This window comes from Sorex fumeus, unplaced genomic scaffold (genome assembly GCF_029834395.1).
Source record: "Sorex fumeus unplaced genomic scaffold, SorFum_2.1 ptg000086l, whole genome shotgun sequence".
NCBI lineage: Eukaryota > Metazoa > Chordata > Mammalia > Eulipotyphla > Soricidae > Sorex > Sorex fumeus.
This window is the reverse complement of record NW_026606143.1, coordinates 39,109,017-39,253,195: the sequence shown is the minus strand read 5'-3', so window position 1 is coordinate 39,253,195 and position 144,179 is coordinate 39,109,017. Positions and strand designations below refer to the sequence as shown.

At 44.4% G+C, this 144,179-nt stretch overlaps 1 non-coding gene across 1 annotated transcript; it reads left to right on the top strand.

The window, feature by feature from the left end:
• The first annotated feature begins 115,528 nt into the window (after window positions 1-115,528).
• On the top strand, window positions 115,529-115,638 carry LOC130039435 (U6 spliceosomal RNA). The gene has a single exon (XR_008794864.1). It is a non-coding gene; the product is annotated as a U6 spliceosomal RNA (small nuclear RNA).
• Window positions 115,639-144,179: the final 28,541 nt, after the last annotated feature.

The window sequence follows — 144,179 nt, the reverse complement described above, 5'->3', positions numbered from 1 at the left end:
AATTCCCAGCATCCCATATGGTCCTCTGAGCACTGCCAGGAGTAATCCCTGAGTGCAGACCCAGGAGTAACCCCTGAGCATCACCGGGTGTGACCCAAAAAGCAAAAAAAAAAAGAAAGAAAGAAATAGAAAGAAAGAAAATGCATTCTATTCTTGGAAGAAAGAACTGAAATATATAACCCTAACTTAAGCCAGAAAGTTGAGAGTGCCATGAACTCATACATCCGAATTTTATACACCGAATACAATCCTCTAAGAATCCACCGACTTGCCCTTTAAAGCTCCATGTTGTAACAGATGCATGATGGCAGACATGCACCCAAAACAAACACAATGACAATAAATATGTGAAACTTCATTTAATCAGAGCTGCTTTTCTGGAAAGAAAAGTGAGGTTTCTCAACAGGAGAGATGAATACTAAAAGGGAAATCTATTTAAATCTTTAGCCCTAGATTCAAACAATGGAGTTTCCAGATTAGCAAAAAGTAGTCGATTGAATCTAGTTCTTTATTTTTGATTTTTGTCTTTGTTTGGGTACCAGGCACCAAGTGCACAGCCTCACACAGTTGAGGCATGTGTTCTATCACTGACTCCCATCCCTGGCCCAAATCAACCAAATCGAACCCAGACCTCAGGTCAGGTCCATCTGACCCAGAAAAGGATGCTCCGTACTTCCCACCATTTTCCTTTGGAACAAAGATAATCTCTTTTCTCTCTCTTCCTCTCCTAGAACCCAGTGCCTTTGTGTGCTGATGTCTCTGCACCTTCAGATTTTCTTTCCTTTTTTAATTTTGGGGCCACACTCAATAGTGCTCAGAGGTTACGCCTGACTCTGCACTCAAGAAGCACTCCTTGTGGGTTCGGAGGGCCATATGGGGTGCCCGGGATAGAACCAAAGTCAGCCTCATGCAAGGTAAGCACCATATCCACTGGACTCTCTCTCCAGACTCCATCTTTATATTTTCTTAGGCACCTGACTTGACCAAATTATTTGTGATTGGTCCCCTGCTGCTATGCTTTCTATTCTAGTTAATTAGGTTGGGCCCTCTTTTGGACTCCAGGTCAGAGGGTCAGGTGAACAAAAGCCAGGAGGGGCCTAGACTTGGATAAGAAAAGTAGACTGAGGGCGAGGCCTTTCAGTTAGAGAGTGGGGGCTGCAATTCTAGCCTCTCTGCCCCGCCTTAGAGCACGGTTTCTAAACCACAGGCCATGTCCCCTTCGTGTCATGAAATCAATTTAGGTGATTCTTCTTGCCAGCATTACACAAAACAAAACAACAAGTCAAAACAAATTACTAAAGAGAAACAGAACAAGAAGGACCAGACTTTCTCATTTGCTACGGGGAAGCACTGTTTAATCAAGCTTCCTTTCAGTTATTGGGGTGTGTATGCGTGTGAGTGTGTGAGTGTGTGTGTGTGTGTGTGTGTGTGTGTGTCCCTTTGGCGCTTATTGGCCTGTGGTATGAACTGTTTATCTCAGGGTGAGTCAGTCACTGATACAGATATCCAAGGACATCATTCCCAAAGCCCCTGCCTCTTCCTTTTCCAGTCCAGCTGCCCGTCCTAATCAATGACTTCACATGAATCAGACGCCTCATGCTCTGCTGAAGTCACCCTGCACCGCCCTAACTGCAAGCCCTTCCCAGAACTGATGTTTTCCAATCCTTCCTTTGGACTCCCGAGCGACCACACACAACATGATCCACCTTTGTACACTGTCACCACCAAACTTGTCATTTTTCCTCATCGGCTCCCTACTAGCTTGGATGCTTCTAACATCTGTGGATTTTTTTTTTCCTTTTTGGGTCACACCTGGCGATGCACAGGGTTTACTCTGGGCTCATGCACTCAGGAATCACTTGTGGCGGTGCTCGGGGGACCTTATGGGATGCTGGGAATCAAACCTGGGTCGCCTCGAGCAAAGCAAATGCCCTACCTGCTGCGCTATTGTTCCAGCCCCACATCTGTGGATTTTGATGTTTCTGATCTGCCACATCAGCGAGGGGAAGCATGGCCTGCTGCAAGAGCAGGAGAAAAGGAATATGGACTCCTGGGATCTCAGAGGGACTCCGGAGATAATCTTCTATAATCAGGATGTACTGTTCCCGAACTACAGAATAACGATCAAATGGGGGTGGGGCGTGAACATTAATATAAAGTCTACATTTAAAATTTTCTTTGTCTGGTCTAGAGCAATAGTCCAGTGGGAAGGGCATTTGCCTTGCACACAGCCGACTTGGGTTCGATCCCCAGCATCCCATAGTGTTCCCCAGAGCATGATCACGATCACGATCACGATCATCCTGCTGTTCGTCGATTGCCTCGAGCAGGCACCAGTAACGTCTCCTTCGTCCTAGCCCTGAGATTTAAAGAAGTGCCATATTCAAGGCTCTTTCAGGGTTAGGAGAATGAGACCCATCATTGTTACTGGTATTTGGCATATTGGGTACGCCATGGGGAATTTGCCAGACTCTGCCATGTGGGCAGGTTACATTCGGTAGCCTGCCAGGTTGTCCAAAGTAAGAATGAGATAATAAGATGTCGCACGGCTGCGAATGTGGCCGCACGCTTCGGGGAGCTGGGTTTTATAGTGCCCAGAGCATGGCCAGCAGTAATTCCTGAATGCAGAACCAGGAGTAACCCCTGAGCATTGCCTGGTGTGACCCAGAAAGAAAAAAATTTTTTTTCTTTGTTTTGGAGCTACACCCAATGGTGCTCAGGTGTTATTCCTAGCTATGCCCTCAGATGTGACCCCTGGTGGTACTCAGGAAACCATATTCGATGCTTGGGATATAAACCAGGGTCGCTGTATGCATGCTAAGTGCCTTAACCCTGTAGTATCTCTCCAGCCACAACATTGAAAATTTGCCAATTGTACTACTAATAGTAATTTTCTTTGTCTTCACTGGGGATGCAGTCTAGGTTCACACGACACATTAGTTGTGGTTTGTCTTTCCATTCAGATGAAAGACAAATGATCCTTCCACTGTTCTTTGTCTTTCGACACACACATAAGAATATGGTCCAGCTGGTTTCTAGAAGTCCCTCACTTTGAGTTTGCCTAATGTTTTTGCCTGGTCACAATCATCATTTTTGTAGGGATCATCTAGAAGGCACCTAATGGCAATTTGTCTCATTCCCTTGTGATGATTTCATACCTTGTTTATATGGTTGACACCAGTCTATCAGTGTAAAACTATTGGTTTCCCCCCTTTGTAATTAGTAAGCAACCTGTGGGGAGAGAATTTGAATCTCAAGTTTCTTGTTCTTCAACAAAGTTTCACCAAACTGTTTTAGCATTTGTTGAGGACTCCTGAATTGATCAGTTCTTTCTTTTTTTTTTTTCTTTTTCGATCACACCCATCGATGCTCAGGGGTTGCTCTTGGTTCTGCACTCAGGAAATACTCCCGGCGGTGCTGGAGGACCATATGGGATGGCGGGGATTGAACCCGGGTCTGCCGCGTGCAAGGAAAACGCCCTACTCGCTGTACTATCACTCCAACCCCTCAATTATTCCGATGATGTCAGCAAAAAAGGCAAATTTCTAATTGTACATTCAAATATGACTTAATACTTGTGTGTTCAACCTTCTTGTATAAACCAATTGATACAATTTCTAAAATGTTTATGCTAACAATAAAATTAAAAATAAAAGCAGCTAATAAAGTGGTCATGTTCATGTTGGGGCCGGAGCAACAGCACAGCATGTAGGGCACTTGCCTTGCATGTGGCCAACCCATGTTTGATCCCCGACATCCCATAGGTCCTCTAAGCCCTCCAGGAGTCATTCCTGAATGCAGAGCTGGGATTAACCCCTGGTCATTGCCAAGTGTGGTCAAAAAAGCAAAATAGAACAAAGTGGTCATGTTATCACAAATCTTTTCATCTTTAAGAGTCAGCGTAGGGTTTGTTCGCAACCAACATTCTCACACGTTATGGCTGTGATTTTATTTAATTTATTCTTTTGCTTTTGGGGTCACACCCGGTGATGCACAGGGGTTACTCCTGGCTCTGTACTCAGGATTTATCCCCTGGCAGTGCTCACGGGACCATATGGGATGCTGGGAATCGAACCCGGGTTGGCTGCGTACAAGGCAAAAGCCCTAGCCACTGTGCTGTCACTCCAGTCCCATGGCTGTGATTTCAAAGAAGACAACAGATACATACATGTGAATTACATTCACCATAAGTTCAAACTAGATCTTTCAAGCTAATTGCGATCAACTCTGAATGTTATTCAGTTCCCATGACGTGACTGAGAAATTGCTGTCATTAAGTGCTCCATGGCTGCAGCAAAGGTTTGTTGTGCTGGAGACCGGATGGGACAGATCTGCTTAGGTTCCTGATAGGGGATTTGGCATTATAAAGAAAACCTCAGAACAGATGACTGGTTAAAGAAACTTTGGTACATTTACACAATGGAGTACTATGTAGCTGTTAGAAAAGATGAAGTCATGAAATTTACATACAAGTGGTACTACATGGAAAGTATCATGTTTCAAGCGAAATGAGTCAGAAAGAGCGGGATAGGCACAGAAAGATTGCATTAATCTGGGGAACATAAAGCAACAAAATGGGAGACTAACACCCAGGAGTGGCTGAGATTAGTACCAGGAATTTTGCTCCATGACTTGGAGGCCAGCAACACATGCTAGGGGAAAAGGAAGCTCAGATAGAGAAGAGAGCACCAAATAAAGGGTGTTGTGAGGATCCTCCCAGGGTGGGAGAAGCATGCTGAAAGTAGACTATAGACCAAACATGATTGCCACTCAATGCCTCTTTTGCAAACAATAGCACCCAAAAGGAGAGTGAAAACAAAAGGGAATGCCCTGCCACAGAGGTGGGGTGGGATGGGGGGGAATGGGGGGATGGGAGGGATACTGGGAGCATTGGAGGTGGAGGATGGGCGCTGGTGGAGGGACGGGTACTTGATCATTGTATAACTGAAACCCAAGCACAAAAATTTGTAAGTCTATAATTGTACCTCATGGTGTTTCACTAATAAAAAAATAAATAAAAAAAAGAAAACCTCAGAACAACTGGAATGATAGTGGAGCCTGCCTCAGTCACTCTGCCACTGTACCAGGACAAGAAACCTGCTAAGAAACAAGCTAAGGAACTTCAGGATTGCCAGTCAGCCTTGGTCAGGTGACTGAGTTTCAGCAAGCCTTAAACAAACATCACCTGTTCTACTGGTCAAACATACCTTCCCAACATTAGAACAAGAATTATAAAAGAGATTGTCAAGGATGTCTGGCCCACTTCCATTTTCTACCTGGAAAAATGTCTTCACCCCAATACTCCTGTTTGCTCATAACCATTGTGCCCTATCCTATCTTCAGCTTGAGGCCAGTGCTAACATAACTGCATACCTGGGCGATGACTCAGCCCCAGAGTTATTTTCAAGACACCCTGACCTCCTATTTGTTATGAAAACCAGGAAAAAGTCAGGGATTCGGTGATGATACAACCCCCCAAAGACCCACTCTCCAATTCATAATCACAAACAATAAAAACAATTTCTCCTTTTCTCATTTGGGATGATCTAAAACTTGACCTTTCAAAATGGTTCTATTAAAACTTTTGAATACATAGTAAAATTTACATGGATCAAATATTGAAACAATCTGGAAGGTATATTTCCATCCAAGTAATTCACACTATTGCTCCCTGTGGATGAAACTTTTTTACTGTTTAGGTGCCAATATATACGCAAAATCAAATATTTTATTAAAAATTTAAAAAATGTTTTGGTTTGGGGGCCGCACCCTGAACTGCTATGGGGCTAGTCTTGGCTGAGTACTTGGGGGTTGCTTTCAAGCTTTGGTTGGGGAAAACCAGGAATCTGGCATGTAAAGACTCAGTCCATGCCTTTGACATATTTACTGGGCCCCATGAGAGAGATTTTCATTTCCCCTCTTTTTTTTACACAGTGCTTAAATCGTCTTTTTAATTCAGCAACTTAAACCTTAAGAACGACTATCATGGGCTGGAGCGATAGCACAGCAGGTAGGGCGTTTGTCTTGCATGCGGCGGATCTGGGTTCGATTCCCAGCATCCCATATGGTCCCCCAAACACTGCCAGGAGTGATTCCTGAGTGCATGAGCCAGGAGTAACCCCTGTGCAATGCCGGGTGTGACCCAAAAAGCAAAAAAAAAAAAGCAAAAAAAAATGACTATCATAAGAGTAACACAGAGGTTGGGTAAGGAGCACATGCTTTGCCCCTGTTCAATCTCTGGCACCTCATAGCACCCCAAGCACTGCTAGGTGTAGCTCTGGGTGCCCTTAAGCACATTCTAGATGGCCCTGGTTGGTTCAGACACTGCAATACCTGAGAGTACCACACGCTCGGGTAGTAGCATTAAATTCTCCAGCCCAGTTGCCTAAATATCGGGAGGATTGGCCCCTGATCCTCTAAACATTGCTTGAGAGGTACCCCCAAAAGAATAATACATATTTCTATATTTTAAATAAGTAATATAGAATAAGTTGGATGAAAAAGAAAAATTCCCTTAATCTCTAAGCCATTTTCTCAAGGTTGCTACTGCTAACAGTTTTATGAGGGGCATTCTAGATGTTTCCTAATAGTGGTATTAGTGGCAAGAGCCACTTGTCAGAATTTTCAGAAATTTTGAGAGCTGGTTCTTAAACATGAACACTGTTTAAAATTAAATTATGTAAACTTACAGTGAAATAAATTATATCAAAAGTAAAAGTGATATGTACTGAAAACTCATCACTACCTAATTATTTTACTATGATCTCTGCTCTTGAGGTTAATAATATCTAGAGCATGTGCGGGTAAGATGCTAAAATGGCAGCTACCTAACAGCTCTTCTGAACTCCTTAAGAACTTTGTACCTCTACTGACAAAATGAATTAAAAATAGAAATGAAGAGGGCCTGGACTAATAGTACAGTCAGACAGGCATTATCTTGCACGTGACCAATCCAGGTTCGATTCCTGGCACCCCATATAGTCCCCCTGAGCCCTGCCAGGAATGTTCCTTGAGCACAGAGCCAGGAGTAAGCTCTGAGCACCACTAGGTGTGGTCTGAAAACTAAAAAAAAAATTAGGAACAAAGAATGTAAAGACAAAACACAAATGCCAACACAACAGTTTTAATTGACAGGAAAGCAGCATTAAGGTGATATTATTTAGCTTGGGGGAAAACTGCCTACCTCTTCTACTATACAAATTACCCTTTCACTTTCTTTTTTTCAGATTCTCTAGAGAAGATCTGTCCTTCCTCACCCTGAAAAATATCCCCTCTCATCCTACTGCCACTTCATTAGTTTGCCACGCTCCTGGTCCTGAATTATCCTCTTTCTCTGGCTCTACTTCTCCTACCTGTCTCTTCAATCAAGGTTTGTTCAAGGAGCTAAACATGACCGTAATTCTTCCTTATTTATACTCTTCCCTTCCCAAGGCTTTAATTAGTTTCTTAAAACTGGTGACTCAGTGATTCCCTTGGACTCCATGTAACTCTCCACTCCCCCCACCTCTCTCTGTCTCTTCTCTATCTCTCCATCTGGCTAGACATTTCACATGGTTCTTGCTGAAAGTCATCCTCTTTATAGAACGTGTCCTCCCAGCTTGTCAATGGCATCCTTATTGTTCAAGTCACGTGACAAGTCAACTGTATCTTGTTCTTCATCACTCATAGCATTACTCACCAGCCCTGAGAGTCTAATTCAAACACTGCACCATGAACATCCTACTGCTTCTGTCTGCATTCAGGTTTTTTCTTCTTTATGCACAGCTTCTGCTCCCCCATATGCCCCATCCTTGTTCTAGTTATATTCCAACTCCCAAGTCATTTTGCATCCTCCGACAGGAATCTCTAGATCCTCACTAGATGAATTCTGCCCTCCTCACATCCCCATGCTTGGAACACTGAATACCTAGAACTCACTAGCTTAGCATAGTTACCTAGACCTCAAATTCCCTCAGTAGACTGAGTGCTCTTGAGCCAGGAAAGACAGAATAGACCATAGCACAGAATTCTTTGGAGTATGGGGTTGAGAAATACAAGTTGGGTAGTTATCTGTGGCACTGTTACATGTAAGAAACTTCCCAATGTGTAGGAAAGAACAAGTCTTCTTTATTTTGGGGGTCACAAATTCATGTCTCTACAGGTGACCATCAATGAGAACTAGAGAGGCCATGCTCTATCAGGAGGGGAGGCAGTACCTTCACGGATTCAGCCAACTCCCAAAGAAAACATGAAAGTTCTTTTAAAGAGAAGGCATAAGTAGGGAATTGTAAATGCACAGTTTCTTCAGTTTGAATAAGTGGTAACTAAAATACCTTAATCTTTTCAATATAAAATAAAAAGAAGAAAACCACACATACCCCATAATTGTATGACTTAATGCATTATTAGAAAATGAATACCCAAGGGGGCTGGAGAAATAGCACAGTGGGTGGGGCGTTTGCCTTGCATGCAGCTGACCCAGGTTCGATTCCCAGTGTCCCATATGGTTCCCCGAGCACTGCCAGAAGTATTCCTGAGTGCATGAGCCAGGAGTAACCCTGTGCAATGCCAGGTGTGACCCAGAAATAAAAAAAAAAGAAAATGAATACCCAAGTCTTGAAACTATTACACAGGTCAAGAAATGGAACTTTGCCACCTACTCCAGGAACTCGACATGGGCCCCAACCCAGTGTCAACATATTGGCCACTCCCTTTCTTTTATACTAATAATTTGCTTTTGCCTCCTTATGTTTTTATCATCTAGACACACATCCCTAGGTATTATACTCCTGCTGAACACTAGTCTTACTTTTAAAAACGTCTATCTTTCCTTTTCCTAAAGTTTTTCTGCTGAAGATTCTGTGGTAGTTGAATTGGAAAGTTTCCCACAGCCTAAATTTTGCTGATGCTGACTAATGCAGCTCAACGTGTGGTCTGAAGTTTCTACATTTTGGCAACTAGATCAAGAACTCATGTTCATTAATTAAAATGGCTTTTTTTAATTGCCAGTGTTATTAGTTGGCAGATCATTCTATACCATGCCTTATCTACTTTACCCTTACTATGAATAATAAATCAGCTTCTCTGACTCCAGGTTGACTGGATGAGGATGTCTTTGATCTAACAGAATAAAATGTGCATCCTTATCACACCACTATTGACCCCTCCCCCCCAAGAATAAATATTGTGGCTCCTTTGAGCTTCTCACATGGGCTACATAGAGAGGAGTGCTTTAGAGTAGTGATGGAAAAGTTCTGGCCCATGAATTACATACCACACCCATCACCAAATCACCAGAGCACCCACCTCCCTCCCCCAAGGACCCTCCATCTCACCCCCTAACTCAGTTGTGTGTATTAGTTCTCTCATTATGTTGCCTTGGGACCTTTGTTGTTACCTTGATATTTATCTTTTAGTACAATATATGAGAGAGATCATTATCTATCTATCCCTTTCCTTCTGACTTGATTTGTCATGGTATCCTCTAGTTCCATCCATGTTGCTGCAAATGGCATGATTTTGTTTTTCCTAAGATCGAGCTGCACAGTATTCCATTGTGTATATATACCCAAACTTCCCAGTACATTAATCCATAATGGGGATTTGGGTTGCTATTTGTACTATGTGCAGAGATGAACATAGATGTGCATATATCCTTTTGAATGGATGTTTTTGTATACTGGGGATAAAGTGCTATTGCTGGGTTGTATGGGAGTCCTATTCCCTTTTCTGAGAGATCTCCACACATAGAGGCTGAATCAGATACCGTTCTCACCAACAGTAGATTAGGGTTCTTTTCTCATTACAACCCTGCCAGCTGTTTCCAGACTTTTAGGGGGAAACCCACACTCAATGGTGCTTGGGGACCACTAGGGAGGCGGGGGACCTAACCCAGATTGTTTATGTGCAAGTCAAACATCCTATCAAGGCAAACACTCCAAACTCAGACATTTTGATCTAGGCCATTCTCACTGATGATGAGAAACACTGATACCTCAATGTTGTTTTGATTTGCATTTCCCTAATTATGAGTGACAATAAGCACTTTTTCATATGCTAGTTGCCCATCTGTATATTTTTTGGGGGGAAATGTTTGTTCAGCTCCTTATCCCACTTCTGGATGGAGGTCATTGGATTTGTTGTTGTTGAGTTTTGTGAGTGATCTATAAATCTTGAACACCAGCCCTTTATATAATGTATTGTGAATACTTTCTCCCATTCAGTGTATGCATTTTTATTATAGTTTGAATTTCTTTTTCTGTGCAGAAGCTTTTAAATTTGATGTAATCCCCTTTATTTTTTTGCTGTTGTCTTTGCTGGGATGGAGCGATAGCACAGCAGGTAGGGCATCTGCCTTGCATGCGGCTGACCCAGGTTGGATTCTTCCACCCCTCTCGCAGAGCCTGGCAAGCTACCAAGAGTATCCCACCCACATGGCAAAGCCTGGCAAGCTACCCGTGACGTATTCTATATGCCAAAAACAGTAACAACAAGTCTCATAATGGAGATGTTACTGGTGCCCGCTCGAGCGAATTGATGAACAACAGGAGGACAGTGCTACAGTGCTACAGTTGTCTTTGCCACTGTGAAGACCCACACCACTCTTTCCCTCACCATATGACAGGGTTGCCTCCAGCCTTCCTCTGTTGGTTTACAACTCTAGAACCATATCCCATAGGGGTGTGTGTGTTTGTGTGTGTGTGTGGTTATGTGTGTGTAGTAGTAGTAGTAACTCTTGCTGGAGGTGCCCCAAATAGGAAAGTTGGAAAGGCAAGGGATGGAAAGGTTGGAGGTGGGGTGAGGACTGGAATTTGGTGAGTGGACACAATCATACACAGGGCCTCTCACAGGGGTAAGAGATATCAAGGGAAATAGACCCCCAGGACAGCAAGGGTATGTGAAAAGTATCTCCATAAGTTTGTAAAGTCCCCTGAAATATTATAGAAGAGGGAAACATGGAGACAGCTCTTTCGTTGTACCCTCCCAAGCCTGGTCTTATCTCTAGCACTACATATGGTATCTTGAACACTGCCAGGAGTGATCCCTAAGCACAGAGCTAAGAGTAAGCCCTGAGCATTGCCAGGTGTGGACCAAAACCCCAAATCCCAAACCAAATGACAACAAAATGAATACAGAAAAATATAGTAACAACTGCAAGGGTAAAATAAAGGGGGGGTGGGAAGAATCCAGACAGCAGAACAAGAACAATGACCCAAATACCCACATTAGAAACCTATCATCAGTGATAGGTCTGGTACACAAAGCTAAAATTGTGCATGCTTGGAAAGAAAACATGTAGTTAATTACATGTCCTTAAACCGTTTAATTCTTTCAGAAAACTTTAGTCCACAGGGTGAGATTGATGCCCCATTAAAACACTTTTTTTTTGTTTCAAGACAATGATACTTGTGACTCAAACGCATAAAGCTTAATGAGTACTGATCAATGGACTAATAACCACAAAGAACTAGTCATCAACCTGCCTTTAAGCACATTGCTCTGTATGACCTCTGCTCTGCAGTAAAGTCCCCTCCTGCTGACTTTTCATTAACCTCTGGTGGCCAGTTATAACCCATTACTCCTGTCTGGTGGACATCATGACCCATTATTCCAGCACTTCAGCTGGTCTGACATGTCTTCTTTAGGCCCTCTGCGTTTCTTTTTGTCCTGACTTCTTTATTTCTGTCCAATGTCAGGTTCACTGTTAATCAGGAAATTTCTGATTTCCCCCAAATGGCTAAGGTGAAAATTTCCTGAAAGAACATCAAGTGCAGGGTCTGGCAATAATTTACTTTCATTAAAACAGATTATTGAATTTCAAAGGAAGTTTTTTTGGAATGAAGATTGGCTTGGTCACTCTGTTTTGGGTACTGAAAAGATACCATCTTTGGAGTGAAGAAAACTCATCTTCCTTACAGAGTAATTCTAAATGTCAGTATGATACTCCCCCTAAACCGTCCCCCCCAAAGGAGGGGGAGTCTCATCCCGCACCCACACTGGACTGGACTTAGTGACTCACTTCCATGGGAGAGCAGATAGATGGCAATAAAACTACTGTTCAAAGGGACTCCTGACAGTGCTTAGGAGAACCATATTCAATGTTGGAGATTGAACTAGTGTCGGCCACATGTCAGGCCAGCATCTCAGCCCCTGCACTAGCTCTCTGATTCATTCTGATGTCTTGTCTCTTCCTGCCCTTTGCTGAGTTAGCTGTTGGGTCGCTTCAGCTGTGTTGCATTGCAATGAAGACCTCAGGCTGGGAGCAAAGATGGATTCCTTTCCATCTTTGTAAATTTGTTCTCCATGAGTAAAGCGTGGGCTGGAGCGATAGCACAGTGGTAGGGCATTTGCCTTGCAGCCAGCCCGGCCGAGCCAGGTTCGATTCCTCCATCCCGCTTGGAGAGCCCAGCAAGCTACAGAGAGTATCTCGCCCGCATGGCAAATTCTGGCAAGCTCCCCGTGATGTATTCAATATGCCAAACACAGTAACAACAAGTCTCAAAACGGAGACGTTACTGGGCCCACTCGAGCACAGCAATGAACAACGGGGGAACAGTGTTGTGTTGTTGAAGAAAGTGTATTTAACCTCACTAAACCTCACATTTGCATGGAAGTGATGTGGGTACCTATGGCACCAGATGGTTGCAAAGATTCAATGAGATCAAATACGTGAAGGAAAGTGCTCAATAAGCAATAGATAACTTTGCCATTGCAAGAAAGAAAGGAAGGAAGGAAGGAAGGAAGGAAGGAAGGAAGGAAGGAAGGAAGGAAGGACATGTAATGGTGGATAGAGTTGGCCAATAGCATCTTGACTAGCCATGAAGGGTCACATTGCCAGTGATGTTGGGGAAATACTAGGTGCCTTCAGACATGCTGGGATTTGAAGAGTAGTTCATCTCTTTTTGGAAAGGTATAAATTCATGCTAATGAGAAAGAGATAGGTAAGCCCAAACTATTGGACATTCTACAAAATTTCTGACTGGTACTACCAAAAATTGTCATGATCATGTTAAAAAAGAAAAAGAAAAGAAAAGAAAGATGGGGAAACTCTCCTAGCTCAAAGAAGACTCCAGAGAAATAACAACAAAATGAATGCAATGGGGAATCCTGGATTAAATTCTGGAGCTAAAAAAGAGGATTTTTCATGGGTGAAACAGAATAGTATTGAGTGTAGTTCATAGTACCAAAATATTCTCATTTGTTTTATTTCGGGAGCTGGGAGTATCACACCCGCTGGTGCCCAGGGCTTGTACCTGTCTCTGTGCTCAAGGGTCGCTCCCGTTGGAGTTCAAGGGGCATAAGTGGTGCCAGGGATTGAACAAGAGTCAGCCATGTGCAAGGCAAGAGTCTTAACCCCTGCTCTAGCTCTGCCCCCACCGTTGTTTCTTCTTAATGGCATCAAATGAATTGTGTTAATGTAAGACGCTCATCTCGGAGAGCCTGGCAAGCTACCCAGAGTATCTCGTCCGCACGGCAAAGCCTGGCAAGCTCCCCGTGGCGTATTCAATATGCCAAACACAGTAACAACAAGTCTCACAATGGAGATGTTACTGGGGAGGACAGGGCAGTGTACGATGCTCATGCAGGGAGGAATTGGATGAGGGGTAAATGAGAATTTTTTCTAAATTCTTACAACTTTTCTGTAAATATAAAATGATTCCAGGATAGAGTTTAGTAGAAAGAAATTAAACAATAAGAAATAATACCCTTCAATTCAACATAGACTTGCTTTAATAATGATACTTCCCATAACCTATATTGCACAGACAGATTTAATATGGGAAAATTCTGCCCTCCACTTATAACAGTATGTGGTTATTAGTATATAAAACAGGAACATGCAAGACTGTAGGTCAGACACGGGCTTGTTTGTTCTGCTTGGCTGTAATCTTACTCCTAACTTGGTCTAGAGAGAACATGTGCATGTGCACAGGGTTTGAATCAGAGTGAGTGAGTATTCACGAGGACTTCCCTTGTCCTCTTTCTCCCCCAAACAAAAGCATATGTTCTCTGAAGGATCTTCCTATGAAGACTGCTTGGTTATAATTAAAACTTTCATTTGCCTATTGAAATTAAAGAACAGCTGTCAATTAAGGCAACAATATTAGAACCTCTAGGGGTAAGTATAAAAATCCTCTGTAATTAGAGCTGGAGACCTTAAGGAACACTAATTCTTCTCAGTGGCAAGGTCTCATTTTGCAAGGAACTGATTATTTTGTAAATCACAGGTCTTCCAGGGAGGAGGACACATACGGGTTCTTGCATAGGATTCTTGCCTCAATTATTTTGTCCTTTATGAACTAGACTAGAAGATGGATTTCTTAATGGACATGTGAGAATTTGTGTGGTCTTGGTCGTCTAACCTTTCTGGATTAGAATTGCCATAGCTCTGGTTAGACATTGAGTTACTGACCATATTTGAGTCTACAACTTCAAATCGCTTAGACTTTAATCGCTACAATGAAAATATCACCCCTTAATGCAACCTCCCCTTAAAAATGTAGGTATCTCCGGGTGGTGAATTTAGTTATTAGATGAATGTTCAGATGTATATTCTTTTGTGAATTTGTCAATATTTCCTAAGCCCGTGTATGTGAGTGTGCATGTGTGTGTATTCATGTATCACTTTAGGATGAAAAAAGTAAAATAGTAAGTTTGAAAATACAATAAAGGCATATACTCATCAATTTCTTGTTAAGATTTACTTAGTTAGGGGTCAGAGAGATAGTACATTGGGTAAGTATGTTGCTTTGCATGTGGACAACCCGAGTTGAATTCCTGAGCCCTGCCAGGAGTTGTCACTGAGCTAAGCCAGGTGTGGCCAAGAAACAAACAAGCAAACAAAAAGATGACTGAGTTAAATTAAGGTAGTGTGCTTTAATTCTTCAATTCATTTTTATTGATTTTTGTGTCTCCCAAAAGGACCTTAGGGGCCCTGGGGCCACTTCTAGCAATACTTAGCCCAGTGCTGTTCAGGGTTAGCAGTGTTGGGGGTCACTAGGCTCAGGGGACCCTCAGATGCCAGGAAGTGAACCTGGAACCTCTGCATGCAAAGCATGTGCTGCAGCCCTTCCAACTATCTCCATGGCCTTAACTCTTCACTCCAGAGGGAAATTTTTTAGGGCAATCTAAAAGCTGAACTTGACCTTCATCCTGTCCTTGACTGTCTTTTACCATTTGCAAGTCTTAATATTTGTGCTTTCTCTTTATATATCTTACTCCTCAGTTTTTATGTTTTTTCCACTGGATTAAAATAAACAATGAGCTTTAAAAAGAACATTCCTCACAGTAGATACCTCCAGAGAGCTTATATTTACTTTAAACTGAATTCTTGCCAGACCACCCAAGTGGATACTCCTGATTTATTATTACCCAGCAACATATTACATGGTAGTGGATACAATGGCATAGCCAGCCAAAGCCTAATAGATAACACAAAATCATAATAGTGTCATATATCTAGTTATAGAAAAGCAATTCTTCCTTCCATTCCTTACTTGCCTCTTTCTTCCTTTTGAGGTTTATAAAAGGCAAAATTATAGATACAGCAATCTGATGTCTAAGAATCTGAACTCTAGAAAATGGCATTGCCACTTGTCATGTTTCCCATTGACCAAGGACACACGACCTTTTGTAAGAATATGTAAACACTGTAATCCAGTCATTTAATATATACTTGTTTACTTTATAACATCATCGTCATGACGGCATGTTTTTATAGTCAGTTGCATTTGATATTAAAACTGTATAATTTTGTGTCTAAGTCAATGAATGAGGACATGGAAACCTGGGCATTTAAGTTTTCCCATTATTCTTTGATGCTGACAAAGAACCGGATACGGGTGGGTCATTTGTGGTACAACTATCTTGACCAATTACGAGCACTCTCATCTAAGGATGCTACCATCACATGACCAATTTTTAAATCCATATTAAAGAGTCTAAAAAAAATCTAAGGTAATTTTAACCTGTCACTTGGGTCTTCAGTTGTAAGATTAGTAAGGCGCATACCAGTTTACTGAGTTTATGTTGTAGAAGTAAATGCATAGAACCAGTTCCATTATCAGCAAAACAGTCTTCTTTTTTTGAGAATTGGGCATGAGTTGTGAATCTGACCACTATAAGGGCATCTTTTGCTAAATTAACATACCTGATAACTACTGCTATTTTCTCATCTATAAAAATTTCATTCCAGGGCCCAGAGGACAGTATAAGATTTAAGGTGCTTACTTTGCATGCAGCCAATCTGGACTCAATCCCTGGCACTGCATATGGTCCCCTGAGTACCACCAGGAGTGATCTCTAAACAGAGTTATGAGTAAGCCCTGAGCACAGCCAGGTGTAGCCAAAAACCAAAAACAAAAAGTTTAATTTCCAGTTGAGAAAATGAATTCTAAATGATCAATTCATGAACTCTCTGCACACCAGCAGTCAGCAAACCTTCATTTGATGAATAAATATGATCAGTTACCTATTTTTCAGCAGCTTTCATGTTCAAGGGCAGAGTTGGGTCACTGTGACAGAGACTGTCTGACCTGCACAACAGAAAGTAATTATACTGTGGTCCGTTTCAGAAAAGATCAGCTGTCCCCACTACAGACAAAGCTGTTTTCAAGAGCACTTGAGGAACCGCAGGAAATGAGTAGGCACGGAAAAATCACCATGATGAATAGCCAACTTCTCATATGGATGCAATTTCTGAAGAAGCATCTTACATGGTGCAGAAAAATTAAATTCTGGAGATTAAAGTTTAAAAAAAGACCCAAAGGATCTGTACTCTGCATGGTGGGAAGGTAAGGAAAACAGAATCCAAAGACTGAAAGCATATTTCACCTATGACCCTTGGCCCTCTTGGGACTGGCACCCCTCCCCTCCTGAAGGCAGAGCCGGACAGCCTGGGCCATCACCAGTTTTCCTGACTGTCAGAGGATGACAGACACTCCCCCTTGGGTCTGGTCGGAGGGCATAGAGAGGAGGGTTATATTTGAATGTCTAGGTTCTCAAAGCAAATAGATTCAAAGGGAGGGAGGTTTAGCTTTCCATAGAATGAAATCATTCCAGTATCATCTTAATGTACACCTGCCACCTGGCCTGTGGCCAGAAGTAAGATTATACTTATCAATGTATAGTAAAGTAATTTCTTTTGTTTTGGTGGGGGTGGGGGGTCACACCTGGCGATGCTCAGGGATTACTCCTGGCTCTGCACTCAGGAATTACTCCTGGTGGTGCTCAGGGGACCATATGTGATGCTGGGAATCGAATCTGGGTTGGCCGCATGCAAGGCAAACACCCTACCCACTGTGCTATCGCTCCAGCCCCTAAGGCACTTGCCTTGCATGTGACTGACTAGGGTTCTCTTGGCAACTTTATGGTCCCCTGAGCACCATAGGAGTGGACTCCTGAGCATACAGTGAGGAGAAAGCTCTGAGCACTGCTGGCTGGGTGTGGGCCCCAAACAGAAGCAAAGAAAAAGAACGTGAGTTGAGGAGGGGGATTCCTTATGCAGAATTAGGGTTATTATAAAAATATACAGTTCTATCTAAATGGCAAAAACACATATAAGAGGACCTGCTTTTATATTGAAGATCACATAACTCTGCCTCACTGGATCTCCAAGAAAGCCAAACCACAGGGAAATAAATTAGGGAGGCAAATTAAGGCCGGTTTCAGAGGGAAAAGCCCTAAATCGGGTGACAATAAAGGACAAGCGAGAGAGATAAGCTATGTAAAAGCACTCACTGGCACCCATGAAATATTAGTGGAACTTAAATCTGGACAGAAGTACATGCTCGATAGTTGTTAGCGTCTTAAAGGATGCAGTTATTTTCTTTTAAAGTCAAATCACTCCCTTAACCCAACTCTTTCATTGCTTTTTACCCAGGGAACTAGTTTCACACGACCAACATTTCATGCGCCTGTGTGGCCCTACCCTGCTCCAGCTGCAGATAAGGCTGTTCCTGAGAACCAATAGAGAAAGTCAAAAGTGTGAGAACATTTGCCAAAGGTCTTGCTGAAGGCCTGTGTAGGAAGCCAAGGATACAAATATCAAATCCAGAACCCAAAGAGTCTATGCTAAAAACTCATTCTTACCCAGTTTGTTTCAAGTTAAAAGTCTGCACTCAGCACTTCTATGATGGGAAGAAGGGAGAGGAAGAAAAAATGCTCTAAAAAAGATCCCCCCAATAATTCTAAATTTGCCTATGTCCTTGATACTATAAAGAAACTGCTTCCCCTGATTAGGGACTTCCTGATATGCAGAGAATGCACAACCCTGGGTCAGCCCCGGCCCAACAATGGGCAGACAGAAAAGCACACAGTGCCGGCTTTGTCTACCCACTGGATTGTCATCTTACTCCCAGAATGACTTCTGGTCTGCTGGTGGGGACAGAGCAGGATTACTCTCTCTTCAGAGGGTGGCACACTGTCTGGGGAGACTCAGAAACATGCCTTGAAGCTCCTGGAAGCCCAGGGGCAAGGCAGAGACTTGCAGCTTCTGTAGTCAGGTGCACTGAAGGGCTAGTTAACTGAAAGACTCTAGAGAAGTCAACACACAGTAGCAGCATTGTGAGTCTTGAGTCTCACCGCCAGGCACTGGCAAGCCACACCACGTGGTAGATGCAGTTCCTGCTAAATTTCTCATTCATAGGAAGGCTTTCAAGGCCAGTAGGTGCAGGAAGACTATCGGGCTGGTGGACTAGTTCCCACCTTACTTTAGAACTTTTGTATCTAATCAGCATTTGGAGGGAAGTAAAATAATGGAGGCAACCATCCAGGAGTTTCCAAATACCCAGGTGTTGACAGGGTGGAAATGTATATAGACAGAAGTTCTCCGGGCTTTCCATGGGCTCACTTGCTGATCTTTAACATACTTGTTTATTTAGATGTGTTCATTTGGAATTATATAATTATATTGTATTACTGTAAAGGCTGGAATGATAGCACAGCGGGTAGGGCATTTGCCTTGCATGCGGCCGACCCAGGTTCGATTCCTCCTTCCTTCTCGGAGAGGCCGGCAAGCTACCGAGAGTGTCCCACCCCCACAGCAGAGTCTGGCGAGCTCCCTGTGGCGTATTCTATATGCCAAAAACAGTAACAACAAGTCTCACAATGGAGACGTTACTGGTGTCCGCACAAGCAAACTGATGAACAATGGGAGGACAGTGCTACAGTGCAGTGCATTTGGAAGGGTGGGTCATGAGCAAACTTCATTCATTGTACACACACGTATGAAGCACCTACTGTGGAAGTCACAGGAGGAAAACCAAATCTAAAGCAGAGGGATTCTGGCCTTTGGAATTTTACAGTTCTATTCCAGGGGCTCATTGTTCAAAGCTGTTTTGACTTCCAGACACCTTCCTCACAGGTCAAATAAAGAATGTTCAATGAGTTGCCTAACTCTAGAAGAGAAGCAGGGTGAGACGGATCTGACTGGTAAGTCAACCAAGTGGGTTGACTTGATTCCCAATTTTCCCACCGCCAAATCATGCCTTTGAAAACGGAGTAAGCTTCGACCTCTATCTGCTGCAGGCAAGAGATCAACCAGGCCCAGAACCATCAGGAAGGCCAAATGATTATTGGCCAGTGAGAAGCAATTTTCACTTGGCTACTGAGAGACTGTTTGGTTTCTTTCGCACTTCTCAGGGAGCCTTACTCATTCAATTCAAGATCTTTCTCCCTGTTCAATCCAATCTCACTTCCCTTCTCAGTCATCTGTGGCAACTCAAGGACCTTTCTTATTCACATTACACCGAAGGTTTAACTCTTCAAACACTAAGGAGCTGATGATCGCAACAGGGAAAGTAGTGGCGAGACTTTGGGGGTTCACCATGCCAAGGGATATTGCTGATTATACTAAGAAAATCTGTGCACAGAGAGCTTCTCAAATTTGAAAAGTATCTTATGAGGCCCCCCGCCTCGAAACATTTGGGACATTTTTCTTAAGATGACATGCAACGGGGGTGGAGCAATAGCACAGTGGGTAGGGTGTTTGCCTTGTACGTGGCCAACCTGGGTTCAATTCCCAGCATCCCATATGGTTCCCCGAGCACTGCCAGGAGTAATTCCTGAGTGCAGAGCCAGGAGTAACCCCTGTGCATCGCTGGGTGTGACCCGAAAAGAAAAAAAAAAGACAAGCAACCCAAAACAAGTATCCTTACTGCCCACTTCAGTCTAGCTAAAGGGAATAATCCATTTTGGGGCTATCCATGATGTAGCTTATATTTGTCAGTTTATATTTCTGAATTGTTGGAGCCCTTTAAACAGCTGGCCCAGGTATGGAATACTCCGAGCACATGTACCTAACAGAGAGGGATTGGGTAACTGAGGCCACTCTAACTTGTGGGCTGGGAGAATCCTTGCAACACTGTGAAAAGAATACTACATCAAAACTCCATGTTATTGAGAAATTTGTCACCAAGAAAGGGATCATGAAATGTGCCTCTCAATTCTATTTGAAGATGTGTCACGTGGTAGGCTTTCAACAAAGGCAGCCAGGAAGTGTCTGTCCCCTGCATTTTCAAATTGCTCTTCTCTTCTCAGTAAAGGTTAGAAAGGAAGTGAAACCTTTTGCACTCTTCTGCACAGCCGCTTTCCCAGACAAAGCAGAAATTAGGCCGGCCCCTACAATCAGAACATGCTCTGAAAGGGGTGAAAATAGGCTGCAAGAAGTGTGTCTGTTTTGCCGCCTGCTCTTTCGTTCTAAGATGAAACCCACAAAATGACACAGAATCGGGCATTTGGCACCACACTATTGCTTGGACGACAGCTCCACCAGCCCACAGTATTCTAGAAGCACGAGTGCGTGCCAAGAGCCAACTCAGTCATTTCTCCAGACTGAAAAGAGTCGGGGCCAGGCAGCGGTTTCCTCTTCCCGAACTTTCCAGCAGCAAGTGTGGTAGAAACCCATGCAAATCAAAGGCAGCAAGCCCAGACAGTAAGCAAATCGTTGCCAGCACACTGGTACGGAAGGGGAAGCTTTCAGCTGCCATGGAACCAACGTAAACCAACGGACCAGGCACCTTCGGAGGCTAGCAGGTGAAATGGATTAGTCTAGTTATAGAATTCTTATGATTCTAACACTGGCATATGATTCATAGAAAAGACAATGCAGAGTAATTCTCAAAGATCGAACATACAGATCTCAATAAAACTGGAGGAAAAGAAAACTACATCAATCGAGACACAGTGCTTTATGATTTCCATTCCCTTGATTTTAAGTTCTTTTTAAGTTGCTATGCTCTTCAAGATTTTAAAATGTGGGCCAGAGTGATAGAACAGCAGCTAGGGCATTGGCCTTGCATGCAGCTGACGGTGGTTTGATCCCTGGCATCCCTAATAGTCCCTGGAGCTTCGCTAGGAGTCATTCCTGAGTGCAGAGTTGGACTAAGCCCTGATCATCGCTGGGTGTGGCCCCAATCTCCCACCAATTATTTTTTGGCTTTTTTTGGGGGGGGGACATCACACCTAGTGACGCTCAGGGTCTACTCTCCTGGCTCTGTACTCAGGAATTACTCCTGTCAGTGCTTGGGGGACCATATGGGATGCCGGGGATCGAACCCAGGTCAGCTGTATGCAATGCAAAGGGCCTCCCCGCTGTACTATTGCTCTGATCCTTCCCACCAGTTTTTAAAATGTCAGCCAAGTGTAAGCTCTGAGGAGCCGGAAGTTGATTTTTCAAAACCTTTGTGTCCCAAACAATCTTCTCCCAGACTTCCAGCCTTCTAATCGCTCTATTTAGGGTGCTGTTAGAGTCAGGGGGTCCTGCAGGTCACGCTCACTGCAGGGGCCACCTCAGGGAGGAGTCCAAAAGGTCGGGCCACTCTAAGGTCTGGACTTGGACTTTTTGGCTTTTTTCTTTGCATTGCAAGATTTATGGAGAAAAATCTGCCTTCAGCTCCTTGATGGCTTGGCAACCTCCCGCTTCCTGTTAATCATTTGCATTTCTATGGCCTATTATAGCGAAACATTTCAAAGGGCCTCATAAAATGTGAGGATCCGTTTAATTAAACTGTACTTCTCTGTCTCTGGGATCAATATGACAATGTTTTGCTCATTTCAGAACTGGAAAATTAAAGCTTCAGAGAGGCTTCTCTTTCCCACATTTGTGTGTGGATATGTGTGTGTATGTATACACATTTGTGTATATATATATATATGTATATATATAATACGTGAATAAGTATATGAATAAGTCTTTCAGTACAGCAAAAACAAGCTCACACACAAAACAACAATGTTTTTTTTTTCTGTTTGGGAAGAAAACAAAACTTCTTTTGATGCTTCTTTCTCCAAGTCTGAGCGTTAGTCACACATCATGCTAATTAAAGCACTGTTATAAAACCAACAGAACCACCTACCTTTATGGTCAGGAGAAACCATAAAGAAATTAGCAAAAACAATTCAATCTTCCTTCTAAGGGAATTTAATGATCCTCCTCCTGTATGACATACCCTTGATCGCTTGCCTGAATTTATATTTGTAAATTATATTTCTATTTCTATGCAATATTTATACATGGAATTTTGTAATTACACAAATATTTATATATTATATTTCTATAACAATGGCACAGAACTTTTATCATGAAGTTACCCTTTCTCATACCCTGATTTTTTGGGTGACTTCCCCTAAGATACAGCAATTCTTTTTTTAAAAAAAATGTTGCTGGGGCTGGAGAGATAGCACAGCGGGTAGGGCGTTTGCCTTGCACGCGGTCGACCCGGGTTCGATTCCCAGCATCCCATATGGTCCCATGAACACTTCCAGGAGTAACTCCTGAGTGCAGAGCCAGGAGAAACCCCTGTGCATCGCCGGGTGTGACCCAAAAAGCAAAAATAAATAAATAAATAAATAACTACAATAAAAAATTTAAAAAATGTTGCTGAAAGTAGATCTCTCAGTATCTGTACTGCAAACCATAATGCCCCAAAGTAGAGAGAGAGTATAGGAGAAATTTTCTGCCATGGAGGCAGGGGGAGGGTGGGAAAGGTGGGGTATACTGGGGACCTTGGTGGTGGAGAATGTGCACTGGTGGAGGGATCGGTGTTTGATCATTGTGTGACTGAAACTCAAACATGAAAGCTTGTAACTGTATCTCAGAGTGATTCAATTTTAAAAATGTGAATTCTGAGATGGAAGTAGAATAAAAAAAAATGTTGCAACGTACTAGAAAGGAAAGAATTTTCTATCTAAGACACTCTTCATCTGATTGGCAAAGGCGTATTGGCTATTCAATCTCTTGCTCCCTGTTGTAATAAAAAGTCTGAAACCCACAGGTAAAAAGAATCTTGTTGCTTTCACTCTCCCTTTGCTGCATCCTTGTGTTGTTTGGTCTTTGTTTTCTCTCTGCTTCACGCCCCTCTCTGTTCTTGCAGGGACCATACCCAAGGGGTTCTGGAAAAAGTCATAGGGGGCTGGAATCCAGGGCCTCACCACAGTGTCACCTGTGCTATCAGTGAGCCATCTCCCCTGTCCCTTGGGTCATTTTCTAATTGCTTCTCAACTTTCAGAGGATGGGACTTGGGCTGTCTTTTGTAAGTCTCCGGCGGCTGAGCACAGACAGAGGTCCTTATCCTCAGGCAGTCAGGGCTGAAAGCAGAGGTGTGGAGAGGAGAAGAAATACAGTGAAACTTTTAGAAGGAGAAGGGAAGTGTGGGGAAGCCAGACAGGGAATAGCCATAAGAAGGACGCTGAGAAAAAGCAGAAACCTTTTCTTTTGGATATTCTTTTTACTGGGGGGGGGGGGGGGAGATGAACACTTTGCTTTAGGTTTAAGACCTTTGCATCAGGTTAAAGACATGCAAAATGGGAAGATAACAGGCCTGGGGACAGCAGGAAGTTTTAGAGGACTATTATCTTCTCTCTATCTCCACTGCTTAACCTGCCACTTCTCAGGAATTTTTCTCCGGGGGCCATTCTCTTTCTTCCTATCTCTTTGTAGCTGTATCAGTACCGCTTCAGAAACTGCTTGGCCCATTCATTCTCTGCAAAGGAACAGATATGACCCTTTCTTTTTCTCCTCTCCTCTCCTCTCCTCTCCTCTCCTCTCCTCTCCTCTCCTCTCCTCTCCTCTCCTCTCCTCTCCTCTCCTCTCCTCTCCTCTCCTCTCCTCCCCTCCCCTCCCCTCCCCTCCCCTCCCCTCCCCTCCCTTCCCCTCCCCTTCCTTCCCCCCTCTCCTCCCCTCCTTTCCCCCTCTCCTCCCCTCCTCCCCTCCCCTCCCCTTCCTTTCCCCCCTCTCCTCCCCTCCTTTCCCCCTCCCCTCCCCTCCCCTCCCCTTCCTTCCCCCCTCTCCTCCCCTCCTTTCCCCCTCTCCTCCCCTCCTCCCCTCCCCTCCCCTTCCTTTCCCCCCTCTCCTCCCCTCCTTTCCCCCCTCCCCTCCCCTCCCCTCCCCTCCTCTTCCCTCCCCTCCCCCCTCCCCTCCTTTCCCCCCTCTCCTCCCCTCCCCTTCCCTCCCCTCCCCTCCCCTCCCCTCCCCTCTCTTTTTCTTTTTGGGTCACAGTGATGCACAGGGGTTACTCCTGGCTAATGCACTCAGGAATTACTCCTGGCAGGGGGCCATATAGGATGCTGAGAATGGAACCCGGGTGAGTTGGCACGTGCAAGGCAAACGCCCTACCCGCTGTGCTATCCTCCATTCCCTCTTCTCTTTCCTTGCCCTTCCCTTCCCTTTACTTTCTTTCCATTCTTTTTTTTTGGGGGGGGGGAGGGGGAGGTACACCCAGTGGTGCTCAGGGTTTACCCCTGACTATGCTCAGAGATATTTCTGGCAGTGCTGGACAAACAGATGGGGCAAACAGACAATCAAACCCGGGTCAGCCACTTGCCTTAGCCACTGCACTGTCCCTCCCCCCCTCACACTGACCTTTCAAACAAATCTGTGGTTCCTGTAATTCATTTTATATCTTACTCTAAAGCCGAGGGTTTCTGACCGCATCTGGAAAGGATACAGCAAAATATTAGTGAATTAGGAGTTTCCATCTTTGCAGACTTTGTTCTTTGATGGGTTCGAAAGATACCATTTCTCCAGAGAGGAATATCGGGCCCATTTGGCAGGATCAAGACCATGGCTGCTGGAATAGCCAAGTGGAAAAAAAATGACTCCTTTTCTACCTGGACATCAGTCTAAGTTGCACATTTGTTTTCCTTTTTCTCTTCATCAGAGTCTTTAAAATCACTTTGTTAATAAGTTATACTACAAATAGTTGGAAATTCGATTACATTTCAGTGTGGCATCTATTGTTTGGATACTTTTATTTATTTTTATTTTTATTTTTTTGCTTTTTGGGTCACACCCAGCAATGCTCAGGGGTTCCTCCTGGCTTTGCACTCGGGAATTACTCCTGGCAGTGCTCAAGGGACCATATGGAATGCCGGGGATCGAACCCAGATCGGCCGCGTGCAAGGCAAACGTCCTACCCGCTGTGCTATCGCTTCAGCCCCTGTTTGGATACTTTTAAAACTGTTGCTTTGCTCTTAACATGTGGTTGTTATGAGCATGCTGTGAAAATCCTGATATGGGAACATCTTCACTTCTGTATGTGTGGTCACCAATACATTCTTCTGTTTTTTTTTTTAATTAAAGCACCAAGATTTTCGAAGTTATTCATAGTTGGCTTTTAGATATACAGTGTCCCGACACTGATCACACTACCAGTGTCAACTTCTTTCTATTGATGTTCTCAGGTTCCCTCCTACAACCCCCCTCCCCCCACTGCCAAGCTGCCATCTTGACAGATACCATTTAAAGTTTGGTCATTACAGTTTGGGTCTTATGGTTTCAGTGTTGTTGACTGTGGGCGAATTTAAGGAGCGTCTTCATTTCATTGACAATGATCCCAGAAACTTAGATTCACTAAGAATTTTTCTAGCTACTCTGGCTCCCAAACTTCCTCTCTACTTTAGTTCTCTAGACAGTTGGACCTTGAATATCAGTCACCAAAACTGGGAGCATAGAGTTGATTAGGAGTCACGTGAATCTCTCCACAAAAGGGTTCCTAAGAACTCTTCTTTTGGGTCTACATGCTAGTTTAAAATTCCTTCTCCAAAGATAAACTTACATTCAAAATAACATCCAGGAACTTGCGACTAGCATCAGGTTTTCCCAAAAAGAAACAAATTCAGGCATACAACAGTAGTACCAGCCAAAATGAATGGGTCTTTTCCTGGCTTCTAATTAACCAGGTGACTTCAGGCAGACCAATCTCTGATTTTTTAAAAATTTTTTATAAGTGAAACACCATGAGGTACAGTTGTAGACTTACAAATTTTTGTGCTTGGGTTTCAGTTATACAATGATCGAGTACCCATCCCTCCACCAGTGCCCATTCTCCACCACCATGAATACCAGTATCCCTCCCATCCCCCATCCCCCCCATCCCACCCTGCCTCTGTGGCAGGGCATTCCCTTTTGTTCTCTCTCTCTATCCTTTTGGGTGCTGTGGTTTGCAAAAGAGGCATTGAGTGGCAATCATGTTTGGTCTAGAGTCTACTTTCAGCATGCATCTCCCATCCTGGGAGGATCCTCCCAACACCTTTTATTTGGTGCTCCCTTCTCTATCTGAGCTGCCTTTTCCCCTAGCGTGTTCAGCTGGCCTCCAAGCCATGGAGTAAACCTCCTGGTACTTATCTCGGCTATTTTTGGGTGTTAGTCTCCTATTTTGTTACTTTATGTTCCCCAGATGAATGCAATCTTTCTATGTTTATCCCTCTCTTTTTGACTCATTTCGCATAGCATGATACTTTCCATGTAGTACCACTTGTATGTCTCCGAGGCATATGTTAATGCAGGAAGAACAGTGGAATCAAAGAGATGTGCCCGGAGCCGGAGGTTCTTCGTCCTCTTAGCTATTTCTTCGACGTTCTTGAAGGCGTTCCAAGCCGCTCTCTTCCTCCTGCGCAGCTCGGGTGCCAGGTCATTTGTCATGTTGACCTCTCGACCTAGGTACACATAGCTGTTGCATTCGGAGATGGTCATTCCGTTGAGAGCGAATGGGGCGTCAGGAACAAGGCTGTTTCTCATAAACATTGTCTTCATAAGATTCAGCTGTAGTCCTACCTTTCCACACTCATGGTCAAAGTCGGCCAGCATTTGTGCCGCTTGGCTGATGTTTGGTGTTATTAAAACAATGTCATCAGCAAAGTGGAGGTGGTGTAGTTGCCGACCATCTATCTTCACTCCCATTCCTTCCCATTCCAGTCGTCGCATGATGTTCTCGAGGGTGGCACTGAAGAGTTTTGGTGAAATGGTATCACCCTGCCGCACCCCTCTCTTGACATCAACGATCACTTCTTTGTAGAATGGTGAGATCCTGGTAGTGAATCTGCAATACAGCTCACGGAGGATCCTGATGTATTGGGCTTGAATGCCCTGATTGGCTAGTGCTTCAATGACCGCTTCCATCTCAACAGAATCAAAGGCCTTCTTTAAATCAATGAACGTTAAACAGAGCAGCATCTTGAACTCCCGAGAAACCTCAATGAGCTTGGTTATCGTGTGGATATGGTCGATGGTGCTGAATCCTTTGCAGAACCCTGCTTGCTCGCATGGTTGTCCTTCATCTAGTGTTCTGCCAATCCTATTTAGGATGACTCGAGTGAACAACTTGTAGATGACAGACAATAGACAGATCGGGCGATAGTTGCCAATGTCATGGATGTCTCCCTTCTTGAACAGTAGTACGGTCCTGCTGGTTTTCCATTGGGACGGAACCTTGCATTCAGACAGGTAGCGAGTGAAGAGCCGAGCCAGTGTATTGATGAGTACTGACGGCAGGTTCTTCAGGTGTTCAGGTCTGACCTTGTCTGGGCCGGGTGCTGTTTGTTTCTTTACCGATGAAATGGCGTGTCGGATTTCAGAAGGGAGAATGTTGGGAACGACCTATCCATCCTGTGGAATTTGGTATGTCGGCAAGTGGACATGGCTATCGAAGAGATTTGAGTAGAAGTCATGGATAATCTTCTCCATTGCCATTCTGGAGGATGTGATGGATCCATCAGGACGTCGGAGGGCAGTCATCTTGGTCTTATAGTTGGCGAAGGACAGGCGGGTGTTACGAATACTGTTCCTGGCTTCTGCCGCATCTACCAGTACTTCTGCTCTTCTCTCTTTGAGGTCTTCCTTGATCGCATCTCTGCACTGTTTTGCGAGCTCGGACGTTAGCTTGCGGTTGCCTGAGGCATGCGCCAAACCACGCTGGCGAATTAGCTCAAGAGTTTTCGAAGATAGGCGATTTTTTGTGGCAGCGGGTAGGGCGTTCGCCTTACAAGCGGCCAACATGGCCGACCCGAGTTCGATTCCTTCGCCCCTCTCGGAGAGCTCGGCAAGCTACCGAGAGTATTCGATATGCCAGACACAGTAACAACAAAGTCTCCAATGGAGACGTTACTGGGCCCGCTCGAGCAAATTGACGATCAACGGGAGGGACTTTACCCTTTACACCTTACCCTTATCTCTCTCTTGGCGTTCCTCGCACATTCATGGAGGTGCTGAACCAGTCGATCGTATTCCTCGTCAATATTGTCAACAATGGCATCTTCCCATGTTGCCGCAATAGTACCAAAGAGTTCCCAGTTGGTGGTCATTCTGGGAGTTCTCTTTTTGAATTTTGCAGCCCTTTCTCCCCGCTCTGTGAAGTAGAATTTTGCACGAAGGAGATGGTGGTCCGATCCTGTTCGAAATTTTGGGACAACAGCGACATCAGTCAGGCAAAACCGTCGATTGAATATGATGTGGTCCATTTCGTTGTGGAATCGTCCACCGGGAGACTCCCATGTCCATCGTTTAGATTCTGCCTTCTGGAACTGTGAGTTACCATGAATGGTCTTGGAGATCTGGGCCCTACGTAAACAAGATGAGAACGCTATTCAGGTCTCCCAAAGAAGAATAGAAAGAGCTATGCTTGGAATATCACGTTTCACTCAAATGAGAGAAAGAATCCGGAGTTCTGACATCCGTCGACGATCAAGGATCAGGGACGCTGTCTCATTTGCCAAGGTGTCGAAAATCAGATGGGCTGGTCACGTAATGAGATTTAAAGACGACCGCTGGACTAGAGCTGTTACCGACTGGATTCCACGGGATGTCAAAAGACCGCGTGGCCGCCCACCTACCAGATGGTCAGACTTCTTCGTCAAGATCATGAACGATCGGTTTGAGGCCCTTCATGTTCCCGGAGCGAAAAGATGCCATTGGGCTACACTAGCACGCGACAGGGACAAATGGAGACGTTACTGGCAACCGCTCGAGCAAATCGAAGACTAAAGGGAAGTTAAGTGATTAAGTGATTAAGTGACCACTTGTATGTAAATTTCATGACTTCATCTTTTCTAACAGCTACATAGTACTCCATTGTGTAGATGTACCAAAGTTTCTTTAACCAGTCATCTGTTCTTGGGCACTCAGTTTTTTTCCAGCCAATCTCTGATTTTGATTTGCTCATTTGTAACATGGCATCAGGCCCATTTGAGACCTCTTGGTGATCTTTTCCACCTCTACAGATCTATGATGAAACAGTGAGACGCTATTCAGCCCCCTACGCACAGCCTGGAACTCCATTCTGGCACGCACATGCCTCTCCATATAGAGCTCCCAGGCTTTGCAAGAAAGGCTAGTGGGAGAGGAGACCCGAAGCTCACAGGTTTTCAATTCTGACATAGTGATAATTGAATTGAAACGCTTTCCACATAAGAACCAGTGAGTAGGCAGCCGACTCTTACATGGAGAGAATCCTGAGGCGGGTGAGCAATGCACCACCCCTTCCTATTGGTATTTCTCTTTTGGAGTAGAACACATCACTGCTCAAATCCTAAAAAGGAAAAAAAAAAGGTTACGCAGGAAAAAAGACAATCCAGCACCGTGTGAGAAACATTTGTGAAGCCAAAGGAACAGAACTTGGAGGCGTGGGCCTCCACGTCGCAACTTAGTCTCACGCTGCCACCCAGGCTTGCAGCTGGATGGCTTCTGGGTTGGACTTTTTTTTTTCTTTTTGGGTCACACCCTGAGATGCACAGGAGCTAACTCCTGGTTCATGCACTCAGGAATCACTCCTGGAGGTGCTCAGGGGACCATACGGGATGCTAGGAATCGAACCCAGGTCGGCCACGTGCAAGGCAAATGCCCCACCCGCTGTGCTATTGCTCCAGCCCTGGGTTGGACGTTTTTACTGGGCCCTTTAAGGAAAAGGATTTTCCTCTCAGTTTTCAGATCTCCAAAACTAGAAAAGTGCCAAGAGGGGCTGGGAGCTATAGCATAGCGGGTAGGACGTTTGCCTTGCACGTGGCAGACCTGGGTTCGATTCTGAGCATCCCATATCGTCCCCCAAGCACCACCAGGAGTAATTCCTGAGTGCATGAGCCATGAGTTAGCTCCTGTGCATCGCAGGGTGTGACCCAAAAAGAAAAAGAAAAAAAAAGTGAAGTGCCGAGAAGGAAAGCTGCTAATGGACTCTACATTCAGCTTCATGGTGCAGGGGCCTCCATGTGTAAAATCTGAGCTGGGGTGTAAGGCAGCACAGGGAACAAGAGCAGGCCTGAGCACTGCTTTCTACGATCTCCTACCCAGGCACAGTTTCCTCCAAGGGAGAGAGCTTGAAGCAGTTGATGGATATTTGTTTGCTTTTGCTTTAGGCCTACACCTGGTGGTACTCAGGACTTACTTCTAGCTCAGTGCTCAGGGCTCACTCCTGGTGGGGTTTCGGTGATGGTGTGGGGTGCTGAAGTTCTAATCCAAGTTAACAGCTATCCTGTCTGGCCCTGATGTTCCTTTTTGAGCACACCTGGAGGTGCTCAGGGCTTACTCCTGGCTCTGTGTTAAGTGATCATTCCTGACAGGCTTGGGAGACCATGTGGAGTGTTGGGGATCGAACCTGGGTCTGCCATGTGTAAAGCAAACACCTTTCCCACTGCACAATCACTCTGGCCCAATGATTTTCTTTGATATTCTTAGCATGACCTTAGAATCAGCGTAGCTTCTCCTCCCACAGGGTCCAGCCATGCACTGGGCCTAGAATTCTGCATTTTAGAGGTTTTCACAGGTTCCTCACGTTGATCTTGTGTGTGTGTGTGTGTGTGTGTGTGTGTGTGTGTGTGTGTGTGTGAAGCCTTCACGCCTCTGGAGTGGTTTCAGTTGCCAGACAGTGTCTGCCCCACGCTCCTCACCCACCCGCCCAAACACATAACCAGGGCCTGTCTATCTCTTAGCCTTTCACTAAAAGTGAAAACGATGCAGACAATCAATTTAAGAAAACCTCATTAGTGGATTGTGTTTATGAAAATACAACACTCAGATCTATGGGGAAGGGTCCAGGGAAGTCAGACTCCATGGAGAAAATAATGTAAGGGAAAGTAGGTAGAGATGAATGAAGAGCTGGAATTACAAAATCAGAAAATAACTAAGAGGGGTGGGAACACAGTGCGATAGCACAGTGGCTAGGCCATTTTTCATGTACAAGGCCAACCCGTGTTTGATTTCCTGCACCTCATAGGTCCCCCGAACACCACTAGGAGTGATTCCTGAGTGCAAGACAAGGAGTAACCCCTGAGCATCACCAGCTGTGACCCAAAGAAGCTGAAAGAAAGAAAGAAAGAAAGAAAGAAAGAAAGAAAGGAAGGAAGGAAGGAAGAAAGAAAGAAAGAAAGGGGCTGGAGCGATAGTATAGCAGGTAGGGCATTTGCCTTGCATGCGGCCAACCTGGGTTCAATTCCTAGCAGCCCATATGGTCCCCCGAGCACCATCAGGAATAATTCCTGAATGCAAAGTCAGGTGTAACCCCTGTGCATCACTGAGTGTGACCCAAAAAACAAAAGAAAGAAAGAAAGAAAGAAAGAAAGAAAGAAAGAAAGGGGCTGGAGCGATAGTATAGCAGGTAGGGCATTTGCCTTGCATGTGGCCGACCTGGGTTCAATTCCCAGCAGCCCATATGGTCCCCCGAGCACCATCAGGAGTAATTTCTGAGTGCAAAATCAGGCGTAACCCCTGTGCATCACTGAGTGTGACCCAAAAAGCAAAAGAAAGACAGAAAGAAAGAAAGAAAGAAAAAGAAAGAAAAGAAGTAAGAATAGAACATTGCTTTAATTTTTTCTTCTGGGATTTGAAAATTTGGGGACACACACAAATGTTTCCTTTGTGAGGTGTACAAATGGGGAAAACTCATCCCTACATAATAGGTCGTTGCATGGTAGGAGTTGTTTCAGGTCTTGAAGGTACAAGGTGAGTAAGACAGAATTCCTGCCCTCAAGGAGCTTGCATCCTTGCAGGGACGCTGACTTAAAACATAAGAAAGCATCTTATGACAGGTGGATTGATAAATGCTCTGGAGAAAAGCAAACCAGGATCAAGGATCTGGAGAAGACATGCAGGGCTTGGGAGCAGAGCTATTTTATAGACATTATGGTTGTAGAGATAAGTGAGTGTTCTATTGATATTTCATCCTATAATTAACAATCACTTGTATTACTTGTCATCCCGTTGCTCATTGATTTGCTCAAGCGGGCGCCAGTAACATCTCCATTCATTCCTGTCACGTGCTAGTGTAGCTCAATGGCATCTACTCGCTCCAGGAACACAAAGAGCCTCAAATTGTTCATTCAGGGTCTTGACAAAGAAATCTGACCATCTCGTAGGTGGATGGCCAGGCGTTCTTCTGACTTCCTTTGGAATCCAGTTGGTAACAGTTCTAGTCCAGTGGTAGTCTCCGAATCGCATTATGTGTACAGCCCATCTGATTTTCAACGCCTTGGCAAACGAGACAGCAACCCTGATTCTTGATCGTTGATGGAGGTTGGAACTCCGGATTCATTCTCTCACTTGGGTGAAACATGATATTCCAAGCATAGCTCTTTTGATTCCTCTTTGGAAGACCTGAATAGTGTCCTTATCCTGTTTTCCTAGGGCCCAGGTCTCTGTTACAGTAACAGTAACAGTAACAGTAATTAGCTATATAAACCAGAATCTAGACCCAACGAAGAGTTCTTAGGGATATTCTACTCTATTCTCTGTGTCCACTTAGAGATGCCCTTAAGCTATTTAGTAGCCCACTCGGAATAAAACCAAATTTCCTAAGACCACTAGTTCTTCCTCTTGCCTTGATACTTAGCTCATGGTTGGAAATGAATGTCTGCCTTCAGAGTTTGAAGTCTATCATTTCTTCCCTTTATAGTTCACATTGACTTTCTTCTGAAGACACCATGAACTGTGCGACACTCCTCCTCCAAGTTCTGCCAGCAGTCGTGAAAATTAAAATTGAGAAGGGGGTTATTGACCAGTGGGTGACTTGGGAGCTGTTGAGGGTGGACCCAACCAACTGTGTGGTCAACACGTGCCAGGGCACAGCTCAGTGCCATCTCCCGGAAGTTCAGTGATGGCATACCACTGTAATATGTGCAGGAGTCAAATGGAAATCATACAAAGTTGCAGATAGGGCTGGGCTGACAATTACTAGAAGATCCCAGATGAGGCTGATGGTGTTGGTCCACAGGCCACCCCCAATCCCCTTGAGTGTGAGTTCAGGAATCTCTTCTCCCATTGGCTCAGCACAACTGAGAAAGAGACCCTAGAATTTTTTTCATTTCTTTGTTGCCCCATATCCCTCCCTTGGAAGAATCCAGATTAAAAAAGAAATCATTATTGGGGGCTAGAGGGATAGTACAGTTGGTAGGGCGTTTGCCTTGCACGCTGCCGACCCAGGATCGATTCCCAGCAACCCATATGGGGTTCCCTGAGCACCGCCAGGAGTAATTCCTGAGTGCAAAGCCAGGAGTAACCCCTGTGCACCTCCGAGTGTGACCCAAAATGCAAAAAGAAAAAGAGAAGAAACCATTATGAAACACCAGTGCCATGCCTGAATTACAATGCTAGATACATAATTATCTGGGCAAAACCCATATGTCTCAGTCTGGGGGTGAGCTCAGCCCACTGCCAGGACCACATGATGCAATCTTTAGATGCAAAAGATGGTCAAAGCCACGAGGTATGTGTGTCTGAAATGCCGAGAGGTGAGAGAGAAGTGAGCGAGCACTCTCGCTGCATAAATCATGTCAGAAGCTTCTCCCTCCCCACCAGATTGCAAGCTGAGACTCCTGCTTGCTAATCTCGGCTGCAAGAATGAGTGACTCAGCCTGTCTGCGAATGAAAGCGCTCCTCTTCGGCTGTGCAATATAAATAGCAAATAGTGGGGCTTTTCCATGACAAGGGGCTGCCTGCCACTGTCCCTGCGAAAGCGCCTCTTTTATTTTAATATTTTAAATATTTTTTTGCTTTTTTGGGTCACACCCAGCGATGCACAAAGGTTCCTCCTGGCTTTGCACTCAGGAATTACTCCTGGCGGTGCTCGGGGGACCATATGGGATGCTGGGAATCGAACCTGGGTTGGCCGCGTGCAAGGCAAACACCCTACCCGCTGTGCTATCGCTCCAGCCCCTAAGTGACTCCTTTAGCCATGGCAGGGCACAGAACCAGGGCTGGATTTGCAGAGACAGTCTGCAGAGGGCTGCCCGCTTCTCTGCTGGGTATGAAACCTGCCTTCTGCTCCTTTCCATGTGGGCACGGTTGGCAGCCAGTAGGATGTCCAGCTGTTCATCCTCGACTGACCTGGCCTATGTGAAACAAGTCTGGGGACCTTGGGGGTGCAGGAGAGAAAGGTCAGTCTCCTCCCCCACACACACCCCTTTTACCGTGATCTGGCTGAGTTTGGCAGCACTCGGCTCACTGTCTTTGGCAAGCTCCTTTTTCCCCCAGAGAAAAAGGGCAACTGTGATAATAAGGAAAAAATGAAATTGATCTCTCCTTTCAGCTTGGACAGAGGCCAAAGTGTTCCCCTGACTCTTCTGGAGGCAAAACTGGGGGCCTGGGGTTCACAGATGGGGTTTCATTTGAGCTGAAACTATGGAACACTGGGTGCGGAAGACCTGGTGGGTGTGGAGAAGTGGGGGGGGGGGGAGAGGGTGGGTGATGTCAGCAGGGGCAGTCGGCCGTCTTTGATCGAAATCTTTCAGGTTGTCTCACTCCTATAGCCAACATCTGGTAATCACTGGTGCCAACAGTTATTCGGCTTGGAGCAGCTGTAGTCTCGCTCAGGATGAAAGGAATTCTCTGGAATACCAGTCAGGGGCCCAGAAGGCTGGACTGCCCCCTGGGAAATTTTGCGGGTCTTTGTTCAAATTTGGACTAAGGGAGGCGGTGAGCAGAGAGAGAGCTCTCTTCTCTAAGACTAACATGCTTTTCCAGGGGCTGAAGCGATAGTACAGCAGGTTTGTCTTGCATGCGGCCAACCTGGGTTCGATTCCCAGCATCCCATAGGGTCCCTCGAGCACAGCCAGGAGTCATTCCTGAGTTCAGAGCCAGGAGTAAACGCTGAGCATTGCTGGTTGTGACCCAAAAAGAAAAAAAAATAATAAAAAAATAAAATGCTTTGCCATGTGGCAGATGAACCACCAGCAGAAAACAAGGATTACAGATCACCGTCAGACTAGCTGATGGAGCGTCCCAGTTGGTGCCAAGAGACTGAAGGCAAAGCCCTGTGTCCTTTGCCTGGTTGCAGTACACCCCAGGGATAAGGCTCAGTAATCCTCAGCTAGAGAGGACCTTGGCAAACACCATTTCCAGAGGATGAGTTTGAGAGAATGAGACCAAAAATACTCTTTTTATTCAAATGGCACTTTCTCAATGGGCAATCATTTGTGTACTGTCTACACCTTCAGAAGCGGCTCCCCCTGCCAGATGCACTTGAATGTTCTGTGGAGTCGGTCAGGCCCCAGGATGAAGATGGGGTGAGAGGAATAGGGTACACCTCAGTTTTCCTGTGAAAATCACCAGCTCTTCCTATCCCCTGCAGCAGTGCTTTTCCGCTGTGAATACACTTGAATCCAACATTCTAAGCATTGCCCGCAAACTGCAGTTTTCTAAAATGTATTCGGAGGGACATAAAACATCTCTGAGAAATGCATGTGCTTCAGGTTTTTAGAGGAACCATGTGTTTTGTACAGAAAACGCATGTCCTATTTCTGTAGGTCCTCTTATTAACCAGTGATCAGCCACTTTAAGAAACTGTGCTAGGGGAAAGGGTAGCTCAGATAGAAAAGGGAGCACCAAATGAAGGGTGTTGGAAGGATCCTCCCAGGATGGGAGATGCATGCTGAAAGTAGACTCTAGACCGAACATGGTTGCCACTCAGTGCCTCTTTTGCAAACCACAGCACCCAAAAGGAGAGAGAACAAAAGGGAATGCCCTGCCACAGAGGCTGGGTGGGGGGGAATGGGGGGGTGGGAGGGATACTGGGATTCGTGGTGGTGGAGAATGGGCACTGGTGGAGGGATGGGTACTCGATCATTGTATAACTGAAACCCAAGCACAAAAATTTGTAAGTCTACAACTGTACCTCATGGTGTTTCACTAATAAAAATTAAAAAAAAAAGATGCTTACACACACACAAAAGAAACTTAAAAAAAAAAGAAACTACCGTACACAAAAGATACAGAGAAGCCACAGAAAAGGCTGCAAAGAAGTCAAAGAAAAGTTGCACAGATACACGGTGTTTCATCTCCGTCCGGGTGTAGCTGGGGCGACACTAAACCAAGAAGGGCTATCCACGGCCTACTTAAGGCCCGCATCAGGCTCTTATGGTAGTTGCTGCAATCATTTTAACAACATAGAGTTATCATATTACTCCAAACTTATTGTATAAAAACATCTGCACTACATAAACTCATTACTTTGGAAGAAAAGAAAACCACAGTTTCTTTAAAACAAAATTAGCGTGCTTGTTTGTGTTTGAATAAACTTTTGACTCCGGGATCATTTTTAATTGGCAGAAAAGTTGAAAAGATTGCACAAAGACATGCTACAGACCCTCACCCAACTGCAAATAATGGTTACCATCTTCCGTGATCATTGCTCATTGTTCCAAACTAAGAAACGGACACTGGTGCTGTCCTTGTTAACTAAACTCCGGACTTTACTTGGGTTTCGTCAGCTCTGTTCTCACTCCTCAGCTGAGTCCAGTCCACAGGGCACGGTCTTGGCCTACTGACTAGTGATTTCATTCTCACTACTCTTTTTTTTTTTTTCTGCTTCAGGAGCCCATCCTGGAGGCCGTACTGCCTTCATTAGCATGTTGTTTTTCTAGCAAACCTCCATGTGAAGCCACCTGGTTCAAAAGCTGATCTTTTTAACCAGCCTTCCTAGGCACTTGCTTTGCACAGGGTCTTGGTTGGACCATCTCTGAGAGACAAAGATGAGTAAGCCGCAAACGGTTCACCACACACCAACACCTACAAGGGATGCTCACTTGTAGGGTTCTGTGGTAACGGTTCCTGCCTCGGGTTTGTTAAACTCGAGACTGCTGATGCTGTGCTCTGCGCACATCTGCTCTGAGCTGGGACTCAGAAGTGTCTTAGGGAGAGAAGTGACTTGGGGCTGGCTGTCTGCGGAGGTGATAAACAGGTTTCCACCCAATGTGACTACCAGGGCAAAGGGAAAATACTGCAAGGGGGACTGAGCTAGGCATTCAAGAAACGGATGCTTTGAAGCGGATAATATCCTGGTCCATACAAATGATGAAAAGAAATACACGATGACTAGGAAAGTGAGTTTTCTAAAGTCGACAACCCTACCAATCTTCCTTTTCTTTTATTATGTTACTTGGCTGAACTAGTTGATGTGACAACAAAGAACTCCTCAAAATAGCAACCCTGTCGCCAGTCTGAAAATACAAGAAAACACCAGAAAGCTGGAGCATGTCAGCTCGTGGAGAGAAGTGGCCAGTGAATTTGTTGCTTCTCTACTTCCTCACACTCATGCTTCTGCCTCGCATCACAGGGCAGGCAAGTGCAGTAGAGTGAGTACTCACCTCCCACACAGGAACCAAATGGCTGCAGGGTGCGGGGGCCTCTGACAGCCTAGCTAAGTCCCCAGAGAAGTTCCTGGGATGGGGGGGTTGTGGGTAGGGAGACCGAACACAGAGTTGAAAGCAGAGCTCTCCAATGGCTGGGTGTTCATTAACGTCTGAGACTAAGTAATGTTGACCTGTAGATGATTTCACCCAAAGCATTTCCAAGTTCTGCTTTCCATAGTCAAAGTTTCAGCTTCTGTTCTCCCATGAGAATGTGCTGTGTTGATGCAAAGAAAGCCCCAAGATGTGGCATCAGTGTTCTTCTATTCCGATTTCCCAGGACATTCTCAGCATGTGCACATGCTCACCAGAAAATTCAGATCTGAGTCATCGCAGTGGGTCTGGAGGGGAAGCGAGGATCAGCCAGGTCTGGGAGGATTATTAGGATTCCAGCTGTTTAGCTCAAGGACTCCCCAAGTAGGTGGGTTTACCTTAAATCAACAGAAAAGGGTGAGACTCTCTGGGCACAGTCCTAGGAGGGTCTGAGGACCTGGGGGTTGAGAAAGCAGGAAAACAGATTTCTTCCATACTGAGTAGAAGCCAGGGGGACTTAGTAGCCCTTAGTCTTTCTGAATCTCATGTGTTTCAATCAATAAACAGAATATAATCAATCATGCTTTTCCCCCCATTTTGTTTTTGTGCCACACCACGCTGTACTCAGGGATCAATCCTGGTGGTGCTCGGGGACCATAGGTGTTGCCAGGGATCCAATCTGGGTTGGGTTCCTGCCATGTCTGTTTTTCAGAACTCCAGTAAGAATTCGAAAAACGAATGTAGCATACATTGCCTGGTATAAGAGGACTCAGTAAAAGGTGGTTATCAGAAGAGCACTTTACTTCATTTGGACCCTAGTAGGACTCAACTCCTAGGAAAGAATACTTTTTGCTATCAAAAAAAGAAATAATAATAAAGAACAAAATGTATGCTACTAAGGAAATAAGGTAAAGGTAAAGGTAAAGGCCCTCCCGTTGTTCGTCGATTTGCTCGAGCGGGCCCAGTAACGTCTCCATTGGAGACTTTGTTGTTACTGTGTTTGGCATATCGAATACGTCACAGGGAGCTTGCCGGGCTCTCTGAGAGGGGTGGAGGAATCGAACTCGAGTTGGCTATGTTGGCTGCGTGCAAGGCAAATGCCCTACCGCTGTGCTATCGCTCCTAAGGAAATAAATATGTATATATTTGCCTGATGCAATTTAGAAATAAAAGCTCTGTAAGGATTTCCATGTTCTCAACCCTGGAAGCTGTGAATATGCTATGCTGCTTGGCGGAGGGGAATTTATGATGCAGATGGAATTAAGGTTGCTAATCAGATGAACTTAAAATTCAGTGACACTCTTGGAGTATTCGGGTGGAGTCAAGGTAGTCACAATGAGCCTTACCAATGAAAAAGGAAAAGGAAAAAAGTGAAAAAGATGAGACTATGGAATAGAGAACAGAGTGATGGCAACCTGAAAAGATGTGGCCTGGCATTGCTGCTGTGAGGACAGAGGAAGGGGCTACGAGCCAAGGAATGCAGGTGGCCTCTAAAGGCTGGGAAGAGGGAAGGCATGGATTCTCTCCAAGAGCCTAAAGCAAGAAGCACAGCCTGGGCCCAATTGTGCCTTAAGTTCAGTGAGATCCACATCAGACTTGTGATCTGCATTATGATAAGATTTACAGAGTGTGGTTACAAGCCTATTTATGATAATTGGTTACAATAGCCATAGGAAACGAATACAGAGTCAGTAGAAATTCAGGAATAATGGTGCATTTGTGACTCTAGGAATGAAATGCTTTTTAGGAGCACACTGTTTTAGGAACCTCCTTCATTCTTCTTCTCACATCGAATCCTAGATGAGTTTGTATTTCTCCCAGTTGCCTGGCAAGAATGGGAGTTGCTGAGTGAGAGTAGCTATTTACAGAGGTCTTTTTGCACTTTCTAGTATGTTTGCAAAGCTTTTTATCCCAAATCCTGCTTCCTGATTCAGGTTCCCAGGTTTGGTTTTGAACAGGGTGTTCCGGTCTAACTCAAAAGGGAAATTCTCACTCAAGGACAAAGTGATGTTGATAGATTCCAACTCAAAATATTTACAGAAGAAAGACGGGTATCGTCAAGTGGGCCTTTTCCCTGTGACTTCAAGGTTTCCCTGGGCACTCTGCGGATATCAATGCTTTCACTCTTGTTGACTCTGAACTTACACAAGGCGCGAGATGACAGGAGCTGGGTTTATACCATTGGACCCACCAGAGAAGCTCAGAGAGGGAGAGGAAAATCCAAGCTCCTAAATAAACATCTGCAGAAGGATTTGGAACTAAGGATAAGGAAGTTCTGAGACCTGCAAAAAGGGAAGGAAAAGCTTTATTTACTGGCCAGGGATCGTACTTCCTGTTGTGTAGCTCAGCGCTCTTTCATAACAGCTGGGGGCTGAGGGCTCTTGTGCTCCAATGAGGAAGCTGCACTCTTGGTTCCTCCATGTTACACAAGCTCATGACCTCCCCTGCAGAGTGGCCGCGTGAGCAAGAACGATGGCGGCCCTTTGCACATGCAGACACAGGAAGGCTTGCTTGGCAAGTGGCAGAAGCCCTGGTCTCTAATGAATGTGATGGGGTAGGCAGCAAAGCCTGTACTTCTGTGTGAGCACTTCTCTTGCCTGGAGATGAAATAGCTAAAAGGAATAAGCACTCGCTCCAATGCTAGTCATCCCAGTACAAAGCCAGCATCATCTGTGGAAATGGAATTCCATTTATGTCCTTCTTATCAGACAACTGCCATGATTGTGCTAGAAAACTGTTTTGGGAGCAGAATTTCTCAAAGGGTCAGTCAGGGAGGTGGGGAAGCACATTTGAAGCTGGCTGGAAGACCATTGAGGATAAGTACCCCTGGGGCTATGTTCTACTGTACAGGGCAAGGCCGATGGAAAGTTGCAGAGACATTGTGGTGAGCTCATTGGACCAAGGGCTAAGTCTAGAGCTTTACAGTGGAAGGAGCTTCCAACTAAACAGGACAGAACTGGCGTTCGATCATTACACGGTGTGATTTCCAACTGGGCTTAGATAATTCACTGTGTGACCTCCCCCTCCCATTGATTATCAATTTGCTCGAGTGGGCCCAGTAACGTCTCCATTGGAGACTTTGTTGTTACTGTGTCTGGCATATTGAATATGTCACGGGGAGCTTGCCAGGCTCTCTTGTGCGGGCGAGATACTCTCGGTAGCTTGCCGGGCTCTCTGAGAGGGGCGGAGGAATCGAACTCGGGTCGGCCATGTTGGCTGTGTGCAAGGCAAACGCCCTACCTCTGTGCTATCGCTCCAGCCCATGTGACCTCAACTCTGTTAATTAACATCGCTGGGCCTCAGTCTCCTCATCTATCGTGGCCACATGGCTGCTGTGAGAATTATAAAGGACAACGCCTGAACTCTAAAGAACAGTGCTTGATGCTATCAAACGCTTGATCCATGGTGCTGTTTTTCTTTTTAACGGTGCTGAGCTGAGGGCCCCAGTCATGGGAGGCATATGGTCTGCCCTGGAGTTCCCTCCCTAGCCAGGGGTAGCTACTGTGGGTAAACAGAGTGGATGGCATTTGTGATAGAGCTTTCAAAAGCACGGAAAGAGGTGAGTGCTTATGGGGAAAGGAAGTCTGGGCTTCCTGGAAATGTCATTTACTAACACATCTGGGTGTGCTGTATCCCTGACTTCACCCACTCCTAGTACAGTCTGCTTCTTCCCTACATAATTTTTCAGGAAGAAGCTTCTGCACCAAACTGTCTCTGAAATGTTCCAATCTTGGTGCCAGAGTCCAGAGTAATAGTAGAGCAAGAAGGGCATTTGCCTCACACACACACTTGACCGGGTTTGATCCCTGGCATCCCATATGTCCCGCATGGCCTCACCTTGAGGGCAGAGTCAGAAAGAAGCTGCTGGAGCCCCCAAAGAAAACACAGTTCCAATCTCCTTTGGACTCCAACCCTCACCTCGAGCCCCTCTACCCAGCAATTCTACAGAGACGCCCTCCCTCAGAGCACCCAAGCGCGCAGTCTGGCCACCTTCACTCTACTGCACATCGTCTGGGACTCTCCCACCCCCCAGACTTTGCTCCCCCTCGAAGCACTGTGCAAATTGGTCACACTGGAAGTGAAACTAGAGGCTCATTTCTTTGGCTGAAACACAGCATATATATACGGAAGTAACCTCCTACCCCCCCCCCCCCCCACCAAGGCAAACGGGAACAGACCTGCTTTGTTCCCCTTAATCTCAGGTTTGGTGAGTTGTAGAAGTGGGAACAGCATTTGGAGGCCAGCAAAGAACTCTACTGTTGCCCGCTCTGCAGTTCCTGGGAAACGGAGCCACTTAGTTCCCTTTGCGAGGCAATGTCGAGGATCTCGCCTGCAAAATGTCAGGATGACAGGCTCCTTCTCAGTTAGGACTCCACCATCCTAGCAGAGAAGGAGCAGGAGTAGTGCAAGGACTTGCAAGTGGTAGCCAGTTTGCTAACTGACACAGCTCATCCCGAAAACGGAGGAGATCCATTTGGTAAGGGCAGGGTCCCTCTACTGTGGCACAGTCCAGGATTTCAACGTGTGGGGCCTGGTCTCTGATGCAAGCTCGTAATTAAATACCACTCTAGGCAGATCATTCGTATTGACTGGTTTTGGATCTCTTCCCTATGCCTTGGAACTATCCCTCTGCATTTCTAGGAAGAAGACCATGTGCAGGCCTTCTTGAATTGTCTCTCCTTCACCATTCAGACATTCGCCCACTAAGTCAAGTTCTCTTTGCCATCGCAAGCCAGAAGCCTTATTTTCATATAGAGGGGTCTGGACTAAATGAAAAGCACCATTTCTTCCAGCAAACTAAGCTTCTCTCTTGGTGTGTTATAAAGGGAGAAGAAAGTTGGAGGTATCAGGTTGGAGATCTGCGATTCTGCTTCTTCGTGGTGTGGGGTTAAGACTGTTTCTACCTCCCAGGCTGAGCTTCCTCACCTGTAACACAGGAGTGATAACGCCCGTATCAAAGGATTATGGCAAACATGCACGAGGCCTTGCACGCAAAGCATAGAATACAATGTCTGGCATACACTCACCTGGATACATCGGTCATGGTCAGGGTCCTCCTGTTGTTCATCGATTTGCTCAAGTGGGCCCAGTAATGTCTCCATTGGAGACTTTGTTGTTACTGTGTTTGGCATATCGAATACATCATGTGGAGCTTGCCAGGCTTTGCCATGTGGGCAAGATACTCTCGGTAGCTTTCAGGGCTCTCCGAGAGGGGTGGAGGAATCGAACTCGGGTCGGCCATATTGGCTGCATGCAAGGCAAACGCCCTACCACTGTGTTATTGCTCCAGTCCACCTGGATACATATTGTTGTTATTATTATCACTATCATCACCATCATGATTATTATTATGAGTTAATAGCATTAGCATCTATTATGAAATTACAAGCTAGAACTGATCAGCTGAATCCTTACAATATGTCAGAACACAAGGAAATAGCAAATGCCACCTCTGCCATCAGTCCTCTGCTCTCTCGTCTTCCATTTTGGGGGGCAAATTGTAGACTTTGGTTGTTGTCTAATTATTTTGGTGGGTGTTCTTTTTTTTGTTTTTGAGCCACACCTGGTGGTGCTCAGGGTTTACCTCTGGCTCTACACTCAGGAATTACTCCTAATGGGACACCGGGGATCGAACCTGGATCAGCCACATGCAAGGCAAATGCCCTACTCGCTGAACTATGGCTCTTACCCCTGGGACGTTAGTTATTTACTTATTTACTGTATCATATTTACTTTTGTCATGTGTTTCATACAAGCTAAGTACCTTATGCATCTGTATAACATATTTATTATGTTTTTCATTTATTTCTGTACGTTTTTGTTAAATCATAGTATGTAAATAACATACATTGTGTGGGTGATCCTTTACTTAAGTAACAGGTCTATTAGGCCAGTTAACCCTGATGACACTTGTCTGCCTTACTGACTACTACTGAATTTATGATTCCAGTTGTTCACTGCTCTAAGCGCCAATACTGGAGAGACAAGAGTTAGTGCCAGAAAACAGGTTTATACATATGCTAGCAACCTGAGATGATGGTGGACTTATTGTTGCCCCAAACTGTTTCATTCTCAGGCTGGGGCTTAGGATTTATATAACGAAAGAAGTGTAGAGGGACAAAGGGTAGTGAGGAGGGGTCCCAGACATGAAGTTGGCTGCCTGGAGTCAGTGGTTTGGTGGCAGCGATCTGCTTCTGGTAAAGTAAAGTAAGTAAAGTAAAGGCCCTCCCGTTGATCGTCGATTTGCTCGAGCCAGCCCAGTAACGTCTCCATTGGAGACTTTGTTGTTACTGTGTCTGGCATATCGAATATGTCACGGGGAGCTTGCCAGGCCCTGCCGTGCGGGCGAGATACTCTCGGTAGCTTGCCGGGCTCTCCGAGAGGGGCGGAGGAATCGAACTCGGGTCGGCCATGTTGGCTGCGTGCAAGGCAAACGCCCTACCGCTGTGCTATCGCTCCAGCCCTTCTGGTAAAGGTCTGAAATAAATCTTTGCCTTTGGGAGCCTTTTTGGAGCATGACAGCCTTGAAGATCTCTCTCTGGTGGACCTGGTGATTGTTTTCTCCCCTTCGTCACTGACTCTTGGTTTGGCATTAAATACAATGTGATGTATGAAAATCCTCCTGTATTAAACAAAAACGACAAGGAAAGGCCAAAAAAATAGGCCAAGGGAATGGGAGATTAAAAGAAGTACATAAGTGGATTTAGAAAGGTGCTTGACAAGTGGGCGGGCTGAAGGGTGGGGGCAGGGTAGCGGGATACAGAGGGGACCTGGGAACACTGGTGGAGAGAAGTTGACACTAGTGGTGGGTTGGGTGTTGCAAAATTGTATGTCTAAAACTCAGCTATGAATAATTTTGTCAATCACAGTGCTTTAGTGAAAAATTAAATAAAAATAAAAGAAGTATGTATGTGGAGAGCAAAATGGAGTCTCTAATGTCTGCCCACTGTTGTTGACCAATAACTGGACAGACCATCGAGGAACTGCAAACATTCAGGATCACACACTGAGCGACCTCTCTGAGTTTTTCTTTTCTTTTTTTAAAATTTTTATTAGTGACAAACCAAGAGGTACAGTTGCAGACCTCTCTGAGCTTTTCATTGACAGTGCAGAGGAAAGCGTTTAGTTCCACAAGTCCAGAGGCAAAGCCACACAGGAGCTGCTGGTAGTGGCACAGAGGCTGAGCCCTCCTACTGAGCAGTAACTGTCTCTCGTACATAATCCTGCCAGATGCCCTTAAGGTAGGGATTTTTGCCTTCTCCTCTCTACATGAGGAAACCAGACACAGCAAGATTAACTTTCTCAATAGCACAGCAGGTAGGGCGTTTGCCTTGCATGTGGCTGACTCTGAGGACCCGGGTTTGATTCCGCCGCTACTCTCAGAGAGCCCAGCAAGCTACCGAGAGTATCTTGCCCGCATGGCAAAGCCTGGTAAAGCCTGCCAAAGCTTGGCAAGCTACCCGTGACACATTCGATATGCCAAACACAGTAACAACAAGTCTCACAATGGAGACGTTACTGGATCCTCTCGAGCAAAATCGATGAACAACGGGAGGACAGTGCTACAGAGTCTACTTGATGAGCATGTATTTCTCTTCCAAGCTTACCCTAGGAGGCTAGGGATTGCTTGCCTTGCCTTTGCGCAGACTCTGAAAGTCTCAGTATTGTTTCTCTCAGAGACCTCTCAGACCATTGGGTGACAAGTTTCACACATGTTTTCTTCTCTCTCTAGCTTCATTGGGTGTGTCAGGAAGTCATTCATTCATAGCATAGTTTTCAGAATGATATGGTTTGAAGGAGACTTTCAAATGATCAGACTCATTTGAAGAGAGAATGTCTCCCTGATGTCTTATATACACAGTTTAAATACATTGCCAATAAATATCTTTACCATTGAGTCCAATTGTAAGTGTGTTTGGGCTTAAATCACATTTAGGAACTTCACCCGTTTTGCACTATTGCTGCTTAGAACAAGGAATCAGAGACAGCTTCTCGTAACAAATACACTCAGAATTTCCCCCACAGATTCCCATGACAACCAAACAAAAACAGAAAACGAAGGAGAAACTCACTATCTTAAAGTCACTAGCTCTAATTCATTTCTGCTAGAAAATCTAGTATAATATAAATTCTGTTTAATATATCAACAACAAGAAGCACCGCAGCTGAATTCAGTGTACATATTTTTTATAATAATGCACGAGAATCATGTATTGTATTATATTACTTCATAATAAATAAATAATAATCTTTAGATTAAAAGTTCCTTGTACTTTCTAGCTTACCTATAAAATGGTACAGAGATGGACTGGAGCAATAGTACAGTGGGTAGGGCATTGGCCTTGCACATGGCCAACTCGAATTCAATCCCCAGCATCCCATAAGTTCCCCCAAGCACCGCCAAGAGTAGGTCCTGAATGCAGAGCCAGGATAACTCATGAGCATTGCTGGATGTGAACCACCCCACCCCCCAAAAAAAGAAAGATGCACGTCTTTCCTAAAAAAAAATGGTACATAAATATTGATGTAAAATATCTAGCCAGTGTATGAATTAGCTGATAATGTGTTTTAACTATATATTGTCTATATATTATCTATCTATCTATCTATCTATCTATCTAGTCTATATATTGTCAATAGACATTTTGAGTATTTCACACTTCGGGTCTTCCAGTGAGCTTCCAAGGAAACTCTCTAAGCTGTTGTGCCCAAATGATCCTTTTCTTTCTTGTCCCCCGCTCAAAGTCACTCATACTTGAACATTACTGATTATACCCGATAATCCCATCAATTATATTCATTACTGATTATACCCGATAATCCCATCAATTATATTCATTACTGATTATACCCAATTATATACATCAATTATATAATCATTACTGATTATACCCGATAATCCCGTATTTCATATGCCAAACACAGTAACAACAAAGTCTCCAATGGAGACATTACTGGGCCCGCTCGAGCAAATCGACTGATTATACCTGATTATATACATCAATTATATAATCATTACTGATTATACCCGATAATCCCGTATTTGATATGCCAAACACAGTAACAACAAAGTCTCCAATGGAGACGTTACTGGGCCCGCTCGAGCAAATCGATGATTAACGGGAGGGCCTTTACTTACTTACTTAATCCCATCAAAGAGGAGTTGACATTTTGTTACATGTGGTTTAGTTCCCAGCAACACCATTTACCCAGGTTTACTAACAGGTTCCATTTTGAGAAATGTGAACACATTCCAAAGAAGTCTGTTGAAAAGAGGTTGAAATTTTTTTGCAAGAGGCTAAGAGTGGTTCCCCAACGGTGCTCGGGGGCCCCAGGGACCCTTCCCACAATTATTAGTTAACCAGGCTGGAGATTCAAAGGGACAATTTCTGGAGCCACCGAATGCTAGGGTGGGAAACTCAGGGTCATACCTAGTAATGTTTAGGATACTGCAGGGTTCTGGGAATCTAACTGGAATGGATTGTATGCAAGGCATGGGTCTTAACACCTGTGCTATTTCTCTGACCCAAGAGGTTTACTTTATGGTATTATCCTCCTCACTATCATCCATCTCAAGAATTTTTAAGTTGGGAAGTTTTGTGACATATATCAGAGTCAAATGCCCCCATATTATGTTTCGGTACCCAGGACAAAGAATATATGAGGTTCCTGGGACAATAAATTCTCCCTATGAGCTTATGCCTGGCTGGTTTAAAAATCAGAGCCAGGGGCACTTTCTTCTCTCCATAAATCAGCACAAATCAGCCTCTGACAGATCAGCAGCTAGAATGCCTCCCAGCCAATGAGCTCTTCCTGTGGGAATGATGCTCCATGCCTTGGGCAGTGCTCTCTCATCAGACACCAAGCTGCGTGCAGTAGGGTTTTAATTAACTCCCCAATTGTACCATCTCTCATTTTCTCTCTCTGATGCTGTGTTAGTTTTGGTACAAGCTACATAGCTCCTCCTCTTCTTTCTCTCTTCAAAGAAGATAGCCCCTGTGAAAGTCCCCGTAAAAATTTCAATAGTATCCAACTGCATCAGAGACAGTTTAAAATAATCTGAATACTCCAGTAAAGGACACAGGTAAATAAATTGTAGTATAACAGAGTGGGATTTAATGAAGCATATATTTAAAATGATGCACCAGGAGGGCTTTATTAAACACATGGAAAGTCAAGAAAGCTACCATGATCCTGCTCATAACTATGCATGCCTGAAAGAGATTTTCTTATGGAGGAGTGGAATTGCTCATTCAAAAAGCTTAATCTTTTAGGGGTTGCAGAGATAGTACGGGGTTTACAACACATGCCTTGATGCAGCTGACTTTGGTTTGAACCCAGCACCGCATGGTTCCCTGAGCACTTCTAGCTGTGGTCCTGGAGGCCCCCCAGGACTCCTAGGGTAGCTGAAACCATCCTCAGCACATCAGAGCCTGAGTAGAACCACATCCTCAAGCCCTTGCATTGAACTACCAGTCTTGGTTGGTTGACCATCAGAGGCCTCTTGAGCATTGTTTGGGAGGATCCCCTAAAAAGTAAAACATTTTCAAGAGACTGTACAAACTGATCATAAAGCAATAAACAACTGGATGATGTATTTTCCAGGGGTCCACTTCTAAACCCCCTTCCTGGTCCTGGAACAGTAACTCGTAAGAGAAAACATCAAACTCGAAGACATCCACTTGTCACTGTACCAAACTACTGTCATTTTACGGAAAAGATGTATAGAGAAGCTGTAAATAATCTTTTATGCTACTAATGGCATGTGTTTTAAGAATAAGCAGCTGTAAACATGTTTTTTAAACATCCTAAGAGCTTTGGTCTGTGAAAAGACAGCCCCACTTGTGTCTAAATGTTATTTCGCCCCATGCTCTGGCCTTGGTCTCCTAATTTCTAAAATTTCTTAGGTCCATGGCTTCTCTGATATGATCTCACACTTCTCTTATTACCTGGTGGTAATGGGATTGTCTTCTCCTTCGGAAGGACACCTTGCATTCCAGGGTGTATAATAGCGGGTAATGTGATGTCTCAATATCACTGTTTTAGAGGTAGCGAACTGAGGCTTAGAGAGGTCAAAGAGCTTCCTGAGGCCACAGACCACGGATGGCAGATCAGAGTGGCCTTACTTTTCCTTCTCGCCCCTTCCATAATATCTAGAGAGTAGCAATGGTTCTAAGCCAGTACTACAGAAGTTTTCATATGGCCCAAGCTACTGTCGACAGTTTCTTTTCATATTCCAAAGAGAAAAGTTCCAGTTAATTATACCGAAAGTGCACATCCAAACTTAGCCAAGTCTTGACATGCTTTAAGAAAAATAGAATATTTATGCTTTGTAATTATTGTTATTTTTATTGTTGTGTGACTACACCAGGCAGTGATCGGGGATAAGATCCTCGATCTTGGGCGAGAGAAGTGGTACATGGGATAAGGTTCCTTTTTTTCCCTTTTTGGGTCACACTCGGCGATGCACAGGGGTTACTCCTGGTTCTGCACTCAGGAATTACTGCTGGAAGTGCTTGGTAGACCGTATGGGATGCTGGGAATCAAACCCGGGTCTGTCGTGTGCAAGGCTAATGCCCTGCCCACTGTGCTATTGCTCCAGCCCCCATGGTTCCTTTTTGGGGGAGGGGGATGACCTGGAAATCTCAGGGTTACTCTTGGATCTACACTCAGGAATTACTCCTGATGGTGCTTGGGGGACCATATGGGATGCCAGGGATAGAATCTGGGTCTGCCACTGCAAGGCACATGCCCTCTCCGCTGGACTATTGCTCTGGCTCAGGAATTCAGGTTCTTTCCTTGCATTCAGTGACCTTGGTTCTATCCTGGGCACCAAGTAAAGTCTCCTGAGCCCTGCCAGGAGTGATCTCTGAGTACAGAGGCAGAAATAAATCCTGAGCATTGACAGGTGGGTGGGTGGGTGACTGCTCCTCCTGCCCAACCCCCGCTCCCTGCAAAGAAACCCTCCCCCAAGAAAAATAAACCCGGAGCTTTGCACTGGAGCCTTATCTGCTCTCTCTCTCTCTCTCTCTCTCTCTCTCTCTCTCTCTCTCTCTCTCTCTCTCTCTCTCTCTCTCTCTCTCTTTCTCTCTCTCTCTCTCAAATTCACTTAATAGGGAACTGAAACAAGAACAGCAGGAGGAGTTTGGGAGGTAAAATCTCTTTCAGGTTCAACCGAGGGACCGGAAGATCAAGGTTCTCATAGTTGTGCTTCTGCGGCCATCCAGGAGGCAAGCTGGAGCAGCAGGCAGCTGCCACTGAGTCACAGACATCATGGGAGGCAAGTGCTCACTGCAGGCTGGCCACCACCTTCTCTCCCATGCCTGCCCCCCAAACCAAAGCTCAGGACATTTAGGTATTTTGGATCAGGCCTGTGCCCAACACTTTTTGAATCTTTACCACATCGAGCAGTTTTTTTTTTTTTTTTACCATTAGCCCAATATAGGGCATGTACAAATTCTGAAGAGAAAACCCTCCCATCTTCCTTTGCTGTTGCTTTTTCCTGATCCTAAGGGGCTTGGGGACTGCACCTGGCTGGTCATCTTGGATTCCCGATTCTTTTATCAGGAGTGCCCCCTGTGTCCTGGACGGTTCCTGGGAGCTTCATGGGGAGGCTGTGGCATCAACAGGCACACTCTGCATTGCGGAACAAGCTACCTGTCCTGCTGAGCCTCCAGCACTTCTGCTCTGAGGAAATAATAATTAGATCTCTCACAGAATATGTCAGGGCTGCATCGTGCAAGTTGACGTACTAGCTAAGGAAGACCAAGCACATCTCACTGCCTTTTTTTTTCTTTTTGGGTCACACTCAGCAATGTTCAAGGGTTACTCCTGGCTCTGCACTCAGGAATTACTCCTGGCTGTGCTCAGGGGACCTTAAGGGATGCTGGGAATTGAATCCGGGTTGGCTGCATGCAGGGAAATGCCCATCCCTGCTGTGCTACCACTCAATACTTTCATGCTGCCTTCCAGTTCACGGTCAGCTGAGGATTTGTGACAGATTATATGGTCTCCAAACCCTGAAATCTGCATTCTGGTCCTTCACAGCCATGTAGTGAGTTCACGTTAAATCCTAAATGATAAGAACTTGGGAGCCTATTTATCATCCAACAAGTCTTTATTGAGCAAGTAGGCTTATAAGCTATAGGGATTCACATATGTGTAAGTGACTCAAAGCGTGCTCAAGGCCGGTGCGGAGATAATGGAACCGCTTGTGTTGACATGAGGCCTAGATAGCCAGGCCTCCCTACACGGTGGCAGGGCTGGGCAGGGGGAGGCAAACATTTCTAGCAATTGACGACCTTGAAGCACAACCCTGAGTAGGAGGGCAGCGGAAGACAGCCCACCTGAGTGTGTTGGACATTGATTCACTTCACAATCGTTGCCTGCAGAAGTCAGGTGAGGCACCCAACACACACACACACACACACACACACACACACACACACACACACACACTTCAGAGAATAAACTGGAAGACATACCAGTGCAAGAAAAGCAAGGACTGAAAATCATTTTTGGGTGTGCCAAAGGCTGCAAAGCATGGAAACAAGGTGTGGTGTGGGCTGGAGTGATAGCACAGTGGGTAGGGCATTTACCTTGCATGCGGCTGATCTGGCTAACCCCGGTTCGATTCCTCCACCCCTCTCAGAGAGCCCGGCAAGCTACTGAGAGTATCTTGCCCGCACGGCAAAGCCTGACGAGCTACCTGTGGCGTATTCGATGTGCCAAACACAGTAACAACAAGTCTCATGATGGAGATGTTACTAGGCCCGCTCGAGCAAATCGATGAACAACAGGAGGACAGTGCGACAGTGCTACAGTGGTACAGATGTTACGGAGCACAGGAGTGATCCGTGGAAAGATTCTGGGCAAGGCTCCAGGTGGACAGGGGAAGGCCTGGGAATGACCAGAGGGAACCAGTTAGGAGAAAGCCCGGGATTGGCTGCAAGTCCTACTCCAGCAGGCAGTAAAGGCCCAGGCTCCCTGGAGTGAGGTGAGGAATGCATCCACCTGGGTCTTTTTCATGTGCTGTCAGTCTGGGCCCTGAGAAAGTCACAGGCCTCTTGCTGGGCTTGGCCTGCAGGCACCTCACAGCCCTACTTTGCAGGCTTGTAGCAGCAGGGAGCCGATGATCGGTAATAAAAGGTTCCAGTCAAGCTGTTAGTCCTGGGTGGAGATACCATCTTTCTAATAAGCTTGGGAAAGAGTTCCTGCCGAGAGGAAGAGGCTGGGCAACTTGGGGGAGGCTGGTGAGGGGCCAGGGTGAGCCGGGAGGCAGATACATTGTCATTTCAGGCTCCTGTGTTTGCTTGGCTTTAGGGTCACCCTGCATTGCCCTTTAGTCAAGATATAAGATAAGAGTAACTTGAAAGGAAACCCCCGGGGGAGCCCCCCTCTTTCCTGGAGTACAAGAGCTTGTTTACCTGAAATGGAAAATTCCTTGGAACGTGCCTTGCTGGTTCCCAAAGATTCTAAACTGATGAGGTCAAGCTGCAGGCTGACCTAGAGGTATTCAGGATGAGCTGCAGTGAGCCTTGGCGCTAGCCTGGAGCTTGCCCTGCTGCAGTTCTCAGTATCCTCTCTTGCCTGCTGAGTTTGACACCTTCTAGAAGCTGCTGCCCATTCCCTGAGCTGGGGCATCACGTTTCTGTGCCTCCCTACACAAATTGTCGGAAGCTGTTCTGACAGTGAAGCTACAATAGATAGATTCAGTCATATAACAGTTCCGTGGAAGGCCAGGGAGCCTTTCAAAGGAGGAACTTGGTGTCAGACAGGAAATAGACTTTAACATGAATACATCTTTCCTGTGCAGCCAGTTGCTTTATTGCTTTCTTCTGGAGAACGAGCCTCAAGTCACTCAGGTACCAGGCTTCTCCTTCCCCACCAGTCCATCTGTTCCTTCCTGTTGCTCTGTGCTGTTTACCCTGGCCACAGACCCCCGACCCCGCAAGATTGGGACTGTGGAAAATCAGAGGAAAAGGGAGTCTGGAGTGCCGCTTGTCAAGCAGCTTCCTCTCTCCATGCCAGATAAAGAACAAGAAGGGGCCTCCCAGTCCCTTCTGCAGAGCAAGTGTGAGCCCCAGTGCAAGACAGGAAGTGATTTATAATGCCCCGCCCCATGATGAGCTAGGGAGCCAGACAAGGCAGAGAGCCAGCCTACCCAATGCAGGGGGTCCCTCCGCTGTGTGCCTAGCCACTAGGCTCCCCGTTCCTTGTCGAGGACATCCTCCATGCCACGTGGCCCTTTATCTTCCAGGGCCTGGGCCTTTCATCAAACTCTCCCAAGTTTGACCCCATTTGTTCTCCGTTGTTCTTGTTCCGGGGAGGCAGGAGAATGTCCTGGCCTGTTTCCAGTCTTACAATGGCCATGGCCATTTGGTGCTGACACACGCAAAGGAACCCAGCGCGCAGTCAGCCCTGCACATCTGGGGGAAATGCTTGTTTTCCTTTGAATTCAATAGGCAGCTAATGAGTTTTCCATGTCTCCGGTGTCTCGGGGAGCTGCTGTCTTGTCCACTGTGGGTGTTTTGCAAACATAACGCATTCAGGTTCACGTCTTTGTATGCGAAGGAGCTTCAGGGCTCTGAGGGGGATGGTCATGTGCGAAGGTTGGAGTGGAGTCTTTTGTTTTGTTTGGGGCCACACCAGTGATGCTCAGGGCTTACTCTGGGCCCTAGGCTCTGGGATCAATCCTGGCAGGGCTCAGGGAATCATAGGGGGTTCCAGGGCCCTGGGCTCTGGGATCAATCCTGGCAGGGCTCAGGGAATCATAGAGGGTGCCAGGGGTTGAACCCGGATAGGTCATGTATAAGGCAAGCACCCTACTTGCTGCGCTATCACTTCAGTCCTGGTATGGGTTTTGAAAATAATCTAGAAGTGGTGTTTGTGTGTGTGTGTGTGCACATGTATGCGTGTGAAAAGAAAACTGTCCCCATGAAACCATAGGTACTGTGAGTAAGTTGCTCTAGTATCCTGAACAAAGGTGGTTTCTTTTATCCCCTGACTGGCCACACCAGGAGGAAAGACTGGCTGGCAGGAAGGGGAGTTGGTTCCACCCTCTCATTTTGGCCTTTTCAAGAATTTTCTGTATTAACAACAAAAAGACCATAGATCACAGATTATAGTATTGTACAACACACCCTGCCAGTCAACCTTGCCAGCATCTTCAAGGTCATATAAACCATTTTTATAGAGGAGAGCAAGCAATTTCGATGTAACAATATAGAAAACAATACAATGCAATTCAGTGTGGATAAGCCTTTGTTAAGCTACGAGTAAATGACTAAGAGAGAGAGGCAAAAGCTGACTTGAATGCAGCTCTTCAAGTCCTTGGATATGTGTTTGGTTTCCTTCGAGAAAGCTGAAAAAAAATCCATGACCTAAATCTCTGAATTTGGGTATTTCCAAGGAAACCTCATGACTTCCCGACTCTCTTAGATGAAACACAAGGAATGAAAAGACCCAGAGGTCTTTTGTGCAATTAGATGGAGAGCCAAGAACACAGACATCATCAGCATCTGAGACTTTTGACTCTCGAAGTAAGACCCCTTCCCCCCACCAGCCAGGCTATGTGCCATGGCCATGTGCAGATAGGGGGAAACCAAATAAACAAAGAAAACTACAGATGCAGTAGAGAATCTATGATTTTCTGTCCATGGCAAACAGCTAAACTCACATTACCAAAGTGGTGGCTCGGCCTTGCCTCAGCACCAGGCATGCTTTACTCTTCGTGGCGTTTCTCCTCTTTCCTTCCCTGGATTGTGGTTGTTCTGATACCCAGGGGTTGTACATACTCTTGGTTGTGGTGATATTGGTGGGCCCCATGGGTGGCTTATGTGAAAGCAGGGAAGAGAAAGATTGTCACATTCTCCCCATCCGCCTCTGCCACCGGGAACCAGGGTTACTGGGTTCTTGTCTCACCTTGTAGAAAAGAATTTCAGGAGTAGATGAGCAGTGAAGTAAAACAGATTTTATTTGGAGGTTTTGAAGGAGTGGAAGGAGAGAGAGTGGGAGAGGGTAGAGTAATGCACTCAAGAGAGAGTGCGGGCTTCCCAAAAGACTGAGAAGGCTTGAATTGCCTTGAAGGCCGGTTTTTATATGCATATTTTTGGGGTTGCCTTGGTCTGGAGTTTTCTGCTGGAGGTGGGGTTTTGATCAGATATCACAAAGGAACAGCTTTGAAGTTTCTGGTAAATCTCAATTTCAAGTTTTTGATTGCAGTTCCCTGTCTCTGCTGAAGTCGGTCACCTGTGTAGGGGTCCAGCCTTCTCTGGGTCTGTTACTGGCTCCAGGTGAGGCAGGTGAAGCCTCAGTTTCTGTTTTCAGCAAAGTTGGTTTTTGCAACTATCAGATGTTATTAATCAGATATTATTAATTCCCAGGAGTTTACTGCATTGCCTTGGGAGGGGACCTTCCCTACCCCCCTGTCTGCCTACATCACTGGCGGCTCAAACAGCGTGGCTCCCTGGGTGCTGCACTCTTAGCCATGGTTATCACTGATAAGATCATGGAGGGAATCACCAGTGTTCACACCTGGCTGGAACACTTTTGGTTAGTTGCTGGGGTTTACATACTTTAGCTGTGGTACTTGTGCCCACCTAGCTGCAATATTGTGGAGATCACAGACTCGACTGTGGTGCTGGGGGTCCCAAACAGTAGAGCAGCTAGGACTGTCCTCTGTGTATGTAGGTGGCACCAGGGATAAAATCTGGAACCTCACACTTGGTAGGTGGACACTTTGTTCACTGGGAGCCATTGGAAGCCATTGCCAAGCCCCTTTCCTGGATTTTTTTTTAATTAAATGTAGGTTGGGTTCTGGAAAATCTTTGTATTTTATTGAAATAAAGGTTAGTCTGAACAGCCTCTTTTACAGATGAGGAAACTGAGGCTTTCAGGGTTGCTGGAAATCCTCAAGCCTCGAAGCTTGCAAGGTCAGAATTCCAAGCTAGGACCCGCTATTCTTTCTTATTTATTTATTTATTTATTTATTTATTTGGAAGGGGGTCACACCCAGTGATGCACAGGGGCCATTCCTGGCTCTGTACTCAGGAATTACTCCTGGCAGTGCTTGGGGGACCATCTGGGATGCTGGGAATCGAACCCAAGTCGGTCGTGTGCAAGGCAAATGCTCCACCCGCTGTGCTATCGCTCTGGCCCTGGACCTGCTATTCTTGAGCCTAGAACTTGTGTTGGATCGCTGGAACTAGCCTCCACGGGGAGAATGGGGGAGGGGGTGAAGATGGAATCCCAAGCATACTTATCAAAAGGACAGTTCCTTGGCATGCTGGGTCATGAAAGAACCCGGGCATGAACATGAACTAGAAAGCAGAAGGCTCATGGGAGTGATGCTAATACCACTGGCTGCAGCAGCTGGGAATAAGGGGAGACCCTCAAAGAGGAATGCTATGGGTCTCTCATGCAAAGAGAGTATCACAGGTTTTGTTTCACTGTAAATAGTTATTCCTACTTATGACACATCCTTTCTCCCTGAGCTTATAGGGTGTGTGGAGAAGAAGAGAGCCAGTTGTGAATTGACATTCTTTATCAGTTGATTCTGTCCCGGTGAGAAGCCAACTTGCGGCAAACCTCAAGATGTCAATGACAGACACTGCTTTCTTAGTGAACAACCTTGGGGATTCTTTCTGCTCTTCTTTCATGGTCTTGGTGCTCTTCGTCATTTCCACGTGACTTATAGTTTGCAAGAGAAGATCCTGGTGGCAAGATTTTAAGATAAGCTTATGGAAGGATGGGTAGAAATTGGAAGGCAGGTCAGTATCCAGCCACTCAGATACTAGGAGACAGAATTCAAAAGAGATCCAAAAAAATTGGGAAAGGGTTCATAAACAAAACAGTACAGGAAATACTTGGTGAATGTCCTCCCATTGTTCATCGATTTGCTCGAGTGGGCCCAGTAACGTCTCCAGTTTTTTTTCTGAGACTTGTTGTTACTGTGTTTAGCATATTGAATATATCGCAGGCAAGATACTCTCAGTAGCTTGCCGGGATCTCCGAGAGGGGCAGAGGAATTGAACCCGGCTTGGCCGGGCTGGCTAGGCACAGGGCAAACACCCTACCGCTGTGCTATCGCGTGTCAGGATGGCCGAGTGGTCTAAGGCGCCAGACTTGTTAAATCACTTAATCACTTAACTTCCCGTTAGTCGTCGATTTGCTCAAGCGGGCACCAGTAACGTCTCCATTCATCCCTGTCGCGTGCCAGTGTAGCCCAATGGCATCTGTTCGCTCTGGGAACATGAAGAGCCTCAAACCAATCATTCATGATCTTGAAGAAGTCTGACCATCTGGTAGGTGGGCGGCCACGCGGTCTTTTGACATCCCGTGGAATCCAGTCCGTAACAGCTCTAGTCTAGCGGTCGACTTTAAATCTCATTATGTGACCAGCCCATCTGATTTTTGACACCTTGGCAAATGAGACAACGTCCCTGATTCTTGATCGTCGACAGATGTCAGAACTTCGTATTCTTTCTCTCATTTGAGTGAAACGTGATATTCCAAGCACAGCTCTTTCTATTCTTTGGGAGACCTGAATAGCATTCTCATCCTGTTTGCGTTGGGCCCAGGTCTCTGAGGCATATGTTAATGCAGGAAGAACCGTGGAATCAAAGAGATGTGCCCGGAGCCGGAGGTTCTTCGTCCTCTTAGCTATTTCTTCGACGTTCTTGAAGGTGTTCCAAGTCGCTCTCTTCCTCCTGCGCAGCTCGGGTGTCAGGTCATTTGTCATGTTGACTTCTCGACCTAGGTACACATAGCTGTTGCATTCGGAGATGGTCGTTCCGTTGAGAGCGAATGGGGCGTCAGGAATGAGGCTGTTTCTCATAAACATTGTCTTCATAAGATTCAGCTGTAGTCCTACCTTTCCACACTCACGGTCAAAGTCGGCCAGCATTTGTGCTGCTTGGCTGATGTTTGGTGTTATTAAAACAATGTCATCAGCAAAGCGGAGGTGGTGTAGTTGCCAACCATCTATCTTCACTCCCATTCCTTCCCATTCCAGTCGTCACATGATGTTCTCGAGGGTGGCACTGAAGAGTTTCGGTGAAATGGTATCACCCTGCCGCACCCCTCTCTTGACATCAATGATTACTTCTTTGTAGAATGGTGAGATCCTGGTAGTGAATCCGCAATACAGCTCACGGAGGATCTTGATGTATTGGGCTTGAATGCCCTGACTGGCTAGGGCTTCAATGACTGCTTCCATCTCAACAGAATCAAAGGCCTTCTTTAAATCAATGAACGTTAAACAGAGCAGCATCTTGAACTCCCGAGAAACCTCAATGAGCTTGGTTATTGTGTGGATATGGTCGATGGTGCTGAATCCTTTGCAGAACCCGGCTTGGTCGCATGGTTGTCCTTCATCTAGTGTTCTGCCAATCCTATTTAGGATGACTCGAGTGAACAACTTGTAGATGACAGACAATAGGCAGATCGGGCGATAGTTGCCAATGTCATGGATGTCTCCCTTCTTGAACAGTAGTACGGTCCTGCTGGTTTTCCATTGGGACGGAACTTTGCATTCAGACAGGTAGCGTGTGAAGAGCCGAGCCAGTGTATTGATGAGTACTGACGGCAGGTTCTTTAGGTGTTCAGGTTGTCTACGTTGTCTACGCACCAACATCTCATTATGATGAAAGACTTGTTGAATATTTGATAAAAATATAAGACAGTGTTTCTCAGGAAGATAGAGACAAAGAAGCATGGTGTATAGCAAAAGAGTTGGTGGCTCTGAGTTATGGTACCTTTCCTTCTGAGACATAAACTTAATAATGTGTCAGAACCCAGCAAAATTGGACTTCATAACACACTTGATGGAGCTAATACTCTTATCTGGTTAATTCTGTCAGCTTCTGATTTGGTAGAGAAGAGGGCAACAAGACTCCAAAGGATCAGTTCGGTGGCCTACTGAGCACTCATAGAGTCATTTTTCATGGGTGAATTAAATAAATCGTATTGCTCTTTCTGCCTTTTCGAACAGTAACTTATGGATGAGCAATAGGGTGAGCACTGGTTTCTACACATACCTGTGAGAACATCTCCATGTTCCAGACAATGAACATATCCAGCATCCTGAGATTCTCCTACTCATGTATAATCCCTCCCCCTCCATTGCAACACCCAAGTAACCACCAATCTGTGCTATCAAAGGCTCTTTTTTCTGTTTGTTTTGAGGAAACACCCAATGATGCTCAGGACTTACTCCTGGCTCTGTGCTTGGAGGACCATCTGTGGTGCTGGGGATTAAATACGGGTCAGGTGTATGCAAAGCAAAGTCCTTAACACCTGTCTCCCCAGCCCCCAATTATTATTTTACAGCCTAGCTTTCTAGAAATCAATTTATCTACTAAGCACTCTTTTTAGCCGTTATTTTAAGAGCCATTGTGTTTCAAGTGTCAACATGACATTTCTTTTGATTCCTGAGTTGTATCCCACATAGTTCATTTTTTTTAATCCTTCCCAGGCTATAGATTGTTACTTCTGAAAAGAGATGAAACAGTGTTGATGCACTGTTTTTCTCCTCAGTTTACATTTTTTGTTTAGTTGACTCACATCACAAGCTCAATAAGTCATCAGAAACTGATTTAAACTTGGTTTCAGAAAATCTCTTTCAAGGGTCATTCATTCATTTATTCATTCAGCGAAGACCCACAAACAGTGCCAAGATTAACTGAGGTATATTAAGACTTTTAAGATTTTGATTCAAATCATACAGCAACATGTCAAAAGTGGCTAGGAAGACACCACAAACATGAGCGGGGGAGACACGTTTCTACAGAAAAGGGAAAACGCAAGTAGATGATTGATTGGCTGCAGCATATATAGCCCGGTTAGCCACGTGTGATCAGGGGTACTTTGGTTTCAGTTCTGTAATCTTGAGGCATTTATGAGCTTAGATTTGGGCTGGTTTATGATCACTGGAGTCCCATCATCAATCTAATGTCCTTATTGTTTAACTCAACACCAGGTTCCAGGCACTGTGGTAGGTGCTGAGCATAAGGTAACGAGACAGACACAAAGGCCAGGGTGTGTGGTCTTATGTTTTAATGAGAGGAGATGGACAACAAACATAATAAAAACCAATAGCTGATAGCATGTTAGAAGTTGAGTGGTGCAATTCAGAAATACCAGAACAGGGTAAAGGGCATCAGATATCATCTGAACGATGGTAGCTCAGATTTGGACAAGGGCCCATGAGCCAGATGGAATGTTATCTTTGGTGGGGTGGTCTCAGTCAAATGCACAAGATTCCATGGAAATCAGCCATCAGCAGGACTTACAAGGAAACAAGGCTGACTGCAAGGGTAGGAGTTGGAGGATGTGGTGCTTTTTGCTTGGATGCTGCCTGGAGGTCTTTAAGCATTATACCCACCTGGAGAAGAAAGGGAGCTATCATTCCCCGCCCCACCCATGGGTAGGAATAAAGCTAGAGTGTTCAGTGGGGAAGAAGACTGTCTCCCAACTCAAAGCATGTCCCACGATATTGGTAAATGTCCCACTCCAGCCCCAGCTAGAAGCCTGCACCCAGAAATGCACGTTTCGCTACTCCCCTGCCTTCATGTATTTGGTTGGGGGGAGGAGAGATGACAAGACTGAGCACATGGCGAGTGAAAGACAGATGAAACGGCCCCGAATCCATAGCCAAAGAATGTTGGACACTTTCCCCGGTGCAGAAATGTTTTTGCATTGAAGCTGAAATTGAAGGGAGGAGAGTACGGAGGGGGTGTCTGTAATATGAGGAAGCTGCTTCTTCACTGCTACTCCTACACGACCTGGAAGCCACCCAAAACAGCCTGAACCTCGGAAAATCTTGACTTCCTGTTCCCACTGCAGGATTGGGAACAGACGGCAGGATTGATAGAGGTAGGGGATCTGGGGTACAGGTTAGTTGAAGATTGGGGGTGGAGACTGTTTATTCTGATGGTTTCAGAAACTGCAAAAAATCAAACTATAGGGCCCAGGAAATAGCCCAGCAGGCTGGAGTGTGGACTTTGCATACAGGAAGGCCCAGTTTGATTCCTGACAATGCATGGCCCTCCAAACATCACTAGTTGTGACTTCCCCCATTCCCTACGGCTCATCTCCCCCACCCCCCCAAAAAGAGCAATCTCTTCTGAGCTGGAGAACACTAGTGCTTTCAACAGCAGGCTTCATTCATGAGAGTCTTGAAAAATCTGTTGGGAAGACAAGTGTTTTGTTTTGTTCTGTTTATCGGTTAGCCGGGTTGATTTCAGAGGCATTTGCAGTCATTTATTGAAAACATAAAATGATGGGGGGAGACAGGAATTCAAACAAAACCTCCAATTATTCCCTTCTTCAAATCCTGAGGGCCCTTCCCATCACCTAGCTCAAGTCCACATTTTACAGAAGAGGCAATAGAGAGTTCAAAGCTATTAAATGACTGGAGGTGGGGGCAGGGAGAAGTGGAACGGCCCCCCCGTTTCCTGACTCTGAAGGCGGTATGATTTCCGGATCACAGAAAAGTGCAATTCCACATACCAGACCTTGGGGAGTTTCGCTATATGTAACTGATACCTCCCCACCCAACTTCAAAAAAGCGGATTTTACCCAAGCCTCTTCTTGAACCCGCATCTGTTGGACTGCAGAGTTCAAGGCGTTCTGCCTTTCGTCATGATCATAACCGAGAAGCCACAGTCCTTTCTTGGTGTGTGTTAGAGGAGGAAGCTGAGGACGGGGGAGACTGGGCCTCACAAGGCTCAGAGCACGATGAGTGACAATGACAATGGGACTGCTGAGGCCTGGGGCTGACATCTCAGAGCACCGCGCACGTTTCTCATCGCTGTGAAATGAGTCACTCTTCACACAGAGGGGCCAGTCTCTGGTTGGGGTGCAGGATAGAAGAACGAAACAGGGCCTGCCCAGGGATGGGAGAGGGACATCTCCTGTAGGCCTTGGCTTCCTGGAGAATTACAAAGTGTTAATGACATTCAAAGGCAACCGCAGCCCTCAGCCATCTCCAAACAAGGGTGGAGGCAGGTGAGCCAGTACGAAGCCTGGGTCCTCCAGGGCAGAGCAGAGCCAAACCCCTGAGCCCCAAGAATCAATAGGGCAAAACATCCTTAGTTTCGGAAGACACAGACACCCCAGTACGTGGGAAAGCAGCACAGATGGAAATGATGCAGGACTCAAGGCTCTTAAACTAATCAGAGCTGGTTTTCAAACCACATGGAGTTATTCTTGCAAACCATTCCCCAAGTAGTACACGGAGAGAATGAGGGTGGCCTCTTACCATCTCCAGAATCCATATAAACACGGGCCGCAGAGATAGTACAGGGACTAAGGCATGTGGCTAACCATGCTGCAATACCCAACACCACATGCCTCCTTAAGTATCGCTGGGTACAGCCCTGGTGGTCCCTGAGCACTGCTGGGGTGGCGGGGATCACCTCATCACACTGGAACACCCAGCACTGAACTGCCAGCGGGTTGGCTGGGAATCACCCCAAGGTGTCCCCAGGCTTCCTGCGTACTCCTTGGGAGGTCAAAAAATCAAAACAAACCCAAACACCATATAAGCATAAAATATAAGGTATGTGTTTGTAAGAAGAATCAGGAAATATAAGGCTTTAAAATTTTGGTCACAGAAAAATGTTTGCTTTTTGCTAATATTACGAAGGGCTGGAGTGATAGCACAGTTGGTAGGGCATTTGCCTTGCACGCAGCTGACCCAGGTTCGATTCTTCCGTTCCTCCCAGAGAGCCTGGCAAGCTATCGAGAGAGTATTCCACCCACATGGCAGAGCCTGGCAAGCTCCCCATGGAGTATTTGGTATGCCAAATACAGTAACAACAAGTCTCACAATGGAGATGTTACTGTTGCCTGCTCCAGCAAATCGATGAACAGCGGGAGGATGGTGCTACAGTGCTAATATTACGAAGATGCCCAACAACAATGGGCAGGAGAGATAACTCAATGGGTTGAGCGCAGGTTTTGCATGCTACTATCCAGCACTGTCAGGTGTGACCCCAAAACACAGTAATTTGTTTTGTTCCTTATGAGGACACTTGATAGGTTGTGTTTCTGTTGTCATAGCGGTATTTGGCATTTCCAATTTTTCCTTTGCAAATATATAATTGTTGGCCAGTACAATTAAATTTTTTTTGCTTTTTGGGTCACACCCGGCGATGCTCAGGGGTTACTCCTGGCTCATGCATTCAGGAATTACTCCTGGCAGTGCTCGGGGGACCATATGGGATGCTGGGAATCGAACCTGGGTCAACCTTGTTGGCTGCAAGGAAGGCAAATGCCCTACCCGCTGTGCTATCGCTCTAGCCCAGTACAATTAATTTTGATCCTTCCTCCGGTTTGGGTTGGTATCATGTATCAGTCTTGATATTCTGGAGACTGACTTTCCTCTCCAGTACTTCGGATTGTGTTTCACTGTCCGCCTCAATGAGATTGCTGAAAGAATTTTACAACTTTGGAACTATCCTTCTAGAAAGTACTGGGGATCAGTACAACTGGAGCCAACACATTACGGAGGCTCATGGTGTTCACTGAGACAATAAAGTGACAAAGAATCCCCTGGCTTGGGAAATAGTTTCTTTACGCTACCTTTAAGAATGCACTATATCTTTTTTTTTTAACAATTATTCTATTATACTGGAGACACACCTCAAAGGGCTGATCACATGTTTTGCATGCTGATGGTCTGTGTTTGATCCCTGACACCACACGATCCCCTAAGCCCTAACAGAAGCAACCCTGAAGCACTGAGCTGGGAATTGCACCCAAACCCTGCCAAGTGTGGCCCCCTAGCCCAAATAATAAAATGTAAAGTAAAAATGCTTCACTTTTAGTAATACTTCAGAAGGCTTTGTCTGAGTTTGAGCACCAGGAAGGGAGTCCTGCCATAGCCTAAAGGCCTGGGGTTTGATCCACTCCTGCTCCAGTCACCCACACAAGGCATTACAAGACTTGCCGGGGAAGCTGCAAAATTTCCACCTAAAATGCTTTAGGAGGCTTCGAACAGAGCAAATGCTCTGGAAGATACGCTATGTCTTTCTGCTTTCCTAGCCCTGACTTTCCCACCACATGAACTGCGTTACTCCAGGAACAAAGAGCAGGAAACCATGACCAGGAACAGCCTAAACGCATCCTCTTTATTATTTATCTCTTTCCATGTGGCTCTCCATTTGCTGTTCCCGTGTGTGGCCCCTCACCACAGATGCCCACCGTTTGTGCATGCTGGCCCTGGAACCCATGGATCACGATTAGGTCGTTCTGCTATTCAGTGGTGTCCAGATCTTCCAGCATGTAGGGAAGGAACCATATTGCCCTGATTAAAGACCCGGGAGTGCTCTTATGTTTACTTCCTTCCATCTACTCTGGTCCCTCCACCACTCTGACACTCCAGCCCCAATCCTGACACAGGATCCGATGCCACAGTTAAATGCAGACCCCGGAAAGCACTGCTCAGCCACACCGTGTTGCAGAGCTGGGTCTTGGGAGGATGGCAACCCACCTTTATATTCAGGAGCTCTCAGTAACCCAAAGGGAATCCATTCGTAATTCTTCACTCTAACCACCACCCATTGGCTCATTGCCCCACCATCTACTAGGCCCGCCCCATTAGCCAATGAGACATGTTGGGTAATTTTAAGCCATAATTGCCCTGGCTCTTCCTCTATTTTGTGCCTAAGATGTGTAACGGTTAAGAAATAAGACAAATCTTGCCGAGTGCTGTGGGCAACCAATCTTTTTTACTTTATAACCCATCTGGATAAATATAATTTACAAAGATCTCATCAGGGAGTTCCACTGGAAGCACTATACCAGGCCTCTACTTTGACCAGAAACACACACACACACACACACACACACACACTCCAATTAGCTATTCAGCAAGGAGCTCAATAGAACCTCATTTTCCTTTAAAAGAAAGAATGTCCAAGCAGGGAACAATTCTCCATCACCAGCCGTGAATGGGAAATCCAGCTGGAGACAAATGAAGAACACAGAGCTCCGAAATGGTCACAACCACCTAGAAACAGATGAAAAGATGTTCTGCCATGTGAAATGGGGTAAGGCATTCTTTGAAGAACACAAAAAAGGTTCCCAAGCCCTGCAATTTCTTTATAACCCCAGTTTCGAACAGACAATTTCGCCTTTCCCAGTTGGAGTACATGTACAAGTTTGCTCAGAAAGAAAGGAGAGGTGAAGCTTCAGGCTGCTATGTGGGAAGGAAGTCTGTTGCAAGCAGCCCAGGGTTGAGGAAGCAGCAAGACCTGAAAAATGTGTTGCTCGTGTGGGTTTTGTGAACTAACCATAGCTTTTACAGTGAGCGTGGTCACTTAAACTTTTTTTTTCCATTAGAGGTTATCTGCAAAGACCACAGGAAATGCTTAAGCAAATTTAAAGATTATTTCTCAAGAGTTATTAGGGTACAAACAGTAATTTACAGACTTGGATTCTAACAATGTAAGGCCTGACCCCTCCCACTCCACCTCCACCCACTTATAGGATGGTGGAGATTCACAAAAACTATGCTTGTGAGTCAAAAGGAGAGATAGAACAAAAGGGAGTGCCCTGCCACAGAGGCAGGGTGGGATGGGGGATGGGAGGGGTGGGAGGGATACTGGGATTGGTGGGGGTGGAGAATGGGCACTGGTGGAGGGATGGGTACTCGATCATTGTATAACTGAAACCCAAGCACAACAACTTGTAAGTCTACAACTGTACCTCATGGTGTTTCACAAAAAAAAAAACTATGCTTATGTACAAATGGAGGGGTTTATTTTTTAATGTTCACTTTTTTTACAGCCCATATAGAGCACTAACTCAATGAAATGTACCACTTAGATTAGCAGACAGAGATGGGTGCAGAAGGAAAATGCTAATGATGGTAGGAACATGCATATTCCTTTCATACAAGTCTTTTCATTTGGCATTCTGTTCAAAATCTTAATAATGAAGGGGAAAAAACCGAAATATAGCACTCATTTTGAAAGTGCTTAGACATCTAAGACATGACTTTGGGGCTCTTAGAGTGGGTATACCACTCTGGGTAGCCTGCTTGGCACTAAGTTTTGGTGGCCGGCGAAACAGGCCAGGGGAGGCCTGACCACCCATAGTGACCACCCATAGTGCCCTACTGACTACTAGTGTCCATCAACAGATCAGTATATATATATATATATATATATATATATATATATTTGGCGAAATTTCCCCTTTTTGGTTCTGACTCTAATGCGATAAACAAAAGCATCCACTTCCTTCAGGAAACCTCACTCCCTCTTCTCCCCACACCCACATCCCTATTCTGTGTTCTCTGTGCTAGCCCCATCATGGTAAAGCACTCCTAGGCCTTCTCAGGAGTCTCTTCCACAGGTTTTTAATTCCCTACAGGGCAGACACTCAGTCTTGGTCCACTTGGCTCCTCTAGCCCATACCTTTGGACAGGAAAACATGCTGAGTGTCCTAGCCAAGACCCAAACTCATCCCAGGGTAGAGCGAGTTGGTCTCAAGACCACTGGAGCAAAGATTCCTCAGCGGACAGCCCCTAGAGCTTCCCGGGGGAATCCAAAGCCACCTGATGCCTCCAGTCCACCTGCTGAGTTCCTGCCCTTCAGACAGCACTGGGGATGGTCTGGGCCTCGGGCTGCCTCCAGGGAGGGCAAAGTACAGGCTGAAACCCAGGGGGAGAGCTTTCCAGGGGAGCCAGAGTTTCACTTTCACTTACTCTGACATCTGATTCTCAGACCAACCTAACCAAGTTGCCAGGGCAGAAGCTTCTCATGGAAATTGGTGAATCTCCAGGTGACAGTGGGATACAGTGGGATACAGTGTTTGGGGGCTCTTTTGGATGTCACATCTGGGAGTGGATGGGGGCCCGGGGTACTTCTAAGCATGTTACAGGGCCAGTACCCACCTAGCCTTGTCCCCTTGCCTGAGATGCTGAGGCTGGTTCTGGTCTCCGGTAACCAGGGCATTAACTGGCATGAATGTGTCCAGGTCTCCTCTTTGCTGCCCCTCCTCTGTACAGGCTGTGCTCCTGCCCTGAATATGACAGACCACGGCACGTTGGCATCTGAGTCAACGGTTGATGTTATAGCTGGGACTGGCTCCAGCCCATGAGGGAGCGGCCAGTCACTGGGCATTTGCTTGGTGCTTTGCACTTTATTATAGGCCATATGCTTCTGCTGACAGCCCTGAGAGGGACCGTCTCAGCGCAGAGACCAATGCCATGCACAGGGTCACACATTTAAGAAAGAGTTCAAACTCCAAATGGTAATTAAAGAAGACAGGTCCGTGGCCTCAGATCTAGAATAGGTTACAACCCCTATTTTGGAGAATTCACAATGGGCAAGGGTAACGGAGCCCAGAGAACTGAGTTTGCTAAGTGGGGCGGAATGGATGAGAAAACGACTGAGACAGTGGTGGAGGGGGTGTTGGAACCGCATTCCTGACACACTGATAGGAACGCGCCTACAGATATCACGGTGCCTAAATTAAAACTGCAGTTCCAAAAAAGAAAGAAATTAAAAGCATGTTTCCTGTAAACATTACAGTGCCTAAATAAAAAATAAAACCACGGTACCTAAATCAGAGGATATTTTCAAAGAAGAAAGAAAAAGCATGTCTCTTGCAAACATTATTTAAAAAATAATCACATAAATCCTTGTATTTGTGTTGCCAAAACCATTATTCCTTTCTCCTGCTCTCCAAAACGACATTGAAATCTCACGACCTGACTGAGTAGCAAGCCATCACATCCTCCCTACCCCCAAGGAACACACAAAATGACCCTAAAAGTAGAGTTAAAATTACATTAGCATTATCTGGGCTTATCTTTATTTTCATGAACAATTCAGGTGACTGGCCCACTGGGACTTCTGAAAGAACAATCTAATCACACATCTATTGGAACACACTTACTTAGGGCTATTTTACTGGATCTAGCACACCGCCTGGGAGAAGACTCAGGCTGAAAAATGTTGGCTGGATGAACCGATCAAGTACTCAAATGAATCAAATCAGAAGCCACCAAATCAAAGGCTTACAAAAAAGAAAATCAAGAGAGTTTCTCTGAGATTGATTCTTTCTCTAATGGTTGGGAAGAGGAGATAGCTGTTTTCCTTTTGTCAGGAAAGCTGGAATAGAGTATATCAATATCGATTTTCCCCCAGAAACTTTTGAACACTGTTGGTGGGAATGTAAACTGGGACAGTCACTGCGGATACCAGTAGAGAGGTTCCTCAAAAAGCTAAACATAGAACCACCATGTGACCCGGCAACCTCACTTCTGAGCATTTATCCAAAGGAAATGAAAACAGGATCTTAAAGAAAACCCTGCACCCCCATATTCACTGCCGTATTACTCACAGTCGCTAAGATATGGAACGGTCTAAATGTGTCTGGAAGGATGAATGGATAAATATGGAACATTCAACCATAATGTGTGCGTATGTGCACAACTTTGTGTGTGTGTGCTTACCTTCAAACCCATAGAATATTATTCACTTTAAGAAGAAAGGTAGGATCCAGAGTGACAGTACATCAAGGAAGGGCCTTGCACAAAGCCACCCAGTTTCTATCCCTGGCAAGCCCCTCCAGGAGTGATCCCTGAGCATAAAGCCAGGAGCAATCTCTGAGCACTACCGAGTGTGGACTATAAACCTAAATAAATGAAAAATAGAATCTTTTTTTTTTTTGGCTTTTTGGGTCACACCCGGCGATGCACAGGGGTTACTCATGGCTCTGCACTCAGGAATCTCTCCTGGCGGTGCTCAGGGAACCATATGGGATGCTGGGAATCGAACCTGAATTGGGACGCGTGCAAGGCAAACGCCCTACCCGCTGTGCTATCACTCCAGCCCCCCAAAATAGAATCTTTTCTAAAAAGAAAAAAAGAGGAATCTTTCCACTTTCGAGAACATGGATGTATCTGGAGGACATTAGGGTAAGTGAGGTGAGTCGGACATTGTAGCACTGCACTGTCCTCCCGTTATTCATCGATTTGCTCGGGAGGGCCCAGTAACGTCTCCATCATGAGACTTGTTGTTACTGTGTTTGGCATATTGAACACATCATGGGTAGTTTGCCAGGCTTTGCCGTGTGGGCGAGGTACTCTCGGTAGCTTGCTGGGCTCTCCGAGAGGGGCGGAGGAATTGAACCCGGCTCGGCCGGGCCGGCTGCGTGCAAGGCAAACGCCCTACCGTTGTGCTATCGCTCCAGCCCAAGTCATACACAGAAATACAAATACAAATAGTGAGAAGTGACCACATTTCTATGTGGAATCTAAAGAAGTAGAATGCACAGAAGCAAGAATAGAATGATGCAAAGTTTCAAGTACAAGGTGAAAAGTTCTGAAGATCTATTGTACAGTATGGTGGCTATAGACTTCAATACTGTGTAGTATCCTTGTCACTTTTTGAGTTGCTAGATCTTAAATGTTCTCAGCACAAAATGGGGAACGAAAAGCACATAATGGTAACCAACTGGAGTTATGAAAATGTTAATCAGCCTGATGATGGCAGTAATCATCTCACAGTATATGTGTTTATCAAAGCATCATATACTATACCTTGAACATATACAATTTTTATTTGCCAATTATAGAGCTGGGAAGAGGAAATAACATACAGTAATTTGCTGAATGGCAGGGCATAGAATGCTGATTTATTTCTATATTTAATACACTATTTTAAACATTGTTGGGCTAGAGTTATACTATAGAAGGTGGAGCTTTGCTTGTATGCAGCTGACCTGGGTTCAACAGTCAGAATGATGATTTACCTCTGTGTTTAATAAACTACTATAAACATTATGAGGTTAGAGTGATAGTACAAAGGGTAAGGCTTTGCCTTGAATGCAGTCAACCTAGGTTCAATCCCCGGAACCACATATAGTCCCCTGATCTGAGCCAGGAGTGATCTCTGAGTGCAGAGCCACTAGTAAGCCCTGAACACCACCAGGTGTGACCCCCCAAACCAAACCAAACAAATAAATACACACAAATGTTTATATATATATACACACACATTCTTTTCCCATCCTTTCATTTAGTCTCTCTAAGTATCACTATTGTATTGATGAAAATAATTTTCCTATTCACATGACAGAAACATTACTTGTTAGTAGATCTTAATTAATACTTTCTTAAACATTTTTTTGAGGTAAAGTAGTTTTATTTGGGAAATATAAGAGAATATTGTGGGAAGAAAGGGAACCCAGGAAGTAAAAGGAATGGCACAATCCAAGTTGAAATATAGGTGTTTTCAGAGTGGAAAACACTATTTTTATTTAAAAGAAGGATAAGCAGTTTTAGATAAGAAATATTTTATGTGGTTGGTAATTTTAAAAGAACTTTTGTACTTTCACAAACATCTGACAAGTATCTCAGGGGAGCATTGTTTTTATTAAGCACAGAAATTGAGGGCCTATGAAATTGTTTCTTCTCAAAATCAGAAGGAAAAAATGAAATCCTGCCTGGATTACACTCATCATCAAGCAACGTTGTGATAAAACATTATGTGGCACATGTGCGCGCGCACACACACACACACACGTATATATTGGTGAGGAAGGGCCTCATGAAAGAAAAAGGACTTGCATCTCTTGGAAACTGCTTGGTGATCTTGGAGATCTCCTCTCTCTGACTCACTACTCTGTTTTTTACATTATACATTTCTGATGTCAACTTCTAAGGGTATGAAGCTGGGTCCAGACACCTGAAAGGGACGAATGTGAGAGAGGTCTGATAAGTCAGGTTGGTCACCCTTAAATCTGACCACCCAGGAAGCCCCGGAGTTCTTTGATAGGTGGTTTCCAAAGTAGGAAGTAGTCAGATTAGAGGACAAAAGACAGGAATGCAGAGAAGGAGAGGGAGAGGGTGAGTGAGAGGAAGAGGGAGAGAGAGACTTATTTGCTTTTTGGGTCACACCTGGCGATGCACAGGGGTTACTCCTGGCTCTGCGCTCAGAAATTACCACTGGTGGTGCTCAAGGGACCATATGAGATGCTGGGAATCGAACCCGGGTCGGCTGTGTGCAAGGCAAACACCCTACCCACTGTGCTATCGCTCCAGCCCCAGGGAGAGAGAGTTCTACACTAGAGGGCCAAGACATTTTAGCATGCACTTTGGGGGAAATATCAGTTCTGAGGAGAAAGGCTAGTCTATTTTCTTCTCTTTTATCTGAAACACATTCTTTCGTCTTTGGAAAAAATATTCCATAAAAATCAGAGAGAATGAAATAATCATCTAGATCAGGGGTTATCAAACTCTGGCAAAACCTAGCCCTATGCAACCTCTGGGAATGGAGTTCTATTGGCACAGCCATACCTCGTGTCCACAGGCCACCTGCTTGTTAAAATGGCCAGGTCAAGGAGTTGTGTCAGAGATCGTCTGACCAACAGAAGTGAAAATATTTCCTCTCACGTCCTTTACAGAATGCATGTCAATCCTTGCTCTGGGCTACCTTCTTGATGAAACAAACAAAACAAACACTGTCCTCCCGTTGTTCATCGATTTGCTCGAGCGGGCCCAGTAACGTCTCCATTGTGAGACTTCTTGTTACTGTGTTTGGCATATTGAATACTCTCGGTAGCTTGCCAGGCTCTCCGAGAGGGGCAGAGGAATCGAACCCGGCTCGGCAGGGCTGGCTGCGCGCAAGGCAAACGCCCTACCACTGTGCTATCACTCCAGCTGCCTTCTTGATGAAGATATGGGGAAATACTGCAGGCTCTTTCTCTACCTGATTGCTGTCCGGAGACAAGGCAGACGTGTCTCCAGGAATTCCTGACGATACAGCAGGACCACATCACCTACTGAACTTCCACTCACAACCAGGCGACCCTTTCTCCCGATTCTCCTGACAAACCGAGCCTAATGCCAGCTCCACCTCCATCCTCTGTGGAACCTTATTTCAGGAATGTCTGTTCAGCCCTGGAATGGTCAAAAATGACTTTGCTTTGGAGCCGTTTCTGAAAACGTGCGCACTTAAGTGGAAAAGAAATACTTTGGTTTCTGCCCTCATATTTTAGTGTGAATGAAAGTTAATAGCTCATGGTCAGATTGGCAGTTCACGAGAAAGGGCGAGGTTACCAGAAAATCAAAATCGCACAGTTTCCTGTTTTTGAAGATGTATTTCAACAATATCACTGAGGGCTTCAAAGACAAAAATGGCTGCTTGCCAGAGCTAGACCAGTTCCCAATGTCTTTGTTTGCTTTGTTTGATGCCAAGGGGTCAAAGCACTCTCTCCATTGTGTTCTTCTCTCTGCTGTGCTATTTTTTGTTATGCTATTAAGATTCCTGCTGAAAATTAAATTATACTTCCCAATTTCCTCTTTGTTGATCTAAGCAACTAATTATAGAGAAATTAGGAACAGTTTGCTATACTAGAATTTTTTTGAAGGTTGCAGTTGAGCATACACAAAGATGATGGAGCAACCCTTAGGAAGAATGGAGGAATTTTTTTTTTCATGGTAAAATTTATATATCTGAGCATAAAAATTCATCATGTTCATCAAAAGGGGGGACTTTTCTTTTTTATTTATTTATTTATTTATTTTTTTTCAGTTGTAGATTTACAATTTTTTTGTGCTTGGGTTTCAATTATACAATGATCAGATACCCATCCCTCCACCAGTGCCCGTTTTTCACCACCATGGATAATATCCCTCCCACCCCCATCCCCCCATCCCCCCCTGCCTCTGTGGCAGGGCAATCCCCTGTGTTCTCTCTCTACGTTTGGGTGTTGTGGTCTGCAAAAGAGGCATTGAGTGGCAAACATGTTCAGTCCATAGTCTACTTTCGACATGCATCTCCCCTCCTGGGAGGATCCTCCAAACATCCTTTATTTGGTGCTCCCTTCTCTATCTGAACTGCCCTTTCCTCTAGGATACCCGGCTGGCCTCTAAGTTATGGGGTAATCCTCCTGGTGCTGATCTCAGCTATTCTTGGGTATTAATCTCATACTTTGTTACTTTATATCAAGGGGGGACTTTTCAAAGCAACGTTTATATACTGGAACATAAAAATTCTTCACTTTCACCCCATGATCCAAAAATGGTGCCTCTTATTGGTGCTCTACCAAACTCTCCCACCATCTTCCTCCTTGCTCATCTCTGCATGTCCCTACACTATGTTTTTATTAATGGGGATCCCGCTCAGTACGATGGGGGACTGGACACCACTCCTGGCACAATGCTACCATGACTCTGAGTTGTCCCGGGGGTCAACGGTGCCAGGAAATAAACTTAGGGCTTTATCATGTGAGCCATCTTGTCTACTGTCTATGCTGTCTGCCTACCCACAGTTGTTGGTTGGCGTTTGTGCAATTCTGAAGATTGAATCCAGGGGCTCATATATGCAATGCATACTTTCTACCACTGAGCCATATCCCCGACCCTATACACAGTATTTTCATTTTGTTCTTTTTCGTTTTAGGGGGCACACCCATTTGGAGTGCTCAGGGACTATTCCTGGATCAGTGCTCAGGGTTGCTCCCCATGGTGCTCAGGGGACTGTGCTGTGCCAGGGTCTGAATCAACTGCCTCTTATATGCAAAGCATGCACTCAGCCTGTTGAGCTGCCTTCCCGGCCAGAGACATGTTTTTCTTTAAGGTTGTATGCTATCTTCTTTATGATTCACAATAACTATTCCTAGTCAGTTAGCTCTTATCAGTGTTTAGTATTGATCTGCGTCTGAATGGCCAATTGATTCTATTTAGATTTCAAGTGAGTCAGGAAACATAAGTATACTTGAACCCAAAGGAACTGAAATAAACAATATTTGTTAGTAGTCACCATAGTAATTACCAAGATAATCTTGAAACATCATAAAATCTTATATCTTAGTCCCATAAAATCAGAATTATTGCGCACTTCAAATCAGTATTGCTCTAATCAGCACAATCTTTTCATCACACTAAATATGAGTAATGATGGCTTATTTGGAAGAGTTTCCTGAGCAGTTCATAGACTCTAGTCAATATTTTCTATTTAATACAATCATAGCATTTTTGATAATTAAAAATATCTAAAAATAATATGGACTCAGCTTATAGAAATGAGAGTTCTTCCTTTCTCTAATCTAATACAGGATATTAACACTAACTTACATGAACTGTAAGAATACTTCTTATTCTCATAAATAAATCTGTAATTGACATTAGCTGATTTCCTCCTCGGGAGTGTGAGTGGAAGTATACCAAGTGGTACAAGTTTATTTTCAAATAAATAGGATCATATAACACACTTGCCTGTTTTTTTGTTTTTCTGCCATACCCAGAGGTGCTCAGGACTTACTCCTAGCTTCTACAATCAGGGATCACTCCTGGTCAGCTGAGGGGACTATATTGGGTGCCAGAAATTGAACCCAGGTCTGCCTTGTTTAAAGGAAACATCTTACACCCTGTTCTATTGCTCCAGTTCCTTGCCTTTCTTTAACCTAATGATGAGTCTTGGTCATCCTTGTATACTGTTACATGTATATTAGTCTTAATTTGTGGTTTCACAGAATTTTATTCTGATCTCAAGTCTTTATTCACTTGTGCTCTCTCTGCTTCTCCCTTTCTCTTGCAGTCTCTGTTAATAGATTGGCAGACACTTCAGACTATAGCACTCAGTGATGAACAGCATGCTATGATTATGCTGGATTTAATCCCTGGCCTTGATTACAAGAAGCTCTTCACATATACACTGAAGTTTGATTGTGAAGATGGGCTTGATAATTTTAGGAACATAGAGAAAAGCAAGATAACTGCTTAAGATTGCTATTTAGAAACGTCTTGTAAATTTGCTTATTTGCCATGGAGCTGTAGAATAATCAGCCTTGTCACTAGTATTAAGAATATTTATGCAAGCCTTTGTCCTATCCACTATTTCACAGGACTCAAGCACTCTGAGAGTCCATTAAATGATCATTCTGCAGTGACACAGGATATTAAAATTGTTATTTATAAAAGTCAGAATCCAACTCTGAATAACTCAAGCCAAAATAAAAAGGAACCGATGACAGAGACGTGGGTAGTTCATATCATCCTCAGAAAAGTGACATATTGGGCTGAGAAACTAAACAAAAACCAACAATGAGCCGAGGACAAATCTGAGGTCACTCTGTGCTCTTGGGAGAGCCTTTCATGGGTCCCAACTCTCTTACCAGTTCCACGTCAAGGCCCCTGGCTATCACTACTATCAAGAGTAATCTCAGGCCTGCTTACCTCAAGAGTCAGTCCTAGGGGGCTTTCTGATTGGCTGAGCTTAGATCATATGCTCCAGTCCTCACCTGTAAAGAATTCTGGGAGAGAGAATTCTCTGACACCCTTCATCTTTCCCCTTGGGGGATCTACCAAGACCCACACAATGGGGGAATTGTTCGTCAACAGAAAGAGTTCAATGCTTCATAGCCAAACCCCACAGAAATGAGAACTGATCACCACTATGAGGTTTCTACTTCTCCTTCTGGAATGACCTAATTTATTTATGATTGTTTTTATTGGCACCTCCTTAAAAGCAGCAGGTTGACTTGTTCCTGGGAACCTCATCTAACCTTCATGCCTTGACCTGTGATGTATTGTTCTGAATGACCATGAGCAATAGCAAGAAGCTTCACAGTCACCTAGTGACAATACTTTTCAATGTAGGATGGCATGTAGTTAATTAGCTCCAACGCAGCAGGAGCAATTCCTCCCTATCTCCTTTAGGACCCTATCCTGATCTAAAACACTAACCTCACCATTCCTACATGCTTTCTCCGCACCATTTAAGAGACCCATATTAATCACAAGAACCAAGGTTGAGCTTTTCTCCCTGGATTTCAGCACTTCCTCAATTGCTCCTTTTCCTGTGTGTCAGACTGTTGCTCCTGACCACAAAGTATTCATCCATCTGGTGGGTCCTCCTTCTCACTCCTGAGCTCTTAAACACACACACACACAACCCTAAAAGGAAATAAAACCTTTAAATTGTAAGAGGAAAACTGCCCCATATCTCTATTATTTTTATTTTTTTGTATTCCAGAAGTATGGAAGCAGTAAATGATTTTTTATAGTTTTTAATGTTGGGCATCTTTTCTAGAATGTTTTCTTTTGTGCAAAAGGATGGGATGGAATAAAACTATTAGTGAGTCCCATGAAAATGTTCATTGAACCAGCTGTATGTTCTCGTTGGAAGAGGAAAATGTTGAGTAAGCAAGATATTTCTGATTTCTTCTTCCACTATGATCTTCCACAATCTTGAATAACTCTGTGAACAGAACTGAGAGTTGATGGCAGAAGACTGGGCACCACGAGACGGTGAAACTCCTTTCATTGGTCTTAAATGAAAGTGAGATTCAGAGATGAGCTTCTCAGAGTAGTTTGAGGATAGATGAATTCATCAATGCTGAGTCAACCATTATAAGCTATTTTATGAGCTACAATATGTCTTTTGTATCTTCCAGAGACCTTTTAAAAATAAAATTCACAAGCATAAAATGCCAAGTTTTTGTCCTGGCACATAATGATTTATTAAAATGTAACAGCAATGCTTATTTTCAATGTGATAATGGGACAGTAGTTATGTTTTTTTAAAAGCCTTTACCATTTAGATGATTTTTCAGTCTCAACACTTTTGGCATCCTGGGGTCACACTTTGTTTGCATGGGCCTATTTTGAGCATTGCAGAACATTGAATAGCATCCCTGGCCTCTATCCACTAGACACCAACTGCATCTCTTCTCCAGTGATGACAAAGAAACATGTATCCAGACACTGCAAAACGTCCCAGAGGTGGGGTAGAACTTCATTGTCAGTCGAGAACAATGTCTTGGATTGTCTGGGGGATGAAAATATCATGTATGGTAGGAGGCTGTGGAGGGTGCGGTGTAGATCCCTGTCCTGTGTGGTAGCTGCTGGGAATGGCAATTGGGTACTGGGACTTCGTTGCATTGTTTTGATAACATTGTGTGTTAAACGCTATTCAGGTCTCCCAAAAAGGAATTGAAAGAGCTATGCTTGGTATATCACGTTTCACTCAAATGAGAGAAAGAATCCGGAGTTCCTACCTCTGTCAACGATCAAGAATCAGGGACGCTGTCTCGTTTGCCAAGGCATCAAAAATCAGATGGGCTGGTCATGTAATGAGATTTAGAGACGACCGCTGGACTAGAGCCGTTACCGACTGGATTCCATGGGATGTCAAAAGACCACGTAGCCGCCCACCTACCAGATGGTCAGACTTCTTCATCAAGATCATGAATGATTGGTTTGAGGCTCTTTGTGTTCCTAGAGCGAACAGACGCCATTGGGCTACACTAGCATGCGACAGGCACAAATGGAGACATTACTGGCGCCCGCTCAAGCAAATCGACGATTAACGGGAAGTCAAATGATCAAGTGTGTGTTAAAAATTTTCAGAAAAAAACCCCACAAAGAACATTGTTTTAAGACATCAATGGCATCAATTTGAAATCCATTCCCAACCTTGAGCCTGTGGTGTACCTTGGTTTGGAGAGAACATGAGGAACTGCTGATATGATTCATCCTCCTGAATTGATATTAACCGGTCTGGAACCATACACAACTGTGAATGGCTAAGCTGAACTTCTAAGCAGCCTCACTCGCATCAGGGGGCCACAACTGTTCGTTCTCAGGTCATTGGCCCAGCTATAGCTAAACTAATGGCACAGACTCTATGACCCATGGCTGCCTTCTGTCCCCTTGGTGGCCTCTATGTTCCTGAGTGAGGCCAAGCCCATGAAAGCAGCCACAGTCCTGCTGCCTTTCTTCCAAGCTGGTGCTTACGGACAGGTGGACAGGTTTTCCCTTATTAAAGCTCATGTTTATAACACACCCAAGTGAGGAAAAGGAAGGCAGAAAGGCCGAGTCTGGCTGGAAATAGGAGCACCAAGGAGGGAGCCAATTAATAATGCAACGTTACTAGTTGGCCTGAGTTTTTTTTTAGCTCAAAGATTCATAACTGAAACTTAGTTTGAGGTTAGGCAGAGTAGCTTTCAAGAACTTTTGTTTTGCCACCAAGAACCAGAGCCATCTGGAAAACAGGAGGAACTCTCCAGGATGGTTTTGGATATCATGCTATTGGGTGGCTTGTAGTAATGAGATTGGACAAACTGGCAGTACAACTTCAGAGTGATTCTTTTTTCACATTTAAGGGAAATCACTGGGGCAGTTTAGAGCAGGGCTTCTTAAACTTTTCCACTCATGAACCCTTTTTGCCCCAGGAATATTTATGTGAATTTTTATCATGTACCTACTATTCTGTATACCTACTATTTATGCAAAGTTTTACTACTAAGAAGTCATGAAAATTCATTTAAACACATTTAAAAATTTTCTATATGAGGTCACAACCCCATAGTCCCCTGTCCCTACACCTGGCTGTCCTCACCAGGGCCCCTTGGAGGGGATGGGTTGAGTTTCCCTCCCCCCCCCACACACCCCAGCAGAGCCCAAGCAGAATACCATCTCATTCTTACTTTTGAGAACCTGGCATGCAGGTCTGAGATCTCCAAGCCTGCTCGGATCGGGATTGGGTCTTCTCCACCCAGATCCTCCATCTTCCAGTAGGTAGGCGTAACACCCACCAGCTGCCGCTGGTGCCAGGTGGTCCCAGCAATGGCCAGAGACTATAAAACCCAGCTCCCAGAAGCAAATGCGGCCGCACGACATCTTATTATCTCGTTCTTACTTTGGAGACCCCGGCAGGCTATTGCAAGTATCCTGCCCGCACAGCAGAGTCTGGTAAATTTCCCGTGTCGTACTCAATATGCCAAATACCAGTAACAATGATGGGTCTCATTCTCCTAACCCTGAAAGAGCATTGAATATGGCTCTTTAAAAATCTCAGGGCTAGGAAGAAGGAGACGTTACTGGTGCCTGCTCGAGACAATCGACGAACAACAGGGTGATTGTGATTGTGATCGTGAGGTCACAACCCCAGGTTTAAGCAGGTAGGGTCTAGAGAAACTGGTGATTGTCATTCTCACTTATCAGAAAAATGGAGCTGTAACTAATTTAAAAGCATCTAGAACCACTTTCAATCTTAAAGAGAGTAGAGGGATACAACACTGGTCACCCTCTGGAATTAAATTCCAACCACCTCTAACCAGTCAAAGTATACCCAGAGCCAAGTTATAAATCTCTCTCCATCTCAGTTTTCTCATCTATCTGCAAACCCAGGAAAAATACTGTGTTCCTCTCCTAGGATGGTTGAACTGGTGACCATTCATTCGTTGGCTGAAGGGTTTAGCTTAGAGTAGTGCAGGTGCGAGTAAACACTTGGTCTTGGTGATTGTTAGTCAGAACCAGCTTCTTACTAGACAGAGTAAACAATTTTTCTCGGCCAGGCAATTTGAGGTCTGGGAGAAGAGGTCTCTTTCACAGTATTTAAAGTGATCATCAAGGCCCATCCCATGGGGTTTCACAGAGCTCTGGCTTCCTCGTTTTTGGAAGACTATCACACAGTATTGAGGGAATGTTTATTATGCTCTTGGATACGGTAGTTCTGAGGGGACCAGAATTTGGATAGGATGAAGGTTGGAGGAAGGGCAGTTCTGCATTAGAAAGTTTCTATCCATGAAAAAGAAACTTGGTGTGTGACAAAGGAAAGGGTTCTGGAAGAGAGATGGCAGGGATGCTGAGGAATGAAGGTCCCCAAGGGAGCCACAGGATTTTAGAATTATTTCTGAGTTAAGACCCTCCTGACAGAAAGCAAGTGTATGAAACTGAATGTACCTTGTATTGAAGGACAAAATATTTATTTAAGCTTATCTTTTAGTTCTTTAATATGTTAAAGACTCACACAGACTCTCCCCTTGAGATACTTCACTTTTCCATCCCATCTTCCAAATGGCACGCTGACCCTTTCTAGTGTCAATTCCTTTTTTTTTGAGATTGACTTTGGATTAGTTTTTAATTGATTCACATTTAGGAAATATTTACAGTTATCAGATTTTTTTTTATCCCTGAATGCAGAGCCAGGAGTAAGTGTAGAGCATCACCAGGTGTGACCCCAAAACAAAAATTTTGGGGGGGCTGAAGCAATAGCATAGCGGGTAGGGCATTTGCTTTGCACGCAACTGACCTGGGTTCGATTCCCAGCATCCCATATGGTCCCCCAAGCACTGCCAGGAGTGATTCCTGAGTGCAGAGCCAGGAGTAACCCCTGAGCATCGGCTGGGTGTGACCCAAAAAGCAAAAAAAAAACAAACTTTTTTCAATTCTGTTATCTTTAATTCTATAGAAAAGTTAGGAAATATAGATCTCTGTGTTAAATGACAAGTATGTGAAACGAAATCGAGTAGATTATGGTATGAAAACAAAGCACTGTTTTCTGGTGTCAATTTCAAACCCAGAAATGAATCTGCTCAGTCTCTTGGTTGCCCAAATTTTCTTATCATAAATGGGCTTGCAAATTTAAATACTCTCTATTCAGATCCTCTTTATTTTGTCTTTGATGGTTTCCATTCCAGCAAGCAAAAGATTCTGGCTTCCACACAAATCTCCAAATCTGAAGGCGGGGTTCTCATCCCCATCCAAGGGGTAGAGGTCCAACCTTGTCTGCCTTTGTCTCCTTGTTCTTAGAACTCTGCAGAGTCTGACCACGCCACACCCCATTCTCCACAAATCCCTGGGATGAAACTACTCCAGAGTATGAATGAAGACGTCAGCTTTTTGGCTGCACTCAGATCTTCCGAGTCTGAATTCCTAGGCGTGGGGCTCAGGAAACTGCACTTTTTTAAGCGTCCCAAGGGATTCTGATGCTGACTAAACTTTGGGACATGGACTCTTGAATCTTTAACCCAGGATCTGCTTGTCTCCTGCAGAGCAAATTCTTCCATATCCTTTTCTGTCATTTCCACCCGGGAAGGGCCCTGTGCAGATATGCATACTCCTTGGTGACAAGCTTGATCTTCTAGGGATGTGATGGATTCCTGGTTTGAGTTTCATGGGGAGTGGGGAGAAAGCAGTTTTTATTTGCAGTTGAGAGGTATATTGAACCCTTGGCAGAAAATAAACCGGATGAGTCATCCCCCCAAAAGTAAAAAAAAAAAGTCTACGAGGCTGAACTGACAGGATCAAGCTAGTGAGTGAGACTATGTAAAATGGTGCTGTTTATGAATCAATAGTGTTTGCAGAATAAAAGCGATGATTGGACGTGGGGAAGCTAATCACTCTGCTAATCCGTGTGTGGTGTCTCATCCTGAGGTTACGTTCATCACTGCACATTGTTTGTGTATCGTTCAAAATGGCTGGAGTTCAGCCCATTACTCTAGCTACTATTGCTCTTGTTTTGTGAATAATTCCAAGAAAACAGTATTTGATTGTTCAAGTCACCAAAAATGAGCTGATTAGCAGCAATTTGCAAGAACAAGGGGGAATATGTAGACACAAGCACTGTGAGAGGGATAAAAACTGACAACACTTAGAATTCTGGAAATTTGATTATTCAGAACTCATCATTTCATCATTATGAGATAAGTGATAAGTTGAAGTATAATGATACCTCTACAAATGCAGTGGAAAGACTTTACCTTAAGAATCTTCTAGTACTTATAAAAGACCACTGGTGAGCAAGTATAATGCTGACAACTTAAGGATGAAAAATAGGAATAATGCAAGGTACAAAGGCCTTCTATAGGTCATGGAATTGAGTCAATTATGATGCAGGAGCTCAGACGAAATCCCAAACAGGTCTTTCTTAATTTATAGATTTTTTTTTCATAAAAGGAAAATGACAGCCTAAAAATCTACCTTGAACCTCTCTTCTATTTTTTTGAACCTCTCTTCTATTTGATTGACCTAAATTTCTTTCAGGGTTGGCTAATTACCAAAGCATTACATTAGCAAAATGCTTCCTGTCAGTGTATGTACATTTAAGTTGGAAATCCAATACTCAAGTAATTAGAATCAATGTTCCCTATATAAGTAAAAGTCATAGCTCAGACGTTTCTCTGCATAGAGAGAAGAAATTAAAAAAAAAGTATTAGCTGTTTGGTTTTATTAGACAATCTCAACAATGCTATTACGAGGTACGGAATGTAAAAGTAAAAAAATCAAAAATAACTTTTGGAATAATACCCAAGGACAGTTAGAAACAAGGGCCAGAAGAATTGGTCCATGGTTGGAAGCCTACCTCAAGTGCTTGGGGAGAAGGCAGTTGAGATAGAGAAGGGACCACTATGACAAAGATAGTTGGAAAGGATCACTCTGGATAAGAACTGTGTTGAAGGAGGTAAAGGAACAAACATACCACCCTCTTAGTATCTATATTGAAAACCATAATGCCCAAAAGGAGGGAGGTAGGGAGAGAAGAGAGAGAGAGGGGAGGAGAGGGAGGGAGGGAGAGAGAGTGAGAGAGAAAAGTGAGGGGAGAGTGCCTGCCATAGGCTAGGGAGTTGGCAGGAGGGAAATGGGGGATATTGATGATAGGAAATGTACACTGGTGGAGGGATGGGTATTGGAACATTGTATGACTGAAACTTGACCATGAACAGCTTTGTAATTGTGTATCTCACAGTAATTCACTTTTTAAAAAAATTTATTTATTTTTATTTTTATTAGTGAGACACCATGAGGTACAGTTGTAGACTTACAAATTTTTGTGTTTGGGTTTCAATTATACAATGATTAAATACCCATCCCTCCACCAGTGCCCATTTCACACCACCACGGATCCCAGTATCCCTCCCACCCCCCATCCCCCCCATCCCACCACTTTTAAGGCCCTCCCGTTGATCGTCGATTTGCTCGAGCGGGCCCAGTAACGTCTCCATTGGAGACTTTGTTGTTACTGTGTCTGGCATATCAAATACTCTCGGTAGCTTGCCGGGCTCTCCGAGAGGGGTGGAGGAATCGAACTCGGGTCGGCCATGTTGGCCGCTTGTAAGGCGAATGCCCTACCCGCTGTGCTATTGCTCCAGCCAAGATCAAAAATAAAATGGAATGTTATTATTCCTAATTGTGAAATACTTCTATTTGAGGTGATCTGAGGAAACTGACAAAATGAATAGTTTATTAGTAAATATCGTGTGTTGATTTTTTTTGTCTTAAGAGAAGAAATATATAAAAGAAAAAGTATGTAGTAATAAGGCCTGAGGAATTTGTTAGCAGTAATCAATCAGGTGAGCTTCAACTTTAAAATACCAGATAAGAATTTGCAACATTTATACTGCTGAAATATATCTTTGCTGGAAACTCCGAAGAGGCAGGAAATCCTCTGAACCCTTGAGGTCATCCATTACTTGAGCCAGGATTCCCTGGGAGCAAGATGGAAGCCTTCACTAGGCGTTTCCCTGTCTGTAATGCTATTTCTCACTTAGCATAGCTACCCCATGGCTGACGATGACCATAAAAGGCCCTTGAGCTGGAAATGTGGCTTCTGAGAGGCCCAAATCCATCTGCTGAGAGTGCTCTGGCAGGAGGATGGGAAGAAAGTGGTGTGATGTGAGCACAGTTGATGGAAGAAGGCCCTGGTTCCAAGAGGTGGCATGATACCCTTCTCGCTGAACTGTCAGGCTCCTAAGGATGGTCAGGTTGTACTTCTTTCTGTTCTGGGAGTTCCTTCAAGGCAGGAGGTGTATCTTAATCATCTTGATGTCCCTCTGTCCCAGCAGAGTGCCAAGAACACAGCAGATGTTTGCTGTTTATTAAATCAGTTGCTAAAGCAAATCAGAGGAGTGTCCCTGGTAACCAGACTCCCAGCCAGTCCTCCTTTTATTAAGTCTCAGTTCTGTAAACGTTCTTGACAAATATGCCAGTTCAGAACATTCTGGACTCCTGGAGGGATTTGTCTGAGCAGCATCTCACTGGAGTGAGCTGTTGAAATTCCTTCACTGAAGGTCAGAGCACCATAGTCCCCCTGGTCACGTCTACACAGATGTGACCTGCATTATGGAGCTGGTTCTCCCTGCTGTGTGGCTGCTTTGAGTTCCAGGACTGGGGGTGATGCATGCCCACATCACTGGGGGTCTGGCGTTGTGCTGGATGCATACTGGTGCTTCTGTGGGTGGTCTGGGGAGCAGCACTACCCAAAGTCGATGAATGCCAACCATGTACAGGCACCTTTACAAAGTGCTTTCCCCAGGAGTTCCTTTAATTCCTGCAGTACTTCTCTTAATATTCTTTCAGTTTCACAGTTGGAGGAACAGCAACTGGAAGATGAGAATCTAATCCAAGGTCACATAGCTAATCATTAGGGGAGCTGAGATTTAAATCAAGGGAATCTTACTCCAGGATCCACTAGAGCAGCAATTCTTTTTCCCTCCCTCCCTCCCTCCCTCCCTCCCTCCCTCCCTCCCTCCCTCCCTCCCTCCCTCCCTCTCCCTCCCTCTCCCTCCTTCCCTCCCTCCCTTCCTTCCCTTCCTTTCTTCCTCCCTCCTTCCTCCTCCCTCCCTCCCTCCCTCCCTCCCTCCCTCCCTCCCTTCCTCTGTCCCGCCTTCCTTCCCTACCTCCTTCCCTCCTTCCTTCCCTCCTTCCTTCCCTCCTTCCTTCCTTCCCTCCCTCCCTCCCTCCCTCCCCTCCTCCCTCCCTCCCTCCCTCCCTCCCTCCTTCCCTCCTTCCTTCCTTCCTTCCTTCCTTCCTTCCTTCCTTCCTTCCTTCCTTCCTTCCTTCCCTCCCTCCCTCCCTCCCTCCTTCCCTCCTTCCTTCCTTCCTTCCTTCCTTCCTTCCTTCCTTCCTTCCTCCTTCCCTCTTCCCTCCCTCCCTCCCTCCCTCCCTTCCTTCCTTCCTTCCTTCCCTCCCTCCCTCCCTCCCTTCCTCCCTCCCTTCTTCCCTCCTTCCCTCCCTCCCTCCTTCCTTCCTTCCTTCCTTCCTTCCTTCCTTCCTTCCTTCCTTCCTTATTCCCCTCCCTATCTCCTTTCTTATTTATTTATTTATTATGACTAGAATGAAACTCAGGGCCTCACACATGCAAGGGAAGTATTCTACTAAGCTATAGTCATTGCCTCAAAGTACCTTCCTTCATGTGTACCGACAGCATTTACCAGGGTCAAAATGAAATCTGAAAATAATTAGAAATATTTACTTATTTAAGTATACAAATAAGTGTGTTGCATATTAACATGAATATTTTTTATACATTTTTTCCATAAACACAAAAAAGGTAATGAGAAGACTTGGATTGTTATACAGTGCCATAAATCTCCTTAGTTCTGACTTAAAAGAGATAGCTGGGCTCCAATTCATCAGTTCTGCAGTCTGTTGACAAATGTCCTAGAGCTTCTGGAACGTTCCACTGTGTGCTAGTCAAAGAAGGAGAGAGAAAACGCACAGTACATCCTGGGTTTCAGTGTGTCGCAGTCTCCAAACCAGTTCTTGGAGCTCTGCTTCACTCCCCACTGCTTCCTGCCTCTGTACCTGCACCCCTGATGTCCCCTCCTCATGGCATGTTGTCCTTCTTCGCGGGGGGGGGGGGCAGGACAGAATGTCCCTCTGGGTTCTCGTAGTTTCCTGAATGAACCTCTGTGGTGGCCATGGCCACATTCCATCTCCTCTCTGCCCTTGGCTGAGAGCTCTCCTTTCCAAGGGCAACAGTTTGGAATTCTCGCAGCCGGCAGAGAGGGCAGAGATGTGGCACTAAGGGTTAGGCCACATGGTGGGAGTGAGGAAACAGACCTGAAGGTGGAGCGAAACTTCCTAGGGAGAGGGCCCTGGCCCCTTACTGGAGTCAAGGGCAGGGATACAGCATCGTGCCACTGGGCACAGAGCAGGCTGAGGTAGAGAGAGAAGGAGAGAGGGAGAGAGGGAGAGAAGGGTGTGGGGATGTGGGCAGAAAGCTCATGGCAGAGGGATGGGTGGCAGACAAAGGGGGGGGTGAGAGGTGGGCAATATGGCTTGGAGGAAAGCCAATACCAGCCAATCCTGGTGAGCGCAAGAATAGGAGACAGAGGCGGCTTGGATACCTGGCTCAGTGCAGGGCATGATCCTTGGCCTTCCAGGTGAGACTGAAGTGCTTTTCCTTGTAGTAGCCAGTCTTCATTCTATTGGTACATCTGGGTCCCCAAAGGCCCCTAGACCAGGAGCCAGGGCTCATGCAGAAGAAGCTACTGAGGATGCTGAGGTGCTGGGTTGGGACGGGTATGGACTCTCCAAGAGATAGCGCAGAGCCCTCAAACATGAGAGAAGCTCCCTGACTAGGAAGCCGAGTACTCAAGGAGACAGGGATTTATTTTTAGTCAACAGCAAGAAATAGACTTCCCCCCTGGGATGCATCTGCCATTGTGGCTGTTTTTTATGACTCTGAAGAGAGGCAAGGCCAAGAATTTTGTGTAGGCATTATTTGTCAGCAAGTGACATGTTTAAAAATGCACAGGAACATCTTTCTCTTGATCTATTTATTCCAGACATTCAACTTGGCACCACTTAATGAATTATTATTACAAACTTAGTACCATTAAAAACTTATGAGGTCATTAAAATGGTACTCATTGAAGAATCTGAAAGCACAGGAAATATAAAAAGCAGCAGGAAAAATACCCCATCTTAGAATGCCAAACACCAAGCTTCTTGTCTCTATATGGTGGTTTACTAGATAATGCCCTCAATCCATTTTTCTTTTTCTTTTTCTCTTTCCTTTTGACCATACCAGCAGTGCTCAGGGATCGCTTCTGGCAGGCTCAGGGTCGAACCCAGTTTGGCTGTTTGCAAGGCAAGCACCCTACCCACTATACTATCACTCCAGTCCCGCCTTCAATCCCTTCTGTTCCTGGTCACATGCAATCTTCCATCTATCAAGAGGTACAGTCTGTCTCCCCACAAAGTAAGCCTCATGTTCTGATTCTCTTGGACCACTAGAATTCTGCAGAAGGGATGCTGTGCCAATCCTACATCCAGATGTGAAGAGGCCTACCACCTTTCTTTTTTTATTGAATCACCGCGAGATGCAGTTACAAGCTTTCATGATTGAGTTTCAATCATACCATGATCAAACACTCATCCCTCCACCAGTGCACATTCTCTACCAACAATGTCCCCAGTATGCCCCCTTTCCCCACCCTCCTCCTGTCTCCATGGAAGACAATTTCACACTTTCTCTTTACTTTTGGACATTATGGTTTGTAATACAGATACTGAGAGGCTATCACATTTGGTCCTTTATCTACTATCAGCACACATCTCCCATAATGAACAATTCTTCCATCACATTGACTTAGTGATCACTTAGTGATCCCTTCTCTATTCCAGCTGCCTCCCCCTCAGCTCTTGAGGCAGGCTTTCAACTATGGAGCAATATTACTGTGTCTACTGTCTTTGGGTGTCAGTTTCATATGTTAGTTTATATTCCACATATGAGCTAGAATCTTTCGCTTCACCACAAGAAACCACGTGTCCTATGACGTCGGCTGGGCCTGGGAGATGGTTCAAGTGGATGGAGCACATGCTCTGCACATTGAATCCCAGGTTCCAGCCCAGCAATACAGGGTTCCCTAAGTAAAGCCTTCAGAGAACAGAGCACTCAGGTCAGGACTAGCTCCCGCAGCAACACTGGGTGGGGCCGCCCTACAAAACAAAACACAATTTGTATAAAGAAGCAAAAAGTCAGACTGTGGAAATTCCAGGTTTTGTGGAAGCCCAAGTTAGTGATGGCTAGAGGCTCCAGAGAAGAAATGAAGGTGCCTGAGCCATGGGGAAAACCTTTCAGAATTCAGCTTCACGCAGCCAAATCACATGAACAGAAAACCACTCAGTTAAAACCAGAATGATACCTACAGAATCATGAGAACTGAAAGACGGATCATTTTCGACATGAGCTTATGCAGTTTATTAGACAGCACCATATGGGGTTTCCCAAGGATTGAACTCAGGTTAACCACGCCTTACCTACTGTATTATCTCTCTTGCCACTCTTCAACCACCTTAAACAACTCGGGTTTCCTACAACCAAATGACTCCTGAATAAGGCCAATGATTTCCAGAGAAGAGCAAGAAGAAATACCAACTTGGAGAAGCAGGGGGATATTTTTGTGAGAGAATGAAGCTGCCATTGAAGATTTCAGCTTCCTGATGATGGATTAGCTCTACAAACTGCAACTGAGCAATTAACAGACAGCTTGTACAGAGCAATTTTCGTGATGGATGCACAGTTTATTTATAGATGTCTGCCCTTAATATTTACTTCTAATACTGAATTCTTGTTCACAAAAAAATAGAGATAACATTAGTCTGTTTAGGTCACCATAATATTAATAGCCAAAGACTGGGAGACTTAGACTACAGAGATGTATGTCATTGAGGTCTGGGGCTCAGAAGTCTAAGATCAAGATTGAATTCCTGGTGAGGACATTCTTCTGACTTGCAGTAGGCTACTTGCTTGCCTAAAGAGAGAAATCTTTCTTTTCCTTTGCTTATAAGGTTATCATTACTTATAAGGTCATCATTGTTATTGGACAAGGACCCCACTCTGATGACCCCATTTAGATTTCATTTACTTTTAAAAGTCTTATTTCCAACAATGGTTACAATGGAGTTTAGGGTTCCAACTGAGTTTTGCAGGCACACAATTCAGTCCACAGCAAAGAGAAAAAGCCCTATGTACCCTTAAAGAACAGTGTCAAATAATCTACTTATAAGAATATGGCATTACTAATTGCCACCTTACTATGCTGAGGCTATTCGAAGGGTTATTGCCTCAGTTTTCCAAATCAGTCACAACTTGTAGAATTAAGGATATCTAAATATTATCTGAGTACCTATATATCCATAATTAATATGGTATTTCTAGGCTAAGAACCCACAATGTATTTTATATATTCATTGCAAATGTGGTTTTATACTTTGACATTTTATTTCCAGAGGGGACCATAAGTAGTATTGCTCAGGGCTTACTCCTGGCTCTGTGGTACAAGGCAAGTACTTCCTCCACTGTACTGTTTCTCCAGCCCTCGAGTTTCTTCTTGTAAAAAATTACTTGGCTCTATTTTTCAAAGAAAGATTGAGAAGAGTGTTGTAGACTTACTCTTCAGTGTTTTTGATACATAACAACCTTGCTAACACATGATTGTGACTGTTGTGCCTGTAGATGAGAAACTACTCAAATAGCATTCTACAGCTTCCCTCCTCTATACAGTGCACATATGTGGCTGCCGACCAACTGAAATGTGTCAGATCTAAGTTCAGATATTCTACAAGTGTAAAATACACCCCTAACTTTGAAGATGCAATATGAAACTGTAGAAAAATCTAACAATTTCCATGGTCTTGACAGACTGAAATGATTTCTTAGATATACTGAATTAAACTAAATGGACTATATTAACTATACTTGCCTCTACTTTTTCAAGTGTGGTGATTGGAAATTTTCATCTTACGTTTATGGTTCATTTTTGGAGCCTAAATTGTTATTTCCAATGAGTCATGCATGACTTTCAGCCACTTGTGAGTTTGTCGGGGACAGCGGTCCTCCCATTGTTCATTGATTTGCTTGAGCAGGCTCAGTAATGTCTCCATTGTGAGACTTGTTGTTACTGTGTTTGGCATATTGAATGCGTCCCAGGTAGCTTGCCAGGCTTTGCAGTGTGGGCGAGATACTCTCGGTAGCTTGCCGGGCTCTCTGAGAGGGGCGGAAGAATCGAACTCAGGTTGGCCATGTTGGCTGCATACTAAGGCAAACGCCCTACCGCTGTGCTATCATTCCAGCCCTGTCAGGGACAGCAGTCCATACAAATTGGTAACTGAGAGTCCTAGAGTATTTCTTCTCAGGGCCCCTATGAACAATATAACTGGGTTATTTTTGGAGACTAGTGGAACTGTGAGACTTGTTACTGTATTTGGCATATTGAATACGTCACGGGGAGCTTGCCAGGCTTTGCCGTGTGGGCGAGATACTCTCAGTAGTTTGCCGGGCTCTCCGAGAGGGGTGGAGGAATCGAACTCGGGTCGGCCATATTGGCCGCTTGCAAGGCAAAGGCCTTACCCACTGTGCTATCACTCCAGCTGGAGCGATAGCACAGCGGTAGGGCGTTTGCCTTGCACGCAGCCAGCCCTGCCGAGCCGGGTTCGATTCCTCTGCCCCTCTCGGAGAGCCCGGCAAGCTACCGAGAGTATCGGTAACACAGTAACAAGAAGTGTCACAATGGAGACATTAGTGGGCCCGCTCCAGCAAATTGATGAACAATGGGAGGACAGTGTTTGTTGACAGAGGAACTGTGTTCTTTTTGGAGACTAGAAGAACTGGGTTCTTTTTGCCTTTGATACTTCTTCCTTGGTGCCATTCTCATTTCCCAGATGCAACAACCTGTTACCTAAGTATCCTAGAATAAGAATATAGTCAGCAAGCTCTTTCCAAGACATATCCCTGAGTTACCCGTTATTTAAAATATTTTTATCTCCCTCAAACTAAGAACCCCTCAGTATACAAATTTCATATAGTTGTTACCTGGAACATGGATTTTAATACATTTCCCACAAGAATGCAAGAGAGGCTTCTGTTAGCCTGTTAGAAGTGAGATAACCAGGGTCTCCAATAATATATCTTCTGGAAAGTTTTCCAACACAATGAAGCCTTTCCACCAATTGGAAAGAAGTTATTTTGCATTAATGTATTTAAACCAAGCATTGTTCATGCACAGCCTATAAATATATTAAACTTTCTCAGTTAGCAGTCTTATAATCAATATTATGTGGTATCAAATTGATTTACCTAAAATAATCTCTACTCATTTCTATTAGCCAGCCCTGGTCCCATATACTCTTCCTTATCTAAAAACCAGAAAGTGTGAGTCAAGGTTATGTTTCAAGTGAGAAAGCACATCCTTCACATACGTGAGGTCCGGGCTTTGATAGCTGGCACCCCCAGCAGCATCATTGGGTGGGATTTCCATGAGAACAGCAACAAAAAAAACCCCAAGCAAATAGAAGGTACAATTATTATTGGCCAAATGACTTCTTCTTCATTTTTTTCTTTTGCTCTTTGGGTCACACCTGGCGATGCACAGGGGTTACTCCTGGCTTTGCACTCAGGAATTACCCCGATGGTGCTCGGAGGACCATATGGGATGCTGGGAATCAAACCCAGGTCAGCCGCGTGCAAGGCAAATGCCCTACCCGCTGTACTATTGCTCCAGCCCCCCAAATGACTTCTTTTTTGGGGGTCACACCGGCAATGCACAGGGGTTACTCCTGGCTCTTCACTCAGGAATCACTCCTGGTGGTGCTCAGGGGACCATATGGGGTGCTGGGAATCGAACCTGGGTCGGCCGTGTGCAAGGCCAATGCCCTACCCACTGTGCTATCTCTCCAGCCCTCCCCATGACTTCTTTGGCAAAATTGTCTAGCAGATGTTTTCAGCTGTGCTCCAGAGGTTTTCAGCTGTGCTAAGATGTATACTTTCTCATGTTTTTCTTTTTTTTTTTAAAACAATTGAGTCACTGTGAAATACACAGCTGTTCATGATCAGGTTTCAGTCAAACAATATTTTAAGATCTATCCCTCCACCAGTGTACATTTCCCACCACCAATATCCTCAGTATCCCTTATCCTAATGCCCACTCCACTCCCAGCCTGCCTTTTTTCTTTCTTTCTCTACTTTTGGCACTCTTTTCTTTCTCTCTCTCTACTATTGGCACATTTTTTCTTTCTTTCTTTCTCTCTCTACTTTTGGGCATTATAGTTTGCAATACAGATACTTACAAGGCACCATGTTTGGTCTTTTACCCACTTTCAGCACACATCTCCCATACAGAGCAATCACTTCCAACCATCATTGTCATAGAGGTCCCTTCTCGATCCCAACTGCCCTCTCTCCCAACACTTGAGCAGGCTTCCAACTACAGACCAATCCTCCTGGCCATTGTTTCTACTGTCCTAAATTATTAGTCTCATCTTATGGTTTTCTTTTTTATCCCCCAAATGGGTGCAGTCATTCTATGTCTATTCTCCTTCTGATTCATTTCACTCAACATGATACTCTCCATGTCCATTTATAAGCAAATTCCATTACTTCATTTTCTCAGACAGTTTCATAGTATTCTATTGTGAAGATATACCACAGTTTAACTAGTCATCTGTTTTTGGGTTGTTTTCAGATTCTGGCTATTGTGAACAGTGAAGTAATGAACATATAAGTGCAGATGCCATTTCTATGTGTTTTTTGTGCCCCCACGGTATATTTCCAGAAATGGTATTCCTGAGTTATACGGAAGCTAATTTCTAGATTTTTAAGGAATTTCCATATTGTTTTTCAAAAAGGCTGGACCAATCAGCATTCCCACCAACAATGAATGAGAGTCCCTTTCTCCCCACAACCGCAGCAGCACTGGGTGTTCTTGTTCTTTTGATGACATGTTTTTCATTTATTCATTCATTTGATATTTACATACCATGCACACTTCAAAAGTTCATGAAACTGTTGGGTATCTCTCATATGTATACAATAGGTTCTCACACTGTTGGTCTGTCAAACTGGGCCTTCTGAAAGGAAGCAATTCTACATGCAACCAATCAGAATAGGCCCTTTGGGAATTTTCCACATAGACTCAGGCAGAAAGCTTTGTTTCTTCAAAAACTCCACATAAATTAACCTGTAGTCTATCCAAATTAACCAAGACTAAAAGAGGTTTATTGAACAATTTCCACAGCTACAGCATTATATTTCAGGGAGCTAATGGGTATAAGTAATTTTTATTGGGAATTGCCATGAAGCATGGTTGTAAGCTTTCATATCGCTAAATATCTCATTTCAAGGGAAATTATGTTAGGCTTTGTATTCATCAAAAGATAATTGCAGCAAAATGTGCCACACAAACCAATTTTTCAGAGACATTGGCAATACAAAAGTTGAGAATCAAAAGTAACTTTACCTTTTTGTGTATTATTTGAAAATTGCACCATGGCAATTTTATAGCACTAATTCATAGCTTGACTAATTATATCTCATGTTATATGAGCATCAAATGATCCAATATTTTTCATCTGCTTCTCACAAATAGCTTTTTGCTGCCAAGTTTGATTTATAGGGTGATTGATGGCTTACTATTAGAAGACTCAGACCATTATAATAGGATTATCTGAAGATGGGTGTAGTGGACACACCCTAAGGTGAGTCACATCTCTAGCTAATCTTCTCTTTTTGAGGTTGAGGGGAACCGGAGACCTGCTGCCAGCAAACAGGATATGGCAAAGGTGATGGATGGCACCCTTTTGATTGCATTATGTAAAACTACCAGTGGCTTGGAGTGAAGACGCTCCTGGCACTACTGGAAAGGCCAACTGTCACGTTGAAAAAGGGGCCTGTGAGGGTCAGGTGGTAAGGAACTTTGGTGGGGGTGGGGACCTCTAGCAATTGAGTGTTACCCCTGGATGACAGCAAGTAAAATAAATACAGGGATCCTCAGCTCTGTAGCTTCAAGATACTTAGTGCTGCCAACAATGAGGTGAACTTGGAAGATATCTTGATGCCAAAATGAGATCCCAGCCCAGCTGACACTGTGACTGTGCCCTATGACACACAAGCAGAGACCCGGCCACGCTGGTCCTCTTGACTCATGGAAATTGTGACATCATAAATTCTTGTCACTTGGGGTCACTAAATTGTGATATTTTATTAAAGGACATAGACAACAAATATTGTTTAATATTCTTTGTTTTCTAATAATTTCTATGATACAATATTAATAGTTTGGGGGGCTACAGCCAGCAGTACTCAGAGGTTAGTCCTGGTTATGCTCTTGGGAGTCACTCCAGTTAGGCTTGGGGGACCATATGGGATGCCACGGATTGAACCCAAGTTGGCATATACAAGGCAAGTGCCCCACCTGTTTTACTATCTCTCCTGCCCACAATTCTCATAAATTTATCTTTCCAACTGTTTCTTCCAAAAAATTTATATGAAGAACTAGGCTTTCAGCCTCTAAACGAATCTAATCCAATCATGAAAAGTGATCTCATAAAATGAACACAAATACATTAACAGAAAAATGAAATAATAATGCAACAAATACAAGCCCATCTACCAACATTTCTATACAGTAAAATAAAAATTAGTTAAAATTTAGGAGTCATAAAATATAAATCCATGAGTTTCATCCTTAGACTACAGACATTAATTTTTTAATCAAATTAATATAAAATCTTTTAAACATTGAAGATTTAGTTCCATCATTAAGGATGCTTAACACATATAGATTTTGCTTTTTGTGTGTCACACCCAGTGGTGCTCAAGGCTTACTCCTGGCTCTGTGCTCAGGGATCACTCCTGGCAGTGGTCCCTGGTGACTATATGTTGTGCCAAGGATCAAACAGGGATTGACTGTGTGCAGTGCAAATACCATAATCCTTGCATTCTCTAGCCTGAATTTTGCATTTGTATGAGATCATATCCATATCAAATTCTGAAAATATCTGGTATTGATTAAGAGTTTATCATGCCCTGGACACTATCCCACATATAGTCCTTTCCACAATTTGCCTTCACATATTCCTCAACTCCATGAATTCTGGAAATGTCCCTATTTTATGTGTGAAGAAACTATGGTTCATGGAGTGTAGTAATTTGCCCAACTGGTTCTCACAGCTAGTAAGGACAGAAAGCTGTGAACCAAACACAGAAACCTTAACTCCACAGTACGACACTGTAGAATTCTTTCATCATTCACAATAGTTGAGAAAATGTCATACTCCAGTGATCAGAAATAGGAGCTACAATTACTTTCAAATACTACTGATCTCAAAATATGCAAGAAGAACTGGTCGAATATGCTATAAAGTTCTACATAGGGAGTCTTCTGTGTGCTTATTACCTAAAAATGAGACCAATCATCTGTGCCAAATGAGTTATGATGTGACACATGGAGAGTTCTAGAAATAAATGTTTTCATTGATTTCCTCAAAATGCGGTTGCTCTCAGCAGCAGAATCCAAGATGCAGAAAAGAGGTGGGGGTAGTGGGGATATAGGCGGAAGTGGGCAGAAGCTTCAAGGATGGACAGTGAACTTTACACTCCCTTAGGCTTTTGCTTCTCTCCCAGCAGTTGGTCAGAGGCTTCCTGGGAGCAGTTTCCATCAGGGTCACTGAGGAGATCAAGCAACTACCAATGATGTGGAGCCCTGTCCCAAGGAATTCTTACTCTATGGGATCTGAGAGAGCCAGTGAATTGGGATATCTTCAATGCTTCTTTGGAGAGGCTAACGTGCAGCTAAGGGTAATGACTGACTTTCTGAGGAAGACATGCTGGGGTTAGTGCAGCTGTTCCAATTCACAGAGATCAGCCTCCTGGACACAGTGCTTATCTCTGATGATGAGGGTGATTCAAGTACCCCATTTTCTCCAAAGTTCAGGAAAACTTATGCCAGAAACTTGAACAGTCTCTGGCCTCTGTTCATTCAGGCTGTCATTAGCACAGTTTGGCCAAATCACATTCAGTGGATTTTCATGTGTGAGGCTATGAAACCTCATGTTTTTTTTTACCTATACTTTACAAAAATACTTCTGTCATTCTGGACTTTCCTAAGCCTGCAAAATTTTTTAACAATATAGATGCTTCCAATTTTGATGGACTAGAATTACAAGTTGTTGAGATTTTGTAAAGATTTCTAAATCTTTATCTTGGTGTCTCGCAACACACCCACTTCCAGAACACACACACACACAATTAGATTGGGCATGATGGCAGAGCCAGGTTTGAACCCAAAACCTCAAAGAAGTTACTGTTTTAAAAATAGGGGCCATATCTTGCATTGTTGGGTTCAGTCTTCTGAGAAATTCCTCTGAAAGGAGAGTTTGCCGCCCGTTGCTCTGAAAGCATGATGCTTCACCAGCTGTACTGTCCATATGTCCTGGAAGCCCATTAGACACACTCCCAGCCGTGTGGCACATGTCTGAATAGGAGCTTAAGAAGCATATAAAGAAACAACTGCAACATGTCCCCACTTTCTTGAAGACGAATGATGTCCATCGACATATGGTGGATAATTACTCAAAGGTAAAGAAGACCGTTGAGTCATAATTCCCCAGATGTATTTGACCATAGAACCTTTTATTTGTCTGTTTGAGGGCCACACCCAGTGGTGCTCAGAGGTTACACCTAGCTTGATATTTGGGGTATTGATATTTGATATTTGGGGCTATGACCCCCAACAGTGGATGAGGAGGTGCTGGAGCTTGAAGTTGGGGCTGCGTGAGCCAACAGTATGCATTGCGGCCCCTTGTCCCCACCATTTTCATAGCATTTTGAAAACCTTTTTGCTGTAGTATGACAGACATCAGAATAGGGTACATATTATTGTGGGTAACTGTTATCCAAGGGGCTTTGCCTTTTGGCAAGCCTTAAACCAGATGGAAGGGCACTAGTCATCTTGAAGTTGCCTCCAAGGGTGCCTTAATGAGCCAGCAGCCAGGATGCTGAGGAACCGAGGTCAGCCCAGGATGGTACAGTCCGAGGCTGATGCAGTCAGTCTTTCTTGACAATAGGGTGGGAGCCTTTGGACTTCTCAGAGCTCTATGTCTCCCCAACAATTGGCCTGGAGGATGTAGGGGGCTCGGGAAATGGTATCATGCACAAAGATGTTTGAACCCATCCTTAGGAAAGAATCCTTCCTTAAACTTTCCTTCTTCTTCCAACTTAGGGAAATGAAAGAGGGAACCCCGGGAGTTGGCTGTGGAAGAACCCATCTCATCAGAGGGGGATCAGCCCTGATGGATTCCCCTGCGCCATCTTCCTTCCCTCCTTCCTCCAGCAGCCTAGCAGGCACAGAAGCTGGGACTTGAGTTGGGAGAGTAGGTTTCTCTTTCAGGCGAGCTGATTTTGACCTGACTATCCTATAGTAAAAATGTTGGGGTGGGAGTGGGGAGAACCTTCCAGCTCCCCACTTCCTGCCTCTGCCAGTGAGTTCCAGGAATCGCAAACACTCACAGCTTCTAGAAGGGGGGGTGCTGGAAGGCCCTACGGGGAGGTCACTGGGATGACAGCACTCACAGGGCGGGGGATCTGAGGGAGGCTGGAGACCGGAAATAGCTCTGGTTTGGGCTTTTGAACTCTGGGATGAGGAGAACCTCCTGCTGCTTCCCCATCAGACTCCAGCAGACACTAGGGAGCCAGTGTCACCGGACACCTCTATTTTTCCTTATCAGGAAGACTTCCGGCACACCAAAGGTTGGCGGAGGGAAAGTCAAGGAGCTGGAACAGACTTCCAAACTCAGAAAACGCTTTTGAAAGCAATGGGATGGTTTCCCATGGCGCCCCTCACTCACTTCCTGGCTGCAACTTGTTTTCTGAGCTCTGTGACGTGGGAAACGTGGCCTGGTTATTTGCTCTCTGCATGTAGCAATGGTTGGCAGGTCCCAGGCACTGGGATTATTTTCTGGGTAAGGGCAAAGGAGGAAAGGAAGTTTTTCCTGTGTCCAGTGTTGGACTGCCCTCAGATACTCAGGGACCAAGAAGCTGGCCTTGGCTTTCTTCAGGAGCGAGTCCAGGATGCCAAGTTACAATTCATTTCCTCTTCACTTTGAAGTAAAAAGAATCCCCCCTTTTGGTTTGGGAGTGTTTTCATTCTTCTTTTGGCTTTGTTTTTGGGGTCATATCCGGCGATGCTCAGGGGTTATTCCTGGCTTTGCATTCAGAAATCACTCCTGGCAGTGCTCAGGGACCCATATGGGATGCTGGGAATTGAACCCGGGTTGGCCATATGCAAGGCAAACACGCTACCCACTGTACTATTGCTCCAGCTCTTCATTCTTCTTTTGGAGGGGTGCTGTATTGGGGCATCATCTGCTGTTGTTCAGGGTTTACTGCTCGCTCTGTGTCAAGGAATCATTCCTGTAGGGGTTTGGATGACCAAGGCAGCAAATGCCTGAAGCTCTAAATTATCTCGTGGGACCCAGTAAGTGTTTCTCCTAGCAGATTTACTGGACCCATCCTTCCCTCTGCCGTATAATACCACCTGCTTAGCTATTTAAAATATCACCGACTCTTTCCAGAGCCATTTTTTCCTTTTCCCTTTCTTTTGTTATTTTGAAGATCAGAGTTGCACCCACCTGGCTGCAGAGCTCATTAGGGCTGAACACTGGCTGTGGTCGTTGTCGGGTGTCACACAATTTTAGTTAAGATGCTCATCGCTAGCTGGTTTCAGTGTACTGGAGTTCATACACTCTTGCTCTCGCATTGGGGATCCCAAGAGGAAGTGCCACCAAGACCCAGTACATATGGGGTGGTACCTAGGATCAAACTCACAGCCTCATGTTTCCTAGACATTTAATTTCCTTTTTATCCTTATGATCCAATCCCAGGGCTGGGGCGATAGCACAGCGGTAGGGTGTTTGCCTTACAAGCGGCCAACATGGCCGACCCAAGTTCGTTTCCTCCGCCCCTCTCGGAGAGCCCGGCAAGCTACCGAGAGTATCTCGCCTGCACAGCAGAGCCTGGCAAGCTACCCGTGACGTATTCGATATGCCAAACACAGTAACAACAAGTCTCACAATGGAGACGTTACTGGGTCCGCTTGAGCAAATCAATGAACAATGGGAGGACCGTGATCCATGATCCAATCCAAAGAATTCATGTTTTCCAACATTGACAGGGAGAATTTCTAAGCCGGACCAGCAGTATTAAGATTAAAATTTCTGGGACTAGAATGATGGTTCAGAAGGAAGCAGCCCTCTTCATACAAGCTAATGGCTAATTTGATGTTATGTGATTTTCATTTTAGCTTGAAAAATGATTGAATTTAGATCTACGATAGCTCTCCATTTCTCCGAGAGTAGAATCCAGATCCTTTCAGGGGGCCCTGAGCCCCTCACAAGGCACAGTTCCCTCCAGGGTCCAGCCCCACTTTTCTTCCTTTCTCCTCCTTTGCACTGAGTGCTCCTCTTCCTTTGATCTGGAAAATGTCCTGACACCCCCATGTGGCTCTCCCTTACTGCCCTCATGTGCTGATGTCACCTCTCAAGCTTCAGCTCCTCAATTTGCTTCCACCTTTCTTCATTCTTATCTTTGAACAAATGACACACTTCTGTTTCTGCTGTCATTTAGTAGCGTTCTCCTCCTCCTCCCCACCCTTAGAGTACAGCTCCACTAACAAAATGATTTTAGTATGTTTCTGTATTCTGGTCTCAATTTGTGCTGATTAAAAAAAAGTCCACTGAATCAAATAACAACAAATTACACATTCAAACAGATTCAATTAAGAGAGTTCTGAAGGAAATATCCATAGAAAATGAAGTATCAAATCTAATATGAAGTGCCATTACAGCCTTTTATTCCCTGCCAATATTTGTATTTCCTGGAGGCACAACAGCATTTAGGTTGAAATGAAAATTTCTAGTTTGGAACTCATCTCTCTACTTCTCCCTCCTCTCCTTTGTCACAGTCCACCTGACTTTTGAACCTGAAAGTTATACTTTGGGTTGAAAGCGATTAATCATAGAAGATAGTGGGACCTTAACACCTGCTCGACAGGGAGAAATTAGCTTATTTTGAAACAAAGAATGCTCCCCTCCTTGATCCAGGGCCCAGGGAATTATTACAGTTTCTTCCTGGAGCGAGGAAAGCAGGAGAGAACAGAAAAAAAACCCTCTTTTTGTGGTCGTACTTATTTACTCCAGTTGTGCCAACCCCTGCTGGATATTGTGGAAGATCAAAAGCACAGAAATTCTCATTGAGAGGACAATGGGCCGGCTCACAAGGGGAGTGAAGGGCTCAGAAAGAACAACAACAAAAAAAGGAACAGAGAGAAAAGAAAGGACAAGCATGTAGAAATAGCTGTCCGCCTGAAATATTTTGGTACCCGAGCAGGAAGTTGCTTTCAGAAAGCCCAGCCGCAAGCTCGCACACGGCGCTTGCACAAGGAGATCTATGATTAGAAAATAACATCATGAATTTAGAGCGATTACAGTTTGCAGATGTGGCGTCTCTATTAATTTCGTTCTTGCCTGGGGCGGCAGATCCTACTATCTGGCACACAAAGGCCACCCTGCTTCTCTCCAGGCTGGGGCTGCAGCTGACGCCGGCTTTTCTGGGTCTCGGATGGGCTCTGGCCTCCGGAAGTGGGGTAGCACCTTGGCGGAGCAGCCGAGGGGGGGGATGGTGGATTTGGTGAGGAATGTGGGCAGAACCGCCCTACGGCACAAACTTGCTATTTGAGGTGAGGAAGGGCATCTGTGTCCCTTTCCATTCTCTCATCTGGCTGAGTGAAATGCTCCACAAAGTCGCATTCCATCATCCTCCATGGAATTGACCACACCACGCATATGGATTCCATTGGAGGGCAGCAAGACTCAAGAAGCAGAGGGGAGGTGAGATTTTTGGGGAATGGTGTCATTTTAGAGACTGCCAAAGTAGCATGACCCAATGCTACTCCCAGGCCACAGAGGGCTCCGAGCCTCACCTCACAGGAAGTGAGCACTGAGTATTTGAGGCAGAGCTGGCTGCTTGAGGGAAGAGCAGACACTGGGGAGTTTGAAAAACCACACACAGCCTTACAGCTTCGAGCGCTAAAGCACAATTTGGTGTAGTGGGGAAAGAAAAATGACTCCTCAGCATCAGATGGGAGGGGAGTTTGTGTGGATATACTTAGGCCTCTGTGTTGGTGAGTGATGGGGGTGATTCCTCAGGAACCACTTAGGATTTTTCAACTATCCCTGGAATGGGGTGGGACAGGAGGATCCAGCGAAGCTGCTTGGCCTTAGAGATCTTAGGAAATACACTGACACCTGCTCAGCAGACACCAGAGATTAGCCAGCTGGATGGTTCACAACCAGGGCACACGGGCAGCCGCAATGTGGGCAAGATCCAGAAATACTTTCGGTATTCTGGGGCATTCCAGGATAGGAATGGTGCGGTCTTTGCTGCTGTCATTGGGTGTGTAGAGGTGACAGTTGAACCTACTACTCATTGGCCAGCCCCCATAACTAAGAACTATCTGACCCAAAATGGTTCTGGTGCCATTTGAGAGACCCAGCAAGTCTTATCCTATCAAGCCATCTTTAGAAACCCCGCTGAAATATCCTCTGATTGCTGGAGTGAACCAAAACAACAGTGTGATAAAAAAAAAAAAACAAGCAACCCAGTCAGTCATGGCTCCTCCCTCCTTTTTCATTTCATTTTTTTCATTTCATCATCCTGTTATTCGTCGATTGCCTCGAGCAGGCCCCAGTAACATCTCTTTCATCCTAGCCCTGAGATTATATTCAAAGCTCTTTAGGAGAATGAGACCCATCATTGTTACTGGTATTTGGCATATTTGGTACGCCACGGGGAGTTTGCCAGACTATGCCCTGTGGGCAGGCTACATTCAATAGCCTGCAAGTTTGTCCTTTTTCATACCCCACAGAAAAATCATTGGATGAATGCAAGTGTGATCTTTTGGTGATGGTGGTGAGAAGCCAGCTCTGTAAGCAGTCTCCTTAAAAATGTTTCACTGCAATTTCTGCCACACTCTAGAGGCTATTATGTCTTCAGTAACATTACTGAAACCACTATAGCACAGCGGGTAGGGCATTCGCCTTACACGTGGTCGACATGGCCGACCCGAGTTCGATTCCTCAGCCCCTCTCGGAGAGCCCGGCAAGCTACCGAGAGTATTCGATATGCCAGACACAGTAACAACAAAGTCTCCAATGGAGACGTTACTGGGCCCGCTCGAGCAAATCGACGATCAACGGGAGGGCCTTTACTTACTTACTTACTTACTTACTATAATAATACAAATTTATAGCAGCATTAGCATTTCTTGGTTAAAGTCATTGAAATGATAGGTGAGGGGCAAACATAACAAGTCTTAAAAAACGAGCTTGTTTGTGGCTCCACAGATGAATAATTTCTCAGGAAGGACTGGAATTTATGCAAAAGCTGTCTTTACTTGCCATGAATTGGGGGGAATGCAGTTAGGACAGAGAAGGGACTGCTATGACAATGATAATCGGAAATGATCACTCTGGACAGGAACTGAGTGCTGAAAGGTGGTAAAGTGATGAACACGATAAACTTTCAGTACCTGTACTGAAAACCACAGTGTCTAAAAGAGATAGACATAAGGAGAGAGAGAGAGAGAGAGAGAGAGAGAGAGAGAGAGAGAGAGAGAGAGAGAGAGGTGTCTATCATAGAGTAGAGGCAGGCTGCTGGCAGGAGAGTAACTGGGGACATTGCTGGCGGGAAATGCACACTGGTGAAAGGATGGGTGTTAGAAGATTGTATGACTGAAACCCAACCATGAACAAGTCTGTATCTCAAAGTTGTATTTCACCCTCTGTCTCTCATGGTGATTTAATTAAAAATAAAGGAACCTCCCAGTCTTTAGACTTAGGCAGTAAGTGATCTATGAAGAAACACGTAAGCTCTCACGGCTGGTTGCTTCCAGGTGGCCCCAGCCCCAGTGTCTCGCTCTTTGCCTTTGGCAGTCAGCAGAAGGAACTGAGCTTCATGTGTTATCCCTAGTTAGGAAACTTGATGATTGTTACTGAGACATAAAGTTCAAGACCTTTGAGGATATGCACACAGAAGGTGCTGCCTATTGTTTGAAGAGTTTGGAAAACAGAACATTCATGGAGACAACTGGGGGAGGGGAGGCTCTAGGGAAATTGGTGCTTCCACTTCTATGAGAGACTCTACTCTTCACTTTGCTCATCTGTGAGAGAGACTCTGGATTAGGACCTCCAAGGTCATTATTTGTGATGATGAATTGATGAATTGCTTCTTTCATCCCTCTTCACTTCCTTTCCCCTTTGCTGCTGTTGTGATGTTATTTGGGGTTGTCATGATGACAGGGTGGCACATGTGCAAGTCACACATTCTGAGTTGCAATGCTTGCTGGGGTTCACATACTAGGTGCTCACATGCTCCTGGAGGCACATACTCCTTTAGTTGTGGGGCTTGTACAGTGCTCACTGGGTCTCACACTCATAAATGGGGATTGCATGGTTGTGGTGATCGCTGGAGGTTGTACAACATGACCAGATCACTCACACATCTTTTCTTCACTGGGACATTCCCGGGGGTTGGAGATCTTTCTGTGCTGCTTACTTCCAAGAAATGGCTAGCGACATGGGTGAATCGCTGACAGCAGAGCTACCAGGACACTGAACTCATAACTATACAGTTTCAAAGAAGGTACTCTAAGGCTCTGCACTATTTCTCCTGGCTCTCATATGTCATTTTATTTATTTGATTTTGGTTTGGGGGCTGTACCTACCAGTGTTCCCAGCAGTGCTCAGGGGACCATGTGGCAGTGGGATTGAACCTGGGCCTTCCATGTGCAAAGCACTTGCTCAGCCTACTGAGCTCTCTCTCTGACTTACCTCAAAGGTACTTTTCTTTTCTTTACTTTTTTGTTTCTGGGTCACACCTAGCAGTGCTCAGGACCTACTGTTAGCTATGGGCTCAGGAGTCATTCTTGGCCGGGCATGGGATAATCATATGGGAGGCCAGGGATGATACTTGGGTTAGCCACATGCAAAGCAAGTGCTCTAATGGCTGTATTATCACTGTTCCCCCTAAGGTTGTTTTAAAAGTAAAGAAAGAGTAGCACATAAATAATTAGTAAAAGCTAACCTTGTAACTTTCACCAAGTATCTCTTTTTAGGGACTTTTACCAATGAAGGAGTTAGGAAGCTCAAAATATTGTGGATATGCTATTCAGTCCGCAGAAAATAATAACTATAGGCAATGGAAGAACTGTTAATAAGCAAGATCTGCTTTTCTGCTGCCAAATAAATGAGCCTGACCTGTGATGAAATCTATTATTTCATAGGGTTAATGGTTTTTCCAGCAGCCAAACTCTGTGTTACTCTGAAATGGTAGGGACAAGGCCTCTCTCTCCCTCCCTCTCTCCCTTCTCTCCATCTCTTACCTCCCTCCCTCTCTCTTTCCCTCCCTCCCTTCCTCCCTCTCTCCCTTCTCTCCATCTCTTCCATCCCTCCCTCCCTCCCTCCCTCCCTCCCTCCCTCCCTCCCTCCCTCCCTCCCTCCGTTCCTTCCTTCCTTCCTTCCTCTCTATCTTCTTTGTCTTCTTTTTCTTTCCTCCCTTCTTTCCATTCTTTCCCTTTCTTTACAAATAAATGTAGGCTATTTCTGTTCGTATATGGCTAGCACAAGGCTAACCACCCTACTACCCTCAGACAACAGTACTTCTATCTTAGTATCAGTCTGAAGATGGCCATGGATTAATTTTTGAATTTCCCAAGCAAATAGGATGTCTGAGGGTATGGTTTTTGGGCATCGACTATCTCTTTGACAGACTCTTGCAAAATGAAAACAGGAGCAAACACAGGACCAGAGCGTAGAAATCACTACATGTTTTTTCCTCTACAGGAAATCTCTTGCCGGAAGCCATGCCACAGAGCACGAAGGTGGAGGACGCAACCACACCACGCCCCCAGAGGACCCCAGGGAAGGCTGGTTTTGTGTGTTTCCCAGACAGCTCGATTCCCCTACCCACACCGTCCATGATGAGTTTACCTGTGAGACTCTTCCTGCAGCTGATTTACTCTTTGCAGGATGTTTTCAGTCTTGTCTTACCTGCCACTTTGTCTTTCCCTCTCTCCAGCATGAATTTACAAGGAAGCTAAGAGTGAGCATATGAATCCCAATTCCTTCCTTCCTTCATTTATTCAATCTCTCATTCATGAGAATCACAGTTTAGCAAGAATAAAACCATGACTGGGGCCGGAGGGATAGTATAGGTATTAAGGCACTTTTTCCATGCCCACAGCCAAAGGTTTGATCCCTGGCACTACACAGGGTCTTCCGAGCTCTCTCAGAAGTGACCACTTAGTGCAGAACTAGAGTCAGCCCTGAGCATTGGGTGTGAACCAATTCCACTCTCCCCAGTATAAGAAAACCATTAGTGAGCTCTAAGGCTGGCTGCCTTGGAGTCTGTAGCTAGACATGGGTGTTATTCGGCTATTCACAACAATGCTTACAACTTGAGTGTCCTCTATTGGAAAATGTCTCTTGGATGTTTTATCAAGGTGTTTGACCTTGAAAGCGAGTAGCAGAGAAAATGAAAGGTGAGTAAGACAAGTCACCCTCTAGTTGAGAGTATGTGCACCAGCTCTGTTTGCTAACTCTGTCTAAAGTCAAAAAATGGCAATGTCAATGGGGAATATATAAATATTTACAAAGGTTTATCCTCTCTCTCCAGCACCCTTGTGCAAGATACAGCATGCTGCAGTCTAGCGCTGTTGTTGTAGCACTGTAGCACTGTCCTCCCATTGTTCACCAATTTGTTCGAGCGGGCCCAGTAACGTCTCCATCGTGAGACTTGTTGTTACTGTGTTTGGTGTATCGAATACATCACAGGGAACTTGTCTGGCTTTGCCGTGCGGGCAAGATACTCTCAGTAGCTTGCCGGGCTCTCCGAGAGGGGTGGAGGAATCGAACCTGGGTCGGCTGGGTGGGCCGCGTGCAAGGCAAACTCCCTACCGCTGTGCTATCATTCCATCCCGCTGTTGTTGTATGTGAAACAAATGGCGCAAGAGACAATTTGGGTTTGGGAGGTTTTTCATCATAATGGAAGTGGAACCTGTACCTGCTGGCAGAGCATGTGACTATGCATCCTAGATTGGGACATGTGCAGCCTGGGAAGGGAAAAGCCTGCATTGCTTTCTCTGGAACCCAAAAGTGTGGCTCCTTGGAGTCTGAGCACCTTAAGCTCGATTTCAGGGCCTTTTCAGACTCTCCGCTAATGCTGGTTCAGCAGGGATAGATAATATTGATTGTCAGAGAGACCAGATTAATAACAGAAGACAGCTGAAAGGTAGGCTCTTTTAACCTCCTTTCCCTAAAGGGCTTGTAGAGTGGTCTGTTCCTGCTCTAAGTGGTTTCTTTAGAAATTTGAAGGATTATTGCTCAAGAGAAAATGGCTCTCAGAGAGGGATTCACTAAAAGCAGCTGAGAAAGGGCCTTTTCCCCAGCTGGATCTAGCCTACAGCCCTTTGTATAGCTCCTCCAATGCTGCCTGAGAAACAGTAAATACAGAGTGAGAAACCAAATGGCTTGGACTCGAGTGTAAAGGGGACTGTGCATCTAATAAACACGGGAGACATGAAGAGTCATTATAAGATGTCTTGTGTGAGCTTCTCTAGCTGCAAAATCCACCTGCCTGTTGCACTGAAACCACGACTCTATCACATGCTTGCAAGAAGCCCCAGAAGCTTCCTGTTTCATGTGGCTCCTGAGAAGGATTGCACGAACAGTTCAGATTTCACTGTTTTTGCTCTCTGTCTAGACCAGGAGAAAGAAAGAGAATTTATCTTTTGCATTTGAAGGTTTCTCTGATGGTTTCCCAGTTGGAATGTCTCCATTTGTTCATACATTTTACAAGACAAGGGAGGAGACTGTGCAGATTGGAGTTTGCCATTCCATCTAGGCCTTGGGGAGAAGTCAGGCTCCTCAGGGCCAAGACAGCGTGGTTTGGTAGGGGAATTCCAAAGAAACATCAGGTTGTGGGAAGGAAACATGATGAACTCACAGAAAAATGGTTTCCAAGATGGTGCAGATGGGATTCACAATATGGCCAGGCTGGTCTGTGAGGCCAGAAGGCTTACAGCCTCTCCTACTGAGTCCAGTGCCCGCCAGGGACTAACAGGAGAGTGTCAGGAGAATGTGGTCTCATGCAAAGCTCCTATCAGACTAAAATTATCATATTTCTGAAGGAATGACTGGATTCTCTGCTTGCAAATGACAATGGATACACATTCACTGCCTTAAAGGACAAGCAGAGAGTCACCTGGTGACCACTAGAGACTGATCATGTGGGAGCAGTTTCCTTGAAAAGAAAGGAGCACCATGGTGATGGCCACAGGAGCCCCTAGGGATGTCTAGCCCCAGCACATGACACCCCTAGAACTCTGCACAGAATTGGCTCCTGTGTGCCCTGAGCAGATGGTGGATGATGAAGACTTTCTTTTCTCCACTGTTAAGTCAAGAGAGCAATATCTCTGCTGGGATCAGTCACCCTAAGCTAGTCTCTTCTTGCTCTTCGCTGACATTTCTTGGGTAGTTGGGGGAATGGTCAGAACATGTGGTAAGCTTTTACACGCCATCTCTGGCTTTTTTACATGGAGTATATTAAAGGAAGTCACCGTGACGTGACCCTCTACTAAGTAGCTGAGTGGAGGAAGTACGAGTAGACTCAGAACTAATGTTCTTGCTTTTGCCTAGTTCTAGTCTGTTGGACTATCAGCACGCCGCCTTTTGCCATTTTCATGCTAGTAATGAACTAATTAAGGATTAAGGATATAATTAAGAATAACTAATTAAGGATATAATTTTCCTAAGCTATTTATAATTGTAAATAATAGTCTATAACTGTAGGAAGTTTGAACAATACTGAAAAGCACAATGATGAAAAAAATTCCCTTATGATCATTATGCTCAGCTAACCAAAGTTGGCTGTTAGAATTTTGATATATTTCCTACTAGCCTTTTTGTTCGCTTGTTTCTAGGCCACACCCAGAAATTCGTAGGGGTTACTCCTGGCTCTGCACTCAGGAATTACTCCTGGTAGGGCTCAGTGAACTATACAAGATTCCAGGAATGGAACCTGGGTCAGCTGTGTGGAAGGCAAATGCCCTACCTGCAATATTACCACTCTGGACCCCCTTTTGCTCGAGTGGGCCCAGTAACGTCTCCATTGGAGACTTTGTTGTTACTGTGTTTGGCATATTGAACACATCACGGGTAACTTGCCAGGCTTTGCCGTGCAGGCGAGATACTCTCGGTAGCTTGCTGGGCTCTCCGAGAGGGGCAGAGGAATCGAACTCGGGTCGGCCATGTTGCATGCAGTTTTGTATTCTGATTTTCCCATGTTATATGGTAACTATGTGATTTTTACCCTGGTCTCCTTCAACATGATTATATATGGCTAAATTCACTGTAAGAAATTGTCACATATACATTTAAAATAATTGTTTAGGGGCCAAAGGGATAATAGAGTGGGTGAGGCGTTTGCCTTATATGTGGCTGACCAGGTAAATTCCCTGGCACCACATATGGTCCTCTGAGCATGCTAGGAATGATCCCTGAGAACAGAGCAATGGGTAAGCCCTGAGCACTGCTGGGTGTGGCCCCAAGTCAAACAAGCAAACAAACACAAACTGACTGGTTAGGGGCATTTAAGATGTCCACACGATTTTTTTCCTTGTTATTTGGCTCAGGTGGTGCTTGTGGGATATATATGTATATGGGATACTGGGGACAAAACCCGGATTGGCCATGTGCAAGACAAGAGCCTTACGCTCTGTACCTCAGGCCCTGAGGTCCCCAATATTTTAAAGAGAATATTTGCTTTTAAATTTTTTATTGTTGTAGGGGCCACATGTGGTAATGCACAGAGGTCCATGCAGTGCCAAGGATGTAACCCAGGGCACTGCATATGCTAGGCATGTCTTCTACCATTTGAGTCACATCCCTGGCCTAAGAAATCTAAACCTTCTGTCCATTATTTATCAAGGAATGTCTGCAAAGAACATCTTTGTAAACAGATTTTTAGATGACATCTGTGATCAATGGCCAAACACAGAGGCCTGAAATACAAATTTCAAGATCCAAAGGTCTAAATACTTTTAAGACTGCTAATGCACAATGTCAGATTGCCCGTCAGAATGGCCCTAACAATTTACAGTCACATATTTCCTAATTCTCATTATCTAGGATTCCTCCGTACTGAGAACTGATAACCACTAAGCAGAGTCTTATGATAAGCACCGCCCAGCTTCTAGAGGAAAATTGATCAGATAAAGTGCTGAAGGTGCTTTGGAGGGCTTTTCTAAAAAGAAACGACCTCTCAAGAACCATGCTGGTGGAGCTATAGACCTCTGTCAAAGAGACCAGCACTCAATACACACGACTTGACCTTCCAACATTTCCCCCAGCGTCTCCCAAACCCACAGTTCCTCCTTCAATCAAGGTTCGTGAGAGTAGGCTCAGAGGGTCTGATAATTTAGGAAGGGCAAGGTGCACGTACATATGGTTCGTCCTTGCAAAAAGGGAAGCAAGTGCACAAGTTGACATTTCAATTAATTTGGCGCACACAAAAAGCAGTGGGCTGAGGTGAACCAATCCTGTGCTCTTCTGCTTCTGAGCACAACTGACTGTGTCGCCGTTTTCCCGCTAGGGAGGATAATCCCTACCAACTTCCCTGGGAACACTTGGGGGTGGGATTGCTGTTTATCAGAGCTGGGGAGAGGACTTCTGACAGTGTGTGCCAATGAATGTTCCAGAAGCCCATCTGTGTGCTGGATTCCCAGGTCGAGCATTTACATGGCTGCGCAGGAAGCCTGGGGTTGCTCACACCATAAGGCTGAGGTGACAGTCTCCATCCTCACTGAGCTCCTGCGATGATTGTGCAAGAAGACTCATGATCTGATCACAAGAGCAAAGGAGGGCCCGAGTTGCTGATAAAAAGGAATTACACAAGGTCTGGAACAAATACCCATGTTTTTAAACCCATGGTGAAAATTCAAGCTGCAAAGGATTTTATCATCTCAGGCCATCGCTGAGAGGGGCCAGCTGAAGCTAGCCCCACGCACATCCTTTGACAAGTACAGGGCTTTCAATGGGTCTTTTAAGAGCAGCTGAACCGTAGCTCGCTTTTTAGCGTGTTTAAGCCGCTCGGTTTACAGCGGTACAAATTGGCGGTGAGGCAAGAAAGAAAACTGAAACGCAATCCAGTGCTGGGACTGAAAGCTCTTGAGACTCAAATGTCACTAACAATGGGGTGCGGTTCCTCTTCTAATTAGGTTCTCTCAAACAAGGGTTGAAAATGTCCCCTCAGACTCAAGGCTTGGCTCCCCCAGTCACCAATAGCAGTGGGCCCAGGTCATGATTTAAAGGATGAAGAACCAGTCTAAAAAAACCATGCAGTTGATTTCAAGACTTCCTGGGGACGAGTGTAAACCACAATGTTCTCCTTTTGGGGCAAAGTTAAGAGCCAATCACAATTGAGGTTTCTCAGCATGTTTTGCCCATATTTGGATGTCGTCTTGCTTCATTCAACTAAACTTATACACATGAAAAGCTTTGGGAAGTCTTCTCTTCTGTTATAAAAGCTATCTTATCTTTATGTATTTGTGCCCGCCTTTGAACTTACAGGGTAGTTTTAAAGTGACGAAAGGAATCACTGTGGAAAACTTTTAAGTTTTATTGAAAAAAAAAAACCCAACTTTGACTGTAGCTTCTAGCTTTATATCATTGACATGAAAGTATATAGAAAACAGAAGCAAGTTTTGTCCTGTGTAAAAATAAGCAGAAGGGGCTTATGAGATTACTGCGAGACTGAAGAACGAATGCCATAGGCATTACTGTATTTTATCTATGATATGTATGAGATATGTTCTCAGAGATTCTGGGAAATAAATGCATTCTTTAAAGTTTTTCTCTGAAGGGTTGCTTGGAAGGAAGTTCATACCCTATGGGTAGACATGAGACAAATACGATGAACCTTCTCCTATAAAATGGATTATTTACTACCATTGTACATGGGGCACTGTTTCATTCTCTCCATGGTCCTACAAAGGAGAGTCCATTCTTCTGCCCATTTCTCAGAAAAAGAAACACAACTTGCCCAAGGTGCTGAGTTTATAAGAGGAACTAAGAATGCCCTGTCAGAAGACCTAGTACTGCACTCTTAACCACACATTTCTTTCCTGATCCAAGATGTCTTCTTGTGTTGTAGGCAAAAATAGATGCCTCAAGAAGTACAGAGTGACCGTGGGACCTTCAGTCTCTAAGGTTTCAACGTGTGTGACTTTAGGGAGAGGAAGTTGAGGGGTTCAGCCTGTCTCAGGTCTGAGGTTGAGTACATTCCAAGTACCCCAAAGGAGAATGTCAGAGAGGAACCACCATACACGTGTGGCCCCTGTTATTCCCAGAGTTGGAAGGCCCTGCTCTGAGGGTATGGGGACATGAGCAGAGACCCGGTCACATGGCCCTGTGTTGTCAAAACTGGGATGACTTAAAGGAAGAATAGGGAGATGGTAAGGCAACTCTGCCTCCCCTGGGACCACAGAGTCCCCACCACCTTCCTCTAGATTCTTGGTACACATGAGGGGTAAGGCATCGGGCCCCCAGGACGCATCTGCCTACGTTTGGGGATACTTGTGGCTGCTGTGGCTAGGGGGAAGGTGTGCCTGTCATGTAGCGCTGTCACTGCACATCACACAGTGCCCCTTAGCAGGCAATGGTGTGGCCCCCGATAAGTGAGAAACCCCGCCCTGAAGTCTTGGTTCGGTGCATTGCTCCCACAACTCTCAGGAAGCCATGTCTGGGGCTATTTCAAAGCATCATTCTGCAAACAGGAAGCCACTACCCCCCCTACACCCAGGCCACAGGCAGGCGAGGCGAGGGAGAAGGCGGGACCAGGCACCCAGGTTCTCGTTTCCTGCATCCTCCGTCATGACAGAAAGAGGTCAGAGTTTGCCTCTGCTTAGGGTCTCAGGACAGGGGGTGGGTAGGTGAGGGGGGGAAAGGCTGGGCCTGCATAATAGGTTGAAGAATGGCCCATAAGACATCAGGTCCTGAACCCAAAAGGCTGTGAATGTTTCTTTAGAAGAACATAAGAAACGTTTTTGCAGGTGTGCTTAAGAACTCTGGGACTGGGAGGTTATCTTGAGGTACCTGGGAAGACCTTGTATTGGATCACAGGTATCTTGAGAAGAACAAGCAGAGGAAACTAGGACAAAAGCACTGTGTAAAGGTGATGGGCGGGCTGAAGGAGGAAGAATCTGGAAGGGCTCACGAGCCAAGGAATGCGGACAGTCATCAGAGCAGGAAAAGGCAAGGAGCAGACGGACAAAGAGAATCCTGCTCTCTGAAGGGAGCATAGCCCTGCTAAAATCCCAATTTGATTCCAGTGATACTGATTCTAAACTCCTGACCTCCAGAACTAGGAGGGAACTCACTTTGGTTAGGTTTTAATTTATTTAAAAAGATTTAAATAAATATTTTCAATGTGGTGCTGGTTATTTAAATTAAAATAACCACTAAGTCTGTGGTGATTCTGTTACAACAGCCCTAGGAAATGATGATTGAGACTGAGCAAAGCCTCCCAGCACAAACAATGCTAGAGACCTACTGGAGAAGGAACTGGGTACAGGGTGGGGTGGGTACTTCCTTTGTGCCTAGCTCTATAAGTGACAGTAAGTCAAGTGTCAGTGACACAACTCATGCTGATGATGCCCTTATACAAATCTGCTCGAGAAGGCCTGCTCCTCACCTAGGCAAGGTGGTAGGGCCTGCTGGGGGCACTGCAATATGGTGGCCATCACTGGCCAAAAGGTAGCTTGATTTTCCCCTTACCTTATACTGTGCCCTATGAGACCTGCCTCTAGGAAACACAGTGCCCCCTTTCCCTCTTCCTCTCTCACACAACTTGCCGTGAATGTTGGCCAAACAATGTGAGAACACCAAGGCTTGGCTTCAACCTGTTTGGGGTCACCTCTCAGTTTTTACCTAGACTTCTTACCCCTGATGACAGGAGAGAGTCTTTGCAAACACCCTGTTCCCTATCCACTTCTCCAGGCAATTAAGTCCTGCACTTTCCATGCTGTGAAGCACTGTCTCCCACCCCCATTAACAAGGTTCACTAGGATTCCTATCGCAAGAATCATACAGAGCCTCCTCTTGAACCCACCACCCACCCTCCTTCTACATGTCTTTGAGATTCATGGATGCGGCTGTGTGGATCAAAAGTTTCATTTCCCAAAATCACTATGAATCCAGTATCTGGATTTTCTCTACCGTGGGCCTGTTGTGATTAGAGCTGCTCTGGGCATTGTTGTGTTTTCATTTCTCTTGGTTAGGAAGACCACTGGGCTGTAAGAGAAATCCCTGGCACTGTTCTTTCTTTGGTGGGGTCCTCTCAAACAGTGCTGCTATCTAGGGCTCAGTCCCAGCGCCCTCGGACAATCAGGCTGTATGGTTGAATGCTCGGTCCGGAAGATGTGGTGCTACTCAGGCCCTGAAGTGTTGGGGGACCATCAGGGTCATCCCAGTATAATTGGGGACCTCCAGGGCCATACCTGGTAGTGCCTGGGAGTCTCCAGAGTCCCATCCAGTGGTGCTTAGGGAGTCAGGGGATGTTGGGGATCTAATCGGTCTCAAGTAGTACCTTTACCATCTCCCCAGCCCGTTACTGTATGTGATTCAATTACAAGAAATAGATCTTTTAGAGAAAAAGGAAACAGTGACATTCTTTTTGTGCTTTCTGTCTTTTTTGTTTCCTCTATCATAGTAATTGCTTAAGGAAATAGAGGGCTTCTGTCTGCTGTTTCCTGAATGTTTAACTGAATCCATGGTAGAGGCAATGGAAGGTTTAAGGAGCGAAGAATCAATCACAAACACACATCATTCTTAGGACATTGTCAACGTGTTCACTCCACCTTGTGACTTGAGAGCTGGCACTGAAATCAGATCTTTCTGGCATTGCTTGAACAGAATGCTCATCCAGGGACCCCTAAGAAAGAGAATACTCCTAGAGGAAAGCTTCCCTGTGATGAAGGCCTGATTGAAATGACAACTGCAGGCAGAGAAGTATGTGAGCTATGCAGGCACAGGGCAATCAGATCCAACTGCTGGGCCGTTCTGGGCATCTGAAGTTCCATCCCGCTGCCAACCCCCCAGCTCGCCTGAGGCCTAGGCCCAAGGAAAACCACCCTGCTTGCCCAGCTGCCAGCTCCTTTCAGAAGTGAATTCCTGAGTACCAGCTGCTCCTCACTCGAGTGCCAGTGAATGGGAGAAATCCTAAACAGCTTTGCCAAAGTAAAAACTATGTTAAGATTTGGTAGTGTTGTCACGACACCAGATTCAAGACTGGGATGGCAAAGGAAAGAAGAGAAATGCCTTTTTGCTTGTCTGTCTCCGGATTACACTTCACAATAGTCCTTACTAGCCACAGGACAAAAGCATTTCTTTCACTCAAATGGTGTTTCGTACATTTGTTCAACGTTGTACAGCGTGGCATTGTTTTCAGGTTGGTCACCTCCAACCCTTTTGCTACTTAACCCTTTGTCTTCCTGGAGATGTGCATCTCATTCTTAAGTGAATGGCAGTGTGATGCACTTAAGACCTCTCTTGGCTCTTGCTTACAGGATCCGAGACATAACTTCTGGGATCCAGTTCTATTCTGTCTTAACCTCATCACTGATTTGGTTTTCTAAAAGTCCTCATACTGTTTCTCCTTTGCCCCATTCTTCCCATCCATGGAAAGACTTGACTGTCTGTGGTACCAACCAGAATGAGAAATGTTAGTTATTCAGGTTGTCCATTTGGCTCTGGGAAATTAAAACAATGGGGTGATTGATTCAGTATCCTTTCCCCGCTTTTTAAATTTTTCTTTGCTTTTCAATTAAACACTCCCTCCCAACACACATCCCATTGCTCTCACGCTGTTAGACCAATTTTCTGGACAGAAGTAAACCACCTGTTACTTGATCCTCTTTGACAATTTTAAGAGAGATTGGTGACTGAACTAATTTGTCCTGAAGTGTTTTCGGAACAGACTCAGCTTTCTTAGTGAGGCTGGTAAACAAAGGCAGTGGGAACTGGCCCTCCATTTTTCACGGTGCTTCCTTGAAGTCCAACTCCTGTATGAGTTGCTTTTGTGGACAATTTACTGGGTTTGCCTTGATTTGCTCATTTCTCTTTCGGAAGGGCATGTAGGGTTAGAGGTGGTCAGGGACTCTGGTAGAGACAGTCCCTTACTATGGGAGTAAATCCTTCTGTCATTGGAACTCTAAAAGCTCTTCATAGTAGTAAAGGGAACAAAGGATTAAGTTTTTTCCCATATATATGGGAATAGTGTGTTGTGGGAGGGGCATACTGAGATGTTCTCAGGAACCATATACGGCGTCAGGGATTGAATCAGGGTCATTCACATGCAAGGTAAGTGCCTTGATCCCCGTACCATCCTTCTGGCACATATATGCTACACATAATGGAAATACTGCTTTCTTATTTTAGCTCCACTAGAACAATTAAGTCTTGCTTCAGAAAGTTGTGAATATATGACCACAAACAGCTTTGTGGGAACACAGACTATACAGCAAACTTTCATTGTTGTTACTAAGGTCAACGCTAATGTGTGTTATTTACCTTGAATTATTGATCCCCCTATCTATACAGTTCTGTGAATTTTGAGAAACAAATATAGTCATGTCATTACTGCCACAATCAAGAGAGCGACAATTGGTATCATCTCAAAAAGTTTCCCACTGCTCATTTCAAATCAATCTGCTCCCACCGCTCCTGATTCCTGGCATCCAATGATAGGTTTTGTGTCCCTACAGCTTTGCCTTTTTTGAAAAGTGATATAAATGGAATCATATAAGATGTAGCCTTATGTCTCTCACTTTTTTCACACACCATAATGCCTTTGAGAGTCGCTCATGTTGTGCATATATCAATGGTTTGTTCCATTTTCCCCCCTAATGTTACTAACATTTATCTGCCAGTAGGGTGTTTGAGTTGTTTCTACTTTGGGGTCATTATAAATAGCATTCTATAAACTTTCCCATTGTAGGTGTCTGTGGCTATGTGTTTCCGATTCAATTGTTGCTGTAATTGTGGATACTTGAACCATGTACCATGAATTATAAATAAAAGAAATTGATTGCTCACAGTTCTGGATCCTGCTTCTCCAAAGTCATAGTGCCAGAACGGTCAGGTGGTGAAAAGCCTTTTCCAGCAGCAGATGGCTGACTTTCTTAAACCTCCTGTGGAGAAAAGAGGGCGAGAGTATTCACTTGGGCAGTACATATACTAAAATTGTACAGATAAAGGGAAGACTGGCATGATTCCAGCACAAGGCTGACACATAAATTCGTGACACATGGTGATATATTTTAAGTCAGTGACAGTGCTCTCTAGAAATTCCTTTCATAAAGGTACTGATCCCATTCATGAGAGCCCCATGCTCATGACCTAATCACCTAATCAGCTCCCTAAGGCCTCACCCCCTCATTCCACCATTATTCAGTTAGGATTTCCACAACCAATTTGGAAAGGACACACAGGCTAAGTGCGTGTGCAGCTTGCAAACAACTGCCAGTGTTCTCAAGAGGTGGTGCCATTTACACTTCCTTTAGTGATGTGAAGGGTTGCAAATTGCTTTATGCCCTCGCAGTATTGTCAGTCAAAAAAAATGCAGTGCCATCTCAGTGTGAGTCTAGGATTTTCCTAGTGAATAATGCTGTTGAACATCTCTTCATCCACATTTTTGTTGTTTGTTATTTTGGGGGATCACACTGATAGTGTGAAAGTGGATTTTCCCCTGCTGGTGGGTTCTTGAGAATTGAATAAAAGATTTGAAGACAAAACTCAGAAGGTTAAGAACTTAAGAGTTAAGAGTTTATTGTACTGGGGCTGGAGCGATAGCACAGCGGGTAGGGCGTTTGCCTTGCACTCAGCCAATCCGGCCGACCCAGGTTCGATTCCTCCGCCCCTCTCAGAGAGCCCTGCAAGCTACTAAGCTACTGAGAGTATCTCGCCCGCTGGCGGACCCTGGCAAGCTACTCGTGACGTATTTGATATGCCAAACACAGTAACAAGTCTCACAATGGAGACGTTACTGGGCTCGCTTGAGCAAATCGATGAACAACGGAGGGACAGTGACAGTGACCTTCTTAATAGGTGAGCTTTAAACAGCACAACTAAATCAACTAGTTCACTGGCACTGCACCGTTATGTGCCCACTGAAACAATACCTGAGAGTGCTCATGTATTACTCTTGGCTCTGTGCTCAGGGATCACTCCTGGTGGTGCTCAGGGAATAATATTTGGTGCTGGAGATTGAACCAGGGTCAGCTGTGTACAAGGTGTATTTCTTATTCCCTTTCCTATTTTGCTGCCCCCATGTATTTATTTTCTCTCCATTCCTCTACTTTAGAGAAGTTTTGTTTGATGCTTGTTCATAGGTTACTCCTGACAGTGCTCAGGGGTGAATCATGACTTAGTGCTCAGGGGTTTTTCTTTTTTTTTGCCACCCCAGTGGTGTTCAGGGTTACTTCTGGCTCCGTGCTCAGGGATCACTTCTGATGGACTCAGGGAACCATACGGTGTGTCAGAGATTGAACCCAGGTTGGCCACATACAAGGCAAATGTCCTATCCACTCCAGCCTCTCAGGGGTCACTCTTTATGATGCTCCAAGGGTGATGTGGTTCTGGGGATGGAAACAGGGTCTACAGAGCCTTGCTCAGCCCACTGAGCTCTCTTCCCGGCTCCTAAAAAGCTTTCTTTTGAGTTTTTTTTTGTTTTTATTTTTAGATATTTCTGAGTCTTCTAGGAGACAGGATTTGAAAGTAATTTTCCTGGGTTTTGTCTTTCCTTTTCATTTACTTAACAGTGTCTTAATTTTAAAGAGTTGAGGTTGTTTCTTGTTCCTTTCCTGAATCCACTACCATCTTGGACAGGAGGGGAGGAACCCAGGAGATGCCCCTGGCTTTAGTCCAATTCACAGTAGTCTGGCTAGGAATTAAGGTCAGTCTGCTGAAAGAATATCGAACATGTCCCTCTTTAGTTGTTGTGTGCATCAAACAGTCTGAAAACTTTGATTAAGATGTAAATTTCGTAGCTCCACCATACAAAATGCTTATCCAGTAGGTGTGAGGCAAGGTACACAGTCCTCAATATTTAATAAGCCCTCAGATTATCCTGATAGAGGGGACTTCACAATGACATTTTAAGAAACCCTGCAAATCTAATGGCGCATGTGTGCTGTGATCTGGACGCAAAGCCTCTGGCCAGGTCAAAATAAAATGATGAAGGTTAAGGCAGAGGTAGGGAAATCTTACACCCAACTAGAATAAAAGAAGAGACAGCAAGAATGGTGGCTGTGCACTGGGTCATTCCTTCACCCATTTCTGCTACTATAGACACGTCTCCATTTGGGCAGAGAGCTCTCCTGTGCACCTTTTAAGTGTGGTACATTACTTGAAGAGATTCTGGAGAGGGGAAGATGGCTGTTATTAAACACACAGTGCAAATGAATAAATGTGAATTAATTCTCTCCCACTCTTCCTTTGCTGTTGCCACTGTGGTGTTCAGGCACATGCTTAGTTGTGGACGTCCTGGGCACTACACAAGTGGTTGCAGTGCTCACACACTCTATTGTGGTGTTTACAGGGTGCTTGAACATGTGCTTGTTGGGTGGGGGTGCATTCTTATGTCTGTGATGCTCTATGGGGTCACTGTGGCACTCATACAGTGCTCACTGGAGGTTAAACTCTTGGCCACAGTGCTCACACATGCACATTTGGAGTAGTACACTTTAGGTGCTATGCTTACACAATCTGGTTGTGGTGTGCTAGAGTGTTGGATAACATTGGTTTGTCTGGGGCCAGAGTAATAGCATAGAGGGTAGGGGTTTGCCTTGCACTTGGATAACCTGGGTTCGATCCCCACACCCCATGTGGTCCCCTAAGCACCGCCAGGAGTAATTCCTGAGTGCAGAATCAAGAGTAACCCCTGAGCATTGCTGGGTGTGACCCAAAAAGAAAAAAAATTACATAGGTTTATCCATGCTTCTCCCACAGGGAGCTTATGATTGTTTTACTCCCACCACAGTGCTCCTGAGGCACACCTAATTCCATCAAGCACTGATAATCCTATATTGCTTTTTCCTTTATGTCATTTTCATGGTTTAGTAATGTTTTTTTGTATAGACACAGGAAGACAGTTAATGTTATGCTTTCATAACATGGGAGGTAATTGACTCCGAATAATATTTACTCCTGGGCATCCATCATATTTACCTGACTGAAGCTTCAGTTTCCCTTACTTCCTAAAACTTCCAAAAGGAGAGTCCCGATGAGAGACTTGGATGGACCCAAGGCAAGAAATAAGCTACCTGGCATTGAAAAGGGACAAGATAAGCATCATAAGAAATATAAGTTAAGAGCATGGTCATGGAACAAACTCTATCATGACCCAAAAAGAAGTTAAGTGATGGACCTTGTTGGGGTTAGGAAAGACTAACCTGATCTGAGGACCGTACTCTGGGATATATAGCAAGATGTCCCCAGAAAGAGCCCACTCAGGGATGCCAGCTGTAAGATCAAAGTGTGGGTGTATACGGTGACTGAGAACCATTCTCCCAGCTGGCCAACAGTGACAGATGAACGAAGGTATGGGGAATGAAGGAATGGGATCACTGATTATCAACCACCCCAAGTCTTAAATGTCACTGAATTCTTGACCTTGATCCTGACTAATAACTTCTCCCTCTGTCAGGTACTAGGCTGCCAGCTGTGATGCTAAGAGGAACCCTGGTCCATTCTTTGAGGTTCTTTGTACTTAAAACAATCAGCTTCAAGTTTTTCATCAGGGATGTGAGGAAGGTCACTGGTCTTAACAATAATAAATATTTTAGATAAATCCAATGAAGGATGTTGGAGTATGAATCATTACTTTTTATTTTAACAGAAAAGGAAACACAGTCAGTAGCAACCAAACACCAAACTTCTGTCAAATTCAGGTATCTAGACCAAACAATCATTATGTCTGAGGTTTTTCCTGAGTTGGACAAACTATTCTGATATGACATAATTATAACCAGCCCTATTTAAGCTTTATCTATCAAAAGAAGTCCATGGAGATTGACCTGATTTTCTGTGAGAATTAGTGAAATGTTATTGGATTTGTTGGTACCTCTCAGCTGAAACTTTTCAAAGACCGTGGTTGTCATGTTTGTGTGTCTTTAAGAGACAGCTAGCTAACAAATCATCCAGGGCAACTGGAGAACCTCAGTCTTTAGCAAGTCTAAGTGATCAGTGGTTGCTTCTTCAAAGTGGTGGGTTGGGGAGAAGGCAGTAGATATGGCCCTAATGCTGGCCTGAGCAAACACGGGCCTCCTTACTCTTTATGACACTAGATACTTAAGGGAATACAGATTTGTAAGAAGACTAAAACCAAACCACTGTCTAAATATAATACACCACCCCCTAAAGCAAGCAAACCAACCAACCAATCCCAACAATATGAGGATTTATGAACCTCCCATTGAAAGGGAACTTGAAACCAGGAGGCCACAGATAAGCTGGGGCCAAGCGTATGAGCTGAGAATCATTGCTTTTATTGTAAAACATGATTCAAGTCAGGCATATCACCATGGAAAAATGAGGAAATAAGGTGGACATCAATTGTCAATAAAATCAATGACAATTCTACTACTCAAAACTACTATCAGCCTATGGGTGTATGTTTTTCCCTGGATTTACACATTTTTATATGTATATCTCAAGTGGGATCATATTGTAGGTGCTGGCCTGAAATCAGTTTTTCTGAATTAATGTTATATTATGAAGCTCCCGGGGTGCCAAGAAACACTCACCCATGTAGATGGGCATGGTGTGATCCACAATAGACTTGGACGGACTTTTTGGTAAGAGACCCCAGACGTGCTCAGGGAGTCCAGGGACTACTCTTGGCAATATTTGGTCCAGTGATTCAATGATGGTGGGACCCAGCAGTGTTGGAGACCACCAAGGCTACCTCAGCAGCGCCTGAGGGGTCATGTGAGAGCCAGTCCGGAACTTAAGCTTCCTGGGCTCTGGGCTTGTAAATATTAACAGCTAATACATTAGAGACACCATGATGAAATAACGCTGTGAAATAGGTGGCTTGATTTCTCCCACTGTATGGGAAGGGGGTTGCTTTCAGTCATGTGCAGAAGACAACTGCAGTGCTACAGGAGATGGACCCCACTCTGGCCCTGGGGCCAGAAACTTACAGCTCCACAGGAGACAGGAATAGACCCAACTAGCAAAATCCACTCTTAATGTTCTGTAGGTGAGACTCTGGGGGTGGGATGGGGGGATGGTGGGGGATGGGGGGTGGGAGGGATACTGGGATCCGTGGTGGTGGGAAATGGGCACTGGTGGAGGGATGGGTATTTGATCATTGTATAATTGAAACCCAAGCACAAAAATGTGTAAGTCTGCAACTGTACCTCATGATGTCTCACTATTAAAAATTTAAAAAAAGGACAGAGGAAGAGAAGGAGGTCAAAGCAAAGCATATTGACTGGTACTTCCGTGTATGGGTTCACAGGCATTGCTGGGTTGCAGTGACATAAGATTTTCTTTAGTGATAAAGTACTAATGCTCACTGGCTCAACACAGAGGACCCTGGAACACACAATGCTGAAGCCAGGCACACAGGGCCATGCACACTATGCTTCTCTGGACCCCATGTCTTGACAGGTAATTCTGTAAAAGCAAGAGTAGATTTGTGGTTGCCTGAGGCCAGGGGCAAGGGGAAGGTGGAGTGACTGTTAACTAGACTACAACTTTATTGTGTGTGTGTGTGTGTGTGCGTGCGTGCATGCAAAATGCTTGAAAATTATTTGGGGCACTGGCTGGATATTGCTGTGACTATGTGAACAACAGTGGAGCTATATACTTTAAGAGGTGAGATGGATGCTTGGGAATAAGAAAAGCCTAATGAAAGCCACTGAGCTAAATGCAGTAACTCAGAGAGAGACAAATACTGCATCATCTCTCTTATATGTGGTCTGTAACAAAGCCAAGAAACAGAGAAGAGGGGTAGGTGCCAGGGGCTGGAGATGAGGAACTGAGAAGATGCAGATGAAAGGGTACAAACTTCCAACGATCACATAGGGAAATTCTGGGCTGCAAAGTAGAGTACAATGAGCCATGCTGCAGTGCACACTGGAAATTGGCTAAGAGGAACTTAAATACTGTCACCCCAAAACGGAAACTATGTGAGGCCATGGAAGTCACAACCAACAGGACTGTGGTCATTGCTTCAATATAGATAGGCAGATGAAATCATCATGTTGTATCAATTAAGATAATATGATGTTCGATGTTGAGGATACTGCAATAAGACTGGGAAAAAGAGAGGTGAAGTGAGTTGAAGGAACAGCAATGCAGATCAAGCGGCATAACGGATACAAGTGCTTCAGAAATGAAAGGCAAGGCCTGCAGGAGGAGTTTTTGAGAGGAGACGGGTGGGAGGGAATGGGGAATTACAGGCACCCTGGAGTTCTGTTCAGAGGACAATGGGAAGTCCGGGAAGGCTACAAAGGGTAGCAGTTACATAATCCAACTTGGATTTTAAATAGTTCTCCTCAAATTGGTAGGGCAAAGGGAGACTGCAGCTATAGTTACTAAAACCTGCGAGGGATCATTATCACAGACGTTTGGAGTTAAAATTGGCATGCAGTTATTTCCCTTCACCTCATGGTGCATGCTAGGAAAATGAGGATATTGGAACACTAATAGTTTATAATAAAAGGACTGCACCATCCTGTATATAATAACAGACGCTTGTGGCCTTTGTACCTGAATATAGGCTGGTGTTCCTGGGAGTGATCAAGTTGGACGATCACCTCTATATTCAACATGGAATTGGAATGTCTATCTTACACAGATTCAGGTTTAATGTCGAAGCTTCTCTAGCAAAGTTACACTGGTAGACCACCAGTCTATGTCTGTTGCCAGGGACTGCTGCCATTTCCTGGCTGAAGCCAAGAAGACATTGGGACTAATGACTGAATTTCAGAGATTCACAAGGTTCCCATAGGATGAGAAGGACTTTCCTAGTCTACAATGGCCTCCATTGGGCAGGGAGCACCACAGCATGGGAGGAGGGCTGAACTGTAATGTCCAGGATTTTGTATACCTCTTCGCATCTTGGCATGAAATTTTTTTGTTTGCTTTTTGGGCCACACCTGGTTGTGCTCAGGGCTTCCTACTGTCTCTGTGATCAGGGATCACTTCTGGCAGGCTTAGGGGATGCCAATAATCCAACTCAGGTTGGCTGCGAGCAAGGCAAATGTTCTACCGTCCTACCCACCATACTATCTCTCCAGCCCAATGATCTGAAACTTCCGGAAAAGTCAGGTCAGTGACATTAGAAAGACAAGAAACAAAATGTGAGATATAACAGTTTAAAACAATGGCACTACACATGCTAGGGGGAAAGGTAGCTCAGATAGAGAAGGGAGCACCAAATAAAGGGTGTTGGGAGGATCCTCCCAGGATGGGAGAAGCATGCTGAAAGTTGACTATAGACCGAACATGATTGCCACTCAATGCCTCTTTTACAAACCACAGCACCTAAAAGGAGAGAGAGAACAAAAGGGAATGCCCTGTCACAGAGGTTGGGTGGGATGGGGGTGACTGGGGGTGGGAGAGATTTGGGATCACTGGTGGTAGACAATGGGCACTGGTGGAGGGATGGGTACTTGATCATTGTATAATTGAAACCCAAGCACAAAAATTTGTAAGCCTACAACTGTACCTTATGGTGTTTCACTAATAAAATTTTTTAAAATAAATAAATAAAGAATAAAACAATGGTACTGGTCAACCTTTCTTGGCGTTCACTTTCTACAACCAAACTTGATCTGAAGATAGTAAGTAGAGAAAAATATTTTGAGGGCGAGAGAGGTAGGGAGAGAAAAGAGGAAGAGAGAGATAAAACATACAATAATGTTTATTATAGGATATAATAATCATTCAGTCTTATAACTGTAATAAATTATAATCTTATTATAAAGTTAAATTGCTCTTCAAAAGTTTCAAAAATTTATGTCTATCAAAAAGTGTATGCACAGTAGGGGCTAGAGCAATAGTACAGTTGGGTAGGGCGCTTGCTTTGCATGTGTCCAACCCTAGTGTAGAGCCAGGAGTAAGCCCAGAGCACCACCAGACGTGGCCCCAAAACCAAATTAAAAAGTGTATGCAATAACATCCCAACAGCCTTGCCATAACTGGGTGTTATAAAATTTAACTTTGGGGATAACCCATAGTTTCAAAAGTGGAATCTCATTATGGTTTTGATTTGTAATTCTGAAATCATAGGTATCTTTTCAGCACTTCACAGGCTATTTGCTCTCTGTCCTCCAGGAACTTCCTGCTTGCCTGTTTTCTATTGGACTGTCCATGGTGTTTTTATTTATGTGCATGAACTCACAGCCATGTGCTATGTTCTCCCCATGCCAGTCTGGCTGTAGAAAGTCTTCTGAAATGAAAAGGTTTATATTATTTGTACAGTCAGACATCATATATGAATTTCAGTCCAGGGCTATCTTTTTTTTCTTTTTGCGCCCCACTCGGTGATGAACAGGGGTTACTTCTGGCTGTGCACTAAGGAATTACTCCTGGCGGTGCTTGGGGGATCATATGGGATGCTGGGAATCGAACCCAGATCAGCCTCATGCAAGGCAAATGCCCTACCCGCTGTACTATCGCTCCAGTCCCCAGTTCAGGGCTTTCAACCACTGGTTTCCAGACTGATGCTGGTCTGAAGAATTGTTGATCCATGGAAAACTTACTGCAGCATATCCAGACATGGATTGACTGTATATCAATTTTATATAAAATATATACATTTTCTTTTGTAAATTTTTGGTTTAGAGTTTTGAAATATAAAATGCTATATAAGTTATATTTTAAATTGGATAATTTTATTTACAAATCGTTCTTATCTCTGCTTTAGCAGTCTGCAACATATTTTTACTATTTTTTAAAGTCTATAGGTATGAAGAGGTTAAAAACGAGTCAATGATAACCACTAATATGACACTGCTCCCTATTTTTTAGTCAACATGTGTTACTGGCTATGCCATGTGGGTCTGTGTAAGAACACCCAATGGTAAGCACAAAGGATCCTGTGACATTGAGACTTTGCACCCATCACCATTGAAAAATGACATGTAGGTATTAGATCGATAGTACAGCAGGTAGTGCATCTGCCTTGCACATGGCAGACCTGGGTTCGATTCCCGACATCCCATATGGTCCCCTGAGTAATGCCAGGCTAATTCCTGTGTGCAGAGCCAGGAGTAACCCTGAGAATCACCAGGTGTGACTCAAAATGCATAATAATAATAAATAAAATCTTTAAAAAATGACATGCAACTGCAGATAAATTAATAAAGTTTCCCTTATAGTTTCTGGAGTTGATGTCTTGACTAGAAAGCCCTATTTCAGCTATGTAAGGTGGTAAAGCACATGTCTAGGATGTGTGAGGTCCAGACTTCAATCTCTGGCACCACATTGTCTGCCATCTCCCGTCAACCATGCCACTGGATGTAGCTCTGGTGACCCCCAGTCTGGCTGAAAGAAGCACTGAACCATTAAATCTGTGCTGCTGGGTCAAATATAGGCATAGAGCAACGTCACCCCATCTCATCACCACTGGCTGAGACTCCAATTAAAAAAGGACACTGAAAATACATTCGTTCTATAGAATTGTCATATGACCTACCAATTCCACTCCTAGGCATCCACCTCAAGAAATGAATTACAGGGAGGGACAAAATGGATAATGGAAGGGTTAAGGTCTTGCCTTGCAACCAATTATATTTAGATCCCAGAACACAGAGCTGGGAATACCTCCCTAGCACTAGCAGCTGTGGCCACCAATAACATACCTCTCCAAAAGTATACAAAATGAATTAACTACAGGGAGTCAATCAGATATTGCACATCAATGTTCACAACAGCATCCTTCAAAATAGACCCCAAACAGATATGTGTCTATCAATATACGAAGAATTGAACAAATTAGCACATATTTGTATACTGGAATGGCATCTAGTGATAAAAACGAATGAAACTCATATATAATATGAAATATATATTCTACAACAAATGAACCTTTGTAATATTATTTTTAATAATATTTATATTTCTAATTTATTTGCTGATCTTTTTCTTTCAGAGTAACTTTGGTTTAAATGCATCTCCTAGGAGCTGGAGTGATAGTACGGCGGGTAGGGCATTTGCCTTGCATGTGGCCGACCCGGGTTCATTCCCAGCATCTCATATTTTCCCCTGACCACCGCCAGGAGTAATTTCTGAGTGCATGAGCCAGGAGTAACCCCTGTGCAACACCGGATGTGGCCAAAAAAGAAAAAAGAAAAAAAGAAGCATCTTCTATATATTGGAGAGTTGAACACTTAAAAAATTAATCTAGGAGGTTTTTTTTCTATTAGATAACTGTGATTTACAAAGTTGAGCTTTAGATATGTAATAATTCAACACCAATCCCGTCACTAGTGTCAACTTCTTCTACCACTGTTCCCATAGTTTCTCTCCACGCCAACCCCACCCATCCCACCTGTCAACTTACAGGCATATTGCAAAGTTTCACTGGTTGCAACTTAGAGGTTTGTTTTTGAATAAAAGTAAGCTCATGGATTTACTTCTATTGTTACATATTTGTCTATATGTTTTATCTTAATTTTTTAATCTTCTTTTTAGTTGTTTCCCCTGGTTTTAAAATACATGAACAAGAGAGTTCTCTGTCTGGCAATTGAAAAGACTTAACAATCATAATTTAGTACTTCAAGGGGTTACCTCAAAACAGGAAATAATTGACCTACTAAAGATTTAAATGAATGGCTAATAGTCCATCTAATGATGATATTCTAATTTACTTTTGTCATTTCCTTTCATTGCTAGTTTAGATGGCTTTTAGTATTTTACTAATGCGACTTAATGCTATAATAACTAGATCATTCATATCAAAGAATATGAGTACTGTCAATCCCTGATCCCTATTGTAAAATTACTTTCCAGACACTGTGTGACAATTTATATTGCAAACATTCACATAACTGAAATAAAGGTTGAGTTAATATAAGAAAGTCACCAAAATCTTGATTACCTAAGACTGACATAGTCTTGAGATAAAAGAGTACCCTGTGATCTCTGTCCTGAAACAATAGTTATGGAGGAAATTTCATAGCCAATTAACTTCTCTTCCATCAAATTCTGGAGTCTTTTTCTTGATGAAGGATGGCAGAGATGGAATCTCTATTACTCCTATGGTTGTCTTATACCACAAATAGCCATAATAACAAGCTACCATGGATTTTTAAAATTTTAATTACAGTGGAAAATGAAGAGGGTTCTGAAGATGTTTTAAACAGAGTTTAAGTTTATGGAAACTTATTTACAAGCTCATGAAGTTATCACCATGTTGTAATGAAGTACAAATCAAGAAATTAATTGAGGAAAAATAGCATCATAGCATTTTGGGATTCTATTTCATGTCAGCAGGTCTTAGAAGTTCTTGCAGCGAGTAGGTTGGCACCTAGAGCATCAGTGAGTGACTTGTGGTTAAGCTCTTTAGGCATCTCGTTTTCATAGATGATGAAATAGAAAGTCTATAAGATTAGTTCAAGTTCCAGCGCATCTTCAAAAGAATAGGAGCTCAGGGAATTTATGTTGTTGCTCACTTCTATAATCTTCTTTCGTGTTTATATAAACTCCTTGAGTCTCTTTGTGAACTTTCCAAAGTATTCCACATTGCTGTTGGGTGATAAAGCTCTCTTTATCGTAACTGGAGTTTACACACAATAGAAATTCCTAGTGTTTCACTCCTTGTAGTCTCCAATCTGAAAGAGTAGTTTAATAATACTCTATGTCCAAGCTTCCCTGGTCATCTTCTGCTACAAATTTTGGAGAGGAAAAGTGCTATACTTATCCAAACTCTAATTTCTCATCTTACTACCTTCCTTACAGGACGGGGGTCAGCAGAATCCAGCCCCTGCCCCCAATCCAGCCTACTGCCTGTGAGCTGAGAACAGCTTACACATTTTGAAACAATTGGAAGGAAAAATCAGGAGGAACTGGCTCGTTAATGACATAGGGAAATCATATGAAATTCAAAATTTAGTATCCACAAATAAAACTGTATTTTAACACGGTCAGAAACCATCATTTGCATGTTATTTATAACTGCTGCTGAGCTTCAATAGCAGAGTCAGGTAGTTGTGACAAAGACAGAGAACATGAGTTCTCTGATGCCCATTCTAGATTTGGTAAATTCCGAATTATTGCTAAATACAGCTAAGGTGACACTGGAGATTCCATTTGATTGAAGTTGAAGTGTCTCATCGCTGCTTAAAATTCTCCACTCCTGTGACCCACATCACTGACTCCCCCCCAATTCATATATGTCACTTAAGCTCCTCCTCTGTTCACTAAGTTAGCTAGCTCTTTATACCTGAGAAAAGTCTGGACGGCCATGTAGGGAGGGCTGTCATCTGGGAGTGCATATGGATGTAGTGATCTAAAGTCTTTAGAATTATGGCTTGTATCATTTGGGAGTTTAAAAGTGTTTTAGGAACCTTGCCCATCTCAACAACCAGGATCAGAGACCAATCTATATACGTCATAATATCTCACGCATGACAGGAGTTCCTACCTCTGAGATAGAGCAGTTTTGGAAACAGTAAGCCTTTAACTGTGGTAGCTCCAGCAGTCACCATAGATTTGTCTCCCAATCACATCATACTGATATGGCCCATTGGGGTTTGCAAGGCACTTCAGTGTCAGTTGTTTCCATCAAGAGTCATAACAACTTTGGGATCTGGAGCGATAGCACAGTAGGTAGGGCATTTGCCTTGCGCACGGTCGACCCAGGATCGATTCCCAGCATCCCATATGGTCCCCTGAGCACCGCCAGGAGTAATGCCTGAATGCATGAGCCAGGAGTAACGCCTGTGCATAGCTGGGTGTGACCCAAAAAGCAAAAAAAAAAGTGTCATAACAACTTTGTAGGTGGAGAAGTAAGAGCAATGATCATTGCCTTATAGAAGGTAAAAGAGACTCAGAGAGACCTTGCTTAAGCTTAGCGAGTGAGGGAGAGGAAGAGAATAAATGCCCATGTGCCTACAAGACAGAAACAGAAGGTGGTGGAAGACTGGGGTCAGAAATCAAAGTCTTTTGGATTTCGTTTTTTAAAACTGAGGTCAAATGTATATCACATAAAATTTTAAAGTCCATAAAGCACATCATTCATCATAGGCACAATGTTGTTTAACCATCACATCTATCTAGCTCCAAAATGTTCATGACTCCAGAAGGAAACCTGTACACGGAAGCAGTCACTCCCCATATCTCTGTGCCCTAGCTCCTGGAAACCAGTCATTTGTTTTCTTTCTCCAGGGATTTGACAGTTCTGGAAATTTCATATAGATGGACTCATACAATCAAAGGTCTTTTGGTATCTTTTACTTAGTACAAGCTTTGGAGTTCACCCATATCGAAGCATGTGTCATTGCCTTTGACTGAATAACATTCCATATAACTTATTCATCCATTTATCCATTGACTAACATTTGGATTGCTTTCACCTCTTGGTGACTGTAAACAGTGCTTTTATGAACGTTGCTGTAAGTGTACCTCTTTGAGCCACTGTTTTCAATTCTTCTGGACATACGTGGGGTTACTGGGTCACATAGTCATTAACGTTTTGCGGATCTGAAATTCATTTTGGTGATTTGACTCCCTCCCATTCTCGCATACTGTTTGAAGAAGATAGACAAATAAATAATCAAGCAACATACATGTTTCTTGCTATTTAATATCTCTGTCTAGCCCCACCAAGCGCCTTTAGCCAAATCAATAAATTTTATTTTAATGTACTTCCCCAGTTCACAATTAATGTAGCACTTTCTAAATGACTAGATTTATCCCAAGCCTGCAGGCAGGAAATTGGATGAGGGAAACCCAGAGCCTGAGTAACCTTCAAATTGCCTATGAATAATCAAGAATCCGAGCTGATTTCATAGGTACATGACCTGGTTAATCACACAGCATCCTGTACTCGGAAGGACCTGCTTTGGGTTTAATGCTTTGCTGTCTCTGTCCTGAAAATTTGAATCATGTTTTAACAAGGGAGCCCTGTATTTTCATTTTCAACTGGACATCACAAATTATGTAGATGCAGCTACCAAAAATTGTTAGCATCTATCTTATCCCCATGCTGCACCCTAACCAATACAATCTAAATTCTAAAACAAATTCGAAAATACGAATACAAATGGAGTGCCTGCCACTTAAGGTGGAAGGATGACAACTGTGGGTGGCTACGAAATGGACTGTAATAGAGTAACTCAATTATATTTTAAAACACAGACAACAGACCAAAGCCAGAGTTTCCACAGATGAATTTGTTGTGTCTACTATTGTTGGCTTGAGAAACAACTCAAAAAAGCAATTGCAGAAGATGGAGCCCAAATAAGAAAAAATAGCACACACATTCCTTCTGCTCTCCAAGAAAAAATGGAAAAGGTTCCCTTCTTATGCTTCAAGTAGACCCAAGCAACACCCTGTGCTTGGCAGGGCCTGTTACTATCAGGAGCAGAACACAATCTCAAGGGGTGAGGCTTAAAGGAAATAGTACTGTTGTGATAGGATGTTAAACCTTTTCATCATGTTCTGGTAGAAGGAGGGATCAGGCTGCAGGGGATCAAGGCAAACATATTACCAATAATCCTAACTCCTGATCTGCCCTTCTCAATATGAGCAGGGAAAAGAGGTTCAGGAGTTTTCCTAAGATAACAGAAAGTACGACTTCAATTCAGGATGGAACTCAACTAGCCATAAAGCTGATGGGGTTCCCTTATCTGTTCTATCTTCTGGCTCTCAACAACCTTTAGCAATTGCTCAATTATCATGCCTTTAAGGTGAATCCTGCCAAGTGCTCCTTTCCCCGACCTTTCCTTACTTAAAACAATTTACGAAAGACTGAGGGTGGAGTAGCTGGCCACTTTTGTATTTACTACAAGTAAGGATGCAAAGTATCCAAGGAGACAGATCTTCCAGGAGGATTAGCCAAATAGTGCTGTCCAGAAGCCTTCCAATACAGCAGATTAGCTGTGATGTGATTATGTAATTATATGGCCTGTTTCGAGGAGACATCATAACCGGCAATTGACAATTTGGCAGCAGGGAGCAATTTGGGGTGTAACCGGTTTTAGAAGCAGCCAACTTGGAAACCAAAAACAGAAGGATTGCTTTTGTAGGGAAAGAAGAGAGAAGAGAGGTGTTGGGTGATGTGAGGAACAATAGTTTCTTATAAGAAGTTTCTAATGTTTCTTATAACATCTATCATCATCTCTGATTTCCTGGCCAATTCATAGCCTGTCTTTTAAAGGCTTAAAGGAGAAAGAAGAGGCAAGTTAAACTATAGTCCATTATTTTGTTGAGTTTTGTGGTATAAAAGTATATGGGGATTAGTACCAGGAGGTTTTCTCCATGGCTTGGAGGCCAACCACACATGCTAGGGGAAAAGGGAGCTCAGATAGAGAGGGGACACCAAATAAAGGATGTTGGGAGGATCCTCCCAGGATGGGAGAAGCATGCTGAAAGTAGACTATAGACCAAACATGATTGCCACTCAATGCCTCTTTTGCAAACCACAACACCCAAGAGGAGAGAGAGAACAAAAAGGAATGCCCTGCCACAGAGGCAGGGTGGGATAGGGGGATGGGGGTGGGAGGGATACTGGGATCCGTGGTGGTGGGAAATATGCACTGGTGGAGGGATGTGTATTTGATCATTGTATAATTAAAACCCAAGCACAAAAATTTGTAAGTCTACAACTGTACCTCATGGTGTCTCACTAATAAAATTTTTTTAAAAAGTATATGATGCCTATTCCCACCACAGTGCAAATCCCAGGCTACTTTCACACCTTTCCAAAACACAAAGACTCCCAGAGCACCTAATATGCTTCTGGCCTCTATTAACTCATGACAGGTCTATAGTCCAATACTAGTGGAGGCTGTCCTATAGCTCTACATATATAATTGACCTTCCAAGTTTTCAAAATGTTATTGATTTGAATATGCCTGAAATTGCTTTGACTTGATTCTGTTGAAAGGCAACGTGATATTACAATTGCTTTTTTAAAACATTTTTGTCTCTTCTGGAAGGCACTCTTTGAGGGTAGACATTGCATGATATTGATCATTGTAATTCTAGAGTCCAGTACAAATGCCTTGGGAGTGCAATGATCAATACTGAGCAAGACTGGTCTTCAAGGAGTATCTTCCAGTCTAAGTTTTTGCTGGATGAAGAAACAGACAGAAACCCTTTCAGGATGATTCCTAGGCTAGTGAGTATAAATCATTGAGCAACAATTATAGGACTGGACTACTTGGTCTGGCATCTTGTCTCTATCTGTACGTGTAACTGAATTAATTAAACTTCTTGTACCTTGGTTTCATCATCTTTGACTTGGGTATACTGATAAGACAATAGCACTACCACTACTAGTGATGGTATCTGTGTTACAGTGTTGTGGAGACTGACTTAAGAATTCAGAACCATTGCCTGGGAAATCGTGGGCACTCAGCTGTGTTAAATTTTTACTATTTATAAGAAGTTATACTGATGCCCCCCCTTTCATGTTCTTTCAGCTCTAGATCATCTTCACTGCTCTCCAAGAAAGCAATCCTTGGATAAAATCTTTTCCTATTGTTAGGTCTATTATATCATAATATACCATGATAGCACAGGGGCTGGAGCGATAGCACAGTGGGTAGGGCATTTGCCTTGCATGTGGCCGACCTGGGTTCAATTCCTCTGCCCCTCGCAGAGAACCTGGCAAGCTACTAAGAGTATCTTGCCTGCATGGCAAAGCCTGGCAAGCTACCCGTGATGTATTTAATATGCCAAACACAGTAACAACAAGTCTCACAATGGAGACGTTACTGGGCCTGCTCGAGCAAATCGATGAGCAACGGGAGTGCTACAGTGCTATATACCATGTCATAAAATTATATCCCCCTTATGACTGTTGCATTATATAGGGCCAAACGAACCCACAGGAGCATTGTCTTTGGTGAGGCAAGGCTCAATTAATATCCACGTGGTTTGATTGAAATGATAGTATAGGGGGTGAAGGCACTTGCCCTGTATGTGGCCCACCTGGGTTCAATCCTCAGCACCCTATTTGGTCCCCAATACACTGTCAGGAGTGATTCCTGAGCACAGAGGGAGGAGTAATCCCTGTGAACCACTGGTATGGCCCCAAACAAAGGTAAAGGTAAAGGTAAAGGCCCTCCCGTTGATCGTCGATTTGCTCGAGCGGGCCCAGTAACGTCTCCATTGGAGACTTTGTTGTTACTGTGTCTGGCATATCGAATACTCTCGGTAGCTTGCCGGGCTCTCCGACCCCAACAAAATGAAACAAAAATAAATATCCAACTGGCAAAAACCAAAAGAAAGCCAGGGAGGGGTAGACATTTAGAACAAGTTGAAGCTCTTAGTGGCCAAAGCATTGACAATATTTTGTAAATTTTGATGATTTGTTTTCAGTCCTTAAAGATAAAATGATTTTCTTCTTACTTTGGGCGGTGGGAAGAATACCCAGCAGTTCTCAGGGTTTATTCCAAGCTTGACACTCTGGGATCATTCCTGGAAGTGCTCAAGGGACCATATGGAGTGCTGGAGATTGAACCTGGGTTGGCCTCATGCAAGGCAAACACCCTACCTGAAGTACTAAACAGTTTCTTACACATCCCTGAATAGGCTTTGTTGATATCCATATTTTTTTCGTTAAGTCTAAATTGTAAGATGGGAACAAAGTAAGAATAGTGAGTCAGAAAAGAAGCTTCAGGACATGCAGAAAGTGTCAGAAAGCCAGGAAAGTGAGAGACACACAAATGTGTCAATCCATTTTCCCAAGCATGCCTCTTATGCTGCTGGGGAAGGTTTAACTTTTAATTTTTTAAGGCTTAATTTTTCTACTAAAAATTCAGGGAGAAGGACATGGCAGTGAGCTGACTTCTACCAAAGAAACCTGGATCTGGAAACCAGTGGGAGAGGGTCTGGGGTTCGTGGATGAGTTTTCTGTGCTAATGTAGGATAACATCTCTTTGTCCTTTCTGCCTTTCCACAGGGAGCTTAAGTTTATTGAGTTACTCCCATCACAGTGCTTCTATTCCACTGTGTTTATTTGTAACTTCTTTCTTTGTGCTATGTTGACTTGTAAATATTGTTTTTCTCTTCTCCCTAAGTCCTTTGCATAATTAATTCAGAGCAATGTCCTTTTTGTATGGACACAAGAAGACAGTTAATGCTATGATTTTGTAACTTGGGAGTTAATTCACTCTGAATGATGTTTACCTCCTGGACATCTGTTCTCTCGACTTAAGGCTCAGTTGACCTTACTTCCTAGCACTGCAAAGCAGGGTCCTGACGAGGGACTGAATGGACCCAGGGCAAACTGTGAGTTTGCTACCCTGGCATCGAAATGGGCCTGGCCAAAGTACCATAATGCTTAAGTATAAGTTAAGATCATGGCCATGGACAAATTCTGTCATGATCCAAAAAGTAACAATTAGATTTGGACCCTGCTAGGGTTAGGAAAGATTAATCTGGCCTGAGCACTGTAGTCTGAGTCTGTGGCGAGATGTCCCCAGGAGAGCCATCCTACAAGCTCAATCTATCTCTTACTATGTCCATACAAAATAACTACTATTAAGAAATAGAATTAAGATGTTAAATAAAATGTTAATTAAGTTATTGGATTAAGGGGAAGAGAAACACCCCTATGTGCTAAAACTTCGCTAATAGAAATCAATTCATTGGCATGGCCTGAGAATTGTAACTCTCTAAGTGGTTCTGAGGTGCCAGTCAAAGTCACCCTCCAATTCTCTCTGCCAGCACCAACAGTGTTCCTTGTTCATCGTCTACACTCTTTCTTGATCTATCATTAGACTCCTCTAGCCATCTTCGAACAGATAACAGCATTACTAAGTGAGGAAAGAAAAGGGTTAGCAGAACATACAACGTGATTGGAACTATGTCAAAAGAAAAACACTTATGAGTGAGACTGGAAGAAATGACACTAAAAGTTAGCCAATGAAAAATAGGACAGAGTCCTGGGGCTGGAGCGATAGCACAGCGGGTAGGGCGTTTGTCTTGCACGCAGCTGACCCAGGTTCAATTCCCAGCATCCCATATGGTCCCCCAAACACTGCCTGGAGTAATTCCTGAGTGCATGAGCCAGGAGTAACCCCTGTGCATCGCCAAGTGTGACTGAATAAGAAAAAAAATAGAACAGAGTTCATTTTCTCCTTTGTGTTTACCTGTTGTTTGAAAATGTCTATGAAAACTGATGTCGCAATAATTATAGAAAAAAACAATTAAATTTGAGTTAGTAGAGCATGTTTAGGCTCTTTAAGTGAGTTGGCAGCCACAATGCCAGGTGATGCCTGATAGAAAGGAAACATGCCCCCTTCTCGGTGGGCCCAGCTACTCGCCCTGGCCAGAAGTCCTGCATCAAACAGCACTCTCAAGAGTTCTGCTTCTTTAACTTGTAGCCAGTTTCTTGGGGAAGGGTATCCCCAGCTCTCTGCTTTCTTTCTCCATCAGAGACCCGAGCCTGGGCTGTAGCTGAAGGGAACGGCAAGGCCGCAGGCAGGAAATGGCTTGTGTTCCTATGTCCACCCTTCCGTGAATTATTCCCAGAGGCCTCCTGACCTTCAGAGGGGCTGACCCACACCATCCAGCAGCCGCCGCCGGTGCCTTCCCGTTGTGAATTACTGGACTTTTCAGCTTCATGAGAATTTAGTAAGTCAATGAGAGGGACTGCTCACTTTCTCACCTGAGAAATGAGAACCACGTTCTTTCTTCAAGAAAAGAAAGAAGGTTAGGATTTCACAAAAGATACTTCTCTTGGGACAGAGAACTAGACTTGCTATAGACATCTTCACCTTCTGTTTGGGGGAGGTGGGCTTCAGTCCCAGGGTACGGGGGGCCACCAGGGCTAGACTTAGCAGGGACCAAGAGGCCCTGCAGTGCTAGGGATTGAACCCAGTGCTCTGTACAGGCTAAGTATGTGCTACAACCCTGTGAGCCACCTCTCTGGTCCCATTTTCACTTTCTCATGAACTTGTTTGACTCTTGCTTTGGGAAAAGTTGTTTGGGGGACTGAAGTCATCATGACTCTAACATGGAAATTAAAATCTTGATAAACATCAAGCTATTCTAGGATATTGTATCCCTACAACTGAATATGACTTAGGAAAATGTGGTTTGAAAGGGATGATTATTATTATTTTTACAACCTAAAGAAAATTCCTATCACTTGAGAGAGATTCCAATTACTCCATAGACTTCGGATATGACTTAAGAGACTCCTTCCTGGGGCTGGAGAGATAGCACAATGGGTAGGGCGTTGCCTTGCATGCAGCCCACCTGGGTTCGATTCCCAGCATCCCATATGGTCCCCTGAGCACTCTCAGGAATAACTTCTGAGTACAGAGCCAGGAGTAACCCCTGTGCATCGCCAGGTGTGACCCAAAAAGCAAAAAAAAAAAAAAAAGAGACTCCTTCCCAATGTATTCCACAATGGTTTGCCATTATTTATTATCTAGGTTTTGTCACATGACTACCAAGGTCTCCATTCAAACAAAGCAATTGGTGTCTGCATCGTCTCTTCCTTGTTTAAGTATTACTCAGCAGGATAAAATGGCAGGCCAGCTGCGTTTTCAGAAGGTTCACATCATCGACCTCAGTTTCTGGCATACAATCATTGCAAACAAATGAATTTTGTATCTACTCATTGGCCATTCACTTATTCATCGAGTGAGTCAAGCAAAATATAGATGTGTCTATTTAGGGCTCACTTCTGCGGAGCTTGATCCACGTGGCCTGTAAGTCATGGACTAGTGGTACTTTGGGTTAAGTTGGGATACACTCAGCAATGCTTAGGATGAGGATATGTGGTCTGGGGGATGGAACCCAGGACCTACACATGCCAGGCAAGTACTCTACCTTTCTAATTATATTCTTTGCCCTTCAAAATATTTTTGAGTATTACTATGTACTGGGCTGGAGAGATAGCACAGTGGGTAGGGCGTTTCCCTTGCACACGGTGAACCCGGGTTTGATTCCTCTGTCCCTCTCGGAGAGCCCGGCAAGCTACCGAGAGTATCCCGCCCACATGGCAGAACCTGGCAAGCTCCCCGTGGCGTATTCGATATGCCAAAAACAGTAACAACAAGTCTCACAATGGAGATGTTACTGGTGCCCGCTCGAGCAAATCGATGAGCAATGGGAGGACAGTGCTACAGTGCTATAACTATGTGCCAGTCATATACCAAGAACAGGACACATACATATAAGCATATGATATAAGCATAAGATCAGACTGATATCCTTGTCTTTTGGAAACTTTCATACTGTAGGGCTTGACCAATTACTGTGAAACCCCCTAATTTCCCTGTGTAATTGCTGATACCTGGAGGTGGGGTGGTTATCTAAAAAGGAAGTGAGAGAGAGGAAAATATTTGGGAATTTTTACTTTCTCCAAGAAGTGATTAGCATAGGGAAAATATTAAGTCCTTAAAGAATACCTGTAATTTGCAAACTCCAGCCCAGAGCATCCTGTGACTGAAGGTATAGTATAGAGGATCCCCGCCATCCTCTCCGTTTCTCCTCACAGTTTTGAAGCCAGCCAGGTGGACGGTTTCCACTCAGAGGCCGTGAGGAGCTGGAATGAAGTCTCTCTGTGGAGTCAATAGCCAGCTGGGAGGTGCCAGGAAGCCTGTCCAGCATGGAGGCTGGACTAATGGTGGGAGCAAGAAGAAGAGGTGACCTTCAATTCCTGGGAAGTGTCAGAAACACAAACGCTTGGATGCATGCCAGACTTTCTGTTAAGGGAACCTGGAGCTCTTTTCTTTGGCCATGAAAGGCATGCCTGGCCTGGAAGGCCTATGTACATGGGGACTTCAGATGGCACTGGAGACTTCTTTGCCAGCCCGAGGGAACAGTTTTTTGGCACACTTTATAAGATTCCCAAAGTGTTTATTTGGTCCATCTTCATGTAGCCTCATTCCAGTGAATCCAAGATCTCTACAGTAGTGTATTGCATTGAAAAGCCTTTTATTCAGACTTGGAAGCAAGTTTGTGCTAAACTAAAAGCAGGCAGGACTGTAAATTAGAGTTTTAATAATGTAACACTATGAGATGTTTTCCAGGATGCTTGGTGCAGACAGAAATGGAGAGTGAGAAAGAGAGAGAGAGAGAGAACGGTCCAGCGTCAATCCCCGAAAGAAGCACACAGTTTCGACAGCTCCTGACTGACAAAGAAGCAACTGTCTTCTATGCAGAGACGCTGCTTAAAGGCAAGGTTGATTTATCAGTAATCTATGCACTTTGCACAAATGGAAAATAAACATTAACCCCAACATCCAGCAGTGGGGTGGAGAGAACAAGTTAGGATGTTTCTCTCCCCACCACTTCATCAGTTCTCCATCACAACCTGCAAAAGAGTTACCAGCCAAACCCAACGAAGGGCCACAACATTTTGGAAAAATAAAAAAGTCAACTTGATTAAAAGAAACTTCCATTCTCCCCCTCCCCCACCCCACAGACGCACACTCTTGCACCACCACAGCTTTGAATTTCAACTTGAGGAAGAAAGTGTGAAAAACAACCTCTGTTGGAGGGAGACCCTTGTAGCAAATGAGTCTCTCCGATTTCTGCAGAGAGAGAGAGAGGAATAATCAGAGAAATCTTGCAAACCCCGAGATTTCTGCCTGAGAATTTCAACTCCACTGAAGAGGACGTTGCCGTTCCAATTCCAAGCACCAGCAACACAGAGCATCAAGGCCATTTTCAGGGCTCAGCTATATCAGTTTGCATTGGGTATCTTAGCCTCTAAAACCCTCTGGCTTAAACTCTTCCTTTGGAGGTTGAACAACAAAATGAGTAATGGAGACCATTTAGCATTTGAGGATTTAATAATCTTGTCATCCATTTGCTTTAAAAAAAAAAACCGAACTGTTGTGGAAGAGAAAGGGAGAAGCTTCTCCCATTATTATTTAGCTTCTTCCCTTAATGCTGTTGGTTGCTCTCTTAAGCTTTTAATGGTCCCAGATGTTAAAATTGAGCTTTTACATCACCCACCTCTTTTGCAACTTGGATTATCTGAACTCTACTTGAGGACTGAACATATTTAAAAGTCCATTTAATTTTTTGGTGGGGTCACACCTGGTGATGCACAGGGGTTACTCCTGGCTCATGCACTCAGGAATTACTCCTGGCGGTGCACAGGGGACCATATGGGATGCTGGGAATTGAATCCGGGTCGGCTGCATGCAAGGCAAATGCCCTACCCATTGTGCTATCATTACAGCCCCTGAATTTACATTTTGATGCACATTTTGAATCTTTTTTCCCCCTGCTTTCATGCTTTCCTGGCATGCAAAATTCACAATTCAAGTTAAGCTGGAAAATGGGCTCTTCTGAAAGTTTCTATTGGTTTCCTTAAAGGGGAAGATGGAGAATGTCATAGAGGCCAAAACAGAAAGCAGGTAAGTAGTCTCATGAGAGTAAAAAATGATGTCCAAGAGTCATCAGCAAAGACAAACAAAACCCAGCCCTGGGCTGTTCCTCCCCTGAGCTGCAGGTTCTTGCCTGCTGGTGAACTTAGTGAACTTGCGCTTTCTGGTCTATGAGTCCTGGAGTCTCTGTGAGGGCTGAGTTTGTACCTGTCCCTCCACCATTCACATTCCTGCCCCTTCCTTGTGGCACTGTGTATATTTGTCTGTCCCATGTAAGGGCCAGCACCCTCTCCTTGAGTATGTGAGGAAGTCTGTCTCCCCAGCTCACTTGCTCCCTAGGACACAAGCTTCTCAGAATAAGACTGCAAAGGCAGGGAAATGGTTTCTGATTTAGTCCCCATAAAGGTCTCAAATTACATAAACTCTTCAAAGCTATCAAAATTTCCCTCTAGTTTAGTTTTTTAAAGAAAGAAAACACCAATGTGTTGTGTGACCAATGCAGTCTTCAGCTTCTAATTTAATAAGCCTTGAAGAAATCACTTTAAAGCCAAAGTTTAACAACATGTCCTTGAGGGTAGGTTTACTTGCAGGTGATCTAGGATAATAGTTAAGAACAGATTGTGGGATGTACCACCACTGTCTGAAATTCTGCTCTATCTCTTGCTACATAGATGGTTTTAGGAGAATCCCCGAAACGTGCCTTTTACTGCCTCAGCTAAATACTTATCCAGGTAGCCCTAGAATAATAATAATAATACCACATCCAAAGGGGGTTGCTGAAAGAGTTAACATATGAGAGAAGATTGGAAAAGCTCTTAAAACAGTTTCCAGCATAAAGTAAGCAAGATAAGAACATTCGCAAAGCCTTGGGGCTGGAGTGATAGCACAGCAGGTAGGGTGTTTGCCTTGCACGTGACCGACCCAGGTTCGATTCCCAGCATCCCATATGGTCCCCTGAGCATTTCCAGGAGTAATTCCTGAGTGCAGAGCCAGGAGTAACCCAGGTGCATCGCCAGGTGTGACCCAAAAAGAAAAAAAAAAGAAAAGAGAAAAGAACATTTGCAAAACCAAGAAGTTGGGGGATTTTCAAGAGGTACCAAATCTGAGCACATGCATTTGAACTATGTGGAAGCTTTTGGTTTCTGCTGCCACAGGGGATTAGGGAAGATCCTGTAGAACTTACTAGAACACCTTTAAAACTCAAGCATTTTCAAACTACACTAGACGATTATTTCTACTGTCCAGTAGAACTTACAGCAGAAACATCACAGGAGAAGCCTACAACTCCAAGTCCAGTGACTTACTTTTAGAAAGTTCGAGATTAACATGGTCTCACTAGAGAAGAACCTGGGAATCTCATTGCATCTTTTGTGCCCTAGTTGTGGGTTCTCATTTACTGCCCAAAAACCAAATCATGGAAGAAACCAGTTAGATTTTGAGAACACATTCAAGTTGGCTTGTGTGCTCTGGGACATCAACCTATATGGAAATTCTCTTTGTATGTGTTTCTTTTCTTTTTCCATGTCAAAAAATAGTTTAATACACATACCATGGAGGCCAGACAGATTGTATCATAAAGGTACAATTAAATAATTAAATAATTAAAGGGTAATGATTGCCTTGCATGTTGTCAACACTGGTATGAATCCTTGGGCATGCATATGATCCTGTGAGCAAAGTAAGAGTAATCCATGAGCACAGAACCAAGAGTCCAAATAAAACAGTTCAAATAAAACACAGCACATCTTTGTTCTCACTGTGAAGTGGCTCTTAGATTCCTACCTCTGATAATTTTTGTCCATCCTTAATCTTCAATATTGTACTTTAGAGACAGTTTGGCTCAGAGGAAAGAACATAGCCTTGGTTCAAATTCCTCTTCTCCAACCAAAAGGAAATGTGACCTTAGGTGAGGAGCTTAATTTCTCTATGAACCAGTCTCTGCATTCATAAGGTAAGGTTGCTGTCACTATTTCCTTCAGACCTTTTTTGCGAGACTGAATAGAATAGAAAGCTACATCTTCAGAAGTAAACAGAGCATGCCACGGTATATGATTCTAAATATGTTACCTCTGCTAGCTCATAACCATATAGTAATTAATACCCTTTCAAGCCAGTTCATGTTCATGGGACAGTAAAAGATTATTAGAAAAGAGAAAGGGCCAGGAATGAATCTGAGCAGTAGAACACTTGCATATGAGAAATAGGTCCCATTCCCAGCAGCAGAAAATTTTTACCAAGTGGGACAAGGTCACATTTTATTTTTTATTGCATTAGCATGGTTTATGATGACATTAATAGTAATGTTTTGGGCATACAGTGTTAATTCAGCACAACAACCATCAGTGTCACTATCCCTCAACCCTAGTTCTGCTTTAGGGTGAAGATGATTGAGGTGAAAAGGCAGTGAGGAACCAAGGTAACAAGTGAATGAGCACCAGCTGGGCCTGATCTGGAGCTCCAAGACCCTGAGTCTTCTGTCCTTTCCATGATGAGAGCCTCTTGACAATGAAAGTTGATGCAGATGATCAAGAACTCTAGTTAAATGCAGAGTGTGGTGGCATTTTGGGATAAGAGGCCTGACAATGTCTGCCTTTCTAGTAAGCACCCATTCAATTTAATTTTTAATTCTATTTTAATAAAATTGTTCACAATAATTTATTACATTCAGTATTCCACACCAATCCCATCACCATTACACCTTACCACCACTATTATTCCAAATATTCCCAAATATCACCCAAGCCTGCCCCAATAGTAGGCCCTAAATAATTTATTTTGTATGCTTATTGTGAATAGGTAAAGGTAAAGGTAAAGGCGCTCCCATTGTTCGTCGATTTGCTCGAGCGGGCCCAGTAACGTCTCCATTGGAGACTTTGTTGTTACTGTGTTTGGCATATCGAATACGTCACGGGGAGCTTGCCAGGCTCTGCCGTGCGGGCGAGATACTCTCGGTAGCTTGCCAGGCTCTCCGAGAGGGGCGGAGGAATCGAACTCGGGTCGGCCATGTTGGCTGCATGCAAGGCAAACGCCCTACCGCTGTAATTGACCAAAATGGTCAAAAAAGCTTTCCTTAGAGAAAGTGTGTGAAAATTGTTGGATCTCATCCTGGAGCCAGTAAGCCCTTATATGAGAGATTAATAGCATGTTGTTACAGGTTAAGCCTTGTGTGCTAATATTTTTAACTGGGATTAGTTGGCTTCTAGTTTATGTTCCATCTAATGTGGTATGCTACTCCTGGTATATCAGTGGTGTAGAGTATGAGATGTCACGCGGCCACAAATGTGGCTTTGTGCTCCAGGAATTCTAAAATTTTAAATTGGGTGATATAATTGGAATTAGATTTTTAATTGGAAGGTGACTTTGGGGTCTGGAGGCATCTCTGCAGCTTGTAGATCTCCTCTGAGATTTGTTTGTGAGTCTCTGGATCATGGTCGTTAATGAGCTTATATGGTGCCAGAGGCAGTTTGTGGGCATGACTGCCAGCCTCCTGGAAGAACAGGTGATGGGAGGAGGTCACCCATCCCCAACTCCATGGGAGCCTGGAGATTTTGATTACAAAAGCTGCATACCTGGGGTTTTCAACAAATTCATTCCTAGATGAGGCTCATCTCGAGCCTGTGGAGATCAGCCACGAACATTGCAGCTATTGGGTTCTGGAGCTTTCTGGCTGCCAGAGTTCTGTTTGGGCAGGTGGTAGACTCACCTGCCCCCCCTCTGAGGTGACTTTGGTGAGATCCAGCCTGGTGCAGGGTCTGGAGACATCTCTGCACTTGTTGATCTCTTCTGAGATTTATTTGTGAGTCTCTGGATCATGGCGGGTTAATGAGCTTATTTGTACACCCATTAATTTAAAGCCAATGACCTGTGGACCACACTTAGAAGAGCAAACGTTGAACTGGTTGTATCAACTGCTGACGTTTCTGATGCTTTTGTGCAACTGTTCTTAAAGTTCAAGGGAAAAGACTGTGCAGAAGAATTATGTGGATAACCCACCCCCCTCTACCCCCATGAGTTCTCCTCACTGCTGTGAACTGACATGGGCGGTTGCGACCAAAATACTTGCCGGCCTTCACAGTATCAGAACAAAATTGCAACCCTAATGAGCCAAAGCCCATAATCAGAATTTCTGTTCTGTTGACTGATTGGAAGTCTTGCTGGGACCCACAGAAGTCTTCCTTTTCCTTAACACTAGGGAGCCCATTCTCAACGGGGAGCTTCATGGCAGAGAACTTTTCTCTTTGGTAAGCACACTGATTGCTCCCTCTCGCTATACATTTGGTTTTCATTTACACAGATAATCTTAGCTATTTTTGCTTTTGTGTAACCTAGGTAACCCAAATTAGCTAAAATAAGAACCGATTTCAACTTTGGCATCCAATTTCAAAGCACACCTGAGCTTTTCACTGATCACACAGCAGAAAGAAAGGCGAGGTGTTTGCTGGGAGAATGGTCTCTTGAATCTGAGCAGCCGGAGTGCTGTCAAAGGCAGCACAGATGCAAAGGAGAGCTTCAAGTGCAATTCACAAAGATCAATTCACAAAGATCAATTCACGGGGCATTTTTCTCACTTCTTTTTTTCTCTAAAATTACCAAAAAAAAATACTTTCAGATTAAGCCGACGTTAGCATAGAGAGGAGGAGTGGACAGACATTTCCTGTAAAGAGCCAGATAGTATTTATTTTCTCTTTTTCAGGCCATGGTGTCTCTGTTGAAAGGATTCAAGGATTCAGTTCTGCCCTTGACAGCTAAAGCAGACACAGACAACGTGTGAACAGTTGGCGGGGAGGGGCTTCAAACACCCTTTCTTAATGGACACTGAAATTAGAATTTCAATTCATTTTTTAGATGTCACAAAATGTTTTTTTCTTTGATTTGTTTTAATCATTTGAAAATGTAAAAAAAACACCCAATTCTCAGCTGTTGGATTGCTCAGAACTAAAGTGGCAGGCAGTATCTGGTTCAGGGGCCATACACTTCTGATCTCTATGCTGGTGCTGTGAGCACAGCCAAAGGCAACATTCTCACGTATTGGACCGTTATGGAGGAGATGGAGAATAGATTTGCAGATTTCCTGAGTTTCTGATGGCAGATTTAAAAAGGAAAGCAAAGCTGTGTGCTGGGAAGTGAGCTAAGAGTGCTGCAAAGTTGTTTCATGTTAGCTTTCTGTATATAATACATTCTCATTTCCTCAGGCTGTTTAGTTTGTGCATGTGAAACTATCCACTTCCCGTGTCAACTTCAAGTAGCTAAGTTTTCTTATTTATTTGAATTCCTTTAGTGGACCCTCATCCTGTGTTTATTTACTTTCACTCCAAAGGCAG